The sequence below is a fragment of the Xyrauchen texanus genome, chromosome 34 (genome assembly GCF_025860055.1).
Source record: "Xyrauchen texanus isolate HMW12.3.18 chromosome 34, RBS_HiC_50CHRs, whole genome shotgun sequence".
NCBI classification, from domain to species: Eukaryota; Metazoa; Chordata; class Actinopteri; order Cypriniformes; family Catostomidae; genus Xyrauchen; species Xyrauchen texanus.
The window spans coordinates 29751048-29865501 of NC_068309.1; the positions used below are offsets into that span (position 1 = coordinate 29751048).

A 114454-nucleotide genomic window follows, 5' to 3' on the forward strand; every position below is an offset into this window, starting at 1 on the left:
ATACACTTGAATGTAACTTAACGTTTTCTTCAGTAGATGTCACGGCCACTATTACAGATGTAAGTTGACCAACATAACTTCTCTTATAATAGCTTTGGATTGGCCATGCGTGGTTTCCCACGTACACTTATCTGGAGAAACATCAAATTAAAACAGAGGTAAGACACCCGGATTTAGATTGGTCAAGCAGCGTTTGCTGTTCTAAACGGAAATTCCCTTTTTGTCTTTGCAAACCACGTACACTTGAATCGATGCCAAATATTAGTCGTCACTAATCTGATGCAGACTTGCGGTAACATACAAATCGTTCAATCTGTTTGGGAAACACAATGTCAGAGTCAGTCAGAATAAAATCAAATGTTTACAATTTATTGTTTACAATAAATTCATCAATTCCAATTAGACAGTGATAAGTCAAAGTTAGACATTTTATCAAAACATAAGAAATTCGAATTGCAATCACCTGATATAAATTACAAACAGTAAACTGTTTGGGATCGTCTGAGAGCCCTGAGCAATGTGTCGCCTTGCCTTAAATACCCAAACCATGAACAAAGGGGATTTTGGGAGTGGTTAGGTTTGGAAGTCCTGGGGACATACCTCCAGAATTATAAAGCATTTGGCAAAGACCTTATAACTTCGTTGTCATTAAGTTTAAAAACCTGGGAATAAGAGCACAATACCAGACGCACCGAGACATTTTAAATGATTCCAAACATGTTACACTAGTTACATTATTTGTATACATCAGATATAGACTTTTGTTACATACAGATCTTAGGTGATTCTGAGCTGAATGGGGGAGAGAGGAGAGAATGGGACAGATGTGGAAGGGCAACAATGAGGTGTGAACTTGCAGTCTTCGCTCAGTGGGGTGTGGTGCCTCAGGAAGAGTTGCTAATTGCGAGAAAGTTAGTTTGTTGATTTTCTCAAAGATGATACATTTGCTCTTTGCCTTTGAATGCAAACACATTGGCACCCTGCCTTACACCTTTGTGTAGTTAATGGATGCGGTAGATATCTCTCCGCTTCTGACGGTCATATATGCTGCCTCACGTGTCTGGGCTGCGATCACACTGAGGCAGCATTTATGAAGGGTTCACGTTCTCATTGCGAGACTGTGACCATGGCAAAGTTGCGGTCGCGGCTTTCCTTTCTTAAAGGAAACACCACTCCAGCCGCCCTGTGTCACCTTCTTCCAACGGGGTTGAGGCCGACCAAGCTGGCAATGGAAGTGATTTAGGGAGTCCGGCTGACGCGGACTACCCGCCCCCCTACACACTCATTTTCTAACCCCACAGCGTAGGCATTGGGACAGGCGATGGCAAACCTTGTGGTCTAGGAACGACATTTATGTGTAAACACGCAGGACATTGACGAAGCCCGCTTCCTCAACGCCCAGCTCAGCCTATTCGGCGACGCCACCGAGGACTTCGCCCAACGGATTTCAGCAGTGAAAAAATAGACAGAGGCCATTCAACATATCATGTCTCCTCATCACTCAAAAGCACAAACCCCATCTGTTTACCGAGGGTGCCCCTGCGACCGTGAAAGCTCAGGTAGCTCCGTCCCAACCCGGGCCCAGCTCTCGCCCCCAGCTTAGAGCTCCCCGCAGGAAGCACCACCAGGTATGTCAAACATGATTGTCCCCTTAGTGCCTCCCACTCAGAGCTTGGACACGTTGCTTACGCTTTCCAACCCATTGCACTGGCTGGCCAGGACCATCTGACTTGGCTACGCGATTCAGTTCGCCAGGCACTCGTCCCGTTTCACGTCGGTGCACAGCGAGAACGCCAACACCCTGCTGGCGGAAATCGCAATCCTTCTACACAAGGACGTGAAAGAGCCTGTCCCTCCAGCTGAGATGAAGAAGGGTCTCTACAGCCCTTACTTCATTGTACCCAAAAAAGGCGGTGCATGGTGGCCAATCATGGACCTGTGAGTTCACAACCGGGCCTTATATAAACTCCTGTCCAAAATGCTCACGCAGAGACATATTCTAACATGCGTTTAGCATCAAGATTGGTTCACAGCGGTAGACCTGAAGGATGCGTACTTTCACGTCTCGATCTTGCCCCAACGCAGACCCTTTCTATGGCTCGTGTTCGAAGGCCAGGTGTATCAGTACAAGGTCCTCCCCTTCGGCTTGTCCCTGTCCCCTTGCGTCCTCACGAAGGTTGCAGAGGCAGCCCTTGCCCCGCTAAGGGAAGTGGGCATCCGCACACTCAACTGCCTCGATGACTGGCTTATTCTAGCTCACTCTTGAGAGTTACTGTGTGCCCACAGGGACCAGGTGCTCAGGCACTTCAGCCGTTTAGGGCTTTTGGTCAACCGGAAAAAGAGCAAGCATCTCTTTTCTTGACATGGAGTTAGACTCAGTCTCAGTAACACAGCAGTTGGTGCTGAACTGCTTAAGTTAGCTCAGACAAGGCAGAGTGGTTCCACTGTGACAGTTCCAGAGGCTCCTGGGGCATATGGCATCCTAAGCGGCGGACACGCTACTCGGGTTGACGCATATGACACCGCTTCAGCACTGGCTTCAGGCTTGAGTCCCGAGATGAGCATGGCACCTCGGCACATACCGTGTGTTCATGTCCTCTTCCTGCCGTCAGTCATTCCACCTTTAGACAGAACTCTATTTTCTTCAGACAGGAGTCCCCCTACAGCAGGTGTCCAAATACTTCATTGTCACCACAGACGCCTCCAAACTTGGTTGGGGCGCCATGTGCAGGCAGCCCGCTGCAGGTTCTGGACAGGTCTCCTTCTGGGTTGGCACATTGTGGCAGCGGGGGCGTGGTCAAGCGCCCGTCCGGGAGAGAGAAGCGGTAAGGGTGCTCACACCTGGGCCAAATTATGTCTAACACCTGTCTCTAATTGCAGTAGAGTGAGGAGAGCGGTGAAAAAGCCAGCAGCCGCAGAGCAGAGGGAAGCCGACCAGAGCAAGCCAACCCAGTGCGCTTGTGTTGTTGTGTGTTGGTTTTTTTGTAAATGTTTGTGAGACAGACAGCCATTAAAAACCTTACCTTTTCGCTGAAACCTTCGTTTCCTGTCCTCCTTCCCGTGAGGGTTCTACACTGGTGCCGAAACCCGGGAAAACCATAATAATGGAACAGAGTCGCCCCATAGAGTCCTCCCAGCTGGCTGAAGTCCTCCAGTCCCTCGCGACACTCCACCAGAGCCACCAACAATCCCTGCTTGAGCTCCGGCAAGACCAGGATCGTCGTTTTTTTGAAATCATGCGGGCTCAAGCAGAGGACCGGCACGCCATCCGGAGCCTCCTCAGCCAGGAGGCCGCTCCAGCCGCAGCCGCGACCCCGGACACCCGCGCCACATTGCCCCCACCCGCGTTACAGAAGATGGGGCCGGCGGACGACCCAGAGGCCTTCATCGACCTCTTCGAGAGGACGGCGGAGATTTGGGGGTGGCCCCAAGACCAGTGGGCAGCCCGGTTAGTCCCTCTCCTGTCCGGGGAAGCACAACTCGCGGCCCAACAACTGCCGGCAACAAGCCTCCTGGCTTACAACGACCTGCGAAAAGCCATCCTGCAACGGGTTGGTCGGTCCCCAGAAGAAAGTCGCCAACTCTTCCGGGCCTTAAAACTTGAGAAATCCGACCGCCCGTTTGCGTTCGCCCAACGGCTCCGTGATGCGTGTCGGAGGTGGCTGCTTGCGCGGGACCGCGGCGTCGAGGAGCTCGTCGACCAGGTGGTACTGGAGCAGTTTGTCCAGCGTTTGCCCCGGAAGACGGCCGAGTGGGTCCAGTGCCACCGCCCGGCGTCGCTGGAGGAAGCCGTCCGGCTCGCAGAGGACCACATGGCGGCGATTCCTAGGGCGGACGAGCCCTCTTTGTCTGTCTCCCCTTCCTCTGTGTCTTCCCCTGTTTTTTTTCCCTCCCCTCTTCCCTCTCGCTCTGCTCTCTCCCCAGGGTCCGTTCCTGCCCCCCGCAGGCGTGGAGCGTTCGCGCGCCCAGCTCCCCGGTCTTGGGAACACCCACCAAGCCCTTCTCCATCCTTCAGCCGCTCTCCTCCTCAGGTGGGGGCGCCCGCCAGCACGGGTGCGGCCGCAGCGTCTGGGCCGGTCTGCTGGGGGTGCGGAGACCCGGACCACTTCCGGGATCAGTGTCCGCTGATGGAAATAGGGGCGGTGGTACGGGTCTCCGATGTTCCACAGACTGCCCCCGATCGAGCTGGAGCGTATCGGATTCCGGTAAGAATCCAGGGGTACATACCAAGCTTTGTTGGATACCGGCTGTAACCAGACCACCATCCACCAACGCTTGGTTCAACCCGGGGCTTTGGGCTCAGCTAAATTGGTGAGGGTAAGGTGTGTGCACGGGGATATTCACAAATATCCCGTGGTGACTTTGGCGATCAAATTCAGGGGAGAAAAGCATAGTGTAGAGGCAGCGGTTAGTCCCCGCCTCACCCATCCGCTAATTCTGGGTACAGATTGGCCAAACTTTAGGAAATTATTGGAGGGAGTTTGCGCGGATGGGTCCTGCGTGAAAGTGAAGGGGTGTGTGTTGTGCGAGGCTTTGGCGGGGGAGGCGGAGCCAGGGCCGTCCTCTGCTGCTCCGAGTGACGGGGAAGGGGCGAGGTGGACGCTCCTCCCCTCCGGGAGTTCCCGGAGGGGACTTCCCCTTGGAGCAGTCGCGGGATGAAACCCTTAAGCACGCCTTTGACCAAGTGAGAGTAATCGATGGTCAACAACTCCGGCCGGGTGTCGCCGTCTCATATCCGTACTTTTCGCTGATCAATGATCGCTTATACAGGGTGACGCAGGACGCCCAGACAAAGGAAAAAGTAACTCAATTGTTGATTCCACGGAGCCGTCGGGAAATGGTTTTCCAGGCGGCTCACTATAATCCTATGGCCGGTCACCTAGGGGAACGAAAAACACTTCTCCGTCTAATAGCCCGCTTCTATTGGCCGGGCATTGGCGGTGACGTCCGCAGGTGGTGTGCGGCGTGCCGTGAATGTCAGCTGGTAAACCCACCGGCCACCCCAAAAGCGCCATTGCGCCCTCTACCATTAATCGAGGTCCCCTTCGAAAGAATTGGGATGGACCTCGTCGGGCCATTAGAAAGGTCAGCACGCGGACATCGCTTCGTGTTAGTCCTAGTGGATTACGCGACGCGGTATCCGGAAGCAGTGCCTCTGAGCAACATCTCCGCACGCAGTGTTGCAGGGGCACTCTTCAAGATAATCTCCCGGGTGGGGATCCCGAAAGAGATCCTCACCGACCAGGGCACAACGTTTATGTCACGAGCACTTCGCGAACTTTACGAGCTCTTGGGCATCAAATCGATTCGCACTAGCGTTTACCATCCTCAGACAGATGGCCTAGTGGAACGGTTTAATAAAACGCTCAAGAACATGATTCGTAAATTCGTACACGATGACGCTAGAAATTGGGATAAGTGGCTAGACCCCCTGTTATTTGCAGTACGAGAGGTCCCGCAAGCCTCCACCGGGTTCTCCCCGTTTGAGTTGTTGTACGGACGACGCCCACGCGGGGTCCTCGATGTCATCCGTGAAAATTGGGAGGAGGGACCTTCTAATGCCAAAAATGAAATTCAATACGTTCTTGATCTTCGAGCAAAGCTCCACACACTGGGGCGACTAACACAAGAGCATTTGCTCCAGGCTCAAGAACGCCAACGCCGGCTGTATGACAGGGGTGCTCAGCTACGGGAATTTGCACCGGGAGATAAAGTGCTTGTATTACTCCCAACATCGAGCTCAAAATTACTCGCCAAGTGGCAAGGACCGTTTGAGGTCACACGACGAGTAGGGGATCTCGATTATGAAGTCAAACGTACCGATAGAGGGGCGCGCGTCAAATATATCACCTCAACCTCCTGAAATTGTGGAGGGAGGAGGCGGCCTCTGTGACGTTGGCCACGGTAGTTCCGGAGAGGGCGGAGCTCGGACCGGAGGTAAACAAAAACTACAATCTTAACACTCCGGTCACTTGTGGGGACCAGCTCTCACCGCGGCAGCTCACAGAGGTTTCTGAGTTACAAAAAGAGTTTGCGGACGTGTTTTCCCCTCTCCCGGGCCGTACGAACCTCATACAGCACCACATCGAGACCGAGCCGGGCGCGGTGGTGCGTTGCCGCCTCTATCGCTTAACCGAACATAAAAAGAAAGTCGTTCGGGAAGAATTAGATGCAATGCTCGATATGGGCGTAATAGAGGAATCCCACAGTGATTGGTCCAGCCCGGTTGTTCTTGTTCCCAAGAGTGATGGGTCGGTTCGGTTCTGTGTGGATTACAGGAAAGTCAACGCGGTGTCTAAATTTGACGCGTACCCAATGCCCCGTGTTGATGAACTGCTCGATCGGTTAGGTACTGCTCGATTTTACTCGACCCTGGATTTAACAAAGGGCTATTGGCAGATCCCCTTGACACCAATGTCCCGCGAGAAAACAGCCTTCACCACGCCGTTTGGATTACACCAATTTGTGATGCTTCCTTTCGGTTTGTTTGGGGCACCAGCCACGTTCCAGCGACTCATGGATCGGATCCTCAGACCGCATACCGCGTACGCCGCTGCCTATTTAGACGACATTATCATCTATAGCAATGATTGGCAGCGGCACATGCAACATCTGAGGGCCGTCCTGAGATCGCTGCGGCGGGCGGGGCTCACAGCAAACCCTAAGAAGTGCTGCGGTTGGGCGTGTGGAGGTACGGTATCTGGGGTTCCACTTGGGTCATGGCCAGGTGCGTCCCCAAATTGATAAGACTGCGGCGATTGCGACTTGCCCTAGACCTAAGACCAAAAAGGGGGTGAGGCAGTTCCTGGGGCTGGCTGGCTATTACAGAAGATTTGTGCCTAATTATTCGGACGTCACCAGCCCACTGACTGACCTCACTAAAAAGGGGGCTCCAGATCCGGTCCAATGGTCGGAGCAGTGCCAACAGGCGTTTACGCAGATTAAAGCTGCACTTTGTGGGGGGCCGCTTTTGCATGCACCTGACTTTTCTCTCCCTTTTCTATTGCAGACGGACGCTTCAGACAGAGGGCTGGGGGCCGTACTCTCGCAGCTGGTGGAGGGGGAGGAGCGCCCGGTGCTGTACATTAGCCGGAAGCTCTCCTTAAGGGAGACTAAGTACAGCACCGTGGAAAAGGAGTGTCTGGCCATCAAGTGGGCGGTCCTCACCCTCCGATACTACCTGCTGGGGCGGGCCTTCACCCTCTGTTCGGATCATGCCCCACTCCAGTGGCTCCACCGCATGAAGGATACTAACGCCCGGATCACCCGTTGGTATCTGGCTCTCCAGCCTTTTAAGTTCAAGGTGGTCCACAGACCGGGGGTGCAGATGGCTGCCGCCGACTTCCTCTCCAGAAATGGGGGGGGAGTGGTAGGCAGGCCGGATGACGCCCCGGCCTGAGTCGGGCGGTGGGGGTATGTGGCAGCGGGGGCGTGGTCAAGCGCCCGTCCGGGAGAGAGAAGCGGTAAGGGCGCTCACACCTGGGCCAAATTATGTCTAACACCTGTCTCTAATTGCAGTAGAGTGAGGAGAGCGGTGAAAAAGCCAGCAGCCGCAGAGCAGAGGGAAGCCGACCAGAGCAAGCCAACCCAGTGCGCTTGTGTTGTTGTGTGTTGGTTTTTTTGTAAATGTTTGTGAGACAGACAGCCATTAAAAACCTTACCTTTTCGCTGAAACCTTCGTTTCCTGTCCTCCTTCCCGTGAGGGTTCTACACACATCAACTGCCTAGAGTTGCTGACTGTACTTCTTGTTCTACGGATATTTCACCCACACTTTCAGGGCAAGACCGTCTTGAGCTGTTCAGACAGCTCTGCGACTGTCTCATATATAACACACCAAGGCGACTTTAACTCTTGTCACATGTTGCAACTCGCCCACCATCTCCTCCTCTGGTGTCAGCAGCAGCCAAGGTCACGTCACCACTGACATCCCAGGCAGCCTCAACACGACAGCGGACGTGTTGTCACGACAGGTCATGCTCAGTGGAGAGCGGAGACTCCAGCCCCAGGCGGTTCAGCTGATTTATATGCTTCAGGGTGAAACACAGGTAGTCCTGTTTGCTCTCAGCAATCCTCCCGCTGCCTGCTCTGATGCTCTAATACTGGAACACAGCTGACCCCAGTGGCTGCAAAAGTACACATTTTCCCCAGTGAGCCTACTTGCACAAGCCCTGTGCAAGGCCAGGGAGGTCGAGGAACAAGTCATCTTATAGCCCCTTGTTAGCTCACTCAGACATGGTGCTCGGATATCATGCTCCTCGCGACAGCACCTCCCTAGCACATTACACGGAAGAAAGACCTTCTTTCTCAGGGACGGGGTACCCTCTGGCATCCGCGCCCAGACTTCTGGAACCTCCATGTCTAGCCCCTGGATGGGATGTGGAAGATCTAAATAGCCTACCACTAGCTGTTGTAGACACGATCAACCAAGCCAGAGCTCCCTCTACCAGGCAGCTTTACGCCTTGAAAAGGCGTTTGTTCACAAACTGGTCTTCTTCCCAATCTGAAGACCCACAGAGGTGCGCAGTGGGGTCAGTGCTCTCATTTCTGCAGGAGAGGCTAGAAAGGCAGCTGTCCCCTTCCACCTTGAAGTTGTATGTAGCCGCTATTGCGGCCCATCACGACACAGTGGACGGTAAGTCCCTAGGGAAGCATAACTTGATTATCAGGTTTCTATCCTCATGAGATCTCTCGGCGGTCCTCACGGCCCTTCAGAGAGCCCCCTTTGAGTCGCTAGAGTCAGTCGAGCTAAGTGCCCTCTCCCAGAAGATGGGCTTCCTGATTGCGCTAACTTCCAACGGCACCTCCATAGCAGACATCTGTAGAGCGGCGGGCTGGGCAACATCTAATACCTTTGCAAGATTTTATAATCTCCGGGTTAAGTCGGTCTCGTCACGTATTTTGTTAGGTCTGAGCATGTAGAACTCTGTAATACGGTACAGCCGACCAGGTGTACCGCTTGCACATAGCGCCTTTCCCTTCCTCTGAGGCGAACACGTACACTCTTACTCCCAGATGAGCCCTCAATCTCATGCTCACTGGATGTTCTTCCTCCTAGCTCTCTGGCTCGCGAATTCAGCGGAGGAATTCCCGACCAGACCCACGACCAGTGCTGGTTATCACGGTAACCCCCTGTGATGTATTTTCCATGATACGGTCCCCCTATCATGCGGACCCGCATCTCCCTCATTAGGCAGGACCTCACTGGCCTTTTCTCAAAATCAGTGGTAATCGTGGCTCCTGAAAGAAGCCTCTAGTGTCACTTCGATCGACACAACGTCTCGTTCTCTTCATCAGGGAACGGGGGTTACACTAGTATTCTAGATGGCAATAATATAGGGAGAATATTTTGTGGTTTTGTATGGCGGTATAAAAAGCCCTGTGATATCTACATTTATGAGGTTACTAAGTGTGGCTGGGGACAGTTTTGTACCTAAGCCCATTTATTCTTCTCAGTAAGGGTCAGAAAGGTTCCTCTTCACAGGTAGGTAGTGTACACCTGTTTCAAATGTGTGTAAAAGGTGTTCATAGTATGGAAAATCCTGTTTTAAGACCAAGCTGTTGCCAGCTTCAGGTAAAGAAACATGTAAGCAGCTACTGTTTCATCCATATTCACCTGGTATTTGTACTACAGAGATTGTGAAAAGTAAAAGTTGAGGTTTACTGCATCACCATTCTGAAAATGCACTCTCTATTATTTCGTTTTCAAAAAGAAATCTCAAGAAACAAACGCTCATTGGATTAACAAACTATAAGCAAAAACACTGGAGCAACATTTTTGACAAACATAAATGTGAATTTCTAAGATCCCATTAAGGTGTAAAAAAATTAATCAAAATATCTTATAGAATTTATATAAAGAAAAAAAATATATATTTAATAGTATGTTAAAAATTATAGATTTTTTTATTGTATTTATTTATGTATTTTTTGGCTTATACCGTTACCAATTAAAAAATTATAATAATAATATATATATATATATATATATATATATATATATATATATATATATATATATATATATATTGACTGACACTGTACCTTATTTGCCATCAGGTCACTGTTTTGCTCAGGAAATATGTTTTAAAATTGTGCAACCAGGTACGAAAGCTTGAACATGGATTGGGTCTGTTGAACACGTGTGTAAAGGGATCAATGGAAAGGAGGAGGCGAGAACCGGCTTTTCAATATAAATAATAGTTTTAATGATAAACTCAAAAGACCACATAAACACACACGACGGACATGTCCATAAACGATCTCTCTCTCCCGCACAATACTCTGCAGTCGACCTATAAACCTCAGAGGCCGGGTGTGTATGATCACGACCCTGCCACATTCCTCCCTCGTTCTCTCAGGCTGGGAAGCCCCCGGCCTAACGTACATCCCCCTTTCCCTGGGGGAGGGCGCGCCTTCTGCGCTGACTGCCGGCAGGTCATCCCCATCTACCTGGATGAGGGAGGGGACACAGGGAGGGAAACAGAAATAATTAAAATGGGGGGTACTTCCTGTAACAGTGTAGTACCCCCCCAAAAACTGTAAAATTTAAAAAGAGGGAAAAGGCCAATGCAGAGTGACAGTGAGAGAGAGAGAGAGAGAGAGAGAGAGAGAGAGATGAAAAAAAAAAAAACTCTTACTCGCCCGCACGATACTCTGCAGTCGACCTTTAAACCTCAGAGGCTTGATTAGCCTAATACGGGACCGGGTGTGTATGATCACGACCCGGCCCCGCCCTCCGCCCTGCCACAACGTGATTGGCCAAAATTTTAAAAGAGCCACAATAGTAGATAAAAGGACAAAATAATAATAATAATAAACTAAATATGAAAGCATGATGATTGATGTGGAAAAAGAAAAAGTTCTCACACATTACAAGAATTATAAGCAAGACTTTATTCATTATACATTGTTAAATAATTAATTGTAGCAAAAAATATTATTTCAAATTCGGGTAAATATAACTGAACACTATATCGCTTACAAACACAAAGACATTCCTTCATCATCATTCACATTGAAGTTTTAAGCAGCAACTTACGATACAATGCACAAATCACGTAAAAGACAATTACTCAGGACGGGTAGTTTAGAAAACATGACACTTGCTGTGCCAGGCCTCAAATGTCCAGAAGCCCACAGACAAACAATTCAAGACATCTCTTTATACAGAATAATTTTATCCCTTCCAGTCCGAGTAGAGACGTCGTGTTTCTACCACCCAGTCAACAAACTCACTGACACGAGTATACACTCCAGGCTGCTGAGGTTGTCCACAGCCTTTCCCAAAAGATGTCACTCCCACAAGAACCCAGTGATTGTCCACTTCACACATCAGTGGACCTCCAGAATCCCCCTGTTATTTATGACACAAAATAAGAAAATCCAGTCATATTCTTTATTTTATTTTTTACAAACAAATGACCCTTTATAAAGACATCTATTTTTAGTATAAGAATATACGACGAAGGATTCTCAGATCATTGCCATTTAAACAGAATTTACATATATATATATATACAGAGAGAGAAAATCTGATTTTTGTTTTTTAAATAGAGCTTTTTCTGAACCGTAAAGCAAAATTTAATATACTGTATATATTATACTAAACAAATATATTCAATATATATTCACATATGCAATATACATGTATATAAATTACATACATGCAGGTGGTGGCAAAATATAATTTTTATGTGTAAGTTAGGTGATGTGAAGTGAAGCCTTTTCAGCCGTTTACATACAACATCTTTTCGTGATCGCCTATATTACAACTACTAAAGCTAGGAAACAGATTTAAACGGCTTTAAACAAACATCTTCAGCATTAAGGCTCATCACAGCTGAGAGACACAACAGACTGATTAATTACACAAACTGAAGGCGCTTTCCTCTTATCAGACTATGGAGTGGACACACTGTTTAAAATGGAGGACTCTCTCTCTCTCTCTCTCTCTCTCTCTCTCTCTCTCTCACACACACACACACACACTCACACATAAACACACATCCATCCATCCATCCATCCAATAACTTAGAAACAGCCCAAGCCGTGAAACTAATTCTGAAGTGAACATTTTGAACTACTAACGGAGGCTTGGACGCATCATTTGTTTTGAACCAGCAACATCAGATTGTAATCCGTCGCATGAGAATGTAGTTCAATGCACAAATGTGTTTTTATGACCGTACTTGTGACTCCTAACTTTTTTAAATTAACTTGTTCATTGAACTGTTGTATATATAAAATATCACACTCTTGCTCATGTGATATTGCGATACACACACACACAGTATATTTACATTTACATTTATGCATTTGGCAGAAGGATAGCATTTGGCAGACGCTTTTATCCAAAGCGACTTACAGTGCACTTATTACAGGGACAATCCCCCCAGAGCAACCTGGAGTTAAGGGCCTTACTCAGGGCCCAACAGTGGCATCTTGGTAGGGCTGGGGCTTGAACACCTGACCTTCTGGTCAGTAACCCCGAGCCTCAACCACTGAGCCACCACTGCCCCCGTATATACTGAATATGTGTGTGTGTGGGGGGGTGTATCATATAATTTAGATTTTGTTTAATGTATAATAATAAGTTGTATTAAAGGAAATGTTAGGTGTGGAGACTGGAAACAGGATGGGAAAAAGGGGAATAAAAGGCAGAATCGAACCCAGGTTGCCTGCATGAAAAAAGCACATTCTCACTGAAGTAACAACCCTCACCACTGCAGCAACACTAGTGGGCGCAGTTTGTCTTCAATTTCTATGTTTCCAGCAGACTATTGGAGTGCAAATACCTGTGTACCAGGTGCTTTTTACACCTAGTGCAAATAGTCACTCCTTTTCAAAATGTACACACCTGACAGGAGTCCACTCCACCTTCAGCATATCCGGCACACACCATCCGCTCTGTAATGTTGTATTCAGGCAGCCATTTTTGACACTGTGTGTTGTTTAAAAGGGGCAAAACAGCCTGCTGTAACACATTAGCTACTGAGCCTGAGGATCACAACACACAAACACACATACACACGCACACTAAAAAAGTGTCTCAAACACAACCAAAAATTCTAAATTCAAATCTCAGTCTGCATAATGTTTAATGTTTAGAATTAAAGTTAGATAAAGTAAATAAGAATGCACAAATGTGTATCTGACCATCTTCAGACAGTTTTCCCCAACCAGCAATAAAGCACTCCCTCCCTACACCAAACTGTTCTCCAGAAGCTGGTAGGCAAATGGGCTGAATGTAATCTGGAAGATAATAATCCATTAATATGTTTTAAATGTTTGGCAGACACTTAGTACCCATTTCCTGTAGAAGTAAAATAAAATAAAAATTGTATTTCTAATTACGGACTTGTGAAGTTGGCTGGTGTCTGTAAATGCATAAGGGCAATGTCAGATTCCTTTGTCCTCCTGTTATAGCGCTTCTTCATAATAATCTGATCTACCGAATGGACTTGACTCTCAGAGGCGTCAGTCCCAAACTGAGTGTGAAGACCCAAAACAGCTGCCCAGTTTGACAGGTACACATTCTTTCTATATGATCAAAACATTAACATTTAGTCTCACTGCATTTTCTTTATTTTATTCCTTATTGTTTAAAATATAACTACAGCGAAAGCAGTCTATTGAGAATACTGAGCAGCACTCACCCAAAAACACAGTGAGCGGCTGTAACCAACCATTCCCTGTCAATCAACGAGGCCCCGCAGACGTGCCGACCCTGCCATCGCAGAGACACAATCCATGGCCACGCCCCTTCCTGGGCATCCTGTCCTCCCACCACCTTGCCTTCTATCTGTCCCATCTCTTTGTCTCCATTTGTCTCATTTTGTAAGGGCACTTTACGGGAACCACATGCTACAACACATGACATAATGTAAACAAAAACATACAAAGAAACAACAAAACTTGAATGTTTAATTTTTAATGATGATTCTGATTTTAAACTTACGATGGTTGTTACAGTGTAGTGATGTAATCTTCTCACCGAGACATTTGTCACTGTGAAAACAAAATAGACAAAACAAAATAAATAGTATTTCAAATAGAGATTTTATAGGATCCCATTCTATTTACATGCAGATGTTTTTTATGCAGTGCTGTGCAAAAGTTTTAGGCACTTGTGAAATAGTCTTCCAAAATAATGACATAAATAGTTCATTTTTCACTTTATGTCATACAAAGTCCAGTAAACTTAAAAAAGCTAAATCAATATTTGGTGTGGCCACATTTGCCTTTAAAATAGCCCCAATTCTCCTAGGTACATCTGGACACAGTTTTTCTTGGTTGTTGGCAGATAGGATGTTCCAAGCTTCTTGAAGAATTCACCACAGTTCTTCTGTCTATTTAGGCTGTCACAACTGCTTCTGTCTCTATATGTAATCTCAGACAGACACGATGTTCAGTGGGGGACTCTGTGGGGGCCATGACATCTGTTGTAGGGCTCCCTGTTCTTCTATTCTAATCTTTTCTCTTTGCAAAAGGAATGTTTGTGTGTCTAACATTTATATTTCCTGTTGACACACTAAAGCTGAAGATATTAATAACTATCTTAAGGTAAATGTTTTTGTGAAACTTTTGCACAGTACTGTATATTTCTGTGTCTTCACATAAATATAATTTCCAAATGTTTTAAATGACGTGATTAATATTTGAAAATTGTTACAAGAATCCTTTTATGTAATATTTGTATGTATTTTTTATAGTATATATTTTAATAACAATTTTCGGTAACATTTTACAACAAGGTTCCATTTGTTTACAATAGTTAACAACATTAGTTTACATGAACTAACAATGAACAATTCCTTTTACAGCATTTATTAATCTTGATTAATGCTAATTTCAACAAATAGTAAAACATTTAATCAAAAGTTGTATGTTAAGTTAATGAGTTAATGAACTATGAACTAACAATAAACAATGGTATTTTTATTAACTAACATTAACACATTTTAATAAATACTCTAAAAATATATTGTTCATTGTTAGTTCATGATGCCTAATGTATTAACTAATGTTAACAAGTGGAACCTTATTGTAAAGTGCTACCCAATTGTCTGTGGAAGCTACAGCTATTTTCAATATGTCAACAACATTTGTGAATATTTATATCTACTGCTATTAAACTGTAATTTACCTGGGCTTCAAATCCAACATGCCACTGGCATTCAGAGCTACTGTAGTAAAGGGAGCATCTCCATCCATAGCATTAGAGAATGAGGAATTTCCTGATCTAGATAAATCAACAAATGTGACATTAAAATTTTCATCATCCTTTCACTACTTTAGTATGACTGACTAAACTAGTCTATGCTTAATCTGACAGGTGAACACTTACCTGTAGCCCAAGTAGCGGCAAAAGAAGTCAGATAGCTCAGATGTCCAGTTTTGTGCACACACCGTGTAAAGGTTATGCTGGACCTGAAGTCTCAGTCGTTCGGCTCCAGTGAGAGTATGTTTTATTATATGCACTAAAATACAACAGCACCACAGACTATGTCAACAGCACAATTTGATTAAAATGGCTGTAAGCCATATGTTTGTTTGGTAGAAATCCATATCATGCTATAAAAAGGAATAGTTCACCCAAAAATAAAAAGCTGTAATCATTTACTAACCCTTATGTCGCTCCAAACCTGTGTGACTTTCATTCTTATGCGGAATATAAAAGGAGATGATTTAATAAATGTTCTGGATAGTCCCTCACTTTAAAGCTTAAAAAGTATTCAAAAGTATAATAAAAGTAGTCCATAACATTCATGCATCATGTAGGCATACTATAGGTAAAGGTAAAAACAATGTAATTTTTCAGTAAAATTTTGATGTCCTTTTCAATTTGACGTCCGGTCTTTTTAAAGCTTGAAAATAAAGCAATATCCATTTCCATTGAATTGAAAAGATGGACCGTGACATTTATTAAAACATTTTTGTCTTAAAATTAAGAAGTCACAAAGGTTTGGAACGACACGAGGGTGAGAAAATATTTATTGCTTTATTGCTTTAACCTGACAATTTACCACAATCAGCTTCATCCGAGCCATCAGAGCAGTTTTCTTCCCCGTCACACACGCTGGCGCTGGACACACACACTCCTGTGCTGCACTGAAACTGCCCAATTGGACATGGATCTACAAATTGATAGAATTTTTGAACATATAATAGTAGACTGTCTCTATGTTTCCATACTGTTTCATTTCATGAATAGCAGAAAACATACCTGGTTGACCCAGGTGAAGACCTGTGCTGAAGTTGGCTAGAAAGCCTTTGTCATTCCTCGATGAGTCAGTGAAGAGCATGACAGTCATCTGAGAGGTTGTGGAGAAAAGGTCCGGAAAGGAACGATCACCAGTTAGGACACCTTTGAGGATGAAAACATGCATTACTCTGAACATAATCATTTGTGTCTGTTCATATAATGCAATTTAACTATAATATTTCTGAAAAAATAATAGCCAAAACATTGATTGCCATTTTTTGTTCTCTTTATCATTTATCTCCCTTTGGCATTTTTAAGAAATGTACAAAAAAATTAAGACTTACCTAACAACTCTGAATAGGGCTCCACTCCATCTCGAACTTCCAAAATGTCAAGAGAGGCTTCCAAAGCAACATCTTGGAAGTGCAATTGGATACTGTGTCCTTCCATAGCATGTAAAGTCCACATACCTAAAGACAAGGCAAAGGTGTAATTTCCTCTTTCACTATTAGAATCGTTCAATAAATTGTTCAGTATTTCTAATGTTTAAGACCCAAGCTGACAGCAGTTACTATTAGAATGTAGTACTTACACGATGCATCATTCCCATAACCATTGGGGTAATTTGGAGAGCTGAATGTTGAATTTGATTCGTAAAGGTCAAAGGGTCCCCCACAATCAGCTATTATATCAAAGAAACAATAGTTATTTCAGAAACAAAAGAAAAAACATAATCCTCTTCATATGATAACGGTTATTATTTAACTTGTAAATTGTAATGTTGAGTTGTGGGTTAATGTTCGCTAAATCTGTCAATTTTATCAAGGTTGTCATTTGAACTGTTATTATTGGTTATCTGGTGCCTGACTGAGCTAACTGTGACATTTATGAGCTTTAATAAAAAATTAAAAAATAAAAATTATAGAAAAGGCCACCACAGTTCTTACTGTGTATTTTGGGAATTTTGAAATTGATTATACTTTTATGGAACTGAATATATAAAAAAGCAAATATGACCAATTATATTTAGTCATGTTGCTTGAAGTTAAATTTCATTATCTTTAAAAAGGAACTCCTTTACTCAAATAAAAATGACATACCAAAACAATCTTACATACATTTGTTAATCTGTAAATGACATCTTGCCTTACTTGGAATGGGTGGGAGAGTGATGGGTGGGGGGACCAGTGTTGGGTCAGGGAGGCCATCCGAACAAGAGCCAGGAACTATACTGATGTCATCCAGAGCAATATCATTCAGAAAGCCCGCCTTCTTCTGTGCTTCAAAGACTACCTGAGAGCCAAACAAAAATGTTCTAATGATCCTTCGATTTTAACAGTGTAAATCGTTACTTAAAGGTTTTGAACTTAAAGCCTGTAGAATTGTATGTGAACTGACCACAGCATCTGTTGTGTAGTTTAGTGTGACTTGGCCATAGTTCCAGTTGTCCCCATAGTTCCCTTCTTTCCAGAAGAGGACAGTGGATGCTGATCCATCCTCTACCAGGACCGCCAAACGCCAAACCTCTTCCCCAAACATATGATACCTTAAAGAGCACAGACAAACAATTAAAATGCTTACAGGTGAGCTAATGTCCTGTAGCCTACTTGACAGAGATCTAAGAAAGTCATAATATCATCGTTGCTCATTTCAGATTGCATTTGTGGCACTTTCCATGAACACGGCATACTTTGGTGTCCCATAACTTATTTAAAAGCATTAGAGGCACAAGCGGTGACCGCCCACTTCCATGACGCACTGTGAATGATGCAATCAGCCTAAACCCTCAGTCTACATATATATTTGTATATATTTGAATATTCTGAGGTACATTTACATTTATGCATTTGGCAGACGCTTTTATCCAAAGCGACTTACAGTGCACTTATTACAAGGACAATCCCCCTGGAGCAACCTGGAGTTAAGTGCCTTGCTCAAGGACACAATGGTGGTGGCCATGGGGTTTGAACCAGCAACCTTCTGATTAACAGCATTGTGCTTTAACCACTACGCCACCACCACTCCAGGTAAACTTATAATCAGCAACCTAAAATCAAAAGTTTATACATATATATTATTCAATTATGTCATTCGCATTGCTTCATGGGATTGTAGTTCATGCCCTTGTAAAAGAGCTCATTGTACAAAGGGGCCTCAATTTGTTACTGAGAGGCAGCAGATGCCCTAACCCCAACCCCAACCCCACCCCCACCCCCACCCTCACCCTAACCGTTCCCTGTATCTCAATCAGCTCCCTAGCTCCCGATGTCGTGAATCAGTATATTGTGAACATGAATTCGGGCACTTGTAAGGGTACTGATTCAGTGAACATTGGGACACTAATGACTCCATCACCTGCGACACGTTAACGAGCTCACGCATTTAAGCGCAGCTGTTATTAATCAACACCATCGCTGTATAAATGACACTATTTCCTTGGAGATTTTCAAACTTACAGAGTTATTATAACAGATAAATGGGATAAATAAATTAAAATATATAGGAGTGTATTTTAAACCTTCTTTTAACAACTCAAGTTTTTAAAAGATTTTTTCACTTTCATGGTAATTATGAATGAAAGACATTACAATCAACATCTCTTTTAAAGAGAATATAAGTCTTGGACTTCATAGTTTTACACTTGTGCTCGTCATCTAACCACTTGAGAGACTTCAGAAGACATGGCGACATTTCCGGTAAGGGAACATGGTGAGCAACGATACCCTAAAAATGTCCAACTCACTGATCAGTGCCCTGACTACTGATCGAGGGAACCGATTGAGGCGTACCACTAACCATCTGGAGCCAGTAAGGCTGAGTACCCTGCAAGGAACAACCAGAAGCACCTTTCTCCCATCGCATGTAAAAGAAGGTAAGTACACAGTCTTGTACATTTGTCTTTTTGTACGATTTTCAAATATTATTTGCTTCAAATCAAAGTTTGTATTGTTGTGATTCACTTCGGAACTGGTTAGTTTGGTTCATTGCTTACAACTCTTTTAAGAAGGATTTTATTAAAAGTCTTTGGAAAAAAATTAATGGGAAAAATACTTTGGAACCCAGATGGAAAAAGTGGGCAGACACTCTTGATTCTCATTCCTGTTCCCAAAAAGTACTTTTGATAAAAAAGTAAGTACAAGGATGGATTATGGCCTGAAAATAAGTACCATAAAAAAAACTAACCAGAATCGTAGACAGATAGATTCATTTACAGGAGACAGAGGGACACTGTAGATACGTAATGTCTTATCCCAACTTCCAGGGCTCCGAGGTGTCACAATGTAGTACCCTATGAGATGAAAAATCAATGTCAAATGGATCAGGTATGTATAAGCAAAAAAAATTTTTTTAGCATTTTTAAATAGTTAAACAGTAAATCAATTAACCCACTGTTTTGGATAATAGTATAATATTACATATTATATATTATTCAACCTAAATTGTATATATATACTGTAGATATACTGTCAGATCATTAAAATGCATTACATTCCTGTAGCAGAAGAGTTAATTATTGATAAGACAATACAAAAAGCGGCTTTAGAATACAATGTATTGTTTACTAATATTTTATTGAATATAAGCCAATCATTGGCACACAGTTCACAGCAATCCATTTCACAAGTGACTTTGTCAATCTGTATTTGTATATATATATATATATATATATATATATATATATTGAAAATAGATTTTTAGTAATTATATGCAAATTGCTAGGATTCAAAGTCCTACATTTGTTGAATATTTTTTGTTTAGAGAAGTTGGATTACTGAATGGCACCTGATTGGTTGCCCATTGTGTGATCAAAGCTTGGGCCAGTGTCAGGTGGAAGAGTAGAGCCTTGTACTCTTAACCAGTCACCATCATCCTCCTGGTCTTGCCTCCACAGACAGAAGTCCTCTTCAAATGAACAGTTGATCTTGTCTTCATCTGACAAAGAACATGTACTTCAATGAACATAATAGCAAATTATTCGATCTTAAAATAAATTTTAATACATTTGAACACATGGCCGTGTGATCATTATAAACTGATAATACCCACTAGAAAGTTGACTGATATTTTCTGCCCTGTAACTAGCATTGAATCCTTGAAAGTTGTTGATGAAGTCTGCATAAAATTCAACAGTGGCCTCATGAGATAGAAGCCAGATGTTTCCAGGTGATCTGCCTGAGAGAGAGTCTAAGAGAGAAAATATGTGAAACAGACAGATTTTTAAAAAGTCAAAATTCAAAACCAGAAATCTCTTTGAGAATTACAGGCAATAGTGTTTTTCATTGAACTTACATGTTAATTTTTTTAGAGGTCCAGTGCCCTCATACAGGTCCAGAACATCAATATCTTCCTCCGTATAGAAACTATGAAAAGCAATTCTTATGGAAAAGCCTTCGCTCACTCTGTGGATGAAATGGAGAATTGTGTAAGGCAGGGACATCACAGATTATTTGTTTCTGAACAACTAAATCGTTTGAAGCACCATAGTACCGTATGATCCAGTGGCAGGCTGTGTTACTGTCATAATCCAGGGGGAAGTTTTTAGAGTGGAAGGATCCGGACGGACCAAGCAGAAGAAACTGTCCATCACACACTGTTGCTGTGGAGCATAAAGGACATATAATGTACATCCAGGGGTATGCAACCTTCACAGCTACCCTCGGTCTACCAAAATTGCTCTTACTATCATATGACAAATATGGTCAGAGGGGAAATACATTCTAGCCTAGTGCGCAGAACAGAAAAAGGAAGATTGAAAATGAAAAAGAGTGCAATAAAATGAAGAAAACAATGCACAATTGGATAGATTGGAAAGTTTATTTGTCACTTTATCACTGAAAATCTAGAACAAAAGCTTGAAGTTAATCGACATTTAACATTGCCTAGAGGTACATATGGCCAGTGCTTGGCAGATTGTTACATGACAAAAAAATGCAATAAGTAACTTAATCTCAGAGATGATATTTTTGGGGTAAATTAATCCGATTACATTTGGATAATGTTTGGATTACTTTCAACCTAAATCTATTTTATTTTATGTCACATGCATTTGAGTAGGATAATCATTTTAACATTAAAGTACATAGAGGAATAAAATGTATTCCATTCTTTGAACTATTGTGTACCTGTGGACAGGACCCATAGAGATGGCATCCTCTAAATCCTTTGGAGCAATTAAATGTAATGTCTATTTCATTTAAGTGCATAAAACAATATAAACATTACATGAACAAACAGTAATGAACCTGCAATCAACAGCAATGACATGGCTAGGTCAAAGTTAACAGCTCAAAACTCTGAAACACTTGCGCACTTTTAACCCTTACTGCTTATTAATAGTACATCACCTATTCCTTAGCTGATATGCATATCTTACTGTTACGTAAAAAGGAGCTCATGCTTAAAATGTTCATCTGTGAGACTATTGCGCCTTGGGGTAAGAATATGATGATATTGATATGAAAATTATCAATAATTATTAACAAATTACTGCCGTTGCCTTGTTAATATGTAATCATGTAATCTATAAAAAGTAACTGTAGTCAGATTATGAGTATTTTAAAATTTAATTTAATTCCATTACAAGTTCTTGTAATCTTGTGATTTTGTAATCTGATTACATAATCCAGATTACATGTAATCCGTCACTATTCAGCACTGCTTATGGCCATTTTATATAAATATTAGTTCTATTCAGAGTATCCTTTCTGTCATGGTTATGCCAAAAATCACCATTTATCTGGGAATATATATTCAGTCGCTTTATATTAAGAGAGAAAAGCTTGTTTAAAAAGTTGTTGTTTGACCCTTCGCCATGTCCTGTCTATAATTGTGCTCCTCTTACTAACCATGACTAATGTTGCTGTGGTTTCCAAACTTCGCCTGTTGTTGTCTCGCTCTCACTGTCAAACACGGCGTGAGAGACCATTGGATGTGGTGTGAGTAAATTATCTCAGGAATTATTAAACAACACCTGGATCAGTTATTGACTAAATCCCAGTGTGATGGAGAGGCTTGCTTCAGAATCAATCCTGTTGAACAAGTAAGCCTCTTCTTTATTTTCTTTCTTTTTCAGTTTGGAGGGAAAATAACAATGCAGATCAAATTAAATTAATAATTAGTTTTTATAGAACTAAACGGTTTCATTGCTATGTACATTGCTGTTCGTACAAACATTCAAAATGAAATTCTAAATATAAAAATTCAAATTAAATAAACAGCATCACATTAACTTTTTTATTGAATTCTTGATTAAAAAACTTTTTTTTATTCATTTGTTTTTTTATTGTGTTCTGAATTGTAATATTTGTTACATTTTGAAGCCATTTGAAAAGTGTTGAGTTATTAATAGTTCTGTTCTATCTGACTATTTTTTTTTTAATATAGTTGAATGGGCTTCAAAGGCTACATCATTAGTCTATGGATTTTTGGCTTTTTGTGTGTGTGTGTGTGTGTGTGTGTGTGTGTGTGTGTGTGTGTGTGTGTGTGTGTGTGTGTGTGCGCGTATGTGTGTGTGTGTGTGTGTGTGTGTGTGTGTGTTTGTGTGCGCGCGCGTGCATGCGTGTGTGTGTGTGTGTGTGTGTGTGTGTGTGTGTGTGTGTTTGTGTGCGCGCGTGCATGCGTGTGTGTGTGTGTGTGTGTGTGTGTGTGTGTGTGTGTTTGTGTGCGCGCGCGTGCATGCGTGTGTGTGTGTGTGTTCAGGTTTAGGTGGTTTACAAGGACATTTGTTTAGGTTACAAACTGGTAATTACAAGGGTATTATGCTATAAATGTGGTTTATGAGGACATTTCTAGTTTCCCCATAATTCAAATAGCCTAAAAATCATACTAAACTAAATTATTTTGAAAATTTAAAATAAAAAAAAAGTTTTTTTGTCTGGGTTAGGTTTAGGGGATATAATCTATAGTTTATACAGTATAAAAATCATTATGTCTATTGAGAGTCCTCATAATAATACAGTAGCTACACCAACATGTGTATGTGTGTGTGTGCCAACATTGATGTGGCATACCCCTCAGCAAATGTGTAGTTGCACCCCTGTTTACATCTATAATTTTAGTAATAAACTGGCTCCTTTGTTTCAAGATTTGCTAACATGCTACAAGACACTGTTTAGGACATACTAACCCATATTGATCGACCACTGATCTAAATATTGGGGGGATATGTACCCTTCATTACATCTTTATATATGGGGGTTTAATGTGCCTGATATTTTTTATCTCCACAGGGACCATGTGCTATAGTATAAGCTAAAGAGCTATTAGAGCTTTAACTTTAAAGTTGCAGGTCCAAACCCTGGAAGAGGCAATATTGTACATGAATTGTCGCCACTGAGTACAGCACTTAATTCTATTTTAAAGGAGTATTTTGCATTCAATCAAAGTTAAGCTCAATCGACAGCATTTGTGGAATAATATTGATTACCGCAAAAAAATCTGTGTAACAGTGAGGCACATATAATTGAAGTGAATGGGGCCAATCTGTAAATATTAAAATACTCACTATTTCAAAAGTATAGCCACAAGATGTAAACAATATGCATGTTAACATGATTTTAATGTGATAAAATCACTTACTCTCCTTTTCTGTGTAGAGTTATAGCCAATTTTACAACTTTATTGCTAGGACGATGTAATGTCAACAAACCACAATATGACTATAAAAATGATAAATTAAACAACTTTACTGCTCAAATAATGTATTTTAACAGAATAATTAATGTAAGTGTTTTTATAAAATTATACGCTTCACATTTTTGCCTTTAAACCCTCCAAAAATTGGCCCCATTCACATTCAAATGTGGTCGATTGAGCTCAGCATGTGTTGAACCCAGAATATAATAGTTTATACATTTATATACAAAATGCATCATCATAACAAAATAAAGGCAAATCATTTTATATGTCTACTTAAAAAACAGAGTTCAAATACAATAAATGTTTAAAGATGTCAAAAGTTGGAGCATGTGACTCAACACTGTACATACCACATATACTCGGAGTCTCATCTGAGCCATCAGGACAGTTTTGTATTCCATCACAGAACTGAGTTTCAGGAACACATGTTGTGCCATCAACACATGCATTCTGTCCCTCTGGACACTTCACTGTAGTGACTGATGAAAGATGCACAACTATTATCAATCTAGACAAGTAAAGGAACATTGGTTTTTAACCAAAATGGGGCTCAACAATAAGAATGGCCCGCTGGCATTGTCACTAAATGTTACATTCATTGGGCTTGTAAATAAGTTCTAATGCTATGTAAACTTAAATGTGAATTTCTGTGAAGTAATAAACATTGTTGTTGATTTATAGAATATCAAATTCTGCAATAAACTTGTCACCAAACTTGTCTCGCTGGATAACATACAGTAGATGTAAAAAATAAAAACATATATATATATATATATTTCATCCAAAGCAACTTCCAATATATCATTACATTATAAAACATTATTCACCTGGTTTTGTTGTAGATGGTATCTGTGTTATATTTTCTTTATCTGAAGGCATAAATTAGAAAATTATATTATATCTGTAAATGAACTAATCAGTACACAAATATTCGGACTATTCTGATCTTTAGACAAAATAAATTTATTTTCAAGGCATCTACAATCACTTTTGATGATGTTACCTGTGACCTGCACACTGCTGGTGTCAATCACGAGTCCATCATCAGATCCAGTTTCACCCTGCTTCAAACCCTCTACTAACTGTTCCTGAGCTGTGTTTAAATGCACAACACCACTGAAGAGAAGGTCAAAGTGTACAACCACACTGCCCTCTCTAAGAGAGACAAAGAAAAGGGATTGTGTTTTTTTCACTGATTGGCCAAAATGTCAACACTATTAAGTATAGCACATAAACACTAGAAAAGTGTTGGCAGAATGACTGTAACTGGTGATGAATGCCGTTCAAAATCTGTAGATACTTCACATTTGGCAATCATTTTAAAGATTTTCATTTCTGATTTCCAATTACATTGTCTCTAAAAACTAAATGCATGCAAAGAACATTTAAAATTGCAAACTACAATATTATTGCTCTCTTAATAGCTCTGGGGCCGGTTGCATAAACATAGTCATTAACATAGACTTTCATCTAAAAATTAGTCTGACTAGCTAAAGATGCCATAAAAAGCCTGTTGCATAGAATAAGCTCACAGTTGTCTTTAGTAAGTCTAATTGGCATTGCATTGTGGGAAAATGAAGACACTGAACAGCTTATATAAAATGGCCGACAGTGGCCGCTCAAAGCATACCTTTGCTGGAAAATATTTGCCTATTAGAAGAATGCAATGCTTCAAATTCACTTTGACACCAATAGGGCAATTCCCTGTGATTCATAAGCGAGGGCGATCTCATCAACGATCCAGCGAGAGAGCCTTTGTTTGGAGACTGATATTCCTTTTGTTTGTCCTCCATAACAAATAAAGAGCTGATCCGACAGCCTAAACTGATGGGTGTGCTCAACATATGTATGCAATGCCTTCACAGGGCATAACATATACATAGATTGCTCTTCATCTTAATTAAATGGCGGGGGAAAGAAGGCATGCAAACAAACCACCTGAGCCCTGAAGGGCATTTAGAAAACTTTGGTATGTAACCTTTTCTAGGTTTAATGGTGGCTTTTGAAATATTTGGACCAAACTCCAGGCGTAAGCTCAGTTGACAGCGCCTGCATGTCACCCACCCGTTTAAATGAGGCCAAAGCCAATAGGAGTGGGGTCTTTAAGGAAATCACTCGCAGCTCAACAGATTCCAGTGGCTCAAATGGGGAGTTTGTGAGTGCCTTCAGCACCAGTTTCAAGTTTCAAGTCCCAAGTCAAGCACCATAGCATGGCGAGGGAAGTTCAAATGCCTCACTCCCTAAGGAATGACTACATTATGTTTGCCTATCGAAGAGCCAGCCTCCAGGCCGTGGTATGCTGAGATAGTCACTACATAAACCTTGTGTGTTGAGGGGGTAAGACCAGCATCCAGCCACTCTTAAAGGAATGTCAAAATCGCAGCTATGGGGCAATTCACCAGGGCTTTACCACATGTAGAGCACCAATTTGCAAACAAACGCCATTTAAGTGCATAGAGGCGTCTTGTGGACGGTGCTCTAACCTGTAAAATGGTTTTCAACACCAACTGAGGCAATTCTGGCTCGTCCAATGTGCACAGTTCAGGGGACACACATGTAGGTTCCACAGCTCTGGCTGGGGATGCTAAATCATGCCTTGTGCTTGAGAGAGAACTTGTCTCCTCAGTGGAACAGTGGCTGTTCTACGCGGAGGCGAATAGGTCGACTTCCGCTTTGCTGAATATTTCCCAAATCCTCATCACTGTTTAGGGATGAAGTCTCCATTCCCCTGGTAATACTCCCTGACGTGACAACAGATCCGCTCCTAAATTCAGATGGCCTGGGACATGTGTGACACGCAATAAGAGGAGATGATGCCTTCTCCATTGGAGGAGGCATTGTGTCATGCTCATTGATTGTGGCAATCGGAGTCTGCCCTGGCACTTCTGTTGTGTATTCCGGACAAATCAGAAAGTGGTGATTCACAATGTCGGTATGAAAAGCTCTCAAAGCTAAAAAGACAGTAGTTCTTGGCAGTTCACGTGCCACGACAGACTTGCACCTGTCCATCCTGTGTTGGATGCATATGCTGTTGCCACTTTTCTTCGGAAAATTTGACCCAGCATAACACCCTGTTGGTCGAAGGTCAGCACTGTCCATGGCACTAGAGCAGCCAGACAGCAGCGAGTCACCGTAATGCGCATGCGCCCGAGGCTCCAGGTGCGATCTGGAGCATGCCGCATGAGCCAGTACTGGAGAGGTCTTATGTGTAACAGAACTAACAGTATGACTGCGGATGCTGCCGCCATAAAGCTCATTCATGAGGTGCGTGCGCATGCTCACATGGTCAAGATGAACCCCTAAAAAGGAGATTTTCTAGCTAGGGAAAAGTGTTCTACCTGTGACAAGGTGCAATTAGTACATGAAAGTGTACGTCCTTCAGATCTATTGACACCAACTAGTCCTGAGGATGGATGTGCGATAAGATCTGTTTCTGAGTTATCATTTTGAATGGGAGCTTCGCAAGTGTGCGATTGAAGCGTCTCAGATCTAAAATAGGCAGAAGGGGGGTGCTTACGGTTAGCCATGGTTTGCGTGTCTTCACAGATGACTCAGCAGTAGCTTTTGTCTGCGCTATGGCAGCAAGAAATTGATTCTTTGTTGGGTGCTAACCAGAATTAGATCGGGAGCATGGAGGAAAAAGGAAAGTACTACTTCTCTTTGGCAGAAAATGTTTCATCGCTTGAGACTGCTTTTGCACCAAAATGAAGCACTGTAAAAAGCCTTCCACAGCATTGCCAAAGAGACCATCGGGTGACAAAGGGGTGTCGAGGACGGCGGATTTCTCTGCGTCATGCATCTCTGTGAGAGTTAGCCAAATATGCCAGTCCAGAACCATCAGGCTTGAACCATCGTGGCTTGCAGTACCAAATCTGTAGTGGTGTGGAGCTCTTTGAAATGCTCTGGATCAGGGCCTTGCTCATCCATTTGATTGAGGAGCTTACCTTGAAAAACTTGGAGCACCGACATGCTGTGGCGTGCTGAACCAGCTTGGCCCACTTCTGTATGAGCTCTTCCAGCCAATGTGGATGTCAGTCGACATGGCTTGTAGGGGTTGGCAGAGTGGGATTTCCATCCCATGGTAGTATTATGGCAGAGGTGAGCTGCGACTGCCTGTTCCACTGGGGGAAGCTATGAGTAGTCTTTTCCTTTGTCTTTGTGAGCTCCGTGTGGACCTCGCTGGGGGAAGAGGTGACGACATCCTCCGTGAACCACTCGTCTGAAGCTGTGAGTGACACACCATCATACCCATCGTCAGAGCTGTGAAAAGTAATGAGGCCATGCACTCCAGTAGAGGGCTGGAGCTCATAATGTGCATATTAAACAGGTGAGGATGTTAGATCGGAAGTTCGGGGGCTCACTGGGCTTGCGCCAGAACGAGATCATCCTCTAATTCTACCAGCTCAAACTTAATGTCCTGCCGTGACTCCTCATGTGGTCCCTCGGGACTGAACACAGAAGAGGCAGATGAGAGGGCACGAAAGGCTGGATCTTCCTCCAAAAAAAGGTTGTGCAATGTCTGGATATTCATGTCCTAACAGTGAGGACAGTCTGACTCCATGAGAGCTGCTTATGCATGGGTGCGGCCCAGTCAGTGAACACAGCTCTCATGCTCAACAGATGGCATGATGTGCCATTCGCATAGGAAACACTTGCGGGATGACATCTTTAAAAAGACGTGTATCAAGCAAATGGCTCTTTTAGTTAAAATTGTATATATAAAAAGGATACATTAACTCCAGTCAGAGCGATTGGGGAAGCAGTACAGGTGACAATTCGTCCTGTTTGCTTCTTGCTGACAAGTTCCGTTCGCTGTAAGTGTATATTGACGTCGAAGCTGAAGGGTTCCAAGATGAAGACAAAGTGCATAGTTTTGAAGGAAGAAAATTCTGAAGAAATGGTGACTGAACACCCGCTTATATAGGCCAATTGCATGCCTGAAGGGCATGACACCATTGCCAATCAGAGGATTGGCGTTATTGAATAAGAGTTTTAACAAGGTCATCTAGAAGGACTTCCCCATAGTGCTTACAGCAATGTCAAGTGAACTGAATCTTACATGTTTGCTACTGACTGAAACAACTAACTTGTAAGACTAGTCAAAAACTGTTTTATGCAACTGGTGCTGTAATAGATAAAGTCTTACCTGAATTCATTCACTTTGCAATTTTTAAATTGCTCCTGAAGGGAACTGCGCCTGTAGGCTTTATTTATCTACAAACAGGCAGCAAAGCACAGAGAACACAAAGATACACAGTAAATCTTGAAGTAAGTGAAATTCAAAATATTTGAGGGAATCAGTTAAATACGTTTTTAAGTTAATCGACTCAAATTTAACTCAAAATGAACAAGTTAAAAATATTTAAATTAAATACTTCAAGTTGTTTAAACCTAGCTAGTACTGGCAAGAAGCTAATACAGTGAACGCTACCATGCTGAATGCATGGGGATTGGAAACACTATGCTTTATTAGCAAAGCAATTGTTCAATGAGTAAAGCAAAATAAAACAATCTTAATTTTTAAGCTCAAGCTCCATTATCCACTATAATGGTAACCCCCAAAACTCCAACATAACGGAAACTCTTCTAAATAACACACTAACAAATCTCCCCCTTTACATTCATCTAGCACAAAGACACATTATATTACACTTAATTTTAACATTTACTATATTGCCAATGAACATCTCGTAAAAAATTTCAAATCAAAATCTAGAAAATGTATGTAAAAATATGTATTTATAACCCATTCACCTGCTGCTCAGTGTCATAAGCCAGTGCTTTAAACTGTACACTGCTTTTGTTGAGGAGTTCCTCTGTGAAAATGGTTCCATTAGAAATGACAAGTGTCCCAGCAAACTCTGAGCCCGTTTCCCCTCCTTCAACCTCTTTAACTAAAATGAAATAAAAAAGACCATAAGGAGGAACATTTTTACACACTATTTTGGTAGAGGTGAAAAGTGTCAAGGTGAAATTAACCGGTAACACTTAACAAAACGTTTGTATTCATTTTAATTATTTAAAACAATAGTTAACATAAACTAACAATGAACATTAAATAATTTCACTTAATTTCAACATATATTACAAGCTTTTTTAATTAAAATTTGTATGGGTTAACATTAGTTGATACAAAATAACCTATAAATGAGCAAAGAACAACTGTATTTTGATAAATTAGCATTAATCAATATTAATAATGTAAAAAATCATTGTGTTTTATTAGTTCATGATACCCAATGTTAACAATTACAACCTTATTGTAGTGTTACTATATTAGATATACTGTGTATACTATGTGTGTGTGTGTGTATATATATATATATATATATATGTGTGTGTGTGTGTGTGTGTGTGTGTGTGTGTGTATATATATGTGTGTGTGTGTGTGTGTGTGTGTGTGTGTGTGTGTGTGTGTGTGTGTGTGTGTGTGTGTGTGTGTGTGTGTGTGTGTGTATTTGATGTATGATATAAACAAACCTTTTTTTAACCAACGTCACGTTTTTATGTACGAAGTAAAAGGAAATGTGTATTTTAGATGTTGTGGTCTGCTAAACTTTTTTCCATCAAGTTTTCAACATTTAAAATCCCCTTTGCCTTCACTAGTTCATTTTTAAATGATACTGTGGTCTGACAAATTAATTTTTAAAAGTAAAAATATATAATGTATTCTCTCATGCATGCATAATAGCATTGCATAATTATTATTATTGTTTTAAAGATTACTCAATTCAATTGGAAGGAAGTTTGTTATGAAATTGAAATGCGTAAATTTAAAAAATAAATAAATTAATTAATTGTGCAAGTCACACAGCAGAACATCTCTACTTCCCAAAAGTATTCATTGTCTACTACCCATATATCATTATTAATCATGTAAATAATTGAGATGTAGAGAAAATAAGAATTTCATACCATTTTTGTCTAGTGCAAGACAAGAGATGACAATAAGTCCCACACATACCACAAACAGCACGACAACGAGTGTCAAGAGCAGCACTTCCACGGATGACAAACGACAACCTCTTCTAGACATTATTTAGACAAATGACTTCTGTAGACTTATGCTTTTCCGCAAAAATGTAACTTTAAATTGGCTGTAGTCTACTTTAGTCTCTAATTGTCTGGATCATGTTTCTAATGGCGAATCTTCTTCACGCTACTGTAAAAGTGAGAAGAGTCACTGTTTTCCAAAGCTTCTGTCATCCCTCTCTCCCCTTCTGATTGTTATATAGCCTTGCAATAAATTTTTATTGAGCAACAACTTATATTGTTGATTGGCATTATTGAGTACCATTTTATCAGCATTCCCATAAGGTGTACAACCAAGGGTGTAGGCAATACAGTAAGATACTTAGCAAAGCTGTAAAGTTAAAGTTGAAAACAAAAAGCCTGTTTCCATCAGTTTCAAAGACTGATACCTCCAGATTTCCTCAGTTCAACTTTATTCCAAAGGAGAGATCAATATATGGCTGTGAAATCTTTTAATCTTGAACACTAAATTGTTAGTAGCATGTAGCTATTGTGTATTATCATGTAGCTACACCCAAGAGAGGGAGAGGCTTTCACTGTCCTAGCCACAACATGCTATTCCAGGAACTGAACTTTTGTTATTGCCCTCAGAATTGCCCCTGAATTGTCATCCAATATAAAATATTTTAGCTTTTATACCCCCCTATATCTGTCATTGTGCAAGACTAATTGGTCAATTAATCATTTTGCTATTGATGTTTGAATTGCTGCTACTAAAATAAATACAAAGTCCTACTGAACATTAATGAAAGACAAGATTTATTAGCAAGTCAGAAATAAATATTTCCGATTTGTGATTATATACAGCACATCATTGTTCTGTATATAATCACAAATTAAATTGTAAGATGCTTTTGATGGTTTTATTAGACGAGATCATGCACAGATATTAATGCTTAACAGCTTAAAATCTGAATTAGTATGAACTAAAGCAGCCACTGGAATATATGATCAATTTTGTTGTCCGGGAGGTTTCAGAATGTGTGTACAAATCTCTCTGAAAATAAAAAGTATAGATTTAATAGTCAGTATGAAGTTAAGGCTATATATTCAAACTTCTCATTTTTAAAGGTGAAGTGTGCAATTTCTGTGCCTTTGGTAGCACCAAATGTAATTGCAAAAATAATGATTATGTTTGAACACTTCATCTTCCATTGGTTACTCAAACTAAAAGTCCTGCTCTATTGTGTATCTAACACACACCAAAAAAAAAGAAGCATAGAAGCGACACAAAATGACGTGGTTGCTTTAGCAAATATGCTTTTCATGTTGAATAACACTAACAGTTACATTTAGGCATTGGTTTAGGGTAAGGATATCTGTTTTGTTCACCTCTCATTTATTTTTTTGAACACTATTGGTCAGGTTTTAGCATTGGTTTAGGGTTAATATGTCTGTTTTGTTCACTTCTCATTTATCTTTTTGAACACAATTAGTCAGGTTTTGGCATTGGTTTAAGTTAAGGATGTTTGTTTTGTTCACCTCTAATTTATGATTTTGAACACTATCAGTTAGGTTCAGGTGTTGATTTATGTTAAAGATGTCTGTTTTGTTCACTTCTCATTTATCTTTTTGAACAGTATCGGTCAGGTTTAGGTGTTGGTTTAATGTAAAGATGTCTGTTTTGTTCACTTCTCATTTATCTTTTTGGACACTATCGGTCAGGTTTAGGTGTTGATTTAGGGTAAAGATGTCTGTTTTGTTCACTTCTCATTTATCTTTTTGAACAGTATCGGTCAGGTTTAGGTGTTGGTTTAATGTAAAGATGTCTGTTTTGTTCACTTCTCATTTATCTTTTTGGACACTATCGGTCAGGTTTAGGTGTTGGTTTAATGTAAAGATGTCTGTTTTGTTCACTTCTCATTTATCTTTTTGGACACTATCGGTCAGGTTTAGGTGTTGATTTAGGGTAAAGATGTCTGTTTTGTTCACTTCTCATTTATCTTTTTGAACAGTATCGGTCAGGTTTAGGTGTTGGTTTAATGTAAAGATGTCTGTTTTGTTCACTTCTCATTTATCTTTTTGAACAGTATCGGTCAGGTTTAGGTGTTGGTTTAATGTAAAGATGTCTGTTTTGTTCACTTCTCATTTATCTTTTTGGACACTATCGGTCAGGTTTAGGTGTTGATTTAGGGTAAAGATGTCTGTTTTGTTCACCTCTCATTTATCTTTTTGAACACTAACTTGTTAGGTTTAGGTGTTGATTTAGGTTAAAGATGTCTGTTTTGTTCACCTGTCATTTATCTTTTTGAAAACTAACTGTCAGGTTTAGATCTTGGTTGAGGGTTCAGATATCGGTTTTGTTCACCTCTCATTTATCTTTATGAACACTATCGGACAGGTTTAAGTGTTGGTTTAGTGTAAGGTTAGGGAGTTTTACTCATTAAAACGATCTGATATTCACCTTAGAAACCATGTCTGATTACAACATAATTTCACTTGCTTTTGGTGCCCCCCGCTGGACATTTCACTGGGAAACTGCAGTGAAACTAGTACTGAAGTATGTTATCTTGGTTTGCAAAAATATTGCCATTGAGCTCAACAGTGCCTAGGGAGACTGACTCGATCTCCTCATCCACAATGCATTATGGAAGTGGACAGTCACTGCAGAGCTCTTTTTCAGTGATGCTCGGATTGGTGGATCTCTCTTCAGAATTATGGGTAGTGTAGTTCTTCACCAGGAATTACACTATTAAATGTGATTTTTACAATTAAGTTGAAATAACACGGACTGACAGCTTCAACAGAAGCACATCCAATCGATTAACAATTTGGCACTCATGGTCTGTCTTTAAAGGGTCATGAAACCCTAATCTACTTTTTTTTTATGTTTACTGATATATGTTTCTGCAAATTTACCACTGATTAATTTCATATGAAAATGAGCTTTGCAGCAATCATGTCTCAAATTTTCCATTGTTGCCCAAAGTCTACTTCAGGTTCACTGCTACTGGTGAAAAGCTGCAAATTTCTGACAAACATTTGCAGCGAATCACAAGCTCATTTATATCTGAAAATAATGAAAGGAAAATTTGTACTATTTTGTAAGGGAGCACTCAATACGTTTACAAATATTAATAAGGGGAAAGTGGATATTTTTCTGTTTTTTTTTTAGCCATTTCTTTCTTCCAGTTAATAATGAAAGTTGAGAGTAGCAAAAATGAGGCATATACGTAAACTCAAGTTATGATTGGTAGGACAGTACACATCTACGTCAGTAGATCCAGAGCTTACATCACAGTGCTGCCTCATGCATGAGCTGGCATTACAGCATAGAATTAAAAATACGTAAAAGAAGCTTCTGGCCAGCACTATTCAACAATAATACTTGCTGAACAGACATGAGATTGGACTTTTTCATCGTGGTGAGATCGAAATCGTTTGTCAGAACGGACCGCAGTCCATAACTGGACCGGTGTAAGCATTTCTTGGCTGCAGACATGAAGTAGCTGTTTGTGAGGAGAGGCTGTTGTTTTGGATGCTGATTCCATTGCGTCTTCACTGTGTGTTATAGAAAGTATATTGTGTAAAGTATATCAAAGCCATATTGTCCCTGAGCATGACATCCTTATTATAGGGAAAAGATACAGAGTAAATAACAAGATGCCACAAAATAAATATATATTTTTTTAAAAGTGAATATTTTCAGTCTATTTTCCTGGAAGACAAAGACTGTCAATTTTTATTTTAAAGAGTAAACTGGCATATACAGTAGATGGCTTTAAAGCTGACAGACATGCTGTTGAAGTAGCTGGAGAAAGCATCATGTAACAGAAACTTTGGAGAACAAACTTGCCATAAAAACCAACACTTGTACTGTCATAATTCATTTTGTCTTAATTACAGTTGCAACTGCAAAAAACAGTAGCTTACTACTTAAAAGTGCATGTACTGTAACTTTTGTGTAACATTTATTGTAGTCTGACACACCTGTTTGCTATCTGTCCATTCTCTATGTTTGCACATCACATGTCATAATCCTGATAGTGGCCACCTAAAAATAGCAAAGGTCTGTTGTTGAGTGCATTTAAAATAAAATGTTTGCCTTCCATTCAAAACTGATTTGAATTTAACATTCTGAATGTCCATTACAAAGTTACCCACCAATTATACACTAAACCTTTAATGGCTTTTCAAACAGCCAGATTCCATTGAGGAGTTCTACTGCATAGGGAACAGCTTCAGCATGCTTATAATAAACATATCCATAAGGTCTTTGGTGGCCATCTCAGAATATTTTTCATGATCCTGGTGAATTCGGCAGTTTGTTCTATTGGTTTTGTTTTCTCTCCCTCATGTGTCTCAGCATGTGTGATCTGCGTTTCCATAGGAACACTGATTGTTTCCATGGGAAAGCTAATCATGCCACTAATTAGCGTGCTGACAGCGCCTGTTCTCTGCTGTTTCTCTGCCTACTTAAACCCTTCAATGTGTTGATTGTGCTAGATTATTTTTGTTTGTTTAAGTAACTCACCTCGCTGTATTGGTTGCCTGTCTCTGCCTGTGTGTCTGGAGTGCAGTTACCTTCCAGTTTGCTGCTGCGCTTGACCTTCTGCCCACACATTCTTCAATGGAGGATTCCTTGTGGATCTGCTCCCTATGACAATGATGCATACACACCCACGAACACACGCTTTACGGAGGATTCCTCATGGATCTGTTCCCTACACGACCACGACGCACTACATATCTACAAACACACTCATCGCCTTACTGCTGCAGTTGGTGCAAGCAGCCCTGGGACAGGTTTCTGCATGGGCTATCCAGGACGAAATCTATGCCTTGGACCTGCCTGCCCACTTCAACGACCTGGTGGACCTGGCCATCTGAGCAGGTCAGTGCCTGACCCAGCATCGCCACCGTTGCCATTCTCCAATTGCCCAGTCCACTGTTCTGGCCAGACCATCTGAATCACGGTCCGAGAGGGAGGTCGCTGCTTTGCTCCGGAGGAAAAGCAGTGACGCATCACCCAAGTGATCAACCAGTCCCGCTGTGTCCTCATTGGTGGATTCCGGAGCCAAAGGGAACTTTCTGAACATTGACTTGGCTTCCAATTGGGAAGTTCTGGTGGTCCAGTTGGACGAACCTATCAAAGCCCATACCATCAGCGGCACGCCCCTGACCATCGCCACCAAGCCAGTTACCTTCATCTCCGGCAATCATTCGGAACAGTTATCCTTCTACCTGGTCCAATCTCCATCGATGCCGGTAGTGTTGAGGCATCCTTGGTTGGTCACGCACAACCCACACATAGACTGGTCAAACAATGCTGTTCTTGCTTGGTGTTTGTACTGTCTGTCTCACTGCCTTGACTCTGCTGTATCCCCTGTCCAGTCTTGTGTTTCATTTCAGGATGAATCGGCAGATTTATCTGGAGTAGCGCTGGCATACCATGACTTGTAGGCAGTGTTCAGCCGGTCCCATGCCATGACCCTTCCTACTCATCGCCCACACAACTGTGCTATTGATTTTCTCCCTGGCACTACTCCTCCACGAGAAAGGTTGTTTTCACTCTCTGCTCCTGAGAGAGAGGCATTGAACAGGTACATCAATGATTCTCTGGCAACCGGTCTCATCCGCCCATCCTCTTCTCCAGCAGGGGCGGGGTTCTTATTCGTGGAGAAGAAGGACGGCTCGCTTAGACCTTGCATAGATTATCGGGGGCTGGATTACATCATGGTGAAGAATTGTTCGTCTTTACAAAGTTGGAAGGTGGCTTTTAACACCTATAGGGGGCACTTTGAATATTTGGTTATGCCTTTCAGATTGGTCAACGCCCCAGCCATCTTCCAGGGGCTCATGGATGACGTGCTCAGAGACATGGTTGACTGTTTTGTGTTTGCCTGTCTAGATGATATTCTGATCTTCTCCAAGACAATCCAAGACCATGTTCAGCACTTCAGGAATATGCTACAGCGACTGCTAGAGAATCAACAATTCGTAAAAGTGGAGAAGTGTGCTTTTCATGCACAGTCGGTTCCATTCCACAAATTTCAGGACTTGCGACTTGCTTGATTAAAATAAGAAAATGACCAGATTCGACTTGAAGTGGAGGACTGAAACTACAAAGAGAAGCATGACAGTCAACAAAGGCAATTTTAATCTGTTATAGAAAAACGTTTAAATGAACAAAGGAAAATCTTCGCTTCAGTTGCATTTGTGCATTTGTACAGACCCCCTTTCCAGCAGCCATCACTCCAACACCTTATCCTTGAGTAATCGTGCTAAATTGATCATTTGGTGCTAGAAAATCACTTGCCATTATATCAAACACAGTTGAAAGCTATTTGGTTCATTAAATGAAGCTTAACATTGTATTTGTGTTTGTTTTTGAGTTGCCACAGTATGCAACAAACTGGCATGTCTTAAGGTCATTAGGTCAAAAATGACAAAAAAGAAACAGCTTTCTCTAGAAACTCATCAGTCAATAATTGTTTCAAAAATCTGAAATCTGTAATATCAGATTTCAAGAGGATAAAAGCATTGTTTTTGGTGTGAGCAGTCCACTTGTTATTATTGCAGGACTCTTTATTGTTTGCTGAGATGAGCTCACCTGCAGAAATAACTCAAAGAGAATCTCAGTCACTCATGTGCATGTTTCCCACTAGTATGGTCTTCTAAAGATCACAGTCTTTTTCCACAATTATTTTCTTTTAAAAAATATATAAAATAAATGTGAATGTTTAGAAATACAGTTTGTTGTTAGTCGGCGTTCTATTTGAAAAGACGGTTTGGTAGGTCGTAATGAATAACAGAATTGCGAAAATGTAGTGCTGCTTCAGTCCAGCAGATGACGGCAGAGGACAGTTTTTACAATTTTGTAAAATTGTACACAAAAAAAAAGCACACTTATTTTGCCCCAAAATTATTTAATTTGTTTTCAGAGAGCACCTGGTTTGTTATTTTGTTTCTAAAATAATAAATACTTCCACTAAAAACAAGATACAATTAAAATAAATTAAAATAAAATACATTTATTTTATATAAATGTATTTATTAAATGTATTATTTATTATCTCAAAATTGTTCCACTTTCTGGAATAAAATAAAATTAGAAATAATATAAAAATGTTATTTATTATCTCTTCATATAAATGTATTACATTTTTACAAATATTTAAAGTTATACAAATTATAAAAAGTATAAAATTATTCCACTTTATGGAATAAAATAAAATAAGAAAAAAATGTATTACATTTATGATATGTAAATATATTTATTACATGTACCGTATTAATAATTATCTCATCACTTAAATGTATTATATTGAAAAATATACACTATTGTGCAAAGTATAAGATACAGTATATAACAATGATTACTTTTTAATTCTATAAACAGATTGTTTGTCTTTTGTCCTTATAGCACTTTAATTTTACAATCATTTTAACGTTTTGAAAAGGTATGTTTGTCAAGTTAATAAAATATATGCACACATGTTTTTTAATTGTACATGTATCCCATTTCATGAGAGTGGTTTGAGATCTCTGCTGTTCTTCACAACAGGTAACCAAATAAAGTCAGGATCAGATTTCAGGAATGTGCCACCTGTAGGTGGATGTTTGCTGGAAGAGTGGGTGGAGCATATCTTGTTAAAGTCAAAGAGGAGTTGCTTGCAAGTGTCCCACACTATTTCCTGTATCTTCAAATGAAGCCTCAGCAGTCTTCAGTAACACTTTACTGTCAGACTACAGGTCTGGTTACTCTTCCACCATGGTAAGATCTATTTTATAGATAAACACCCCACAAAATGTTATCAAGTTGTTTCTTGCAATACCCTGTTTGTATTAAATATGTCAATGTCAATGGTTTAATACATGTGGACATGGCTGAATGTTTGTTAGACTGTATTCATTAGGGTGTTTTGTTGTCTTTGGTGAGTACTATTGAACGTACAATTGTTTGAAATGAGGAAAGTTCAAGAGTTGTAAATGGTAATGTAATTGTTCTGCTTGTTCAGGACACACATTCATATGCACTCCCCATGACAACAGGTTAAAACCAGTTTGTCTTCTTTTCAACTTTTACTAAATCGACTTCTGAGACATTCAGATGTGTTGAGCTGCACATAGCAATATATGCAAAACACATATATGAAATATATGTTTATGGTTTTCATTGATATAAAAAGGATCACATACTTGTACATATAGTATGTAACATATATTATAAAATACTAAAAATGGCTGTTTTCATATGTAATGTTTTTATGAATACTAGTGGAATTTGTGTTTTCAATCATGGTTGGGACTTTCCATTGACTTATTTTTGATGTGTGTGTATATATATATATATATATATATATATATATATATATATATATATATATATATATATATATATATGCTAGAAAATACCATTAGCTCAGTATATATATACTGAGCTAATGGTATTTTCTAGCACCTCACACAAACCTTTTTGCATTTTAATGAAATATTCTGTCATAATTTACTCCCCCTCATGTTGTTCCCACCCATGACTTTCCTTCTTCCGTGGAACACAAAAGGAGATGTTATGCAGAATGGCAGCCTCAGTCACCACTTTCATTACATCTTTAACATGAAAGTAAATGGTGACTGAGGATAACATATCACATAACAACCTCTTTTTGTTTTTCATCGAAGAAAGTCATATGGGTTTGGAACAACACGAGTGAGTGAGGGTAAATTGTGTGTATATACAGTAAATGTATGCTGTAATTCTGCCTAATGACTCCTTTTGTGTTTCACAGAAGAAATAAAGTCATATGAGTTTGGTACAACATGAGGGTTTTCAGGTTTTACTTACCTTGTGGGGGACGTTTTGTCCCCACAATGTAGGCCAAACCTGAACCCCCACGCACACACCCTATACAGTAATGAATTTCATGGAAACTGTATGTTTGTGTTCGCTGGTGTCATTTGAATACTTTTGGTTTCATCATAAGTCAAATATGTGGTGCGTGGTTGTGTGGCTACGTGTTTATTGTAAGCCATTTAAAAACTAAGAGAAAGAGAACAAAAGTAATAGAATAGTATAAAGGAAAGAAAAACAAACATGAATGTTGCACCACTGCTACATAAAACCCATATGTCACTTTAAAGTGAGGAGAAAAAAAAGCTGCTAAGATTTGGACAAAGATTATTTCCTGGAACTGTTGTAGTTCTAGGGTACTGTATATTTTCTGACCTTTTATTACATTCCCTGTTACGCCTCTTTTCTCTTTGTAGGTCAATAGGATGTTCTTATACGTGATCTTGATGTTGTTTGACACATACAGAGGTAATGTTAAACATATTACAGATCCAAATCCAATGTTACTGCCTTAGATAGTTCACTCAAAAAGGACAATTCTGTCATCATTTATTCACCCCAATGTTGTTCCAAATCCATATGACATTCTTTCCTCCGTGGATCACAAATGTATTAGGCAGAATGTTAGAGACTGACAGCCTCTGTCACCATTCACTGTAATTGTTCGGAAAACAAGATGCAATGAAAGTCAATGGTGACTGAGACTAGCATTCTGTATAACATCTCCTTTTAATGTTCCACGGAAGAAAGTAAGTTTCTTGGATTTGGAACAACACAAGGTTGAATAAATGATGACAAAAATGTCCTTTTTTGGGTGATCTATCCCTTTAACATCTTTTGTAACCAAACATATGACATTTTTCCTAGTGGCCAAATGTTGATTTCTGCAGTCAGTTTATTCTGCATTAATTTATTCTCAACCTAACCTACGAAATGTTCAGTTGACACTTTGAATCTCTGCACACACTGCTTAACCACTGCAAAACACCTCATCACGACACAGACAGCTGATAGATGAAAAAAATACAACCAATTTCTCTTGTTGACTGTGGATGCTGTCTCAGTTATGATGGGTTTAATTCACCTTATTCAGCCCTGCCCCTTTTCCCCACTGCGCTCCTTTGAATTTTGTCATCTAACTTCCTGTTTGTATACTGAGAAGAGTTGATCAAAATTGATTATTTGTGGGAGCACAGAAAGTATTTTTCACCAAGAGTTGATGTTATGAGTACACATCCCTCTAATGCTTGTGAGGTGTTTTTCCTGTCACTAAATATTCGTTTTTTCCAACACTGACGAAGGTAAATTGGACCTGCAGATCACATTCAGACAGCTGACATACTGCACTTTTTCATGATACAAGTGTTTCATTGTTATACATTTAATTCTATTACATTTTTTAGTGTTTCTTCTTGTTAATCATTTGTGTTAAAATGTTAGTTTACATGAAATTTCACACAGCTCGTATTATTATTACATGCAAGTTCATAACATCATTTGTACTTAAATTGTAATTAAATTGTCACCCAGGATGTTTTAAATAAAGTATTAGACTAAAAGTACACCTGTAAAATCTATTTTCTTTTCTCTTTACATCATTATAACTCTCCTAAATTTGACCTCATACATTCCCTTCTAAAGGGACTTTGTTCCCTTCTCACTCAAAGTGCTCGCACTTGATAAAGAGTGGCGTGCTGTCATGGCAACCATGTTACATTCTGTTTCCATTTGTCCTATGAAGGCTGTCTCATTTAAACAAGGCTTGTTTAAAGGACGACACTCGGTATACTGCAGCCTTCAAAGGACGCGTCCTACCTAGCATGAAGCCTTTGAAACGAGACACCGCCACAGTATTCCCATGTGGCAGGGTGGAGGGAGGGGCCCTCGTGATCTTACACACCCGGTCCCGTATTAGGTTAATCAAGCCTCTGAGGTATAAAGGGATCAGTGGAAAGGAGGAGGCGAGAACCGGCTTGATGATATAAATAATAGTTTTAATGATAAACTTAAAAGACAACATAAACACACACATGACGGACATGTCCGCAAACGATCTCTCTCTCCCGCACGATCCCCCGCAGCCGACCTTCATCCCTCACGGAGGCACAACCAGCCCAATACGGGACCGGGCGTGCAGGACCACGACCCGGCCCCGCCCTCCACCCCGCCACATCCCACTTTTCCTGCAACTTCTTTTTTGATTTCTTGATTTCTTTTTACACTCTTTCGCTCTCTTTCTTTCTTTAGCTCGCTCTTTCTTTCACTCTTTCTTTCTTAAGCTCACACTTTCTTTCACTCTTTCTTTAGCTCACACTTTCTTTCACTCTTTCTTTCTTAAGCTCACACTTTCTTTCACTCTTTCTTTAGCTCACACTTTCTTTCACTCTTTCTTTAGCTCACACTTTCTTTCACTCTGTAACGTCTGAATAATGAGGCTGACGAGGAGATGCGGATCCAAACGCAGTTTGAGTTTATTTGATAACAAAAACACTAAATGAACAAAAGAACAACCCACGATGGGGAAAAGAAACATAAACTAGATAAGGTAACCACGGTAGAGACAAACAGGGAACAAGGGAGAGACGCAAACATCAAACAACGATCGATAAAGACTTGAACAAAGACACGGGGTATAAATACACAAACATAGGAAAGGTGGCCAATGAAAGAACAGAACTCAAACAAGATAACAAGGTGATTAACAGAAACCAAAGGCAAATTAATAAGGGCAGGTGTAAACAATGAACAGTGAACACGAACGCTAACAAGGACTATGGAATTACATAAGGGACTAAAGTGAAAACTAAGAAGTGCAAAAGTGACAACAAATGGTAAACAAAAGGGCAACAGAGAAACAAGACAGGGTGGACTATGGAGTTAAATAAGGGACTAAAGTGAAAACTAAGACGTGAAAAGTGACAAGGTGGAAAACAAAGGGCAAGAGAGGGTAACCGTTACACACTCTTTCCTTCTTATCCTCTCTTTCTTTAGCTCACACTTTCTTTCACTCTTTCCTTCTTATCCTCTCTTTCTTTAGCTCACTCTTTCTTTCTTTAGCTCACACTCTCTTTCTTTAGCTCACACTTTCTTTCACTCTTTCTTTCTTTAGCTCACACTTTCTTTCACTCTTTCCTTCTTATCCTCTCTTTCTTTAGCTCACTCTTTCTTTCTTTAGCTCGCACTCCCTTTCTTTAGCTCACACTTTCTTTCACTCTTTCTTTCTTTAGCTCACTCTTTCTTTCTCACTCTTTCTTTAGCTCACACTTTCTTTCACTCTTTCTTTCTTTAGCTCACTCTTTCTTTCACTGTTTCCTTCTTATCCTCTCTTTCTTTAGCTCACTCTTTCTTTCTTTAGCTCGCACTCCCTTTCTTTAGCTCACACTCTTTCTTTCTTTAGCTCGCACTCTCTTTCTTTAGCTCACACTCTCTTTCTTTAGCTCACTCTTTCTTTCTTCAGCTCACACTTTCTTTCTTTAGCTCACACTTTCTTTCTTTAGCTCACTCTTCCTTTCTTCAGCTCACACTTTCTTTCTTTAGCTCACTCTTTCTTTCTTTAGCTCACACTCTTTCTTTCTTTAGCTCACTCTTTCTTTCTTTAGCTCACTCTTTCTTTCTTTAGCTCACTCTTTCTTTCTTCAGCTCACACTCTCTTTCTTTAGCTCACTCTTTCTTTCTTTCTTAAGCTTACACTTTCTTTAGCTCATATATTACAATATTTGCATGGTACTCTTTGTTATACTTCAAAGAATACCATATTACATCTTACAACATGACAAAAATCATGTTATTACCATGCTAGCATATCCAAAAACATGGGACTACCACAGTACTTTTTTTCTTAATGTTTTTCCAGCTGAAATTATAAGCTAAGACAGATTTGTTGTGTGGGACATAAGAGGAAATTGAATGTTTTCTCCCAAAAAAGTGCTTGTAAAAATGAACGCCCAATGACCTCAGTTGATTTTTATATTTGCTTACTCATAATGACATGATGTTGCATGGTAAATGGCTCAGACTAACTGCTGTAAAATGATTCAAAAGACATTTAGTGAAATCTTTGTTTGTAATTATTGTATTTTTGAAACTTTTGATTCAAGGCACACCTTATGATGTAAAAGCTAAAAAGCCTTTATTTCATTTGGGCTTTCACAGTTGGACATTTAAAAAGTCTATCTAAACTAGTCACTGCACACTGATTTTTACTTTAGATTACTAGATTTTGACTAAACAGAATTGTGTAGTCTTGCACCATTAGCATTACCGAACGGAATTGCAAAAATAAATAAAAATTCAAACAGCATTTCCAAATCCACCATCTTCGATTGTCAAACAAACAGATAGTCCCGCCCCCAACTCACACCATTGGGTGAGTTTATGTTGCTGCGTCCGACTGGTCGGTGTGCTCAAACAAACAGAGCAATGTTTTTATAGGGCTACAGTGTTTACAATTTTGGGGGAAATCAACCTACAAATGGCTTACTTATAGTTGAAATAATACACACACCAGTTTTAATGTCAATTTGTCCATTTTTAAGGCTATATTTCAATTTTTTTTATATATATATTTTATAATTTTTTTAAACCTTCAAAATATATTTTAATGAAAATCTTGATTGAGAAACCAAACTTGAAGCCTTATGTTTCTCCCTGCAGCTCAGGAATGTGAGGAGATGACTGATCTTGACCTTCAACACTCCATTGTCGGGACGTCTGTGAATGTTCGATTAATTCTGTACACACGGGCGAATGTCTCTTGCGGCCAGCTGCTCTCCCACCAACAGCCCTTCAGTAATCCTCACTTTGACAGCAGCCGCCCCACCACCTTCCTCATCCACGGCTACCGGCCCTCCGGCTCACCCCCAGTGTGGCTGAATAAGTTTGCTGAGTCTCTTCTAAACCGAACAGACTTGAACCTTATTGTGGTGGACTGGAACCATGGTGCCACTAACATCAACTATTTCAAAGTCGTGAAGAACACACGTGTGGTGGCTGAGAAGCTTATTGATCTCATTCATAAATTGAAGGTACAAGCAAACTTGCTCTGTGCAATTTGGGATTTTTCAACACAAAGGATGCCAGTATCTTTTTAGTCAGTATTATAATCTTGGAACCAGAATGGAAATACTGGAAATTACTGGAAACTGTGGGTGAGCATAAGTGGTTAGTGTGCTAGACGTCAACATTTATGATGGTATGGAAAGTGATATTTTTAAATGAAAATTATTTGGCTAAATTATAATGTAATCATATGATTTCCTGGTTTTATATGAAATTTTTTGCACATTATGGAAATTTCAACAACACAGAACTCAATAACACCAATCCCAACTGGTTCATTTTCTCTGATCTTAAACTTTGCTGATGATGTACGTATGAATTTGAGTTGAACCTATTTACCTTCAATACAATACAGACACTTGAACATGACTGGGTCATATTCCACCTCACTTTCTAGCTCAAAATGAGAAATTATATTTTGTAATCAAGTCAATTTTAGGATTTTGTGCATTGTAACATTATTTTAATTAAAATGAGCACGTTTCCCCTATTCTTTATTATTGTTATGCACAACAAAAAAGAATCATTCTCATTTCTGCAATGTAAAAAAAAAAAGACATAATATTTGAATTGTAAAATATTTATAGACCTAGCAGTATTTGTTTTATTGCTTTTAATTTATTCTGATTTAAATAAAATAAAAAGTACATTGTATAAGTGAGAATAATGTCAAAATGTCCAGACACAATACGTTAATGAATATCTGGTTATGAACTGTGCTTAGTTGTGATGAAAACAATGTCACAATGCAAAAAAAATGTATTGTATTAATATGAGTCTAATTTTAATTCTTTATTTTTCATTAAAAATAAAAGCCTAGTTTTATGTTAAATAGCACCTTTACTAAAAAAAAATGTTAATAACAGCTTAAAGTGCTGTAAGGTTAAGTTCTCTAGGTCCAGTTGTTATGTGACTTTAGACTTTATTAACTTTGTCTGTTCACAGGTGAAGTATGCAGGCATTTTATAATTGCATGTGAATCATTAACCAAACAGACAAGTGCATAAGAGTAAACAATCGTCTTCCTGTCACTATTATGTTTTTCATTGCAGACCTTAATTTGTTACCATAATAGTCAAATCCTAATAGCAAGAAACTAAGAAAAATTATGAAGAAAATCCCATTCTTTAATTATATCATTCATTTGTTTGCTTTAAAGTATTCATTCATTCAAGTGTGAAATGTTCACCACAACATTTGCACACTTTTTTATAACTGACTGGCAGAATCCTAACTGTGTAAAGTAAGTACGTGCCTGTGTTTGACATTGCAGGAAAATGGGGCCACACTCGACACTATACACATGATTGGGGTCAGTCTAGGGGCCCACATTTCGGGTTTCACTGGGGCCAGCTTTAATGGTGAAATTGGCAGAATAACAGGTAAGATACCTCCATCCACTTACTAAACCATTCACCCATCTATCAATCCAGTAAGTGGTGTCGTTTGTGAGATTTCCCATTAAATGAATGTGCATGTGATGTTTTACCCAGCACTGGATCCAGCAGGGCCACAGTTTAATGGTCAGCCTCCCAGTGAGCGCCTAGACCCCTCTGATGCCCAGTTTGTGGAAGCCCTACACACTGACATGGATGGTACATTTTTCTCAAACTGTATTTTTTTCTGTATTTCCCGCATGCTTTTGTAAAATAGCAGTTAGGACTGGATGTTGGAAATAATTATACTGGCGTTAAACATGCCAAGTGTTCAGCTTAAGTGAGTTGGACTTTGTAATTCATTTTTGTTTTCTTTTTCTTGTAGCGTTGGGGTACCGGAACGTCTTGGGTCACATTGACTACTATGCAAATGGTGGAGCAGATCAACCAGGATGCCCCAAAACCATCTTTTCAGGTCAGCTTAAAGCAATTTATTCTTAGGTGAAAAAGTGATGTTAAAGCAAGTTGAGCTATATGGAAAGTATCTGTGTCATGCTGTAGATTACCACAATAATTTCGACTCCATGACTCATGCTCAAGCCCATACGAACTTCTCTCTACAGAGAAACACAAAAGGAGATTTTAGGCAGAATGTTACCATTCACTGTCACTGAATCTTTTTTCCATTCAATGAAAGTAATAACTAACATGTATCCCTAAAATCTCCTTTGAGTATGAAGAAAGTCATACGGGTTTGATTACAACATGAAGGCGAGTAATGATGACAGAATTTCATTTTTGAGTGAAATATCCCTTTAAGAGTTCAAGTCAGTTCTCACCAGTTACAATAAAAATGGCACTTATGTTGACAAAATGTTAACCAATCAAATCCTGAGAGAGAACCTTGCTGCTTAGTTATGATGTAAATTGAAAACAGATATTATGTATATTAAAGAAAATACCTGCATGAGCTCTAGAGAGATGGAGAGAGAGATGTAAAAGGGGTTTCAACATTTCTCTTCATCCTGCAGTGTTGTTCTGGTAACAAAACATTTGTGCTGTTTCTGGCAGTCTTGACAAAGGTGCTGTTTCATGAGGAAGCACCATGATGTCACATGTCAAAATTGCGATGTAGATAGCCTCATTGATGATGATAAACAGGAGCGATAGTTTTATCACATCGCTTGCTTACAGAGACGTGGTATAACGGCATTTGCATGTTGAATTAACAGCTTTATGAGGCTACATCTGTAACATCTTAAGTTCAGTAAATATGCACTTGATTAGATTGAAATTAGATTGTGGCAGACGAGTAATGCATTGATTAGACACTACATAAAGTGGCTTTAGAAGTGCATATATTGTTTGTATTTATTCCCATATTATTTAAAGGTGCACTCAGTAATTAAAAACGTTGAACTCCTAAAGACATGAATTGTAATTTTGCTGTATATGTATAAAATCATGAGCACTCAAATTAAAATGAAGACTCCAGTCATATCAGTAATCTTATAAAAGCTGTTTTATTCTACATGGAGAGGGTCCACACATGGGGGCGGCCATGTTAGAATCACATGACCATCTGAATACTACTCACTTAATCTCAGTAACCATCCTGTTATTTGACACTTTCACTCATTGATTAAAATGATCATGTTTCTACAATGGCATCTGAAACTGAAAACGATTGATTTCAAATGATGCTGCATCCAAGCCACTAGGTGTCAGTGTAAGTCCAAGATGACACAAGGACAAAAGATATTGAGCGCACCTTTAAAATAAGCCTACAGTCAACAGCAATACATTTTGCAATTAAGTTCATCCATCTGTCCTGTTCTCACAGGATGTGTTCTTGTGTTCTGTCTGCACTGTTTTTAATGGTCAATCTATGTACTTATGTGTCAGACAGACACTTTTGGAGCATTCAACTGGTTTTCAAAGTCATTAAGGCTGTTTTTAGGATGCTGTGTGAAGTTAAAAGTAGTTGAATCTTTGAAAATTGTATCGCTGTTTGCTGCTGACTCTGCTTGTAAAAACAGGAAGTTACATGTATTTCAAGCTTGAATTGCTCTTATGGTAGGAAAATACTTTTATTATGGAATTTACTTAGTTCAGGGGGCATGATAAATGGCATTCATTTTGTTAACGCTTCAAACCTTTAAACCGACAGCCCTAATCTATGTTTTTTCTTTTATAATTGGATAGCACAGATTCTCAGACCCTCAACCTTCTCCTAAACCTTCATCTATTCACATCAATATTGCATCTACACTGCCTATATCTACATTCTACATCCATTTATATGCTGCTGAAATCTGTATGTTTTATAATGTATGTCCATTTTCCTAACAAACTTCCATCATGCTTTTTCAAGACTTTTGTCATTAATATCCTTCCTCTCACAACTTGTCACTTGTAGGATCACAGTATTTTAAGTGTGACCACCAGAGATCAGTGTTTCTCTACATGAGCTCTTTGAATGGGTCTTGTCCCATTACTGCCTACCCCTGTGACTCCTACACAGACTTCCTGGATGGGAAATGCATGGACTGTGGCAAGTTTGGGTCTGCTGGATGCCCTCTTTTTGGTATGCTCGGTGTACAAACTATTTGTATGTTTCATTTCATGAATTTCCTATTGTTTCAATGCATTCTGATCACATCATTATATTGTTTAGGTTATGATGCCATTCGCTGGAAGGAGCCACTGGTGCAGATGCAACAATTAAAGACGTTTTTCCAAACAAATGATGCTTATCCATTCTGCAGTGGGCATCATTTTAGAGCATTTACATTTATTGCTATAATATAAACAAAACAAAATAGCGAAAGTAAATGAATATTCCAGGTTCAATACAATTTAGACAGCATCTATGGTATGCTGGCGATTACCACAGAAAATGTCATATGGACTTGTCTTTTAGTTTCTAAATTATTAGTGTTTTTAGAGGTGTAAAGTTGTCTAAATCGTCCTTTTTGGTGGTGGGACTACTATTGGTGTGATTTATTTGGTTAACTGGTTTTACATAGTCATGACAGGAGTTGAAAGATTGGATGTAACTTTGCACAGACAAGGTAAGCGATTTTATCATGCAGAGAAATGTTAGCATTTATAATATTTAAGATTTGTGGCTATATTTTAAAAACAATTTGCATTCTAATGTTTATTAAGGTGCAATGCCTTGCCGCATAAAAGTGCATTACCGTAAAGACGATTTGGCTTGTTTATAAAAACTGAGGTACGATTCAATCAGTAGTGGCTCATGCAACTCATCATTCAAACACAAACATGCTGACACAATATGTGGTGTCTTTGCATTTTCCCACTACAAGGCGGCACACTAAGAACATAATGTTGTTACTAATAGTCTTGCTTTATCTTAAAATGTTGACTTATTGCAGATCTAAATCAAAATGTTATTTTATAATGTTAAAATATGTCACCCTCAAGCCATCCTAGTTGTATATGACTTTCTTCTTTCAGGCAAACACAATCGAAGTTATATTAAAAATATCCTGGCTCTTCCAAGCTTTGTAATGGGAGTGAATGGTACCTTAGATTTGAAGCCCAAAAAAGTGCATCCATCCATCAAAAAAGCAATCCATACGGCTCCAGGGGGTTAATAAAGGCTTTATGAAGCGAAGCGATGCGTTTTTGTAAGAAGAATATCCATATTTATTACTTTATAAACTATAATCACTGGCTTCCGGTAACGGCTGTCTCTGTGTTCACTGGCTTCCTCTATCCTCTCCGTATTCATTACATCTCACCGGAGCTTACGCTACACCTACGTCATACGCGGGTACTCAACTCTCTTGTGAACCCGTGGACAGCCGTTACCAGAAGCCAGTGATTATAGTTAATAAAGTTATAAATATGGATATTTTTCTTACAAAAATGCATCGCTTCGCTTCATAAGGCCTTTATTAACTCCCTGGAGCCGTATGGATTACTTTTTTGATGGATGATGTGCTGCAAAATCTAAGGTACCATTCTCTCCCTTTATAAAGCTTGGAAGAGCCAGGATATTTTTTATATAACTCAGATTGTGTTTGGCTGAAAGAAGAAAGTAATATACACCTAGGATGGCTTGAGGGTGAGTAGCCTACATTTTTGGGTGAACTAACCCTTTAAGTGTTGTTGAAGAACCCCAGGGAGGGGACAGAGAGAAACAGAACTCTACAAGCCATTTACACATTTCCACAGTACTAAAAAATGAAACGCTTAATAATGAAAATAACGTTTTAAATCACAGTAAATTTTAAAACAGAAAGTTTCAAGAGCAAAGGCTTTTTGACATGCAATTTCCATAATCCAAAACATAAAATGTCTTATCACCTTCCCTTATCTTTTGATTGCCAGACTTGGCTCGCTGGCGCGCACTAATACTAATGTTACCTTTAGTTCGGCACTACGTTTATGTGCAGATTTATTTTTGTTTCAGTCTCAATGAGGACTCGTTGCAGTACCATATTTGCCCATAGATTTCCATTGGGAAAACTGAGGGGCGCTGTGGAGTTCAGGAGGGCAGCAGATTCTCTGCCGCACATGCTTGAAAATCGACAGACTTTTTAGACACAATTGGAGCTTTCAGCTACTTAACGACTTAAAAATAGGATACAAACTTTTAGGCATGCTTTTTAATACAAATGTCAGCATGTCTAACACATTTACGGGCAAACAAATTACATCATTGGCAGTTTATTGTATTGATCTATGTTTTCATGTGGATGAATATTTAGGTGGGGCTCTGACTAGCGGCGCCTGTATTCAATATCATTTTCTGTATGAATTGACAGCATTCCACAGATGCTGTCAGTAGAGCTAAACTTGTATTGAACCTATAACATTACTTATAATTTGTCTGCATTTTAATAGTTGTTGGGATAAAGACGTTGGACAATGTTATGGAAAGCCATCTCTTATAACATGTGATTTTTGTTCCCCCAGAGTTCAGTTACAAGGTTGATATTCTGATATGGAACAAGAGAACACACTGGGGTTACTTCACAATTAAATTAGAAGACGGAAAACAAGAGGCACAAGTTGATCTCAACCAGTACGTCTATGAAACGTCCCCCACTCAAACATACACATTCACACTCTCATATCTGACATTTATCTTTATTATAGAACAGTTCTAGATTAATTCATCTGAACTGATTTTTTTTCTCATCTTTACTCCAGTAAGTCCATAATGTTTGAAAAGTATGTGGAGACCAGCCTTCTTGCTCAATTTGATCGAGACATCCAACCTGTTAAAAGAATCACAGTGAAGTTCTGTACAAGGAAAGGTCTAGGACCACGTAAGAAACTACGACTACTCCGCATACGCCTCACTCCTCTACAGAACAACCTCAGGTATGATCTCAACTTCTGTTTTCATGAACAGTATTTTATTTCAATCATTCAGTTAATCGTCAAAACAGTGCATTTTATTCAACCTAGTAATATCAGCCAGTCTCTGTGAAGATTAAATGAGTTCTTGTCTTAACAGATCTCAATTAGTTACATTGGTCATTTGGTTAGTTTTATGGTTTCTTTGGGCACAAGTTGTTCCTTTTGTTTTCAAACAGGTCTCTTTGTCGCTATGATCTTCTTCTAGAAGAAAATAAAGATGTGACTTTCAGACCAATTCCATGTGAAGACTTCAACTTTTAATTCAGAGCCTCCCAAACAAGGATTTTGATTTTGACTATGCATAACACTGACATTAGTGACATAATAGTGTCATTTGATTCATTTGTAGTCTTTATTTTAAAGTATTTAATTGTTGTTTTTTATCCTCTCGGGTCAGTGTCAAGTTTTTATTTACAATCTTCATGAAGATATGGCTGGGCTACTTTGTTTTTTTATGTCATGTAAATAAATATTTTTGTATTTTTTGCTTTTTTGTGTCAGTGATATTTATTGAATTGCCTTAGTTTTCTGTTTTCTAAAATCTACATCTCATACATTGACCTGAAAAATAATGTGAATAAAATCTGAATAACAAAACACTGGCATATTTATGACCAATATCCAAGCTGAAAGATGAAAAAGAGCATGTGATTCTGATTATGTAAATTATATATTCCTTGTTCAGAATCCTCCTACAAAAAGTTTCTCAGTTATAATGCAATCATAATACAACATGAGATGCATCATGAAGACTGAATGAAGTATTAGCTCTGAAACAATGAGGTACAAACATTAACAAAATACATTCATTTCATTGATTCTCTGTTACTAGTTTTAGTCCACTGTTAGAATTTAAAAACATTTGACTCAATATATAAATTCATATTTCATAGTCATGGCATAAACTCGCAAGTGCTGTTTTTCTTGAGTTCTTCTGCAAGCTTTTGCAGTTTTTTTATTTCCACACTTGAGTTGTCCATTCAGAGTCGCAGTGGTGTGTGGTTTCACCACTTCTCAACACTGGCTCACTTGGAGATGTGTTTACTTAGGTGTTCTACATCAATCTGAGGTAAAGAAAGGAAATGTTAAATGAGTTTAGGCTATCAAAACTCTACAATCACAATCATCAACCTTCATGTTAAAGGGATAGTTCACCCAAAAATGAAAATTGTCATCATTTACTCACCCTCATGTCATTCCAAACCCATATGCCTTAATTTCGTCGGTGGAAAATAAGTTACTGGGTCACCATTCACTTTTTCATTTTTGAATAAAAGGTGACTGAGGCTAGCATACCGCCTAACCTCTTTTTGTGTTTCACGGAAGAAAGTCATACAAGTTTTTGAACATGACAGTGAGTGCGGGTATAGTATATAGAATATGCGATTAGAATTGTATAATACCAAAAAGTATGTACACAATACTGCACCACATATGGCACATACAGTAAAAGACAATTAGAACAAGAGCAAAAATATTGCATATTGCACTAACTTATGTTGAGACTTTAGCTGGTCCAGTTCATCTCGTAGCTCTCGGTGCTCCACTTTCATTTGCTCTATGCGGGGTCACTCTGGGTTTAGTTGGTAATGATGCAGAGAGAATAGAGTTGAGAGATGGAGACATGTTTGTGCTAGAACATGGCTTTGGAGCAGAAGAACAGTTGTTATAAGGTTCCTGAAAAACTGAAGAACAAGATCTCAATTGTTCCGCTTTCTCTAATGAAAATGATGGGACTCTGACGGCATTTTTGCAAAATGACATGACGTGGCTCATTACACATATCGCAGCAGGTCCGAGGTGAAGTGTTCAATGTGTGGAGCTAAAAATTAGTTCATTTTATTTCCCCAAACAGGTTTTTAAGGTTAATGCTCCATCGAGTTTTAAATCAATAAAATGTTTCACCTTACCCTAAACTTAGTGTCATAAAAGCAAATGTGAGATGAAAACACAATTGCTGAAGCAACCATAAACAAGCAACTGTTGGGGCAAGCTTTATTTGCAAAAAATATGTCTGAGTTCAGAATGACATAATATTATACTACTATACTATTATTTCAGCCATAATGTCTGTTTTCAAATCTGTTTCATGTTTCCTCCCATCTTCCATTGGTAGGAAAATCAGATAGTCTAGCCCAAAATGAATGCCATTGGTTGAGCCAATGTCCAATGGTCTGGTCTGGATGCCCAAAAAACTGAGCAATGTTTTGATAGCCCCTCATAACCACAGTATTCACACTTTAATATGCAGAGAAAACTATAGGTAAGCCATTCAAAAGTTAATTTTCTCAAACTGTAAATACTGTCTCTGTGGTGCTATAAAGAATTCCTGTGTTTGTTTTGACAGCCCTGCTTAGACCAGCCCCAACAATGTTACTTCATCAATGGTGTGAGTTGGGGCAGAACTATCTCTTTGTTTAATCAATAGGGGCATTTTTAGAAAGCTATTTTGAAAACGCTGTATTTTTGCGATTCCACTAGGTGGCACTAGTGTCACAGAAATTACATACTTCAGCTTTAAAGGGGAAATCCAAAAATAAACACTTCACATTTAAAGGTGCACTCAGTAACTTTTGTCTTCTTGAACGTACACTGACACCTAGTGGCTTGGATGTAGCATCATTTAAAATCAATAGTTTTCAGTTTCAGATGCCATTGTAGAAATTCACTATTCACAGTCAGTCATGATCACTTTAATAAATGAGTGAAAGTGTCAAATAACAGGATGGTTATTGAGATTAAGCAAGAAGTATTCGGATGGTCATGTGAATCTAACATGGCCGACCCCATGTGTGAATCCATGTAGAATAAAACAGCTTTTGTAAGATTACTGATATGACTGGAGTCTTCATTTTAATTTGAGTGCTCATGATTTTATACATATACAGCAAAATTACAATTCATGTCTTTAGGAGTTTAACTTTTTTAATGAGGAAAAAATACTGAGTGCACCTTTAAATCAAAGAATGTCACAGATGGCTATGGACCTACTGTGATGTTTTTGGGTGTGTTTCGGTCTGTGTTACCAGACAGAAACTTGAGAGCCAACAATTCCAGTTCCTGCTGCACTTCATTCATTTCCTGTACTTCCAGTTCCACAACATTTGCCTGCAGAGGGGACAGTAATAAAAACATCAACATTCAATTGCCTTCATAAAAAAGATATTTCTTCTCTAAGTTCTAAATTTCATCCTAAATATAGTTATTCAAGTCATATAATGATATCAGTCATGTAGCTATTAGAGACCATTAGTCATTGAAATGTTCTAGGGTGTGTATGTGATTGTGACTGACACACTATTCAGCCAATAACAGGAGTAACAGTGAAATTAACTCATGTCATTGGTAAGCATGTGTTTTGGAAACTGAAAGTGTATTTTATTGTGATTTTACTTAGGAAAATATTCCCTACAACTAGCATATTCCTTATAGAATAAACACATTTCTCTACACTCCGTATCTGCAGATGAGTGTCTACTGAACTAAGTATAAGCATTTAAGATTAAATCTTCAGATCAAAAATATAAGATGATTTAATTTATTTAAATATAAATAAATATTTATACATCATAATCTTCAACATCAAAATGAATATAACATGGAAATAAATTCTGAATAATTATTAAAAATTAATTAGTAAAATACCTGGTTTAGATAAGTGATCAGCCCCCTAAGAGTAACCATTACAAATTGCTCAGGTGCAACCAATCACCTTGCAGGTCACATACCTGGCTAACTGGCCCCAACCTGACATCAGCTGTAGTTGTTTTTATTACTTCAGAATAAAACCGACTGTTCCATGAGGATTCCATTAATAATAGTGCATGGCAACGAAGAATTCACCATGTTGGAAAGATGCTTTCAAAAGGACTCAAGGATAAAATTGTGGAAATGCACATGTTAGGAAAAGGGTACCAAAAGATTTCAAAGGTTTTAACTATCCCTCTGAGTACCTTTCAGAGCATTATTAAGAAGTGGAAAACACATGGCACCACCAAAACCTTGCCTAGATCGGACCATCCCTCCAAAGTGGATGACTGTGCGAGGAGGATTTTGATTAGGGAAGTTATCAAGAGGCTGAAGGCAACTTTAAAGAATTTACAAGCCCTTATGGCTGAGATTGATCGGTCTGTGTATGTGACAACAATCTCCCAAGTTTACACAAGGCATGGCAGGGTGGCAAGAACAGCGTCTTCTGAAAAAGTGCCAAACTAAGTCTCGTATGTGCAGTATACTGAGAAAAAAAAACACTTCCATGAGGCAAAAGGTTTTATGGTCAGATCAGGTGAGACAAAATGTAACTTTTTGGACTGAACTCCAAGCACTATATTTGGAGGAAACAGTACACCACCTAGAACTGTGAAGCGTGGTGGTGGCAACATTATGTTATGGGGGTGTTTCTATTCAGCGGGACTGAGCAATTGATCAGGATTAAAGGGAAAATGGATACTGCCATATACACCAAATTCTTGAGGAAAATCTGTGGCCCTCTCAACAACTATGAATTTCAAAAGTTATATCAAAGTTACTTGAATGTTGTAAGGCAAAATTTGTAAATAAATCTGGATATGGACATTCCAATATTTGTAATGGGTTTTGATTTCAGGCTGTGAGACAAAAAAAATAAAAGGAACTCTTCCAAAGGGGTATGATGATTTTCTATAGGCACTGCATGTCAACATAGAATGCTGTGAATGTGAAAATGTTACTTGTCAAATTGTTTGGAATAACAAAATATATAATTGTGCAGTCAATCTCAAAGAATAATGTCTTTAACACAAAACAGGTTAACAATCCACTGGTTAATACAGTAGGCTTTACACCCATAGGCGACGTAGTTGCCGGTGATGTCTGGTGAGGACTTGCCTTACAACAGGCCTACAAGCTCTCAGTCCAGCCTCTCTCAGCCTTTTGCGAACATTCTGAGTACTGATGGAGGGATTGGGTATTCCTGGTGTAACTGGCCACATCAGCAGTCCTCGTGCCTCCATGCAGCATGCCTAAGGCACATTCACGCAGATGAGCAGGGACCCTGACTCTTTTCAGAGTCAGTAGAAAAGTCTCTTTAGTGTCCTAAGTTTTTATAACTGTGACTTTAATTGCCTATCGTCTGTAACCTGTTAGTGTCTTAACAACCGTTCCACAGGTGCATGTTCATTAATTGTTTATGTTTCATTGTCAAACATGGAAAACATTGTTTAAACCCTTTACAATAAAGATCTAAGTTATTTGGATTTTTACAAAATTATCTTTAAAATACAGTGTCCTGAAAAAAGGACATTTCTTTTTTTGTTGAGTTTAGATGCATGCGTGAATTTTTGGATTATATGGGCTATTTATAAGAAAATGTAAGCTAGATAGCTCCGAACAACATTTACTAAAATCACTAAAGTGAATGTATTTCTGAGTGCCCGATGACTGTCCAGTAAATTGTTGTTACTATAGAAGGTGCTGTAAGTGATTCTTTTATTGAATAATAGCCTATGAGAAAATGTTTTTTCTCCCTGATTCATAATGTCCTGAGATATCTCACCTGTCTCTGTGACAGCACTAGACTGAATAAACAGCAAACTAAAATGTGACCTGGCCATAGACACATTCTTTGGTCAGCCAATCAGAAAACTTTTATGTGCTTTCTGCCTGTCAATCATTTTGCACGTTGATGAAGCAGAACATCTGTTTCAAGGCTATTAGAGGGTGGTGTTTAGGGAAAATGGAGCATATCCAATTTAAAGGCACAGTCTTGTGGAAGTTCCAAAACAACTAAAATCACTTACAGCACCTTTAATACCATTACTATTATATATGAATTCGATATTAAACACTCTGGGGTTTGGGATGTGGAAGTAAATGTTTGCAGGGTAAACTTTGATAGTGGTGAATGGGAGATAACAGCAAATATGATTTACACTTACCCATTTGCTCCAAGAGCAAAAGAATAAATTCTACCCTTACATTTGAATGACTTTCCAGAAGAAGAAGAAAACAGAGAGCGGTGAATTAAGACGGTCAGATGGGAGAAGATGCCAAATTTACTTTCACTCCCTCAGCAGCTGTAATAATTCATTTTTTTAAACTAATTCCAGGGTTATATATCACAAAGCATAATGTTATAAATTTACACTCAATATTTAAAAAATGCTGTGAAAAATGTCTGCAAAGCGGCAGGTTACAGCATAGATATTATATAGAGACGTCTATGGCCATAGGCATAAACAATTTTAAGTCTATGGTGACAGCGAGAACACCTCCAGAGGTGTGACGTCAGCTGTGTGATGACCAATGAAGTTCTCCCGCATGTCTGATTGGTCAGAGGGTGTGGCTCTGGTACACGGTGATTGGTGGAGCCCAGGATCGCGGCGTTCAAATCTGTTTTTGTCTCAGGAACCGTTAAGAGTTAAGAATGCAGGTGGAGCAATACATTTAGTTACAGTATTAACAGCGTACAGATTAGATGCTTTGATTTTTCAGTCAACTATCGAGATTAGTTGTAGAAGTAGTATCCTTAAATTTCATTCTGGAATTACATTTTCCCTAAGGGCATCGTAAAAAAAGGTAAGAACAAATCAAACACGAGTCTTTTCAAATGTACGGACGTGCAGGCTCGCTGCTAACAGCAAATTAACTAACAATTTAATATTTTCTTCTTATTCGATCCAAGTATTGACTTCTAATGTTTTATGTTTGTATTTTGTTATTAATTATAGCGAAATGTCCAAGGCAATGTTAAGTAACCAGGGGAAAAAACTATTTCGTTGAACTGAAGTGCAGGTAGCTAATGTTAGTTAATGAAGCAGATATGCATTTATATCGTTATTTGTATTTTTATTTATGTGCATTATTCTTGTTGTTATCCGTTTTACGTTGTATTAGGCTGGCTCCTTGCTCTATTTACAGCCCCTGCTGTTTCTAAATTCAAAATAAACGCATTTAAACATCCATAAACAATCTGCCATAAAAATGTATATCCCTTATTGTGGAGCTGAATGGGAAATCGTTCATGCTGAGTGGTGAATTGTTCATGTTTTCATGTCTAGATCTGGTGTAATGGCTCTGGCATTGGCTTCTCCTTGCGGGGTTCTGTCTGATGAGGAAGAGTGTGGAGCTGTGTTTGAGTCCACAGCTGCTGATATTGGAGGACTCATGAGATCTCAGCGGTTTCTGTCTCCTCTACCAGAGATCTCCGTCATAACCCCTGCTGCTGACTCAATCACTCCTATTAAAGAGGTATGATGTCCACTGAAGTGTTTGCTGGACTACTACCACAGTTGCCAAAAAAAGTATTTGGGCACTTAAGGCACGCATAAAATGTATGATCTGTATGTATGTCAGTCATAGCATTAGAGAAATCATCAAATGCCGTTTATTTTAAGAAGATATTGCACAGGCACACTATAAAGCAAAATAGTTCATAAAAGAAGTCTTACGGTAGTTTTTTTTAAAATTATTGAACAATAGATGTACTGTTTGAAATGAAGCCAAAAAGTATTTGGACCCTTTCTGGTTGTCAAACATCCAGAGATGAATCCTTTAATAGTGTAAGCAAAATGACGAAAACATGTGCATGCTTTTAGAACAGATGCTGAATTGTCAAATTGCGCTTTAACAGTTGCCCCAGGCTTTGTGTTGCTGTTATTTCAACCTTTGTGTGTTAGTGGCTCCTTCACAATTATTCTTTTCATTACGGACGATTTGTAAGTTGTGCACTTGTCCTTGGGTAAACACAAACTGCTTGCTTTATGATAGAGTTTTCACCTCAGGGTTTGTTCAGATTCACTGCTGGGATGTTAATAGTATTTTCATCTGTTCTTCTGACTGTCAGTCAGTGCAGATTAAAAGTGATGTAAGCAGAAGGGGCAGTGCTGATGATGGAGCAGAGAAGCTGAAGGTTTTCCTACGGATCCGTCCTCTCTCAGAGGATGAGCGAGGAGATGAGCAGGTAAATCACAACTGGAATTTGACAGACCATTTATAAGGAGATGTTATTAATAAGAAAGGACCTAGTTGGCAAACAATGACGTCTTTGTTGAAATGTTTTGTTCAGGGCTGTGTGAATGTGCAGTCTGAGGACAGTCTTCTTCTGAGAGCACCCAAAGACTCGCGCAACATGAAGAGTGCAGAGCGAGGAGTCACTCAAAGCCTGCACAAGTTTTCCTTCACTAAGGTAATCTAATATACCATTTCATAGTGCTGGCCGAAACAACAGTGTTCTTGGTCTCCTTTTACACTGGATGCGAAATCACACGAAAAAAAGGAAATTGCAGGCACTAAAGAAGTTCTTTCACTGTTCTGATGAAGTGTTTAATTTGTACAGATTTTTGGACCACAGACATCTCAGCAGGAGGTGTATGATCACACCATACGCGAGATGGTGCGAGATGTTCTGCGAGGAGAGAATCGGCTCCTCTATACCTATGGTGTGACCAACTCAGGAAAAACTTACACCATACAGGGTAAGACAGCTACAAAACACTGGTCTAGATTTAATCTAGGCAGGATTTAATTTTAATGTAAATTTACAAAAAGCAAACTTTAATGGGCACACATTCATTTTTTTTAATAAGAGTACTGTTGCTTTAATTCAACAGGGACGGGTGGAGAGGCAGGTTTGCTGCCAAGGGCCTTAGTATCTATATTCCTCAAGCTTTCTGGGAGGCTGTACTTGGCCATGGATCTCAAGCCTGTTCTGAGTCAGGAGATCAGAAAGCTGGAAGCCGGTGAGGTTCGTGTTGAGGAAATGTGCCGTGATGCTCTGCTAAAAGAGGTAAAGAATTTTTTTTTTTTATCATTGTAACAATTGTTATTGTTATTAACAGTTCTGCAAACGAGTAGATGACTTTTTTTTCAGACACAATTTGGCAAACTACTTTGGTGGATAAAATTAAACCTTGAAAATATTTTGCAATGTTGTAACCCATAGAATTGGAATTCTATGAAGTGAACACAGACAAGCGGAGTGATGTAAACAAAGAGTGAAACGTCTTTTGAAACACTGCTCGTCCAATCAAATTGGCAAAATATTTGTTTTTGTTGACCGTGTCTAATTGTCAGTCTTTTTGTTCAGGAGGAGAGCTCAGGTGGACCTCACTCTAGGCTGCGGGCAGGTCTGTCCTTGGACAGTGGCATCAGTGGACTGTCAGTGACTAGTCACATAGCAACACAGCTTGAAGGTGAGGATCTTTCTGACATTCCAAACTGAAATACCATTTAAACTCAATTTATAACATTGCTTTTAATGGGAGGGCCATCTGGAAAGCTTGTACAGTAATGCATGTTTTTGCAAAGTTGATGAAAATCCATCTACTTCTCTACCAGGGGGACTCAATATTTTGTTTTTGGCTGAAGATGTTAATTTTCATGGTAAATTTCTCTTTTAAAGTTACATTAAGTAATTTGTGCACCAAGAGTGCTAAGACAATTGCCAAAACATGTTTTTATTTTATTTAGCTATTGACTGGACATAAGCACTGCTTATTGAGCACACCTGATACCACATAATCCAAAAGGGCTGAGGAAAAGAACTCATGCACATTGGTTATTCCATCATTACTGTAAATTTGAATGTGAGAAAGTAAATGAGATTTGACAATGGGGCAGTCTTCTGTGCCCTACTTACAATACCTAATTTTGTAGCTCACTTAAAAAAAGTCCACACAAAATTGACTCCCCCTTATGACGTCTCAAACTCTAATGACTTTTCTTTTTCTGCTGAACACAAAGATTTTTTGAAGGATATATGATGTTTTATTTCCATACAGTGCAAGTCGATGGGGTCCAAAACTTTCAAGCTCCAAAAAGAGATCTCTAGATTTATAGTGAATAGGGAGTTCCATTTTTGGTCTGTTTCTCACCTAAAACTGGTTTTGCTTCAGAAGATTAAACAATCCCAACAAGTTATATGGAATAACTTTTAACATCCTTTTTGGAGCTTGAAATATTGGAGTTCTTCATAGCTGGTGTCTTTGTGCCTCAGATTCAGATGGTATTTGTCTGGAGACGAATGGTCTTTCCCTCAGCGGGGATGAAGGTCTGGAAGAGGGGGTGCAGTTCTCAGTGTGGGTCTCGTTTTATGAGATCTACAATGAATTCCTTTACGATCTCCTGGATGCTCCACCTTCACTTCAGACCCGCAAAAGAGCAACTCTACGCCTCAGTGATGACAAACACGGAAACCCTTACGTGAAGGGTAAGAATCAAACGGAGCCAAAGATTAGCTAATTTGGTGTGGATTCTGCCACAACAAATGACATTGCTAGTTTTCTAGCAATTTCCTCTTGGCTAGCCCTGTTCCTGGGCTAGATATTTGGATTTGGCAACCTGTTCTATGTAAATTTTTCATTGAATCATTCCTGTCCTCCCATTTAGATCTGACCTGGATTCAGGTACGTAGTGCAGAAGAGGCCTGGAAATTGCTTAAAGTTGGTCGACGCAACCAAAGCTTTGCCAGCACTCACCTGAACCACAACTCCAGCCGCAGGTACCTGCTAAATGTAATCACCATATACATTATGACATTACAGGAGCATGGGTGATACCATGGAGTGTAATGGATGTCTAAATGTATTAGTTCACCCAAAAATGAAAATTCTCTCATGATTGACCCTTCTCTAAGCCATCCCAGATGTGTATGTCTTTCCTTCTTCAGAAGAACTGAAATGAAGATTTTTACAAGCACATTTCAGCTCTATATGTCCACACCATGAAAGTGAATGGGTGTCATCAGGCTGCTGGCTGTTTGAAGGTCCAAAAGGCATATTTGGGCAGTATAAATGTAATCCAGTTGATCAAGTCTTCTGAAGCAAATTGATGGATTTGTAAAAAGTAAATCGTTAATTAAAACTTGTAAAAAAAATGCTTCCTGCTACCAGTTGATGCATCACAGAGCTGTCGCATGCTCACACAAGAAGTCAGAAGTGCGCTTGGTTTGCAACAGGGGAACAAACACCACTTTTGGTCATTTCAAACAGAATCCCAGCACTGGCTGGAAGTAACGATTTAGAGTCAAAACGTTTTAATTATTGATTTGTTTCTTTCACAAACCTATCGATTTGCTTCAGAAGACATTAATTGATCGGCTGGAGTCTTGTGGATTAATTGTATGCTGACTAAAAGTGACTTTTGGACCTTCAAACAGCCAGCAACCTCATGGCACCCATTCACTTTCATTGTATGAACATACAGTGCTTAAAGTCTTAATTTTTTTTTGTTCTGCTGAAGAAGGAAAGACATTCACATCTGGGATGGCTTAAAGGTGAGTAAATCTAACTAATCCGTTAAATGCTTCAAGACAACATGGTATTTCAATGACAATAGAGACATGTTGTGGCGTTGCACGGTAACGGATGAAGTTTTTCTCATTTTTTTTAGTCACAGTATCTTTACCATCCGCGTTCTACATGTCCTGCCACAAGCAGAGTTGGGACAGGTGACTCGAATCAGCGAGTAAGTCTCTTCAACTTTCTCTTTTTTTACTTATTCTTCATGTATTGTGAGACATATATATATATATATATATTAGGGCTATCGATTTAACGCGTTAATTCAGTGCGATTCGTTTGACTAAAAATAACATGTTAAAAAAATTACCGCCATTAATCGCAATGCCACCAGACTGTAATATGGAAGATTCCCGACTCCCGAGAAATGCAAGCTTGTAGTACCACCTGTTTACTCCATAGGTCAGTTAGTGAAACTTCAGCTGCGTGGCAACGAACAGTTTATATAGTGAAGAAAAACACCCTTGAGCAGCAGAACAACAGAAACATGCGTTACGTTCTTGCGTTCAAAACATTTGGAGCGCATATATATATATTATAGTCATTGTGTTCCTCTTCATTTAAAAAAAAATAAGTTATTATAAAGAGAGCCAAGAGGTTGGACCGATATAAAATCCTGTGTATGGGAATTGTGCACTTTTACATTGATTTCTTCCATCAGGCTCTCCGTGTGCGACTTGGCGGGGTCTGAGCGCTGTAAAGACCAGCAGAATGGAGAGAGAATGAAAGAGGCAAACAACATCAACACATCTCTGCTTACACTAGGGCGCTGCATCACTGCTCTGAGACACAACCAAACCAATAAGTGAGTGTCAACACTTCATCAGTTGTGCCTTCTTATTATAAATTATACATATTAAACATGTCGTTTTAGACCCCTGACTCAAATTGTTGTGACCTATTTTTCTGTTCGTGGAGTATTTTCCAAAAATATTCAAGCTTGCCTTTTCCATATAAAGTTTCTAGAGTTACTATGAAGTGAAAGATTATCAATTAATAATATACATTTTCTGATAGTAATCCTCTTTTGTTCACATATAGAACTGACATTTCTCCTGTATTACTCCACAAATCACAGTGATCCTGATTTCTCATCTCCACAGGTCTCGTCCTCCACTGGTTGTTCCATTCAGAAATAGCAAGTTAACCAGGGTTCTCCAGAGTTTCTTCTGTGGTCATGGGCACTCTTGCATGCTGGTCAATATCAACCCCTGTGCCTCCACCTATGATGAGACTCTTCAAGCACTGAAGTTTTCTGCCATCGCCACACAGGTGAAAAGATGGTTCCTTCTCTGGCAAAATGTTTTTTTTTTGTGTGTGTGTTTGCACAAACATTTGTAAAAACTGGCCACTGTAAAACTTTGTTCATTCAGCTGGTACATGGCCCATGCAGTAAGACACGTGTGGCCTACATCCTGTCTCTGCTTCGTGAGCAACCCGCTATCCCCAACGACACCACTCTACTAGAGGAAGAGGAGGAGAGTGATGAGGATGGAGACATTACTATGTTTGATCCTGAGGTAAATCCAGTTAATTTCATAGAAAAAAAAAAAAAGAATGATCTTAGAGCGAATGTTTATTTATTTTTTTATTAATGGCTAAAATACATGTGAACCGTAGGGATTAATCCCATTATTTGCTGCTATAACATCTTCCACACTGCTGGAAAGGCACAAAATTCCACTTGATGTTGGAATATAGCTGCATGGATGTGCTTCCATTCATACACGAGAGCATCAGTGAGGTCGGGCTATTGGACTCAAGTTGTTGTCACAATTTGTCCAATTTCATGTTTTGTTGAACTGTCACTTTAAGAGGTTTATTAGTTAATTCACTCACCCTCATGCCATCCCAAATGTGTATTACTTTTTTTTTTCTTTTGCAGAACACAAAGATTTTAAGGATGCTTTCAGACATGTAGCTCGTTTGATTTGTTCCGAAATAGGGGCTAAAATTGTTGCATTTCCCCTTGGTTCGATTTCCTTTCACAAGACGGCATTTCAATACAGAACAAAACTGTGTCAATAAAAGTCACATGTAAACTGTCTCCTTATTGATCAGAATGTCTGTGCAGTGTTCTGGGATTTAGTGCATCCACTGATATAGGACCAGTCCTTAAAATTATATATCTGTCACACAAATTTTATGCAATGTAAAATTTGCATCATGGCTATTTTTATACATCAATAGTTGCTTTTGCATAATTTCTTCACTGAAAAGTGCCTATTCTCATGGTCACAGAGCAGGCTCTTGTAGGTCCATACAATGCAAGTCAAAGGGTCCAAAACTTTGAAGCTCCATATAGCATATAAAAGCAGCATAGAAGTCATCAATTTGACTCGAGTGGTTTAATCCACATCTTCAGAAGCAATATAAGTGTGAGTGAGAAACAGATCAATATTTAAGTCCTTTTTTACTTTGAATATCTACTTTCACATTCTTTTTGTTTTTGGTGATTCACATTCTTTGTGCATATCGCCACCTATTGGGCAGAGAGGAGAAAAAACTGACTTAAATATGGATCTCTTTCTCACCCACACCTATCATATTGCTTCTGAAGATATAGATTTAACCACCAGAGTCATATGGATTGCTTGTATGCTGACAATTTGGGTATTTTTTATTTTTTTTTATCTTTCACTTGCATTGTAGCTAGGGACAAAGCTGAAATATTCTTCTAAAAATCTTTGTGTTCAGCAGAAGAAAGTTAGTCATATACATCTGGGATGGCATGAGTGTGAGTAAATGAGGATAGAATTTTCATTTTTGGATGAACTATTCCTTTAATGTCTGCCTATGTTGATGGCAGTTTTGGAAGAGCCTTTTTGAAGTCATTATCGATTCCAAGGTTATCATGATTATAGCTGGATCTTATTGTATTTTTCAGGCTCTTCTGAAGGCCATCGATGTTCTGAAGCGTGAGGTGCTGCGACAGCGGCAGGAGAAAGACGAACTAGAGGCCAAGGTTCGAGAAGAGGTCTGCACTGAGATGATGGAGGTCATCAATCGCATGCAGGCTGACTACAGGTACTCCGATGACACATATAATGGTGCAGAAGTTCATTAAAATGGTTTTGGTATAAGTGGATGTTTAAGTTTCTCCCTCATTGTGCAGTGAGACGATGGAGAGTGAGAGGGATCTGATGGAGAAGAGATGTGAGAACAAAATCAACAACCTGAAAAGCAGCCTGAAGAAATACTACAGCCAAGAGTTGGAGGTCTGTGAAAATGAAATATATTTGTTGTTTTGACATTGGTATGATTATCTCTACACTCAACATCATAAGTAGCCACGACTCATGTACCGAATGATTTTGACAGTTGTAATTGTGTTCTGTAGGAGCGAGATGAGGAGATCAGAGAGCTTACTACAGCTCTTAAGGAAAAGGAAGAGGGAGATATAACCTCAGCTCCTACATTTCCACCTTTGAGTGATGCCAGCTGTCTACGGCGCTCGCGCCGCTTGGCATCAACACACAAGCGGGACACCGAACATGAGAGCATGGAGCTCATGCAGTGTAAAGCTGAGCTGGACCAGTGTAAGGCTGAGCTGGACCTGAAACAAAAAGAACTGTGTCTGAAAACACTCGGTGAGTTGTCTTCAAAAAAGGAGAATGAATGTAGAATCTGGAAAGTATTGAACTGTTCAAAAAAAATATTTAGATGGCTGTTGTTTACAAAGGACAAGCACAGTTAACTCTACATTCTTCCCCAGAACTGAAGCGTTTCCAGGAGAACATGCCTCATACGGGTGCCACGGGTACTCTGACGACTACAGCTGAGCGCAAACTAGAGGAGGGCCAGAGGGTGAGTGCTCATTGGATGTGGTTGGCCTGTTGAATACTCTCTGTATGTTTTCCAATGTATGCTACTATAATTTAAGATATTATGGACCCTATTCACTTTCTTAATGAATGTCCTTTAGCTTTTTGTGCTGAACTCATCAGTGCTGATTATTCTACAAAAAATAAATCTAATTCTTCAATCTGATCTTTAGTGACTGGGTGGAATATCAGGGAATTCCAGGCTGGGAGAAATCATGTAAATTAATCTAAAAATGTCTCAAAGTCATGAAACATTCATGGAAACTTGAAATAGTACTATGTGAATCGTTTGCAAGTGCAATCACTTTAAAATAATTATCATCCAGTAATAACAAATTACTTAAAGGTATGGAAACGCAATGGTCAAAAGGTATGAGATCCCTGTAGTCAAGGTATAATCATTCATCAAAGTGTAATCATTTCTGAGACTGCTTTTTTGCTGATGTAACCAAGGTTGAGTGGGGGAAAATATGAATCAATAAGATCGTAGCCTAATCTGTTTCACCCCCTCCAGGGTTTCCAAGTTTATGGAAAACCATGAAATATCCTTTTATTTATTTATTTTTTTTGATTTCCAGAATAAATTAAACCTTGGAAATTTTAAAAGAATAGTTCAATCATTTCTACATTCAAATTTCTTTGTTTTAATGTCTGTAATGAAAAAACAATTGTGTAAATTGTGCTGTAAAAAGATTTTGTTGGATTGAAAGCACATTTTATTCCATAAACACTCTATAAAATAATATCTAGCCAAGCCAGCATGATGACATCAGTCAGCTTGTTAGGGTAACCTCCATATGACTCATTGGGGTGGAACATTGTTTAATAGGAAACCGTAATAAGCTATCGAAGTCGACTTTCCACCAGGGGGTGATTGACAGCTTGGAAATCCTCCCATTATTTGTCTTTGTGTACAAATGTCTCCAATAAATCGAATTGTTTAAATCTGTTTGATAGAACCTGAAGCAGCTGCGAATGGAGCTACAGATGTTGGGCATGAAGCTGCAGTCTGGAGAGAGAGCGTGTTGCCGTAACACAGATGGAGAGAAACTTCGTCTTGCTCTCTCATCAGCTGACACTAAACTCGCTAAACAGGTAACATGTGCAAACATTTGAGCATTTAAGTAATACATTTAAAGGTGCTGTAAGTGAAGTTTTCATGGAAATTTTTGCAAAAAAGTCCTACTCCCTGAAAGATATTACTGAAATAAGTGTCCTGCGATATCTCACTGGTCTCTATGACTCCACTAGACTCTGTAAACAGCAAACAAAAATGTGGCCACGGACAATGACACTTTCTGCCTGTCATTTATTTTGCACGTTCTCAGTGTTGTAGTTGCATCAAATTATTGAGGCTTACTGACATTTTTATGCCATGTTGTTCATAACAGTGGTCAGATGAGGGCGCTGTTGTTTTTTTACAACCGTTTCTGCACAATGTCGGCCTCAAAGATAATTTGGTATTTTTGAAGTTCTGGGTTTTGGAAAAAGGGTGTGTGGCTAATCCAATGGCTCAGTCTCGTGGAAGTACAGCGGCTGAAATCGCTTACAGCACCTTTAAGGCAAATTCTCATTTACTCGCCCTTATGTCGTCATAAACTCGTATGACTTTCTTTCTTCAGCGGAACACAAACGATGATAGTTTAATGGAGATATGATGTCCGTACTATGCAAGCGAATGGTGACTAAACTATCAAGTTTTAAAGCAAGTCAGCATAAAAGCAACCCATAATGCTCCAGTGGTTTAATCCTCGTCTTCTCACACAAATCTATTAGATCTCTTCAGAACAGACCAAAATATGAAATAATGATTGAGCCTAGAGACTGCAGTGGGAAGATTTATAGTGAAAAAGGAGTTGAATTTTGGTCTGTTCTTACACAAAACTAGACAATTAGCATTTTTGGGTGAACTTTTTCTTTTAAGAAGCTTTGCAAGCAATTCTGGTTCGGTTCAAATGCTGTACTTTAATCAAACTACATTACATAGGAAGTAAACGGTAAGAAGAGTTTTAACATGTGTAACTGGAAGCATAGTTAAGGATATCCTACACCAATGCTTTTCCCTGTCTTTATTTTTTCCTATATTCTCTCTTTACCCCCTAAAACTCGTCAACCCTGGTTTAGATTTTGGAAACCCTTACCAAGAACAAAATCCAAATAATGTCTTAAGAATGATATCACTTACAGATTGACAAGCATCCCCTCCTCTGGAGTTCTTCTTTTAACTCTTATGTTACTAACATTCCTTGTTCTAAATTCTCTTCTTGGTGTTAATCCTGACTTTGTAGTCTGATTCTGTTACGATTAGAGTTAAAATAAACCCATACTAATGACTCCAGTTTCCACCCTCGCCTGTTGCCCTCTGACCTTTTCTAACCCTGTTTGCGGCACTCTCCTTCCTGTTTCTCTCTCTGCTAGGATCAAATGCTTGTGGAGCTGCACACCAGCCTGCAGCTGGTCAAAGCAGACCTGCGCAAGAAAGACGAGACTCTGGTACAACTACAGAGCACTCAGCCACCCAAGCCCCCCATAACACCCGGATCCTGCAAGAAGAGAGGCTGTGTTGCAGCAGCAGCAGCTGCAGCTGCAGGTTACATAGAGAACCAGCCTCCAGAAAAACGTCCCTTTTTCCGCACCCTGTTCCACTCACGCACGGCATCCAAGACGCCTGTCCGTCAGACTCGACAAAGGCCTGAGACCACCACGCCCTATGCCCGCGTGTTACGCTCACGGCAGCCTTCCCCTCCATCCACTCCAATTCAGCTCCGGTTCAAATATTAAAGGCCCAAGAACCTGTACACACATTTTATATCTTTTTACATTTCTAAATGTACATATTACTTTTAAGCATTTATTGATTCATGAGCTTTTCATATTATAATCAGGTGGCCTGATTCTACTTTTAAGTCACTTTTCTTTTTATGGCTTTTATTTGATTGAATGTTTTGAGGGTTTCCATTTGTAAAATCAGAATGTTATGGCTGTGTACTACTGTCAGCTGGAGCATGTTTAAAATGCTTTAGAATGTGAAGATTTAAAGGGATAGTTTACCCAAAAATGAACTTTTCTGTAATTTACTCACCCACATGACATTCATACATGAAACACAAAAAATGTTAATGACAGAATGACATCCCCAGTCACTATTCACTTGCATTGTATTGGAAAATGAACGGTGAGTGAGGCTGTCATTCTGCTTAAGAAAATCAGTCATATGGGTTTGGAACAACATCAGGGTGAGTAAATGAAGAAAAACAATTTTAAGTGAAATATCCCTTAAAGATTTTACATATCCCACATGCTTTCAAATGTGTACATTACTCTAGTACTTGTGCAATTCAAAACAAACTGTATACAGGTAATGGTAAACCACTTTCCTCATTTCTCAAATGTATATATTTTTCTACAAAACTCCAAAACATGTAACATTTTGTTCATGGTTGCTGCTTTATTTTTGTTGTGTGGAAGTGTTTTTCTGGAGAATAATCCTCTAAGAATGCAGTGTTACTTTGCCCATCACCAAATAAACATGCTCCGTTCAAGTGGCCAAATGCATAGATTAAAAACACTACATGCTTGCATTGACTGCTCTTCTGCATGGCCAAAAATGTGTTTTTCACTTTTGAATGTCTGCATGTTTCCAATTTTTTTTAGGATCCGAACTAGATTTGTGAGCTTTGCAATAAAACAGTCAATATACATAAACTGATTTTATGTTGTGCTTATTTAGGAACAAAGAATACCATTCAGCGATTACAACAAATTTGGTGTAAAGGACACTTGTCTATACAAGCAGTTATGTACAGTCATATCTGGAGGTGAAGACATTATTTTTTTTTCTCTCCAACATCTGCATTAAGTTCTAAATCTTCAGTCAGTATGTTGAATCCCACAGGATCGGTGAAGTTGTCCAACCAGAAATAAGGCATTATGGTGTAACAGAAGACAGATCTAGTGGGGACACTCTTCTAACTGGAGTTGTGTTGTTTGACAGCGGGTTAAAGACGGAGGGTAAAGACAGCTCTGTAGATGAAGGCTCTCCTTGTTCTCGCACAGCAGAGATCTGTCTTAGCAAAGCTTTGCCTTCCTCACGGGCCTGGGGTGGAAAAAAAAAAACCAATAAGCAAACAAGTTTGGCCACTGGTGCTACATTGTCTATGCTAATCAGACCACACAGCCTGAAGTGGGTGTCTGCAAGTTCTTTAAGACTAATAACAAAACTCTACTGCCTAAAAACAGAATTCTGAAGGCTTATTTCTGTGTTGATTTTGGGGGGAAATCTGAACTCGGGGAAATCGATTTAAAGGGTTTTTTTCTGGGGGGTTCAATACAAGTTAAGCTTAACAGCAATTGTGGCATTAAAATAAAAAATTCCAGATTGTCCCACGTTTATTTAATAAAAATAGCAGTTGCACTAAGCCACTGGCCCCATTCACTTCTATTGTAAGTGTCTTATACCTGCAATATTTTCTTTTAATAAATAAATCAGGGGTGATTTAAAATTATTGTTTGTGGTAATCAACATTATGCCTCAAATAAGGTAAACTTGAATTGAACCTGAAACATTTCTTTAAAAGGTACATTTCTGTAAATATTTTGCCGGCTCATATGGCAGTTGTCTTAGTTTATGGTTTCTAATGACATTGTAGAAATGTGCTATTTGCAGTCAGCCATGATTACATTTATTTAGTGAGTGAAAGTGTCTGACAGGGTTTGTACAGATGCTTCAAAGTTAAATTCAAGGACTTTAAGCACATTTTTATTTGTTTTCAAGGACTATGCTGGAGATGTCATTAAAACTAATTCTTTATTTTTACATTTAAATAAACATTTTATTCATTCAGTTAATTTGTATAAATGCCACTTATTACAAGTACAACATATCTCAATGAGCATGTTTAACAACATATTCTCAGTAACAATTCTTGGTTTATTCATGAAGAAATTGATGTGCTATTGCAGCGTGCTCCCTTAAAACGCACTTTCAACAAAAGTGAATAACGGTCTGTAAATAGTCGTCCATATGACTCATGTGCTGTTTTCTAAATTCACACAACAGGTTTATGTGAGGAACTGACCAAAATTGCAAATGGGTCATTCTATAAAAAAAAACCAATTGACTTTACAACTTCCATCCATCCATCCATCCAAACATTTAATCATGTTCCATTCAGTTCTGTTTTTGCCTTTAAACGCTGAGGGTAAACATTTTTTATATAACATGTTGATATTGGCTGTTGTTTTGAGGGTTAAATGTGTTACAGTATCATATTTTGACGGTTCACTAATAATGTGTGCTAACAAAACAGGGTTTTAAGTACATGCGGATTAATAACGATTTAGTTTAGCTTTTTTTGTTAACTTGTTCGGCCTTGCATTAATGCTTTTATAATAAAATAAATATATTTTCTAAACAAAATGGCAAAACAAAGTCAAGCCATTTCATATCACTAAAGGTTAGGTTATAGAATGATACTTTTTCTGTTTTGCTATTTGAAAGCTTTTTCATGACTAAAAGTCAAGGGACATGTTTGTCAACATATTTTGATATTGACCCAAATGTTGTCAGAAATACATGCTGTAAAAAAGCTGTCTTTACACAAGGGGGCGCTCCTCCATTGAACTGCATTCAAATCTCAGACCGTTTTACATCTCATCTCATTTTTTCACTCTGGAGACTAATTTGTAATTAAAACTGATAGTTGCAAGGATTCATACTTGTTAAATCCGCAACAGCAGTAAATATAAAATAGAACCCTCCAGTAACACTTGATTGTGATTGGCCCATTCTGAACAGCACTGCCAAAAGTAACAGGTGCCACGTTACACCGCTGACTATGCGCTGCTTGCTTCAGCAGTGGTCTAGCGGTCTGTCGTCATGTTTTTACGAAAATAAATAAATATATTTAATTTATTAAATGCTTTAAGCAATGTATTTTATGATTTTCTATAATTCAAGAACTTTCAAGCACCTCTTGGTAAAATTGACCCATTTTCAAGGGTTTTCCAAGACGTCAAATTCAAGTACTTCAAGCACCTTGTACAAACCCTTGTCTGACAACAAGAGAGGGGGTTCAGAGATAAAGTGAGGGGAATTCAGCTGGTCAAGTGACCCCATGAGGCAGCCCAACTTCAGTGCATTTGTTAAAAGAAACTCACGTCATTATAGTCGCAGCAACGCTGAGCGCAGAGAGAAGCCTCATCGTAGAGTTTGTTCTTGAAGTAATACTGGCCAAGATATCGCAGAGCTGTGCTTACTTCAGCATGCTCCAACTGCTCCTAAGATCATAAAATACACAGTTAAGAATTATTATAATATTAAATTCCTCCAACAGACAAACTGTTCCGTGCCTCCAAAAATAATATAATATCACTCTTTTCACAATCCATTCAAACCTTAATGGATCAGATCAAGTCCACCAACATTATTTCCCCCTGACATTCTGTTTCACTGGTAAATGTCACATCTAGGATGTCAAATGCCTCCTTTAAGCTTCACAGTATTCTGAAAAAGAACCCTTGTAAGAACATGAACCAATCCAATAACTTACTCCACATGAGAAAATATCTTGGATGTAGATTATGTAGCACTGTGCCGCATCATCAGATTCATTCAGTTGCTCATGAAGCCTAAAAGCAAACAAACACACCGTGTCAGGTCACCACATCATTAAAGCAATTTTCAGTACTCACACAACACATTTTCTATTGTTGACATAACGGAACAAAGACTCACTCACTTTGCCAGCTTCAGAAGCGCCATTCTTTCCACATCCCCAACAGAATATGCTCTCCAGTAACACTGGACCAACAAAAAGCCAAAACAAGTCAAGATAAAAAAGCATAACGTTGGGAGTCAAAATATATTTTTGACAAAAGTGTCTATTTTCCTGCCTTTTTGGCTTCAACTTGCTGTGACAGTTTCTCATAACATTCACCAAGTGCCACAAGCATACGGGAGTCATTCGGCCTAGAGATGACACAAAACAGTGTCTTATTAAACAATAAACCAAAATACAGGTCAATTAAAAACTAGGACTGACTGATGTGATGCCTTCACCTGAGTTGATGGGCCTTTCTATAGTAGTAAAGCGAGTAGAAAGGCATTTTGAGGATCTCGTAGGTCTGTCCAAGTCCATACCAGGCACGGTAGTCCCTTTTGTTCACTTCAATAGCATGCCTTATTATAAAAATAATAACTGTGGTTATTAATAAAACCATCGTAACCACAAGAATTACCATGGTTAATCTATAGTAAAACCATGGTTACTATATGGATGCAGTTTTATGCAGTTTATTCCACCAATAATCATGGTTACTTAACTTTCTTTTTATAGTAAATACAATATTAGTATAGTAAAACCATGATTTCCACCAAAAACTATGGTTCCTACAGTCTAAAATATTACTATAGTAAAACCATAGTTAAACTATGGAACACAAAACTTATTGAGAGGGCACGCAAAACCTATTGTGTATTTCTGTTTATCATCAGATGTACCTGTAGGCCTGAATGGCAGCAGATGTGTTTTTCATCTCCATGTACTCGTGACCCATAAGTGTCCAGGCCCCCAGACAGCGGGGGTTCAGCTTCAGAGCCCGTTGAAAATACAGGGCAGCTTTCTCATGCTGAGACCGCAGACTGTAGTAGTTACCTGTGGATGGAATAAAACAAACAGTATTTACAAGTGATTTAATGGTTGGTATTGTTCACTGTCAAGTATACATAACTATAGAGTGTAGACCTTAAGGCTATTGATCACCAACGAGCTTGTATTATTTTACAATTTAACTGCAGGGCAACTTTAGCCCAATTTACACCTTACACTAACATGCACTTTTGGTGATTGGATCACTATTGGATAGAACTTGACAGCATTATATGCAAGCTGTAAATGCACGCAAGACGCATTGCGATCGGATCACTCAAACTAAATTAGGAAAGGTCAGGGATGGATTCTGACCACATTTAAAGAAGGTGTAAATACACATGCGTTTAAGTTATCTGAATATTATACAATTTGTATCAGCGACCTGAAATTTAGCTTTGGTGTCTGTCAAAAAATGTTTAACGAAGGAAAGACCTTGACCATCAATTGGTGATGGAAAGCATTTGAATTATACATCAATAATATTAAATTCCCTAAAAGACTGAGTATTTTCTGTTACCACAGGCTCTTATACATTATATAAGTAGCGTTTTCCATTTAGCATGGGTAACTTTGATCGGATCTATATTCCATCATAATGGAGACGCATTTGACAGCAAGGTGTAAATGCAATCCAGCTCATGAACATCCAGATACTATCCACATATGAAACACGTGTTAATGCAATGTGTAAATGGGGCCTTACTCAACCAATTCTGACTTAACTGTTCCAACAGAATGAAAGCATTTGTGCATTTTCTGGTTTTTCAGGCTTCCTTGTTTTTCTCACTTCAAGTAAATCCAAAGCTTATAATAAAACTTTATTTGCTGGGGCAATAAAAAAGCCTGTGCACACAGACTCCTAAAATTTGGGTTGAAGTCAGCCAATCAGACTGGAAATTTAGATTTCAACAAACTCTTGCTATTTTTGAGTGCACCATGCATCAGACAGTCAATGCATAATGGATTTAGAAATAATGACTTTCCTCTGTCCATGTTTACTGCTCACCTATAACACAGCATGTCTCTACTCTGTACTTGTCTATCTCCACTAGATTGTGGGCCAGGAAGCTGAGCTCTGGTTTCATGCTCTGGAGAAGAAAAAAAGAACAAAACAAAAACAAGTTAGGAGATTTTTGACAACAGGGCATCTTAATAGAATACCACAAATATGCAAAATAATTTGTGCAATATTCCATATATATGTACGTTTACCATGTATTTTTACTGTGTAGGGATGTAACCCCAGTGTCCTGGCCAAATTCTCCCCATTGGCCCTTCTCAATCGTGGCCTCCTAATAATCCCCATCAATTAATTGGCTCTATAACTCTACTCTCTCCTCTCCACCAATAGCTGGTGTGTGGTGAGTGTACTGGCGCACTATGGCTGCCGTCACATCATCCAGATGGATTCTGCACACTGTGGTGGTTGAAGAGAGTACCCTGTTCATTGTGTAAAGCGCTATATACATGTAATGTTCGTTCATTCATTTTGTCATATATATATATATTTGTATTATTCATTCATATTTAAAACAAAATGTATATTATATCACCTGATAATTTGTCAATGTTATTATAATTTATATTATTATATTTTTTGTGTGTGTCCATATGTAACAGGAAGACATTATGTGAATATGTGTGGAGTATTTTTACTGTGTTTATATGTAATAGCAACCTTGATGACAATGACAAATTTCTCTACGGAGACCAATAAAGAATAAAAATAATAATAATTTCATTTAAATATATTATAATCAGAAACAGAAAACCAATACCCGGACATAGAGCAGGTTTGAGAAGGTATCCATGTTTTCAATGCGGAAAGGATCCTGTTCCCGGAGCTCATTAAACAAATATAAGGCTTGATCAATATCTGCAGAGAGCATATAATTAGGAAACAAGTTATTATTATTATTATGATGATCCATATTCTTCATTACATTATTCAAATAAAACATTATGAGTATTAATGATATGGTTCATTTTATATTCCATTTCAATCTACTGATTTCAAACACATCACACACATGCAATGTCTTCTAAAAATCTTAGTATAATCATATGACTCCAATTCAATCATTTACTCTTTCGTAGAAGGCACACCTCGTATGTTATGGTAGGCCACGGCGATCTGGGAAATTATATATGTGCTCTTGGCAAACCCTGCTTCCATCAGAGACTGATATTTCTGCAGAGCCTCTTTGATCATCTGGAGTTCAGTGTACATGTGAGCCATGAAGAAATCCCTCACCCAGCAGTCAGGCAGAGACAGGGACTTCAGCTGTGATAGACACAAAACAGAGAAACTGCTCAGTCCATTTGAGTTTCTACAGTGAACTGTGTTATATGGTGTGCTCAAAGATGTACCATTTCAATGTTAGTGATGAGATTGCACAGCTCCAGCCATGATCCCCAATGCAGAGGGAGAGCATGTGTTGCAGCTACGAAAATTCCCACTGCCTCTTTCAGCAAATCCAATTTTCGAAGAACAACCCCGTAACTGGTTTGAAATGAGAGATGCATATTAACAAAAAGGCAGTTTGCAACTGGTATTAACATGCAACTGTAGCCAAGTAGATTCAATATGCTAAGGCATTGAAATAAATCTATTTAAAAATAATGAATGCATGATTCCCCACAGTATTTCACTAAACGAACACAAGGGAGAATGAGATGAATCATTTTCAGTGATATGCACTTTTATATTTTATATACAATGACATATTTTTACTAAAACATTTTTTGTAAATGAACAAGGTGTGCAAACACTACTCCACTTTTATTTTGAACCCAGTTGAATATTTAATAATACTAAATTAATACTGTGGGACCAAGTCATGTTTATTATCATGATATCATACTGAATTATCATTATTATTTTGAGGATAAGATTTGTTTTATAGACAAGTAATATATTTTCTGTCCTATTTACTTCACCTGGGGCATTTATTTTGACACAGAAAATGTAGTGTGTCGTTTACAATGTTTCCCATCTGGTGAAACGCAATCTTCTCATTTTCTAGTTATACTGTGCCACATTTGAAAAATTGAATAATAACTTGTAGTGTTACTCATTTTTGGAATTTTGCGAATGCATAAACCTGCAGTACTTTTTTCACAATGCATGTGATCCGCTCTAAAAGCGCTAAAAACACTAATCCATGAGACCTGCGCATGCACAAAACAGCGCAACATCGTTTGAAAGCTTTACACTGCATGTAGGCATAATGATCTAAATGGAACAAGTGCTTTGAAATTTGCAGACAAATTAATTGTTCTGTTTTGATTTCTCAAAATGCATGAACAAAGTAGGATTTTCCCCAGATTTCTATTAGCCTTAGCTCTGTAACCATTGGAATCTCAAACTTTTTACAGCAGAATTATTTCTGTGAAAATGTCAGGTTCCTATCTGGTCCCCCACCAGAAATATTCAACCCAAAAGTGAGGGGAATTTTAAATAATTGAACTTGCTCATCCTGCATTTACACCTTTTATTTTTTTAAATAAATAAGAGAAGTATCAAACCTGACATTTTGTGCATGCACACTATACTTACCTAGGTACCCCTAAAACAATTCAGACATTATAAACTGATGCTCAAAGGTCCACTTTGAGCAATCTTGTGCAATACATTAAGACTTAAGTTCTAAGTCTAAGGAACAAGAATGTGCAAAATGTTTATATATGTACATGTACCTTGTAATGTGCTCTAGAGATCAGAGATTTTTGTTACAAGGAGCTAGGACCATTCTGTGCTGAGATATTGAGGTTTCCATAAATATCTGAATAACCAAAATTTGTTGTGTGAAATGACACAAAGATGGCCGTCATGGTTAAACCAAGTAAAATAAAAACTATAATAAAAAACTGGTGGATTGCAATACCAAAACATAAATGTAATCCCTCAAACAAAATCAGGAAAATAAAAAAATGGTCAAATAACTAACTATACAATCATTGGACCATTTGAGATGGACTGACCCTGCTATATAACGCAAGTTCTTGCATTAACACAAGTGCCACTGTGAACAAGCTTTTCGTAGCACTCACTGATGCCCAGTGGACGTCAACATTTTCATTGAAAATGTACTTCAATTTCAGGGGTTTTCTTCACCAAAACCTATTGTATGTCTTCAGAAGACTTCGAATATGATGCATGAGTTATTGACTACTTTTGGATCATTTCTAAGCTTTACAGTGAAGCACTGTCATTTGTATTGAAAAGGTGATCTGTGATATTCATTAAAATTCTTCTTTTCTGTACCACAAAGGAAAGAAAGTCAGACGGGTTTAGAACAACATGAGGTTGAGTAAATTATGACAGAACTTTCACTTTTGGGTGTAATATCCCTTTAAGATCTGTATTTCTTATGAATTCAATTACATTTATTAATTTAGCAGATGCTTTTATCCAAAGTAAATCATACGGTATTCTGAAGATGTTCTGTGAAGTTCTTATATTTATGGGCTTTCCCTAATGGTTTTTTTAACCTGCATATAACCGGTAAAGTTGAAACTTTTATGATGTCTGGGACACTTAAGCGATTACAACACAAATGTGATGTGGACCCATCATGCGTTTCTGACTAGTGTTTCCAATTTGATTGAATTGCCGAGACATATGTTAATACCTGAAGTAAACAGTGACAAATTAACAACAAATTGCATCAGTCCAAGTATATCTTTGACAGGTCCTTCAAATAATACGTACAGATAAAGTGCAAATCCATCCAGCTGGCCTGCACTGTGCTTTTTGCTCAACTCGACTCGCAGTTCTCGCAGGGCTTCATTTCTGACCTGACCCTTTTCTAATGGACCTGAAACCAGATACATGACACAGATAAATAGGTGCAACAGAGACTGTGGGGAACAATAAAAAAAAAATGGAAGCTTTCTCTTACCAAGGCTGTCGACTGTCTCATCGTCTTTTTTCTTTTCCCCTGACTAACAAGAGAAAAAAAAGAAGGACATATGTTATAGGTATATGTTTTTGTAGTTGTTTTGTCAAATTTAACCTTAAAAAAATAAATAAAAAAGGACCCTCAAAACAAAAACAATCATTGATATTGATTATTCAGCCGTGGCCAAAAGTATTGGAAGTGGCATAAATGTTGTGTTTTGCAAACTTTGCTGCTTCATTATTGTAGATAATTTTTCCACGTTTCTATTGTATACTGGAAAACAATGAGGCTTTTATTGGCAAAAAGATTCAATATATGCACAGTCAATATTTACAGTATTGACCCTTGTTATTCATAACCTCTGCAATTCGCTCTGGCATGCTGGATATCAGCTTCTGGGCCAAATCCTGACTGATGCTGATCCATTCTTGCCTTATTAGTGCTCGGAGTTGATCACAATTTGTGGACTTCTGCTTGTCCTCTCGCCTGTTGAGGATTGACCATGTCTATCTTTAGAGGTAACCATTGCGAACAAGAACACAATGATTAGAAGCACTTCTTCCCTCCTTTTATATCAGTCAGTCTGTTCTTATAATCCAATCAGAATGATAGTTATTTCACCTGACTAGTACTCTTCACACTTTCCCAGGTGCTGCTGATATGATTAGTGAAATTATGTTAGTTGGTAATTTTGTGCCAGGACCAAAAAACTGTGAAATTTGGGTTTTTGTGATTAAGTTCATTTTTTTGGCAAATTAAGCTTTTTGCAATTATTTAAAATGCATCTGATCACTCTGCACAATAATCTAGACACAATGTGAATCAACACCACAACAACTGAAGCAGAAAACTTTGTGAAACACAAAATGTATGTCTTTTGGCCATGGCTGTACAGTACTGCGCAAAAGTCTTAGACACATATGATGTTTCACAAAATCATTTGTCTCAAGATAGTTATTAATATCTTCAGCTTTAGTGTGTCAAAAGGAAATATAAATGTTAGACTCACAAACATTATTTTTGCAAATAGAGAAGATTAGAATAGAAGAACAGGGAGCCCTACAACAGATGTCATGACCCCCACAGAGTCCCCCACTGAACCATTGTGTCTTTCTGAGATTACATATAGAGACAGAAGCAGTTGAGACTGGCAGAAGAAATAGGCAGAAGAACTGTGGCAAATTCTTCAATAAGCTTAGAACATCATATCTGCCAACAACCAAGAAAAACTGTGTCCAGATGTACCGAGGAGAATTGGTGCTGTTTTAAAGGCAAAGGTGGCCACACCAAATATTGATTTAGATTTGTCATGTTTACTGGACTTTGTATGACATTTAGTGAAAAATGAAAACTATTTATTTCATTATTTTGAAGACATCCTCACTATGCAACATTTTTCACAAGTGCCTAAAACTTTTGCAAAGTGCTGTGTATATATATATAGAGAGAGAGAGAGAGAGAGAGAGAAAATATACAATTTTTTGGTTAAGAAAGCCACTGATGACAAAAATTCACGTTTTTAATATTTCTATTTAAGGTGAATTTTGACTTAAGCGAGCTGTGATACTCAACATTCACATTTTCGCAACACAAAAACTGTTGTTCTGAAACGGTATAAACTCAGCTAATGTTATGTGTAGTTGTTGCCTATTTTATTTTAAAACAAATGTTGCAGTTCTGCTACAGTGGGTCTAAAAGGGTTAAATATGTATGTGTAATATATATATAAAATCTCTCTCACCAGGTACCGTGAATACATATACAGAAAATATGCTTTCGGACTCTGGCAGCCACGGAGAAAATATGCAGCTCGATCATATTCCTTGAGGTCGAAATATGATTTTGCCAGACAAAGAGCATCCAAATCTTTGGCATCCTCCTGAAAATAAAAAAATAAGGCCATCAGCCATCACACATGCACTATGGCAAGCATTGAAAAGACAAACATAACTAAAACACACAAAAGATTTTAGGGCTGCACATTGACCTCAGTTAGATCAGTTGGTGGGGGGATCTCATTCAAAGGAAGGGTATCCAGAGAAAATGCCAGTTCAGACGCCCTGTAACACAAAAGCCAGGTTTATTGTCATTGTCACACATTGCAGAGCAATAGATAAAAATGAAACGTGGAAACATCAGTGCAGACATTTAACATACAATCGGCAGACTGTAAACACATGATGTGCAGTAACTACAGTAAATTACAGACAATAAATGAGACAGTATTGAACAACAAATGGCACCATGAATATACATGTATATGCTCTTAACTGAATGTTTTAGTTGGTTAATGTTTTAGTTGGTTAAGGCTGAGAGTATGAAAGCATTATTCTTACAAGAAATTGCACTTATTTTGCTATTTTAACTGCCAATTTGTGGGTCATTTGAAATGAAAACATCTGTAAATATATCTAAATGTCACACTGATTGGGTCCCAAAACCTAGTGAGTTGCCTATGTAGGTAGCCTTTCTAGACATCATATTAGGCGCCTACCCTTACAAAAAAGTAGTGGTGACATCAACTAGTAATCCTATGCTGCTTTGATATTTAGCTTTGGGTTTTTAGCCGTCATTTCTTTGTTTATTTCATTCTGTTAGCTCTCATGCTAACTTGCATCCAAGAAGACACTACAATTAAAACTGTCTGTAGTCTTGTCACACGTGTTAAATTATAAATATAATTAATTTTACCATTTCACACTGTGGACGAGTCCTCTTTCCTTACACTGCGCTATGATAGAAATAAGCTGCTTTTTAATCTGCACCAAGTCACCAAACTCACTGCTGCGGGTGGCCGCCATTTTTCATAAATACGTCATAAGGATGTCTCCAGAGCGCAAAAGCCGATTGGCCACGCTACTGGATCGTTTCACAGAACATCTAAATGTTTACGGACGTTAGAAAATAATGTTCTTATTGTTTAAACGTGTTCTTATTGTTTAATTTCTATTAAATACATTTGTGTAATTTTAAGAATAAGAACAAAAGTATAGAAAATGTATTAAACTGTACGATTTATCTGAATAATTTCTATATTCACAAAAGTAGAACGTCCAAATCTCATCCATCTTACAAGGCTTTCTGATACATAAAAACTTGTCTCTTTAAAGCGTTAGTTCATCCAAAAATGAAAATTCTCTACATCATTCATGCCATCCCAGATGTGTATGACTTTCTCTCTTCTGCTGAATACAAATTAAGATTTTCAGAAGAATAACTCAGCTCTGTAGGTCCTTTCAATGCAAATTAATGATGGACAGAACTTTGAAACTCCAAAAAGCACATAAAGACATCATAAAAGTAAACCATAAGACTCCAGTGGTTTAATATATGTCTTCTGAAGTGATGCAATTACTTCGAGTGAGAAACATCAATATTTAAGTCCTTTTTTTTTTACTATAAATCTCCACTTTCACTTTTATTTCAGAATGTGAAAGAATGTGAAAGTGGAGATTTATAGTAAAAATCTCAAATAGTTTCTCACTCACTCCTATTATATCGCTTATGAAGACATAGACCCACTGATCTATATATATATTATTACATATATATTATATATATAGATCAGTGCATAGACCCCATTTCCACCTAAGACCCCTCACCTGTCAATAAGCTGCTGCCCTACAACAAGAGTTGGAACTTTGCAGGTTACGAGCAGCTTTAAAAGGAAACAACCATCCGATCGGAACAATTTAAAAAGCGGATCACACAATCAAGACAAGAGCTTCACGGATCTTCATCAGCGTGTCTGATATCAACACAGTTGTCAAGCATGAACACCTGAAGCTCCTTTAAAACAGGTAATACACTAAAATGACGGATAATTCTGCTTGACATGTTGCATTTGTAATTGGATTAAATTTCAACTGCATCTGGGGCAAACAGCATGCCATTCTTTTCTGACATTGTTGTGCTTTATTATTAAGCATTAACACAGTAACAAATTTATTGATGTATGTCATCATGAAACAGAGACTCTCCCCTCCAAATCCGAACAGAAGTGGTTAAAGCAGACGCATTTAAGTGACCAGGTGTAAACAGCGATGTGTCTCATCTGACCACATGTGATTGGATCACCTGAGACGCATTATAATACCAGAGGTAAATGGGGTCATAGATTTAACCACTGGAGTTGTATGGATTATTTATGCTTTTATGCTGCACTTATATGCTTTTTGGAGCTTCAAAGTTCTGTTCACCATTCATTTTATGGACCTACAGAGCTGAGATATTCTTCTAAAAATGGCGTTGTGTAAAGATGTTATTTATTCATTTATTTATTTTACAATTTTTTCTTCCTTTTGTATCTTTGGATTAACACAATTTGCTTGTTATTATATTATTTTGATTGTGCATAATAAAACAAAATTATAATAAAAAAAAAAATAAAACACTACAGGCCCCACAACAACTGTAACAAAGAAATAAAAACACTTGCAGTCATTTTTTCAAATCGAAAAGAAAATCGTATCTTTTTGCTTGGAAATATTGGATGTAATCTGGGAGACATTACTGTATGTTGGAACGTGTATATTATACTTTATGAATTATATTTTTTGTTTTGTATATTAGAACGTGATGTGATTTTGGGATATGCAGATGAGAATTTGTCAAATAAAATAATTATTGATAATTTTTCATGTGTTTTACATACATTACTTACTGGGGATATGCTGCTTTTATTTTAAGCTGTTTAAGGATTAAACAGATTAGGTCACAATAGATAATCATTGTCATAAGAGTTCTTTTATATAACCAGGCACATAAAAGCTGAATAAAGTAATGTATTCACAGATATAATAGTCTCTTGAGCAGAAACTTTAATTATGAGGTAGTCAGAGTAGCACAGTTCTTGTCAGTTCAGTTCTGTTACGTAATCAAGCATCACAGTTACTGGTTAAATCAACAGCAGTAGTTTATCCCTCTGTACTTCAGTCTTATGGCAGCAATTCAAAACCTAGGTGATTTGTGCAGTGGACTTTAATACAAAACTACACGATATGTCGATTGCACACCAGCATTACTGTAGTCTTTAGTTCTGGTTGTCAGATGAAAATATTTTACCTCGAAATCTAGGAGCACGCTAACGATTCAATGTCATTATGGTGTATATTTGTATGTACAGTACCAAGTCCCATTTTATCTCCATTTCCTTGTTTTTAAATCCCTTTTAAATTCAGAAGTGTAAACTTCAAGGAAGATCAAGAAGGTGAGCTATTTGATAAAGTGTCATCTTCTTAGCAGTACCTTTAAAACTGCACACCCCCTTCTTATCCTGGACAATTGTCAAGAATCACATCTCCCTCTCACCTACACATGGTAAAAATATCCAGGGGAATAATCATATTTGAACTTTAATAGCTGAATGGAAAGTTGTCACTTTACTGTATCAGAAAATGTTAAAACACGTTTACCAAAAAATAAGTATTATTGCGACACATACTGTACCTTCTCTTAAACCAGGATTTAGGCAAACATATAATGTGGTGATTGCTACTGCTTGAATTGAAGATGAATGATTATGGGGAGTTTTATTTGTTACATGTTATTTATGTGAGTGACATCAAGCCATCAGGATCATGTTAAATAGTTAAACTAATAAGATAATAAATATTTTATTTATTATTATTTTATTGCACCTGTTTCTATAGGATATTTTTGGATCAACAGTTGCAGTCTTGATCATTTAGAGCCCAGGGACAAAATTACTGAATGTGGATGAATTTGTAAAATAATTCCATAAAAATCACAACTACAGCACAAAGCACTTATACAGCAAAAACCTTGGACCCACTTTATATTAGGTGTCTTTAACTGTACTTGATGGTTGCATACAGTGTATTTATGTACATACCTGTGCATGTTGTTTCATGGTACTTACATTTAAAGGACTTGCATTTAATTACATCTGTAGTTACACTGTTAACCTTACCTCTAAAGGTCCGCTGTTAGTGCACTGACTAAGTGTGGTCTGTGGGTGTGCTGTCTGAGGCTGAAACTAGATAGAGTAGGTTAGGTTAGGTTCAATTTGGTTAGGTTAGTTTAAGCTAGGGTTAGGGTTTACATTAGGGTTATAAAATCCATTAGAAAAAAAACATCCGTCTGATACTTCAGCAGTGGAAGTATCAGACACCTCAAGAAACCACAATTTTTTTTTGGTATTTTCCTATTGAACCTCTATGTAGAAGATTATTATTGATAGTTACTATGTACAATATAAAACATATAATATATACATATATATTTAGAGGAACATTTTTTGAGATTTTGTTGTAGCATTAATGTTTTCATGTAACCTCACTGTCAGGCACAAGCTTTTAACAATATAAGATTCTATAAAAGATTCCATATAGTAGACTCATGAACAGAGATGTTAACCAGTTCCAATGATTCTTTAAAGTCTTAAGCAGTCACTCTGGGGTTCTTTTTATCCTCACTGAGCATTCTGCAGTGTGCCCTTTGAGTCATCTTGGCTGGACGGCCACTTATAGGGAGAGTAGCCACAGTACTAAATAGTCTGCATTTATAGACAATTTGTCTAACTGTGGACAGATGAATATCTAAGCTCTCATAGATATCTTTGTAACCCCTTCCAGCTTTATGCAGAGCAACGATTCTTGATCGTAGATATCTTCTGAGATATCTTTTTTGCAAAGCATGGTTCATGTCAGCAGATGCTTCTTGTGAATAGCAGACTTAAAAGTTTTGAGTGCTTTTTATAAGTCAAAGTAGTTCTAGCCCACACCTCCAATCTCGTTTCATTAATTAGATGCCAGGTTTGCCAACTCCTGATTCTAATTAGCTTATGTTGACATCATTAGCCTAGGGCTTCACATACTTTTTCCAACCTACACTGTTAATGTTTTAATGTTGTGTTCAATATGTACAAGAACAATACAATAATTTGTGTGTAATTAGTTAAAACAGATTTAACACATTTTTGTTCAATATTGTAATTTGAAGATCAAACCAGATTTTAAGACAAATTTAGACATACTGTAACTGCAGATAATTCCAAAGAGTTCACATACTTTTTCTTGCCACTGTACTTTAATATACTATATTGTACCTTTCTATAATATATTGCACTATACTTCACTATACCATACTACAATAAACAATACTACACTGCACTATACAAAATAATACTATAATATACTAATCTACACTATACTAAACTATACAATAATATACTATACTATACAACATATTCTAATATATATTACACTGCACAATACTATAATATAATATCTTGCAATGCTGCACTAAACTACACTACACTACACTATACTTTAATATAATATACTATAATATAATACAGTAAAATACAATATTATATACTGCACTATACATCATTATACTATACTACACTGCACTATACTTTAATATAATATACTATAATATAATACAGTAAAATACAATATTATATACTGCACTATACATCATTATACTATACTACACTGCACTATACTATTATATACTATATTATGCTATAATATAATAGAATACTTGTGACAAGGAGGAGGGTGTGGCCAGGCCATGACAATAAACAACAGAATAACATAAAAGATTAAAAAGGCTGTTGGCTAAGACTTTGAATTATTAATACTTGAAGCAATGAACAAACGCCAAAAACAATATCATCAAAATAGAATAGTCAATCAAAATGATACAGATGAGATATTCCATTCATTCTGTAAAGATGAGGATATGTTTGGACTGAACTTATTGGTAAAGGTATGAGGCAATTATATTACATGTATGTTTGTATATATTTCATATTATTTAAGTATTTTATTTTTTATTTTATTTTTCATATAATGTAAACATTTTTGTTATATAGCAGAACTAAGCTGTTTAAGACTCTTCCAGTGGCGGGGCACATAAAACAAATACATTTAAAAAACTAGAACTACCAGTTTCAATAGCTTTAAAAAGCAACTATCGACATTGTGCAATCTGTAAAACCAATATATCAGTCCACATCTACTGTTAGGTAATCAAGAAACAAAGTTAATGGTTGTTCCAACAGCAGAAGGCACAATGCCAAAAAGTCAATGTTTACCCCTCCGCACTTCAGTCTAATGGCAGTTATTTAAATTATTTGGGTTTTGTGCTGTGGACACTAACATGAAACAGCATGCAGTGTATCCTGCTGTATATCATATAATTTATGTATGAGTGTTTTTTGTGTGTGTCTGCTTTTGTTTCAGACAAAGAGTGTGAATGATGTGTGTCAATGATGCATTGGTAGGACTAACATCATGCACATCAGGACTTTGCTGGCACTTTATTGGCAGTGTTTTAGCATACGTAAAGTATGTGATTGTTACAAAATATTACATAGTGCTTTGCTCTCTTGAAGGACTTTCAGTTTCCAAAATGTCCTCTCTTTATGTCCTTCATCCATGAGTTCAGCTTGCTGCTGCCTTTAACTTTCTGTCTGTTGTTGATTACAAAGCCTTGTTTGCCTTTTTCATAGGAACTGGGACATAATCAGCTGAGGCTGTTCTCCCTCAGGTTCCTTGGTTGCAGTGAGATTATATGTATACGTTTCTGGTGTTGTCATCGCCAATGCAAATCAACAGGGTACAAAAATGCACATAAAGGCACCTTAAAAGTAATCCATAAGACTTCAGTGGTAAAATCCACATCTTCAGAAGTGATATGATAGGTGTGGATGAGAAACAGATCAATATTAACATCCTTTTTTACTATAAATTCTCCTCCCTGCCTAGTAGGTGGCGATACACACGAAGAATGCTTAGCTTCAAAGTTTTGGAACTTGTTGACTTGCATTGTATGGCACTGTATGGCAATGCAATTATTATTTTAGACCGCCCCTGGGAGGTCTTATATGCCAGTGTACTCATAAATGTTGAGAAAGTTACCTTTTAACAGATCTACAAAACTGACAATCTTTCTCTTCCAAAAATACTGAGCAAAAACATTGATAACTCATATTGCACAGTCCAGTCAATTGCTCTCTAGAATGAGAATGTCCCTCCACCTGCACCAAACCACTGAGTAGCAAATCATATTTCCAGGCTGTGATAAAACTAAACCCTATATCGGCTTTTATAGGTGAACTATATCATTAAAAATACGTCAAAGAAATTAAGTTTTAACAAATGTTTAAATTCATGTACACTCTCTTAAAATGAAGACTTCAGTGCGAACACTAGTTTAATTAAAGCTGTTTTATTTTGCATGGAGCTGGTCGCCTCATGGGGGCAGCCATGTTGAGATCACATGACCAGTCAAATGATGACCACTCGCTTTTGTAATATATCTATAGACTGCAACATTCTGGTAAACAATAAAAAGTAAAACAATAACAATATCTTATAAACCTTTAAAAACAGACCAACCTTGAGCTCTGAGGTTGTTAATCAGTGCGTTACTTCAACTTTATTTATTTTTATTGTGTTTAATAATATTCTGAGAAGAACTAAGCTACTAATGAACCCCGAAGAGAAATATCCACCAATCAGAAAGTCGTGGCAAACAAACTGTGTAAAACGAGCCCAGCAAGGACCGCCCACTCCCATGATGCACTATGAATGATGTAATCCCCTTTTAGATACAGAAATCCCCTGTTAGTTTACAAGAGAACGCACATGCGAGTTAGCTGGATTGGCCTTAAAAATAGCATTTTGTTTAGCATGTTCTGAGCTAAAGAAGCACAATTTTTTATAGCATTGTAGTCAGATTTTTCTCTTACAAATCCTACACTGTAAAAGTGGTAACCTGCAGTAAGTTGTTACCATAAGAAATAATTTCTACCTGATCTAACCTTGGAACAGACAAAAATAAAACCCCTTTCCCTATCAGTCACTCACTTGATGTTGTGTCGATGTAGTGACACTAGGGGTCACCCTTGGGAGCCCCAAACACCTCTGGTCATTTGAGAAAAGGCCAATGGGAATTGGCGAGTGTAATTTGCATGCCACTCCCCTGGACATACAGGTATAAAAGGAGCTGGCTCGCAACCACTCATTAATATTTTTTCTTCAGAGCCGAGCGGTGTACATTCATTGAATTCCAATGCCATTCCATTCAACTCTGTGTATGCTGTATATATGGCGTATGCTGTATATATGGGATATATGGCGCATTTCTATGGTTTCTCCCCCTTGTGCACGGATAAGTGCAGAGAACGCCCCTGGGAGCTTCAACAGCTAAAAAGAGAGAGTATATTCTAAAAAGAGTATTTTCCTCTAAAAGAGTGGCTCTGACGGTGCCCAGCAGTTCTCGGCAATCAAGAAGCAGACAGAGGCTATCCAACACATACTACCCCAGCATGGCTCAAGTTCCTGCACCCCATCTGCTGTAAAGCCCCCCGCAGGAAGCTGACACTCCCGTCCCACGATCCAGTGCCAAGAACCCTAGCAAGGCATGGAAGCGCCTCTATAACCAGTGACCCAGGGACGAGAAGACCCGCTGTAAGCTTGGAGGTGGTGGACAGACGACTCCATCCCCTGGAGGAGAATCTTTTTTTTGAATTTGATTTCGCTGCATGCCAGAGGGGCTGCGGCACCCACATTTTCAAAGAAAGAGCTGTTTCCTCATTTCCTGTGTCATATAGCCAGAGTTTACGAACGTTGTTTTCAACACAACAACACAAAAACACAAATACAATACAACAGCAGCAAGACATAGATAATAATAAAAAAAATGATTATACACATACGTACATACACACATCATTATCATATCATTAAAAAGTTCCAAGTGCAAGACTGCAGAGACCCCTTGAGACATTTTTACCATGCAAACCACAAAACAAATTTGTATTTTACTATTCAACCCCCTTAAAGCTACACTATGTAACTTTTTTGTTAAAAAATAACAACATTTTATTAATGAGAGCGTGCAACAAAAATCCATCTTCCAAACTTCTCAGGTTACGACTGTAACCCTAGTTCCCTGAGAAGGGAACGAGACGATACGTCGATGACGCTTTGGGAACGCCTTTGCGTGTTTACCCCTGAAGCACGTATGTCAACTAGTCAATGGAATGAATGAACGCCACGGGCGGGTGACGTCATGACCAGGAAAGGATATAAGCACATCTGGTGCGTTACTCGCGTTAGCTTTTAGAGCCGAAGCAAAGTCGATTGCAGGGATGCAGGAAGTATGGCAGGGCGACGCATCGTCTCGTTCCCTTCTCAGGGAACTAGGGTTACAGTCGTAACCTGAGAAGTTCCCTTACGAGGCCATAATTACAAAATGCCAGATGATAAAAACTGTCGGCAAATTAAAAAGCACCTGGGATCCTGGGGCAGCTTCCAGGTCCAGGCTATAAAACCTCACAAAAGTTAGTGGCGAGGACCAACCTGCCGCATCACACACCTCCTGGAGGGCTTTAGAGGCGTGGAGCTACTAATAATAGACTTACTCCGTCCTGGCGGACTCTCTCCAGAACTCCTGGGAGCAGAGCAACAGGGGGAAATGCGTACAGACGTAGCCTCGGCCACGTCTGTACCATAGCGTCCAACCCCAAGGGGGCTGGTTGCGTGAGGGAGAACCAAAGTGGACAGTGCGTCGTAAGCTGAGACGCAAACAGATCCACTTCTGCTTGGCCGTAAAATTCCCAAATGAGCTCCACCGCCTCGGGGTGGAGTCTCCATTCCCCTGGCCTCAGCACCTGCCTCGACAGGGTGTCTGCTCCTATATTCTGGTACCCTGGGATATACACTGCCCTCAGGGAGAGTATTTTCCCCAGGGACCACAAGAGGATCTGGTGCGCCAGTTGCAGAGTGGACGCTGACGCAGACCCCCTGTCGATTTAAATAAGAGACCACCGATGTGTTGTCTGTACGGACAAGCACATGATGGCCCCTCAGATCTGGGAGGAAATGTCTCAATGCATTGAAGACGGCCATCATCCCCAGGCAATTTATGTGCCAAGAGAGACGATGGTTCCTCCACAGACCCTGAGCTGAGCGGCCTTCCATTACCGCTCCCCGGTCGGTGAGAGGAGCATCTGTTGAGATAGCAACTCGATGGCAAAGAGCTCCCAACACCGGATCCTGGGACAGGGACCAATGTTTCCTCCATATAATCAAGGCACGGATGCACCGCCGCGTGATCTTGATCATACGAAGTGGGTTCCCCTTTTTTTTTTTTTTTACAAGGGGATCTGGTGCGCCAGTTTACAGAGTGGACGCGAGCGCAGACCCCCCTGTCGATTTAAATAACAGACCACCGACGTGTTGTCTGTACGGTCAAGCACATGATGGCCCCTCAGATCTGAGAGGAAATGTTTCAACGCATTGAAGACGGCCATCATCCCCAGGCAATTTATGTGCCAAGAGAGATGATGGTTCCTCCACAGACCCTGAGCTGAGCGGCCTTCCATTACCGCTCCCCGGTCAGTGAGAGGAGCATCTGTTGAGATAGCAACTCGATGGCAAAGAGCTCCCAACACCGGACCCTGGGACAGGGACCAATGTTTCCTCCATATAATCAAGGCGCGGATGCACCACCGCGTGATCTTGATCATACGAAGTGGGTTCCCCCTTTTTTTTTTTTTTTTCTACAAGGGGATCTGGTGCGCCAGTTTACAGAGTGGACGCGAGCGCAGACCCCCTGTCAATTTAAATAACAGACCACCGACGTGTTGTCTGTACGGTCAAGCACATGATGGCCCCTCAGATCTGAGAGGAAATGTCTCAACGCATTGAAGACGGCCATCATCTCCAGGCAATTTATGTGCCAAGAGAGATGATGGTTCCTCCACAGACCCTGAGCTGAGCGGCCTTCCATTACCGCTCCCCAGCCGGTGAGAGAAGCATCTGTCGAGATAGCAACTCGAAGGCAAAGAGCTCCCAACACCGGACCCTGGGACAGGAACCAATGTTTCCTCCATATAATCAAGGCGCGGATGCACCGCCGCGTGATCTTGATCATACGAAGCGAGCCACCATTGCAAAGGTCTCATGTACAGCAGGCCAAAGGGGATCACATTGGACGTTGCTGCCGTGAGGCCTAACAGTCTCTCGAACTGTTTCACAGTGCGTGACTGGCCTAGCTTCAACTCTTTTGTGGCTGTGATGATAGCAGCTCCACGAACGGGCGATAGTGTGGCCCGCATCATGACTGAATCCCATACCACACCAAGGAAAGTGGTTCTCTGTAATGGAGAAAGCACACTCTTCTTGGCACTGAGTCTCAACCCGAATTTCTTCATATGAGCGAGAACGACATCTCGATGCCGACAGAATCAGACAGAATCAGCCAGTCGTCGATGTAGTTCAGAATGCATATGCCCTGCAGCCTGAGCGGGGCCAGAGCTGCATCTACGCACTTCGTGAACGTGCGGGGTGACAGAGCTAGACCGAATGGAAGCACCCGATATTGGTATTCTTTGTCCCTGAAAGAAAACCTCAGGAACTTCCTGTATTGAGGGAGGATGGAGACATGGAAGTAAGCGTCCTTCAAATCTATCGTGACAAACCAGTCCTCGGATCTGATTTGAGTCACTATCTGTTTGAGTGTGAGCATCTTGAATTTCAATTTCATGACTGCACGATTCAGCAAATGGAGATCTAAAATTGGACGCAACCCCCCATCCTTTTTTGGAACAATGAAGTATCGGCTGTAAAACCCAGATTCTCTGTCGGGGGAGTACACCTGTTCTATAGCTCCCTTTGCTAAGAGACTCTACTTCTTGCTCCATTACCAGAGCCTGCTCGGGATGTACTACCGTGAGTAACACCCCGTTGTAACGAGGAGGAGGAGAACCGAATTGGATTCTGTAACATTCCTCTATTATCTGCAGGACCCAAGGAGATATATTCGTCAGATTCTTCCACTCTGTCAGAAAATCTAGTAAGGGTACCAGTCTCTCGAGACTGGCCTCTGGTGTTAAAGGAACAGCCACTTCGGCGACCTGAAGCATATTGGCAGGAAACGACCGAACTGACTGTTTTTGAACCCCCTCAGAGGGCTCACGTCCAACGCAACGTCGAGTCAACATTGCGCCGAACTTTCGCTGGATACCACTGCACCCCGAAGCACCAAGGGTGGCGGGGTTGGCAGACCGGTCCCATGAGGACCCCGAAGTGGAGCGGGCACCGTATTCTGAGGTGTACACCGCTCCACCCCGGTTGGGGCTGTCCTCGATGGTCTGACGTGCATAGCGTCAGGACCTTTTCTGAGCCGAAGCCTTCTTAGCCGTAAGTACGGTCCTCAGATCCGGATTAGACTTAGCCGACTTCGGCTGAGAGCGTTGGCTCGGTCCCCAAGATTTATTCGGGGGAGCACGAGACGCAACACTTATTTTCTGTTGCACACGGTGTGAGGAACTTGGCTGGGGATGCTCACGCCCAGCATCCCCAGGGGGATGGACTCGGCAAGGAAGGAATTGTTTTAAAAGCCTCAGATTGTTTTTTATTTTCTTGAAACCTTTCAACAACCGTATTCACAGAGTCACCGAAAAGACCAGAGGGAGACATAGGGGCATCTAAAAGAAAAGCCCGCTCTTTATCTTTAATCTCTGCAAGATTTAACCAAAGATGTCTCTCAGTAGCTACGAGGGCTGCAATAGACCGCCCAATACCATATAAGCCTTACCCACTAAATTGGATGTGGTTTTTAGTGGTTTATTCGGCAACACAGGATCCTTCAGGGACGATGCTGACCCAGGAGACAGATAGCTCGCGAGCGTCTGTTCCGCTTGGGGCATCGACCCATAACCAAAATCTTTCAGCCCCTTTATATTTGAATATGTGTGAACATGGGGACTAAATGACGAATATGGTTTATTCCATGATCTACATAGCTCACTATGTAGATCAGGAAAAAATGGAAGGGCCCGTGGTTGAGATGAAACATTAAATGTAAGAAAATGCTCGTCTAATTTGCTTTTAGGACGAGTATCTCTTTTTTCTGCTGGCCAGTCAATATTTAATTTATTAACAGCACGAGTTATCACCTCAATAAGCTCCTCATATGCTGGGGAGAGGGATGGCGAATCCTCTCCCCTTATTGTGTTAGTGTTTGTGTCACTCTCATAAATGCTCAGTAACTCTACCTCCTCAGAGCTAGAGCACCGAAGCGTCGGGCTCTCTTCCCGGGCGGAAGAAGCTGCAGCGCGGGCTTCCAACACCGGCAAGAGAGCAATGGATCCCTCGGGTAAAGGAGGAGATAAGGCAGAGCCCGCCTCCAACCCCGCCGAGAGATCCATTTGCGAACCCCAAGTGAGTTTTCTCCACGCTGCCTCGGCAGCCGTGGGTCCAGAACCCTGAGGTTCGCGAGCCTGTCCATCATCCTCAAATGCGGACAGACGGGAGCGGAGCACGCGGAGCGGCAGACGCTCACAATGCTGACAGTCAGACCTCTCGAAGGCTGACATCGCATGCTCCACTCCCAAACAAACTACACAAAGCTCATGTGTATCTCCACCCGTGATATAACGAGGGCAAGGAGAAGCACAGGCTTTAAATAGTTGTTTCGCCATAATATCCAATATAAAGAGAGACAGACAACAATAAATAAGACAGACAGTTTTGACACAGAGCGCTTTGCTGAGGCACGAAAGCTAACGCGAGTAACTCACCAGATGTGCTTATATCCTTTCCTGGTCATGACGTCACCCGCCCGTGGCGTTCATTCCATTGACTAGTTGACACACGTGCTTCAGGGGTAAACACGCAAAGGCGTTCCCAAAGCGTCAATGATGCATCGCGAGTTCCCTCGTAAGGGAACCATGTATTTACTTTACCTAGGGTGAACATATTCTGGTTTTCCAAAAAGAGGACACCTTTGGGGGGATTGGGGTGGAATAATAGGGTTCAAAACAGTGTTACTATGAATGCAAACTTTAATACAGTGAAAAAGACACTCTAATTAGCATAACATAAATATATATAAATAAATGAAAATTTCCAATTTTATTTTGAATGTCCATGTACTAAAATAAAATATTTGATGCCATGAGTGCACCTTCATTTACTATTACTATTATTTTGAATGGCCATGGAAATTTTACCTGGTTGCAAAAAGTAGTCTGTTAATTTACCTGATGAACTTTCACCTTTTGCTGAACATTTATGCTTCGCATTATTAGCCACTGACACACAAGTGCCAGCTTTACATGTCATACATTCTGCTTCCCACAGACCTCGACCTGGACGAAAGCATGGGGATTTTTGGTTCAAATCTTCTGTAAATTTGCACTTTCGTCTGGGCATTGTTTCCACTCAGCTGTTATTTGCTGCTGCTGTCAAGCAACTTTTAAAAAAATCCCGACCGGACACTTTTTTAAGGTCCGAAAAAGAGGACATGTCCAGAGAAAAGAGGACGTAAGGTCACCCTGGTCACCCTACTTTACCCAAATACACTTTGATAAACCTATAATAATGATATTATATTATAAATATTTTAGAGCTGCTGGGACGCATTTAGCAGGAAATTGGGTACGTATGTCATTCGCCTATTCGTGTTGACGTCATATCCGTTCACAGAGAAAATAAGATCCGGCTACAGTAGCGCGTGTGTGGGAGTAGCTGAAGCTGAAAGTTTGATGTCACAACGAACGACAAAAATTTACCATGGATCATTCAAAACAGCAAACCTCCAGGGAATCAGCTGTTGTAAAAACAAAGAAATCCCAAACAGAGCAGAGTCTACAAGCAAACAGGGAAAGCGACAGTCCATAATAAAACCTGAATCAACAACGGCTTGGCTTTTCAGAGGTGGTGACAACTGAAAGGATTTAAAAGTGACCCAGAGATGGCTTTTTTCTTACTCAACGGGTAAGATATTTTATTGATATGGTTTATATATAATTGTGTAATCAAACAACGTTTGACCATATCAGACTAGCAATCATTGTGTCTAATGTTAATGGACGTTGCCTAACTTTTGTCATTTATTTCAAAACATCAGTGTTTCCAATAAGTCAAATTAACAGCATAAGATATGGCACTTATCTGCTCAGATGACATGTTTTCAAATATCCGTCTTTTCCGCCTCAAACCACATTCATCCACGCAGTGGAGGAGAGCCGAAGCACAACCAAAACAATTTTCTTCTGCAGGATGCATGCAGTTATATTTTTTAACTGCTAGAGGGCCAAAAGTTATAGAAGCAATAGAAGATCCCCTATATAAGTAGGAGTCTTTCATTAGTGTACTGTAACTCCTGCACTTCACCAGTCCTTGAGTTAAACATCTCGCTTGTTGTCTGCGTTTGGGTGCAGAGGTACCATCAGTGTTTTCATGTAACATCACATCTATAAACAATAGTGGAGTGGTAAGGGGAACATGTCTGGCTCTAGAACATACTGTATGAAGGAACATGGTGGTAACGGAGGAGTCATTATCAACATTTCATCCATTGCAGGTTTGGAAATGGAGTACTTTAACATGTGTTAGTGTCAGGAATATTATAATAGAATAAGATACGGTTGTTGTCTGTGACCATGAATTATGTCAATGTTGTCAGAATATTTTAGTCAGTCAAAATGATACATTGAGCAAACTCTTTAAGGTTGAGATTGTGTATTGTCTGAACTTTTCCTAATAGGACAATGGTCTGGTGCCATTTCCAACAACACCTGTCAACACAGCAGCCAAACATGGAGTGGTGGGGTTTAGCCGTGCTATAGCAGTATGTAGTTTGTTGTCAGTTTTGGTTAAGTAGAGTAATATATAATGCATTAAAGTCTTTTTGGTAAAAGCGATTGACTTTCTCCCGGTATCAGTTTTTTAAAAATATAATATATGTGTGGATGTGTCAACAGGTTGCTACCAAGTTCATCAACTTTGGTGTGCGGATCAACGTTCTCTGTCCAGGTTTAGTGAACACAAACCTTGTGTCCGCCATGACTGCAGAGGAGCTTGTTGGAGGATTTTTTTAATTAAAGGAGGTGACTGATAAGGCAATGGAGATGTATGGCTTTATAGAGTGAGTTAAGAATCTTACTCCTCTCTCAAATACTTCAAACAGTAGGATTATGAATCACAGTAAAATTAGATTGTTACTTAGACAGTCAGATATTTTCTAGGGTTGTTTGCAATCTTCTTAAGTCTTAGGAAGTCTTTAAAGGGACAATTCTCTCATCATTTACTCACCCTCATGATATCCCATATGTGTATGGCTTTCTTTATTCTGTGGAATACAAACAAAGTTTTTTGTCAGAATATCTCCGCTCTGTAGCTCCATATAATGCAAAGTGAATGGTGGCCAGAACATTGAAGGTCCCAAAAGCACATAAAGGCAGCATAAAAGTAATCCATAAGACTGTATGGTTTAATCTATAGCTCCATAAGTGATATTATAGGTGTGGGTGAGAAACAGATACATATTTAAGTCCTTTTTATTATTATAAATCTCCAATTTCACTTCCACATTCTTCTTTTATTTTGACGATTCACATTATTTGTGCATATTGCCACCTACTGGGCAGGGAGTCATAATAAAAAGGACTTAATATTGATCCGTTTCACACCCACACCTATTATATCACTTCTGATGATATATATTTAACCGCTGGAGTCTTTTGGATTAGTTTTATACTCCCTTTATATGATTTTTGGACCTTCAAAGTTCTGGCCACCATTTACTTGCATTATATGGACCAACAGAGCTGGGATATTCTTCTAAAAATCTTTGATTGTGTACTACAGAAGAAAGTCATACACATCTGGAATGACATGAGGGTGAGTAAATTATGAGAGAATTTTAATTTTGGGGTGAACTGTCCCTTTAAGAAAGTCTTATTTACAGTAGATGTGACATTGTATTTTAATTTACAGGACTGATGATGTTGCAAAGGCTTTCCTGGATCTTGTGACAGATGAGAGCAAGAATGGAGAAGCACTGATGATTCACAGTGAAGGTGCATTTTCCTTGCCTCAATGAATCAAGGATGTGATATCTTCAACATTCAGTTAAGAGTAGCCAAATACTGAGTGGCTAGGCCTAAGTGAATGGATTTTAAATTGAGGTTAAAGGCTTCACCAGAACTTTTGTCTGGCCTAGCAATCAAAGTTCTTAGTTTTAGAAAAGGAAAAATTACTCAAACATTAAATATCTGGACTAATTCAAGTTAAGATGCAAACTTGAGATCATCCAACAAGACTGGCCTAATATTTAAAACATGTTGTCTTGACAAAATAAAACCGTATAATGATAAGCTGGAAGATCTCTGCTTTTTTCTTTTGCTTTCATGTGATTGTTAAATGGCAAACTCATAGTGCACAAAGTTTTGCACATCATGTTCAAAATAAAAGTCTTTCAATAGCAAGAAAGTATTATAGTTTTGTAAATTCACTTTTCAGAATGGTTCATTACCCTCTGAAGCATTCAGAAAAATATTCATCTTAAATTTCAATGTCACATGTGCACAGCTAGCCAGAAACATACTGTATGTCTCTATAGTGCACAATATATTTAATATATATGTTTGAGCTCTCTGATGTGCGGCCAACTGGTTGTGCCAGATATTTGTATCTGCAGAATGAAGAAAATGTCAAATAATTTGTAATGATTACAGCTTGAAGGCGGGCCCTTCATCCATAAAATCTCAGCACCTCAGACATGCCCCCTGGAAATGAACCTTACATTGCAGCATCATTTTGAGGGTTTTATGAATAAAAAAAGAAAAAGTTTAATTGCATGAAGAAGATTAACAAAAATGCAGGTGGGATTTACACACTACAACACTGCAACTCTCTCAGCTCTCTCAACTGACTTCACTTTCATCCACACCCCTCGTCTGACTGGGCAGGGTGGGGGAACCGGTTTGCTCATTTCAATCTCATGGATATTCACTCCGCTCTCTTCTCTCTGCAATAACACAACATTTGAATATCGTGCCATTACTGCCTCTAGTCCTGCTAAAATCAACTTTTTAGTCATCTATCGCTCCCCATGTCAACTAGGCAACTTTTGTTGAAGAGCTAGATGTATTGCTGTCCTCATTCCCTGAGGACGGCACTCCGCTGGTGGTCTTTGGTGACTTTAACATCCACCTGGAAAAACCTTAAGTGGCTGACTTCCTAGCTCTTCTGACTCATTTGACATTACAAGACTCCTGCAACTAACAGAGCTGGGAAACAGCTAGATCTCATCCTTACAAGTAATTGTATCTCCTATAATCCCCTTGTTATCCCTCTACATATCTCTGACCATTTTTTCATCCAGTTATCTGTTCCTATCCCTTCTTCTTTACCTCTTACTCCACCTATAGTCTCCTTCCGCTGCAACCTTCACTCTAATTCACTCACTCCCTTCTCTTCCATAGTCACTGCATTCCTTCCTTCCACTAACCATTTATCTTCACTTGAATTAAATAAAGCTGCAAATGCTCTTTGCTCAACATTAACTTCTTGCTTTAATAATGTCTGTCCTCTTACCTCCAGGCCAGCACATGACACACCCACCAGCCCCTGGATGTCAGACATCACCAAACCGAACTGAGAGCTGCGGAGGGAAAGTGACAAAGTCAAAGTCAAAAGATCACTTCTCTCCTCTTTTTCTGCTAGAGTTTCTGCTACTAAAACTGATTATTTTCAGAACAAGATCAGTAACACTTCAGATTCCCATAAACTTTTTTCAACATTCTCATCTCTTCTCTATCCTCCTCCACCACATCATACTACTTCTCTGACTGCTGATGAGTTTGCAACTTTTTTTACTGACAAGGTAGTGAGCATCAGCAGCCAGTTCTCTTCACCTAACTCCCACAGCTACTCTCTTCCAATGTCCCGTCCTCTGTTTTCGTCTTTCTCTCCTCTCTCCGAGACTGAGGTCTCCAAAGTGCTTCTTTCTAACCATCCTACCACCTGTCTGTCTGAAGAATAAAATAGGATTTATAGACAATTGGAAGAGTTTTTGGGGTAGACCTGACCTGCTAAAGAGAGACAGACTCCATCCCTCCAAGGAAGGTGCCGCTCTCCTCTCTAGTAATTTGGCTCATAGTTTTAATAATGATAGTAATTGACTAACTGGGGCCCAGGTCAGGAAGCAGACAATCTAGTTAATCCGAACGTCTGCTAGCTGCCTTGAGATGTCACACAGGTCACATAAACTACAACACATAGAGACTGTATCACCTAGATATCTCATAGAGACTGTGTCTGTTCCCCGAAATATGAAACACAATACCCTCACTAAATCATTTAGAAAAAATTTGATTAAGGTCAAACTTGAACAAAACAAACAAATTAAAAATACACATCATATAAAAATAGGGCAACTAAACATTAGATCTCTTTCTACCAAAGCACTAATTGTCAATGAAATGATTACAGATCATAGATTGGATGCACTCTGTTTGACTGAAACCTGGCTTAAACCGGATGAATATATTAGTTTAAATAAATCTACTCCCCCAGGTAATTGTTATAAACATGAGCCTCGTCTGAAGGGTCGAGGAGGAGGTGTTGCTACAATTTACAGTGAAGTTTTTGTTGTTACTCAGAGGACAGGATATAAATGTAAGTCTTTTGAACTAATAATGCATAATGTGACACCGTCAAATATAAATAAAAAATCTCTGTCGTCTTTTACCCTTGCTACAGTGTATAGATCACCCGGGCCTTATTCTGATTTCCTTAGTGAATTTGCAAATTTTTTTATCAGATCTTGTAGTTACTGTAGATAAAGCCTTAATTGTTGGTGACTTCAACATTCACATAGATAATGAAAATTATACATTAGGATTAGCATTTATCGATATTCTCAACTCTCTTGGAGTCAGACAAAATGTAACAGGACCAACTCATCGCCATAATCATACGCTAGATTTAATTCTTTCATATGGAGTTGACGTTGATAATATAGAAATTCTGCAGCAGAGCGATGACATCTCGGATCATTACCTCGTCTCTTGTATGCTGCAATCAACTAATGTTACTCAATTTACACCACGCTATCGTTCAGGTAGAACTATTCTTTCGACCACTAAAGATAGCTTCACTAATACTCTTCCAGATCTATCTCATACACTCAATAAACCCCAAAGCCCAGAAGAACTTGATGAAATAACAAACAATTTAAATGCAGTCTTCTCTAGCACCCTTGATATTGTCGCCCCACTTCAATTATAGAAAATTAAAGAAATAAGCCCTGCACCATGGTACACTGATCATACTCATGCGCCCAAGAGAGCAGCTCGGAAAATGGAGCGCATGTGGAAAAATACAAAATTAGAAGTATTTCATGGTGCATGGAATTTTTCCACATGCGCTCCATTTTCCGAGCTGCTCTCTTGAGCGCATGAGTGTGATCAGTGTACCATGGTGTCTGTAGCTACAAACACGCACTCAAAGCTGCCAGGTCAGCATATTTTAGTAAACTCATAGAAAATAACCACAACAATCCTAGATGTTTATTCAGTATTGTGGCTAAATTGGTTAGGAATAAATCCTCAACAGAACCGTATATTACATCGCAGCACAAGAGTAATGACTTCATGAATTTCTTTACAGATAAAATTGAAATAATCAGAAATAAAATTGGAATTATGCAATCATCTGTCATAGCACCTCAGAAAACAGTGTCTAATAATTTTCCTCATGTGCAACTCCAATCCTTCGCTATCATAGAGCTAACACAGAGCATGAAGAGCTAACAAAACTTATTGAAACATCAAAAGCCACAACTTGTTTGTTAGATCCTATACCAACTAAGCTCTTAAAAGAGGTATCTCCTGTAATCTCAGAACCTCTTCTTAATATCATTAACTCCTCGCTATGCTTAGGACATGTCCCAAAAAACTTAAAAATGGCAGTTATCAAACCGCTTATTAAGAAGCCACAACTTGATCCTGGAGAACTTGCTAATTATAGACCGATTTCAAATCTCCCATTTATGTCAAAAATACTAGAAAAGGTAGTATCCTCCCAGATATGTTCATTTCTACAGAGAAATAGTATATATGAAGAATTTAAATCTGGATTTAGGCCTCCTCACAGTACAGAGACTGCACTTATCAGAGTTACAAATGACTTGCTCTTATCATCTGATCGCGGCTGCATTTCTCTTCTAGTGCTTTTAGATCTAAGTGCTGCATTCGACAGGATAGATCACGACATTCTCTTGAATAGGCTGGAGAATTATGTTGGAATTTGTGGAGTTGCATTAGCATGGTTTAGGTCATATTTAGCAGACTACTACCACTTTGTCTATGTAAATGAGGAATTGTCAAACCAAACAAAAGTAAAATATGGAGTGCCACAGGGATCAGTTTTAGGGCCTCTGCTTTTCTCCATGTATATGCTTCCCTTGGGAGATATTATCAGGAATCGTGGAATAAGTTTCCACTGCTATGCTGACGATACACAACTTTATATTTCTTCAAAACCTGATGAGATTTCACAATTCTCAAAATTAGCAGAGTGTATCAATGAAATAAAAGATTGGATGGCCAGAAATTTCCTTCTACTCAATTCTGACAAAACAGAGGTTCTAATTATTGGACCAAAAAACTCTAAAAAACAAGCTGCTAAAATATAATTTGACTCTAGATGGATGTACTGTTACATCATCTTCAACAGCGAAGATTGGTGTTATATTTGATACCAATCTGTCCTTTGAAAATCAAATTACAAATGTTTGTAGAACAGCATTCTTCCACCTAAGAAATATTGCTAAATTAAGGCATATGCTCTCTGTTGCTGATGCCGAAAAACTAATTAATGCGTTCATGACCTCAAGACTAGATTATTGTAATGCATTACTGGGAGGATGTCCAGCAAGATCAATAAATAAACTTCAATTGGTTCAAAATGCAGCAGCCAGAGTGCTAACAAGAACCAAGAAATATGATCATATTAGCCCCATTTTATCATCGTTACATTGGCTACCTGTTAAATTCCGTATTAATTTAAAAATTCTGTTAACTACGTACAAAGCTTTGAATGGCCTAGCTCCGCAGTACTTAAGTGATCTTCTACCACGCTATATTCCAACACGTTCATTAAGATCGCAAAATTCTGGCCTGTTAATAGTTCCTAGAATATCAAAATCCACAAAAGGAGGTAGATCCTTTTCATAATTGGCTCCTAAACTATGGAATAGTCTCCCAAACACTGTTCGAGATGCAGACACACTCTCTCTTGGATGGTTTGAGTCATATCTCACTGGCAGATTCGTTCAAGGTCTCCTGGAGAGAAGAGGTGTCCAAGACACCCCAGGTGTTTCTCAAGGATCAGTGCTTGGACCCCCCTTCTCGATGTACGCAACATCACTCAGACCGGTTAAAGAGGCACATGACTTTTCCTACCACTGCTACACAGATGATACTGTCTCAGCTCGTATCTCTGCCTGCCTCGCTGACATTTTGGCCTGGATGAAGGAACGACACCTTCAGCTCAACCATGCCAAGACAGAACTCCTCGTGATCCCAGCCAACCCATCTGTTGACCACAACCTCACTATTCGTCTTGGTTCAACTACACTAACACCAACCAGAACAGCCCGGAACCTGGGAGTTGTGGTAGATGACCAGCTTCTCCGCCCGGTCTTGCAGGTTCACACTTATAACATCACGAAAATTGGACCTTTCCTGCCTGAATATGCTATACAGCTCCTGGTCCAAGCTCAGGTATTTATAAGACTGGACTACTGAAAAGCTCTATTGGCTTGCCTTCCAGCTAACACAATTAAGCCACTGCAGATGGTTCAGAATGCAGCAGTGTGTCTGGTCTTCAATCAGCCAAAAAGGACTCATGTCACCCCACTCTTGATTTCACTCCACTTCACTCTAGCCTTCAGGACAGCCAATGGAACCACAACCTCTTACTTCAATTAACTTCTTCAGGTCTATGTTCCAACTCACTCTCTGCAGTCTATGAATGAGTGATGCCTGGTGGTCCCATCACAAAGAGGGTCAAAGTCTATTTCCCGATTGTTCACTTTCTCTGCTCCTCTGTGATGGAATGAACTACCAACCTCCACAAGATCTGCTGTTACCTTCTCAAAATTCAAGAACCAGCTGGAAACACATCTGTTCTGTGAGCACTTAACCAACCCACACTAATTGCACTTACTACTGCATTTAATGTCCAAAATAAAAAAAATCCTTGTCTGTCTCTCTTCTGTGCTAGCATATTTACTACTCCAGCCACTATGAGAACTTGGCAGTCCTATACTGCAGATGTTGTTAAACTTTGTATGACAAATTGCTTGCTATGTTTCTGATTTATAAGTCTAATTTATAAATGTAAATGATTTAGCACTTCTGCTCTACATAAATACTTTTCATTGGCCATGTCACTGATTTTGTAAAATTCCACTGGTCACTGGTCCAGCAGCCTTCCGTGGGTTGATGCAATGCACAGCTCGAATGAACAGCAGTGGACTGAGCACACAGCCCTGGGGGGCCCCAGTGCTCAGTGTGGTGGTGGTGGAGATGCTGTTACTGATCCAGACTGACTGAGGTCTCCCAGTCAGGAAGTCCAGGATCCAGTTGCAGAGGGAAGAGTCCAGCCCCAGCAGTTTCAGCTTTCCAATCAGGTGCTGAGGAATGATTGTGTTGAATGCTGAGCTCAAGTCTATGAACAGCATACAAACGTCCTTTTTATCTAGGTGGGTGAGGGCCAGATGGAGGGTGGTAGCGATGGCGTCGTCTGTTGAACGGTTGTGACGTTATGTGAACGGCAGCTGTGTCTTAATGTGCCTCATGACGAGCCTCTCGAAGCACTTCATGATGATGGGTGTGAGTGTGACGGGATGGTAGTCATTGAGGCAGGACACTGAAGACTTCTTTGGCATGGGGACGATAGTGGTGGCCTTGAAGTACGTTGGAACGACGGCGCTGCTCAGAGAGATGTTGAAGATGTCGGTAAGAACATCTGCCAGCTGGTCTACACATCCTCTAAGCACTCTGCCAGGAATGTTGTCTGGTCCAGCAGTCTTCCGTGGGTTGATGCAATGCACAGCTCAAACCACATCGTCAAGTTCGTCGATGACACGACCGTGGTGGGTCTCATCAGCAAGAAAGACGAGTCAGCATACAGAGAGGAGGTGCAGCAGCTAACGGACTGGTGTAGAGCCAACAACCTGTCTCTGAATGTGGACAAAACAAAAGAGATGGTTGTTGACTTCAGGAGAGCACATAGTGAACACTCTCCGCTGAACATCGATGGCTCCTCTGTGGAGTTCGTCAAGAGCACAAAATTCCTTGGTGTTCACCTGGCGGAGAACCTTACCTGGTCGCTCTACACCAGCTCTATTACCAAGAAAGCCCATCAGCATCTCTAATTTCTTCGTAGGCTGAGAAAAGTACATCTCCCACCCCCCATCCTCACTACATTCTATAGAGGAACTATTGAGAGCATCCTGAGCAGCTGCATCACTGCCTGGTTTGGGACTTGAACCGTTTCGGACTGCAAAGCCCTACAGAGGATAGTGTGAACAGCTGAGAAGATCATAGGGCTCTCTCTTCCCTCCATCAAAGACATTTACATAAAAATGCTGTATCTGCAAAGCAACCAGCATTGTGGATGACCCCACACACCCCTCACACAAACTCTTCACCCTCCTGCTGTCTGGCAAGAGGTACCGAAACATTCGGGCATTCACGGTCAGACTGTGTAACAGCTTCTTTCCCAAGCCATCAGACTCCTCAATACTCAGGGACTGGACTGACACCCCCCCCACACACACACACACACACCTGTATACCATCCAACTTTTGCACATGTCCAGAGTTGCACTTTAATTCATTGTCACTTTATAACTGGCTGCTACCTCAATAACTACTATGTCCATAAAACACTATTTCATAGTATGTTATGTTTACATTTATCATTTTAGAAAGTGTCATCTTTTTGCACTACTCGATTACAAATGAGTACTGGTCGGCGCTGCACTGTCTCTCACAGTGCCTATTTTCCTGTTGCTTTTAGTAATTTATTGTACTGTCCCGTAATTTTTTTGGACACGTTTGCACGTGCACTTTATATAGGTATGTTATTTAGTCTGTATAGTCTCATGTGGTTCTGTGTTTGTCCTATGTTGTTTTATGTAGCACCATGGTCCTGGAGGAACGTTGTCTTGTTTCGCTGTGTACTGTACTAACTGTATATGGTTGAACGACAATAAAAACCATTTGACTTGACTTGAGATTTTATTTCAATTAGTTTTATTCTGGTTAAGTAAAGGTTACAAACACACAAGCAAACAACCATCACAATGTCAAGTTTTAGAGCACCAAAAACAAATATACATCACATGACTTGAAATGACTTGCTAAATCTTTACTGGAGCGTAATAGCCACACTTTGACCTTTGATTGCTTGATCTTTGACAGGAAAAGTTAATCTACTGTATATTTATCTTGAAAAAGACACTGTTTCCGTAATATGCCTTCATGCAGTACCCTTTTTGAATGCAATGGCTTTTATACAAAACAAAAAAGTGGATGATTTTGCAGATCTTTGGATTAATGTTCTTGGTCAGATATTTCTTCTGCTCCAACAGCAATGAGCTGACACCTTAAGACACATTTACAACATAACATGCAAAACGCGGAAGAATTTTATGTTTACTATTGCACCTACTCCAGGGCCGGCCCAAGCCTTTATGCGGCCCTAAGCAGAATTTGATTTGGGGGCCCCCTCTGTGCCGCCAATATGATAGAATATTGTCAATGCTTGATTATTCGCACACTATAAATCTAACACACCCCTTATCAATTGTATTAGTTGTAGCTGTGTTGGTACAACATATCAATGTCTGCCTGGCATGATTTTACCCTTCTACGGTTTTAAATGTAACAGTAGCACACCTATATTTACCCAATCCTGTTGATCCTCTGTTACCAGTTTTGTGTACTTCCTAGAGAACAATTTGCAGCAGAAGCTGTAGACAGTATCATTTCTTTTGAATAAGTGAGCAGCTCCACTTAAATTTTTTTCCCATTAATTAACTTTCTGTAGGTGTAGTGGAAGCTTCGGCCATCAGGTTTTTCAGGGAATGTGAAGTTTTCCTTTATAGGCAGTGGCCCTCTGCTTACCAGATCAGTCCTTTCTGAGTCGGACAGGATAGATGACAACATCAGTGGATGCACGTGCTGGGAAGTGCTCCTCACATGCAGAGGATGGACCTGATGAAAGATGAAAATAATAATAAAAGCTAGCCATGTTAGATGTCATATTAGAAGGTAATGCAACTGTCTGTCAAAAACAAAGGCACATATTTATCCATATAAATATAATGATCTGGGATTGTTGAAAAATCATCATTAGCTGTAGCACTGGAACTTGGGGCAGGTGGCGTTGGTTGTGCCCCACGTCCAAAATATTTCAACAGTGCTCCTAGGGAAGTTTCGTAAGAGTACATATTTGACAGAATATTTGACAAAATATGTTATTTTCTCAACACAAATTATTATACACAGCAGCAAGCCATCTGTACTCCTAAAACAACAACTCTTAATCTATAACTAGCTAATTGAGGCATAATGATATTGGAATATAAGAGCAAAGACCCCAAAATGGTAGACTAATGTAAATAATGTTAAGTTGTCAGTTATCAGTACAACGTTTATGTAACAGAAGCTTGTTTTTATTACAAAAATATATACCCACGAAAGTTATTTTTACACAGAAGACAAACACTTTGATCTAAAACTTGCTAAGTAATATGTTGTACTAATAATATATTAAGATGTCAAGGGTATTTACGGATGATTAATCAAACTTTCCTAAAAAAGAAGATATGCTACATAGGCTATGTTAACTAACTAGCCAGCTAATGTTAGCTCATAACTTAGCCTAGCTACTTAACATACCTTTATCGTGCTGTTTTTTCTCTTCCTCTGTTTTCTTCTTTTTCCTTTTCTTTGCACCAGAGGATATGTCCTTTTTTGTGGCATTGCTGTTTTGCTGTCTGAATGTGCTTGCATCCTGCAGCCCGTTAACATAATATTGCATTTAATATTGCGTTTTTGTATAATTAACATTGTCCATTGACAGTATAATAATAAAAAAAACATTAATGTGCTCTTGTGGGCCCCCTGGTGGCCACCGGGCCCTAAGCAGCCGCTTAGTTCGCTTATGCCTTGTGCAGCGAGGACCTCTTGGATGCCTTGGGTCGGCTCTGACCTACTCATAGAATATCCGCTAAAGGCTTTTGAATTTCTCTAGTACTTGGTAACTCCTCCCTTTTATCATTGCTAGAGTTCAACATAGGTGTAGACACGACAGTGTTTGCGTGCTCAGGTAAACTATGCTTGTGGGGTTGTTTTGTGACTAGAATTTTTTTTTAGAGGAAACGTTTGTTGTTTTGTTTCTTGTAAAACCGAATGAACAGACGCTCAGGCAGAACGCGTTGCATTAAAAACCATATTGACGGAGCGCAATGGAATGGAACGGATCGCAGTGCGATGTGTTTTGAAATGTTTAACTTTTTTTTTTTTTCTGACACGCCGACTTAAAAACGCAACGCTAAAAGATTTACGCCTGAGAACAATTACAATTGTGCAGACGGGATGTAGCTAAAAACGCGTCCTGTGCACGCGCCGCCTAGTAATATTGTTGATGTGTTTCTTTCACAGGTGATGGATTTAAAAGATAAAGTGGCCGTAGTGACCGGAGGGGCCCAGGGTTTGGGGAGAAGCTTTGTCGACATACTCCTAAAAAATGGCTCAAAGGTAACCTACAGTTTCTTATCTTAAAAAAAGATCTTGATTATAAAAACTTGTTTGTTGCATGGCATACTTTTCTCACATTCCTGTCGTTCCAAACCTGTATGACTGTCTTTCTTTTGCAGAACACAAAAGAGATGCTTTGGTAACACTTTACAATGAGCAGGGCTACTAACATTTTGTTCAGCTCGGCGCGAGAGAGGGGGTGAGCGTGCGCGACAGAGACGCTGTGCTGTTGGTTCTCCCCGTTTGGTCTGAATAACTCGCTTATGCACGGTGCTGCCTGCTCTGTCTTGTGGATGTCTGTGCGCTGTCAGTGTCCTCTTTGCTCCGCGATGTTATCACTTGAGAAAAGGGACGTGTGGCGGGAGAACACGTGTGGCGCTCAATGCGCGAGAGTTGGCAGCCCTGTATGAGGTTCCATTTGTTTACGTTAACAACCTTAGTTAACATGAACTAACAATTAATGAACAATACATTTACAGCATTTAGTAATTTTGATTAATGTTAATTTAATCATTTAGTAATACATTTTTTTAAATAAAATGTTGTATATGTTAACATTAGTTAATGCACTATTTACTAACATTAACGAACAATTAACAATTGTATTTTTATAAAAGGAATGGTTCACACAAAAATTGTAATTCTGTCATCATGAACTCATGGCATCCAAGGTGTGTAGGACTTTTTTTCTTCTGCAGAACACAAAGATTTTTAGCAGAATATTTAATCTCTGTAGGTCCATATAATGCAAGTGAATGGTGACCAGAAAAGTACTCCCATTTGACTCCAGTGGTTCTCAACCAGGGGCTCGGGACCCACTAGGGGGCCTCGAACAATGGAAATTTGTTTCTTTGGGCACCGGCCAAAATCTTTTCCCAAATCTGTACCGTGGTGCGCTGAATACTCAACCTGGCAAGTTTGGCGAACCTCTGCTTTTGACATTGACACAGCCTCACTCCCCAGGTGGCCTTGTTTGGCACAAGGGTAATCAGTGGGCCAAAGGCCATTGGCCGTTGGCCCTGAGAAAGCACAGAGGTGGCACAATGAAGCAACAGAAGTGACAGTGGGAACGCAACTGGCCCTGACATGAAATAGCACGCCCTCATTTGGCCCGAAAGTGGAAACACAGCTAATGTCTTCAGAAGCGATATGATAGGTGTGGGTAAAAAACAGGGAGCTTCTCATTTCTAAAATTGTGCATCCTCGTTTAATTTCCTTACTTTCTTTCCTCGTTTCCTTGCTCCACCCTCTTAAGAACCAGGAAAGGTTGAAAAGAAAGGAAACAAGGACAGAGGAATCGAAGTAAGATGTATTTGTAAAATGGAATGTCCTTGCTCAATCAAGCATGGCTTCAGAGCACGTTCCGTACATCGGCGGATATACAACTGGAGTCATATGGATTACTTTTATGCTACCTTCATGTGCTTTTTCATTCACCCTTCACAGTCACCATTCACTTGCATTATATGGACCTACAGAGCTGAAATATTCTTCTAAAAATCTGTCTTTATGTTCAGCCAAAGAAAGGAAGTCATCAATTTGGTATGGCATAAGGTGAGTAAATGATGAGACACTTTTCAATTTTGGGTGAACTATCCCTTTAACTAACATTAACAAAGATTAATAAACGCTGTAAAACATATATTGTTTATTGTTAGTACATGATACCTTATGCATTAACCAATGTTAATGAAAGGAACCTTATTGTTAAGTGTTACCGATGTTTAAATCTTAATAAAGAACCCAAAAGTGTCATACAAGTAGTCCATGCAACTTGAACAGACCGAAATTGAAGTCATTGTTCACTCTTCACACCTTACATGAAAATGTAATATTTCCTGACAAAAATAACTTATTGAAACCGTCTTGAAAAGAATAATATACATTATTATATTATTGTACTGTACTGATCTGTAATACATTTACATTAATATAATAAAGTAATAGACCCAATACCTATTCATATTGATTACAGGTGGCCATCATTGACGTAAATGAATCACTGGGAAATGAATTGAAGGCGGCACTTGATAAGGAATATGGACCAGACAGGGCTGAATTTTATGCTGCCAACGTCACATCAGAGGAGGAATTTAAAGGTTTTGGAGGCCTTTTAAGTTAATGTTTATGTTGAGCATGATATGTTGTCAGGAAATGATTACATAACACTGTGACTAATGTGGTTTACCAGAATTTTGCAAGAGGACAAAGACCAACACACATGACTTTACAGTGAATTTTAGAGACTATAGAAACACTGAAAGATATTGTGAACATTTCCCTTTACAGGAGTTTTTCAGAAAATTGTGGAAAAAAATGGCCGCATAAACATTGTGTGCAATAATGCAGGGGTCATCAATGAAAATGACTGGGAGAAAGCTATTGCAATAAACCTGGTATGATTGTATCTATTCATCCACCTATCTATCTATCTGTCCATCTATTCATGTATGTAAGTTTTGTTTTTAATGTGGCCGTTACAGGGAGGAGTGATCAGGGGAACGTTTCTGGCTCTAGAACATATGAGGAAGGACAATGGTGGTAATGGAGGAGTCATTGTCAACATTGCGTCTATGGCAGGTTTGGAATTAGTGTACTTAAAGGGATAGTTCACCTAAACATTAAAATTCTGTCATAATTTACCCACCCTTTGTTGATTTGTTGTTTCACAAAAGGAGATGTTAGGCATAACATAAGGACAACCTTAGTCACCATTCACCTCCATTGGATTTTTTTCCCCCTTCCATTCAATGAAAGTGTATGGTGACTGAGGCTGTCATTCCATATCATATCTTTCTTTCGTGTTTCATGGAAGAAAGAAAGATATGCAGGTTGAAATCAACATAACAACAAAGGGTTAGTGTATGATGACCAATTAAAATTTTTGGGTACATGCATCTAGTTTCAAAATATTTGGAGGAATATCATGAAAGAAATCTTCATGCTTTTCAGGTCTGGGTCCTCTGCCAATAGCGCCCATATACACTGCAACTAAACATGGAGTGATGGGATTCAGCCGTGCTATGGCAGTATGTATTTTGTCTTGAGTTTTGTTGCATTTGGGTGAATAAAAATGTTGTATTAAGCATAAAAAGTCCTCATTGATGCATGATTTTTTAAATCCTACATCACTGATAAAAACAAGTAATGTTAAATATTTTTTAATATATTTTTTTACACATGCAAAAAATCTAAACCAAGACCCTTCATTTGAAAGATAATGTATACATCAATTGCTTGAAAGAGATGTAGATATTCTTTGTTACTGTGTCAACAGGCTGCTTCCCAATTGGCCAACTATGGGGTGCGGATCAACATCCTGTGTCCCGGTTTTGTGAAGACAAACCTTCTGTCATTACTGAGTTCAAAAGAGCATGTTGGAAGGTTTTTTGAATTAAAGGATGTGACAGAGCATTTGATGGAGAAGTACGGCTTTCTGGAGTGAGTTAACATGGCAGTTTATTTAATAATTATGCAATTAGCAAACATGTTTATCCAAGATATAAAATTGTGTTACTTACTGTTAGGGCTATAATAAGTTTATAATAGGTTCATAATAGACCTTCTGAATAATAATAATAATATTTTTGGAAGGTTTAAGATTTCATTCATTTGAAATATTAAAAGTATAAATTCATTGACTTAAATTGATAGTTCACACAAAAATGAAAATGATCTCATCATTAATTCACCCTCATGCCATCCCAGGTGTTTGTGACTTTCTTTCTTCTGCTGAACACAAAGATTTTAAGAAGAATATTTCAGGTCTGTAGTTCAATGGTGGACAGAACTTTGAAGCTCCAAAAAGTGCATAAAGGCAGCATAAAATGAATCCACATGAATCTTGTGGTAAAATCCATATCTTCAGAAGTGATGTGATTGATGAGGGGCAGAAACAGATCTTTAATATTTAAGTCCTTTTTCTACTTTAAATCTCCACTTCCATTTTCACATTCTTTTGTTTTTGGTGACTGGCATTTTTCAGGAATATCGCCACCTACTGGGCAGGGAGGAGAATTTAAAAAAGGACATAAATATTGATCCGTTTCTCACCTACACATATCTTATCACTTCTGAAGATATAGATTTAACCACTGGACTCTCATTGATTATTTTTAGGCTGCCTTTAAGTGCTTTTTGGAGCTTCAAAATGTTCAAAAAGTCACTTGCATTGTATGGACCTACAGAGCTGAGTTGTTCTTCTAAAAATCTTGTATGAGGGCATGAGGGTTGATAAATTATGAGAGAATTTTCATTTATGAGTGAACTGTCACTTTAAGAGTGATAGAGCACTGCTCACCTTGCAGTGTAGGTGGCTGATTCTCTTGAAAAGTTCCTGGTCCTATCTGACTCCATAATCTAAAGAAACAAAAAAGATGTTTTAATATTGAAATAGAAAATGAAGCCTAATTTAGGGGCATTAAGGGTTTTATCATTGTGATACTATTTTCAGGACAGTTGCTCACATTTTACCCCCCAATCCTCTTTACCACAATGTGAAAAAAGATGGTCATCATGACATTTTTGTTATAACGTTAAAAGTTTGGATGCATTACAATAATGAGATTCGAGAGGTAAAAGTGTTAATGGTTTATTTGAAGCTTGAAAATGTGTATACAGTTTTCAAAGTTATCTGACAAATGGAGCGTAAAACTGTGACACTGTAAATATGTGGCTTTATACACCTAAATCTTATGGCATCACATAAGGACTGTATTATGAAGAATGGTTTAGGCCACCATTCTACATACTAGCTTATATGAATCTATTAATTTAAGACTCTTGAAGATTGTAAGGGTTTGTACTCAACTTCCTGGACAGTCATATCATTTCTTTTGTTTTTTGTTATTCATGATGAGTCTTGTATAGTCATGTCATTGCATTTTTTTTATTGCAGGGCTGATAATGTTGCCAAGGCTTTCCTTGTTCTTGTGAAAGACGAGAGCAGGAATGGAGACGCTCTGATGGTTCATGCTAATGGTGCAGGTTTCATTTCTTTCCCTCAAGATACCAATGAAATTCCTTTTACTACAGTCAGCCTGCAGTAGCCAATCAGCTTCTACTTCTGCCACACCTTTCTAATGCCACTGCAAAATCGGGTGGATTTGAGATTAAAGGCTCCACCCGAGCTTGAAGACTTTATATAATGAAGAGTCTTATAGGTTTTTTTAAAAAAATGTATGCAATCTTGGGATTAATCGCTTCTGCTTGTACAGTATATTCCCATTTTGAAGTCCTTTGCTGACAAAACGTCAACCCAATTAAATGTAATGCAAGTTAAGACATGATTTATATTTGATACAATTTGATTTAAAAAAATAAATACAGTCTTGACAAAATTAAATATGATTTATTCTGTTGTTAAAACTTACTGTATATGTAATCTGTATTAATGCATTCATATTTAAAATGTCAGTTTATTTCAATAAATAAGCTACTAACATTATGTTTGTGTTACAATTTCAAAATGAAAGTCTTTATCTTTACTGTGAAAGAGTATTTTGGTTGGTTTAAGGGACAGTTCACTGGGATGGAATGAGGGTGTGTAAATTATGAGAATTGTCATTTTTGGGTGAACTATCCCTTTAAAGGAATGCTCAGGGTTCAATACAAGTTAAGCTCAATCCACAGTATTTGTGGCATAATGTTAATGTCCACAAAAATAAATTGTGACGTATCCC

At 39.1% G+C, this 114454-nt stretch overlaps 5 protein-coding genes and 1 pseudogene across 6 annotated transcripts; 4 read left to right on the plus strand and 2 right to left on the minus strand.

The window, feature by feature from the left end:
- Positions 1–11177: 11177 nt before the first annotated feature.
- LOC127627578 (enteropeptidase-like) lies at positions 11178–35439 on the minus strand. Its single transcript, XM_052104018.1, has 25 exons — positions 35400–35439; positions 29598–29737; positions 28990–29057; positions 24847–24998; positions 24671–24712; positions 24194–24313; positions 20694–20802; positions 20496–20605; positions 20253–20390; positions 19989–20138; positions 19389–19494; positions 17604–17751; positions 17357–17498; positions 16798–16887; positions 16550–16675; positions 16227–16367; positions 16027–16137; positions 15348–15480; positions 15147–15242; positions 13959–14008; positions 13657–13864; positions 13359–13540; positions 13157–13252; positions 12858–12997; positions 11178–11354 (listed from the first exon to the last, which is right to left on the minus strand). Exons 1-25 carry the CDS (start codon positions 35437–35439, stop codon positions 11178–11180), a joined length of 3015 nt encoding a protein of 1004 aa, XP_051959978.1.
- Positions 35440–38511: 3072 nt separating this feature from the next.
- On the plus strand, positions 38512–51990 carry LOC127627278 (lipase member H-like). The gene is made up of 11 exons (XM_052103609.1): positions 38512–38592; positions 40086–40137; positions 44323–44693; positions 46001–46109; positions 46221–46322; positions 46489–46578; positions 48523–48690; positions 48781–48870; positions 51054–51162; positions 51291–51464; positions 51680–51990. Exons 1-11 carry the CDS (start codon positions 38590–38592, stop codon positions 51762–51764), a joined length of 1353 nt encoding a protein of 450 aa, XP_051959569.1. The 5' UTR covers positions 38512–38589; the 3' UTR covers positions 51765–51990.
- Positions 51991–57917: 5927 nt separating this feature from the next.
- LOC127628145 (kinesin-like protein KIF20A) lies at positions 57918–69900 on the plus strand. The gene is made up of 19 exons (XM_052104848.1): positions 57918–58058; positions 58541–58730; positions 59326–59442; positions 59548–59667; positions 59818–59956; positions 60092–60267; positions 60568–60673; positions 61477–61689; positions 61869–61980; positions 62871–62945; positions 63441–63584; positions 63883–64051; positions 64153–64299; positions 65667–65806; positions 65895–65997; positions 66120–66369; positions 66495–66586; positions 67561–67698; positions 69022–69900. Exons 2-19 carry the CDS (start codon positions 58551–58553, stop codon positions 69382–69384), a joined length of 2784 nt encoding a protein of 927 aa, XP_051960808.1. The 5' UTR covers positions 57918–58058; positions 58541–58550; the 3' UTR covers positions 69385–69900.
- A 131-nt stretch (positions 69901–70031) lies between these two features.
- cdc23 (CDC23 (cell division cycle 23, yeast, homolog)) lies at positions 70032–81960 on the minus strand. The gene is made up of 16 exons (XM_052104850.1): positions 81851–81960; positions 81147–81219; positions 80901–81038; positions 79160–79202; positions 78970–79075; positions 76626–76758; positions 76362–76539; positions 76034–76131; positions 75262–75343; positions 74105–74258; positions 73664–73783; positions 73498–73573; positions 73344–73405; positions 73155–73233; positions 72763–72882; positions 70032–70699 (listed from the first exon to the last, which is right to left on the minus strand). Exons 1-16 carry the CDS (start codon positions 81958–81960, stop codon positions 70532–70534), a joined length of 1740 nt encoding a protein of 579 aa, XP_051960810.1. The 3' UTR covers positions 70032–70531.
- A 12222-nt stretch (positions 81961–94182) lies between these two features.
- Positions 94183–98032, plus strand: LOC127627579 (15-hydroxyprostaglandin dehydrogenase [NAD(+)]-like; annotated as a pseudogene).
- A 10157-nt stretch (positions 98033–108189) lies between these two features.
- On the plus strand, positions 108190–114222 carry LOC127627281 (15-hydroxyprostaglandin dehydrogenase [NAD(+)]-like). Of its 2 annotated transcripts, XM_052103612.1 has the most exons (8): positions 108190–108342; positions 108678–108773; positions 110749–110872; positions 111063–111169; positions 111257–111353; positions 111726–111802; positions 112051–112214; positions 113671–114222. In XM_052103612.1, exons 2-8 carry the CDS (start codon positions 108681–108683, stop codon positions 113819–113821), a joined length of 813 nt encoding a protein of 270 aa, XP_051959572.1. In that variant the 5' UTR covers positions 108190–108342; positions 108678–108680; the 3' UTR covers positions 113822–114222. The 2 variants fall into 2 exon arrangements, with proteins under 2 accessions (XP_051959572.1, XP_051959574.1); XM_052103614.1 differs by lacking the exon at positions 108190–108342 and having other exon boundaries at positions 108366–108773.
- The last annotated feature ends 232 nt before the right edge of the window (positions 114223–114454 follow it).

What these genes read in the sequence shown, in the direction of transcription:
- LOC127628145 (XM_052104848.1), top strand. Translation starts at nt 58,551, where the DNA reads ATGGCTCTGGCATTGGCTTCTCCTTGCGGGGTTCTGTCTGATGAGGAA. An exon ending in ATGAGCGAGGAGATGAGCAG is followed by an intron (nt 59,443 to 59,547) that starts GTAAATCACAAC and finishes TGTTTTGTTCAG; the next exon opens with GGCTGTGTGAATGTGCAGTC. An exon ending in TTTCTGCCATCGCCACACAG is followed by an intron (nt 64,052 to 64,152) that starts GTGAAAAGATGG and finishes TTGTTCATTCAG; the next exon opens with CTGGTACATGGCCCATGCAG.
- LOC127627278 (XM_052103609.1), top strand. An exon ending in CCCCAAAACCATCTTTTCAG is followed by an intron (nt 46,579 to 48,522) that starts GTCAGCTTAAAG and finishes TGTCACTTGTAG; the next exon opens with GATCACAGTATTTTAAGTGT. An exon ending in CCTCTACAGAACAACCTCAG is followed by an intron (nt 51,465 to 51,679) that starts GTATGATCTCAA and finishes GTTTTCAAACAG; the next exon opens with GTCTCTTTGTCGCTATGATC.
- cdc23 (XM_052104850.1), bottom strand. Translation starts at nt 81,960, where the DNA reads ATGGCGGCCACCCGCAGCAGTGAGTTTGGTGACTTGGTGCAGATTAAA. An exon ending in CTCGTCCACAGTGTGAAATG is followed by an intron (nt 81,220 to 81,850) that starts GTAAAATTAATT and finishes TTTGTGTTACAG; the next exon opens with GGCGTCTGAACTGGCATTTT. An exon ending in AGAGACATGCTGTGTTATAG is followed by an intron (nt 74,259 to 75,261) that starts GTGAGCAGTAAA and finishes TTCCATCCACAG; the next exon opens with GTAACTACTACAGTCTGCGG.
- LOC127627281 (XM_052103612.1), top strand. Translation starts at nt 108,681, where the DNA reads ATGGATTTAAAAGATAAAGTGGCCGTAGTGACCGGAGGGGCCCAGGGT. An exon ending in CAACATTGCGTCTATGGCAG is followed by an intron (nt 111,354 to 111,725) that starts GTTTGGAATTAG and finishes CATGCTTTTCAG; the next exon opens with GTCTGGGTCCTCTGCCAATA. An exon ending in GATTCAGCCGTGCTATGGCA is followed by an intron (nt 111,803 to 112,050) that starts GTATGTATTTTG and finishes CTGTGTCAACAG; the next exon opens with GCTGCTTCCCAATTGGCCAA.
- LOC127627578 (XM_052104018.1), bottom strand. Translation starts at nt 35,439, where the DNA reads ATGTGTGGGCAGAAGGTCAAGCGCAGCAGCAAACTGGAAG. An exon ending in TGCAAAGTGAATGAATTCAG is followed by an intron (nt 24,999 to 28,989) that starts GTAAGACTTTAT and finishes TGTCTCTCTTAG; the next exon opens with AGAGGGCAGTGTGGTTGTAC. An exon ending in CTCGGATGAAGCTGATTGTG is followed by an intron (nt 15,481 to 16,026) that starts GTAAATTGTCAG and finishes GTTGTATTTTAG; the next exon opens with TGCATATAATAAAACATACT.